This window comes from Carya illinoinensis, chromosome 4, assembly GCF_018687715.1.
Source record: "Carya illinoinensis cultivar Pawnee chromosome 4, C.illinoinensisPawnee_v1, whole genome shotgun sequence".
NCBI classification, from domain to species: Eukaryota; Viridiplantae; Streptophyta; class Magnoliopsida; order Fagales; family Juglandaceae; genus Carya; species Carya illinoinensis.
Window position 1 is genome coordinate 11,782,948 of NC_056755.1, and position 144,179 is coordinate 11,927,126.

At 34.2% G+C, this 144,179-nt stretch overlaps 9 protein-coding genes across 9 annotated transcripts; 6 read left to right on the forward strand and 3 right to left on the reverse strand.

The window, feature by feature from the left end:
- The first annotated feature begins 11,843 nt into the window (after positions 1–11,843).
- On the forward strand, positions 11,844–14,913 carry LOC122307848 (probable trehalose-phosphate phosphatase H). Its single transcript, XM_043120951.1, has 11 exons — positions 11,844–12,384; positions 12,505–12,645; positions 12,739–12,810; positions 12,953–13,045; positions 13,192–13,251; positions 13,414–13,515; positions 13,657–13,734; positions 13,846–13,915; positions 14,095–14,165; positions 14,312–14,404; positions 14,740–14,913. Exons 1-11 carry the CDS (start codon positions 12,121–12,123, stop codon positions 14,800–14,802), a joined length of 1,107 nt encoding a protein of 368 aa, XP_042976885.1. The 5' UTR covers positions 11,844–12,120; the 3' UTR covers positions 14,803–14,913.
- Positions 14,914–57,230: 42,317 nt separating this feature from the next.
- On the forward strand, positions 57,231–60,267 carry LOC122306852 (probable trehalose-phosphate phosphatase H). Its single transcript, XM_043119379.1, has 11 exons — positions 57,231–57,841; positions 57,964–58,104; positions 58,205–58,276; positions 58,417–58,509; positions 58,657–58,716; positions 58,821–58,922; positions 59,035–59,112; positions 59,219–59,288; positions 59,473–59,543; positions 59,636–59,728; positions 60,030–60,267. Exons 1-11 carry the CDS (start codon positions 57,566–57,568, stop codon positions 60,090–60,092), a joined length of 1,119 nt encoding a protein of 372 aa, XP_042975313.1. The 5' UTR covers positions 57,231–57,565; the 3' UTR covers positions 60,093–60,267.
- An 8,604-nt stretch (positions 60,268–68,871) lies between these two features.
- Positions 68,872–69,879, reverse strand: LOC122306787 (NDR1/HIN1-like protein 13). Its single transcript, XM_043119296.1, has one exon. It carries the CDS (start codon positions 69,721–69,723, stop codon positions 68,911–68,913), a length of 813 nt encoding a protein of 270 aa, XP_042975230.1. The 5' UTR covers positions 69,724–69,879; the 3' UTR covers positions 68,872–68,910.
- A 3,068-nt stretch (positions 69,880–72,947) lies between these two features.
- Positions 72,948–73,854, forward strand: LOC122306647 (PLAT domain-containing protein 2-like). Its single transcript, XM_043119090.1, has 2 exons — positions 72,948–73,108; positions 73,220–73,854. The coding sequence occupies exons 1-2, from the start codon at positions 73,040–73,042 to the stop codon at positions 73,664–73,666; spliced, it is 516 nt and encodes a 171-aa protein (XP_042975024.1). The 5' UTR covers positions 72,948–73,039; the 3' UTR covers positions 73,667–73,854.
- A 131-nt stretch (positions 73,855–73,985) lies between these two features.
- Positions 73,986–77,105, reverse strand: LOC122306646 (inactive TPR repeat-containing thioredoxin TTL3-like). The gene is made up of 5 exons (XM_043119088.1): positions 75,712–77,105; positions 75,361–75,556; positions 75,066–75,238; positions 74,519–74,852; positions 73,986–74,385 (listed from the first exon to the last, which is right to left on the reverse strand). Exons 1-5 carry the CDS (start codon positions 76,659–76,661, stop codon positions 74,254–74,256), a joined length of 1,785 nt encoding a protein of 594 aa, XP_042975022.1. The 5' UTR covers positions 76,662–77,105; the 3' UTR covers positions 73,986–74,253.
- An 8,106-nt stretch (positions 77,106–85,211) lies between these two features.
- Positions 85,212–85,958, reverse strand: LOC122307638 (succinate dehydrogenase [ubiquinone] iron-sulfur subunit 3, mitochondrial-like). Its single transcript, XM_043120649.1, has 2 exons — positions 85,600–85,958; positions 85,212–85,456 (listed from the first exon to the last, which is right to left on the reverse strand). The coding sequence occupies exons 1-2, from the start codon at positions 85,867–85,869 to the stop codon at positions 85,241–85,243; spliced, it is 486 nt and encodes a 161-aa protein (XP_042976583.1). The 5' UTR covers positions 85,870–85,958; the 3' UTR covers positions 85,212–85,240.
- Positions 85,959–93,267: 7,309 nt separating this feature from the next.
- Positions 93,268–95,607, forward strand: LOC122307637. Its single transcript, XM_043120648.1, has one exon. The coding sequence runs from the start codon at positions 93,888–93,890 to the stop codon at positions 95,298–95,300; it is 1,413 nt and encodes a 470-aa protein (XP_042976582.1). The 5' UTR covers positions 93,268–93,887; the 3' UTR covers positions 95,301–95,607.
- A 30,789-nt stretch (positions 95,608–126,396) lies between these two features.
- On the forward strand, positions 126,397–131,025 carry LOC122306999. The gene is made up of 3 exons (XM_043119587.1): positions 126,397–127,087; positions 128,739–129,487; positions 130,237–131,025. The coding sequence occupies exons 1-3, from the start codon at positions 126,752–126,754 to the stop codon at positions 130,709–130,711; spliced, it is 1,560 nt and encodes a 519-aa protein (XP_042975521.1). The 5' UTR covers positions 126,397–126,751; the 3' UTR covers positions 130,712–131,025.
- An 8,036-nt stretch (positions 131,026–139,061) lies between these two features.
- Positions 139,062–140,914, forward strand: LOC122307963. The gene has a single exon (XM_043121098.1). It carries the CDS (start codon positions 139,239–139,241, stop codon positions 140,595–140,597), a length of 1,359 nt encoding a protein of 452 aa, XP_042977032.1. The 5' UTR covers positions 139,062–139,238; the 3' UTR covers positions 140,598–140,914.
- The last annotated feature ends 3,265 nt before the right edge of the window (positions 140,915–144,179 follow it).

A 144,179-nucleotide genomic window follows, 5' to 3' on the forward strand; every position in this document is an offset into this window, starting at 1 on the left:
ACTTCTCGTCATACAAATAATGTCTCCAAATCTTAAGAGCAAAAACTACTGCAGCTAATTCCAAATCATGAGTAGGATAATTCTGCTCGTGATTCTTCAGTTGTCGTGAAGCATAAGCAACCACTTTCCCCTTCTTGCATTAGCACACATCCGAGTCCTGCCTTAGATTTAAAAGGTTCCGGCAGTGTAAGTACCGGTGCGGTGGTAAGTCTTTTCTTCAACTCAAGAAAACTTGTTTCACACTTATCATTCCAAGTAAATTTCACATTTTTCTTAGTCAGGGCGGTAAGTGGTCCAGACAAACGGGAGAATCCTTCCACAAATCTCCTATAGTAACCAGCCAGTCCTAAGAAACTTCGGATCTCATGCACACTGGTCGATCTCTGCCAGTTCGTTACGGCTTCAATCTTGCTTGGGTCTACTGCTACTCCTCTACTAGAGATCACATGACCTAGAAATTTTACTTCTTCCAGCCAAAACTCACACTTACTAAGTTTGGCATAAAGTTTCTAATCCTTAAGTATAGTTAAAGCCATGCTATATACCACAAAAGATTTAAGAGGTTCCGACAGTGTAAGTACCGGTGCGGTGGTAAGTCTTTTCTTCAACTCAAGAAAACTTGTTTCGCACTTATCATTCCAAGTAAATTTCACATTTTTCTTAGTCAGGGCGGTGAGTGGTCCAGACAAACAGGAGAATCCTTCCACAAATCTCCTATAGTAACCAGCCAGTCCTAAGAAACTTCGGATCTCATGCACACTGGTCAATTTCTGCCAGTTCGTTACGGCTTCAATCTTGCTTGGGTCTACTGCTACTCCTCTACTAGAGATCACATGACCTAGAAATTTTACTTCTTCCAGCCAAAACTCACACTTACTAAGTTTGGCATAAAGTTTCTAATCCTTAAGTATAGTTAAAGCCATGCTTAGATGATGTATGTGTTTCTCCTTGTTCTTAGAGTAGATTAAGATGTCATCAATAAATACGACAATAAAATTATCCAAATAAGGTCTGAATATTTTGTTCATCATGTCCATGAATGCGGCTGGAGCATTGGTTAACCCAAAAGGCATCACCAAAAACTCGAAGTGGCCATACCTTGTCCTAAAGGCAATTTTCAGCACATCTTGATCCTTGAATTTTAGCTGATGATATCCGGATCTCAGGTCAATCTTTGAAAACACTGCTGCTCCTTGCAATTGATCCAACAAATCATCAATTATGGGTAATGGGTATCTATTCTTAATCGTCACCTTATTCAACTCTCTATAGTCTATACATCCTCATAGATCCATCTTTTTTCTTCACGAATAACACAGGTGCTCCCCACGGCAAAGAACTGGGGCAGATAAAACCCTTCTCCAAAAGTTCCTCCAATTGTAGCTTGAGCTCCTTTAATTCGGTAGAGGCCATACGATATGGCGCCTTGTGAGTCGGAGTTGTTGCCGGCTCCAACTCTATTTGGAATTCTACTTCTCTATTCGATGGTAAACCAGGTAACTCATCAACAAAAACTTCAGGAAAGTCTTCAACCACAGGTATCCCTTGGATTCCTATAGTTTTGGTTGTCTTCTCTACAGTTATCAATAGAAACGCTAAGGCTCCATCATCGATACACTTCCTAACTTGCAACGCCGAGATCAAAGGTGGGGTGGCCTTAACTGATGTTCCTGTGTAACTCATCATGTCTTCAGTTGGAGGTTCAAACACAACCTCTTGTTTCCGACAGTCTATCTTAGCGTAGTGCTTGAAAAGTCAGTCCATCCCCAAAATCAGGTCGAATTCCATCTGACCGAATACTAACAAGTTAACCTTCAGTGTCCTTCCTTCTAGCTCTAACGGACAATCCTTAACTAAATTGGTACAAGATACTGTATTCCCACCGGGAATTAATACTACAACCCGTCGTGGTAAGAGTTCAGTCTGCAAACTACAAATTCGTGCAAACGCTGCAGACACAAAGGACTGCGACGCACCTGAATCGAATAGTGCACAAGCCGAGAACCTAAACAAATTAACCCTTCCTAAAAAAAATATATATATATATATACACCAATATTAATACTAATTCTAACACGTTCATAATACCTGCAACATCATAAATAGAAAAAGGAAAGAAAAAAAATATAAAATAAAAAAAAATACCAGTCATGACGCCAGCTTCATCAGTTTCAGGTGCGTCAACATCAAAATCACCTGGTATACACGCGTGCCGGGATGTGGGGCCTTGGCTTGCGATCACCAGCTCCACTACCTTGCTTGGCGTTAGGACAATCTCTAATCATATGTCCTGGTTTTCCGTATCGGTAACAGACTCCATATCCCCTGTAACATTCTCCAGGATGAAGCTTACCACACTTAGGGCATGGTGAATAAAAGGGCGGATTCTGTCCTCCTATCATTATTCCCTTGCCTTTCTCCGGACTAGAAAAATGCTTCTTTTTCTCAGCACTACTGCTTATAGTAAATGGCATGGCCCTCTTTCGATCGGTCATGTTCTGGATCGCCAATTCCTTCTGCTCAGCCTCTGCTATTGCCGCTACATTTACCAACTCTTGGTAATTCTCTATTCTAAGGCAAGCTACTTGACTTCGGATTCTAGGCAGAAGTCCTGCTTGAAACTTTTGTACCTGCATCTTTTGAGTTGAAATCAAGTGTGGTGCAAACCTTCCCAATGCCATGAATTTAGCGGCATACTGCTCTACAGTCAAACTACCTTGTGTTAAGCACGTCAACTCCAGGGCTTTCAATTGTTTGACAAAGTCTGGGAAGAATCTGTTGTCAAACTCTTCCTTGAACCTCTCCCAAGACAATGCAGCCATACTACCTAGTTCCCTAACTAGAAGTTGCCTACGTGTATCCCACCATATTCCAGCTTCTCCTTGGAATAGGTATCCAGCATATAGAACTTTTTGGTCCTCAAGACATCCACAAATCTCGTACGTTCTCTCGAGATCTATAATCCATTTCTCGGCTCTCAGTGGCCCTTCATTACCAAAAAAATTTGGGTAACGGTAAATCATAAACTTCTCATATGGACAACCCCTAACTTCGGGTCTAGGTACGTTCACTTGTTGCTGTTGCTGTTGCTGTTGCTGATGTCTAAGCACGTCAATCAGCATACGCACAGCTTCAGCTAATCCTCCATCCATCGGGGAATTATGATTCTCCTAATTGATACCATCTTCAGGGTTTTGAGGTATTCTACCATGAGTCATACATGACAGAATAACTAAGATCACAGCACTAGTCCAAAATAGTTATGATCCAAAACTACTGGAGATGCAACTCCATCATACAAGTAGTAATTTAACTACTATATTAACATTAACGATGCACCATCGTTCAGTCGACTGTGTCTAGTTGGTCAGCTCCTGATCCTCCTTCAGGTCCTGTAACAAGATCTACCATTCGGGGGGAATGGTAGTTGGGACTACCACAGTGAGATTTGATTACAAATCTCAGCAAGTTAACAAAAAACTTCCACACAGGCTAATGATGCATGGATGACAGTAAAAGCATAAATGCATAATCAAATTCATAAGTAATTAAAGCATAACTTAGCGTACAACATAGCATAATTGACATAACTTAAATTGAAACATGAACTGAACTTGACTTGAAATGAACTTGATCTGAAACTTGACTTAGAATGAACTTGCTCTGAAACTTGAATTTACATGAAAAATAAATACTCCACAGTTGTTGTGGCCCAATGTATTCTACGTGTAAATACATACTCCATAGTTGTTGTGGCCCCATGTATTCTACGTAAACTTGACTTAACATGAAAAATACATACTCCACAGTTGTTGTGGCCCCATGTATTCTACGTGTAAATATATACTCCACAGTTGTTGTGGCCCCATGTATTCTACGCAAACTTGACTTAATATGAAAAATACATACTCCACAGTTGTTGTGGCCCCATGTATTCTACATGTAAATACATACTCCACAGTTGTTGTGGCCCCATGTATTCTATACAAACTGAATGTACTCAAGATAAAACGTGACTGGAATACGAAAAGACTGGAGCCCTAACGTAACATAACGTGATTTGAACATAACTTGAAATACATGACCAACTTGAGATAGAAACATTTCGTAATATGGCATAACATATAGTAGACAACATATTTAATATGACATACTTGTAATGTACAGTAATACATGACAGAATATATTATGTAACAGATAAAAATTGATGACAGAATAAATTATGTATAATAGACAATTACATGATAACTTGGCATGGCATGACATATATGATAACATACATACATACACTGTAGTTCCTTTACTTAGCACACATACACAGTAGACTGCTATTAAGTTAAAAGCTAACTTACCTCGATCTCCGCGTTTCTTATAAAACTTCAAGAGCAATCACGAGGAACTGTAATTAGTGATTCTAAAAGTTAGAACTAAATCACTAATAATTTGAAATATGGAAAATACTAACTTAAAGAGTAAAATTTTCATTTTACTCTCTACATGTGGGAAAATGACCGTTTTACCCATAACTTAAGGATTTTGCATACTAACTCCAAAAGTTTCCAAAATTTACATTCCTCATGTAAATTTTGTCCTAAACTTAAATATCAACTCAGAAAAATTTAAAACAAAACACAACTATGGAAAACACACTATGGCCGAAACATCCATAGGTCATTTCCCTTGATTTTTGTTGCAATTCCTTCCAACTTCAAAACTCATGCTTAAACCAAAATTTTGCAACAAACATCTTCCAATCCTAAGTTCAAAACCATACTTAAAACATCCATTTAGAAAAAGCTAATAACCAACACCAAACTTTTTGTAAAAAGATCCAAGCACTTGAATCACAAGTTTTGACCTTAAATCAAAACATCTCCAAGAATTTCAAAAATCAAATCTTACTTCTAACATATTCATAATATCATCCTAACATCAACCATGCTTTAAATCATCAAACTAAAGTCACCAAAATCACAAAATAACATTTGGAGTTTTTGGTTTTACACTTAGTCCAAAAACAGAAACTTTTTCCTCAACTAGTTTTGATAAATCTCTTGATCTATGACTTATAAATATATGATCTTCAAACCAAACCATCACATGGTTTAGAAAGATGTCCTAAAATATATATAAGCTTCTAATTCAAGATCACATGGTTAGAAATTAACCAAAACATAAATTTAGCCAAGAATATCCACACATTGGCTTATCTAAATATCTCTTTGCATAAAATTTTATATCTTTGAAAATAACATCAAATATTTTCAAAATAATAATATAAGATGTATATAAGATTCTTAGGATCCTCCAATAAAATTATCAAAGTCATTATAATAGGTTTAGACCACCAAAGAGTTAAACTTTTTCAAAACAGAAACTGTTTTTCTTCTTCCAGTTTCTAAGTTTCTAAATCTAAAAAACATCTTTCATCAAAACCTTTAATCATGCAAAAATCCTCAACCAATAGTCATATATACATGTTAACAATACTCCATAAAAATTTCGGACCAATATCTATCCATTAGCTTGGTCAAAAACTCCAAACTGTAACATATTCTCCAGTTTATCTCCCAGAATGACTTTTCTATAGTTTATATAATATTTGACTGACCAAATGATCTTCAAATGGGGCAAATAAGATATTCATGTAAACTAGACTCAAAAAGGAACAACTTATATGAATGAGACTTTATGATAAAACACTTACTAAAGCTTCGAAATGGGCATGCAAAAGAACTCCTAAAAGCTGTCCGAGAGAAAGTATTTGATATTCTTTTAAAGGAACGTGTAAATGAAGATAAGTTTGTAGGTGATGGCTGAAGCTACTTATGGATGAGATAAGGAAGATGATAAGGCTGGAGTTGAGAGTTGAGTGTAGTTTTCTCGTACCCAAAATATTTATAAAAGATTATCTCATAATATTCTATCCAATAATATCTACAAAAATCAACTTAAGATATTTTTATCTAATAATATCTATAAAAAAAAATCAACTCAAAATATTTTTACCTAATAATATTCATGAAAATTACCTCAAGATATTTCTTTTTATTTTTTTATTTTTATCCAATAATATCCATAAAATCAGCTTAGGCTATTTTCCAAAAGTGGAGAGTATACTTGGAAGAGTAAGGTGGCTAAAATCTTTCCATGTGTCCTATTAAAACTTTCTAACTATCTCCAATAATCAAAAACATACTTCTGATACCATAGTGAGTAATAACATCAACTATACGATTAATAGATTAGTGAAAACTTATCGGGTCTTCACGAGATTCCTAAAACCAATAGAAATTTCACCGTTAAATTTCTAGCGGGCTGTTACATCCTCTTTCTAGTTTACAGTCCTTAAGGGTTTTCCATCTTCCATAATCCATATTCTATTTAAAAAATGAGAAAATTGAGATTAAGAGAAAGTTTTATCTTGAAACCTTTGACTATAATCCACAGAGGTACAAACAGCGACTTTGGCAAGCTTCAACAATGGTGACGATGGTGAGCTCCACACAGAGAGGTGACAACATCGGGCAACGACGACGATTAGGGATCGAAGGGGATGGGAGTTAGGGATATTAATTCATGAATGAGGGGGACTGGGCCCCAGATGGCGACTCCATAGATGATGACGATGGCTGACGACGACAAACTCAACTGAAGCGATGACGATCGAATGGGGCTATGACTCGAGCACAGAGAGGGAGCTTAGAGCTAGGGCAAACAGTGCAAAAGACCAAAGTGTTTTAAGACTATATATATACATATATAAAGTGAGGCAGGGTATATGTAGGGTGGGGCTCCACCCCATCTTGCCCCTGCCTCTACTGAGGTCCCGAAATGCGTGCGAGGCCCCCCACCCCCCGCATCTGGTGGATGGGGTAATCCACCCCGCCACACAGGGGCGGGGCGAACGGGTGAAGGGAAACAGGGGCGGGGCCCCACTAGTTAATTACAACTTAGGCTATTTGAGAATAAGAACATTTTTGGATATTTGAGTTGGTAAGAGGACCGCATACTTTAGATTTAGTTAGAATTATTAAGGTTCTATTGCAATATTGATTTTAAGAAAAATGAAATTTCTAAATCTTGATTGGTATGGTAGTATTATTTCAGAAAATTTTTAGTGCTTAATTAATTTTGAGAAAATGTGCCAAGAGGCCAATGTTAGAATGACAAGTGGGATATTGAAAATTTTTTCACGTTATTGAGCTAAGTAATTTGGGTTAAATTTTTTATGGATTTAGGAAGGCCCAAGAGATTGGTTTATTAAGGGCCCAAGCTTTTTGGGTATAAAGACTTTGGTGACCCACTAAGGCCTTAGGCCCAACTTTGGAAATATAAAATTTTAAGCCATTTCTTGGAGGACACTAGAAAATAGGCCTAATGTAAAGGACATGAAGTCATTGGGCCTAACTTAGTAAGAGTGTAGGCCTTAGACCCAACTTGGAAGACCCAACTTGGAAGACTTAAGATTTTAGGTCTCACTTTTTGGATACAACACTGTGGGCCTAACTTATTAAACCCTAGATATTAGGCCAAACTTAATGAGCATAAGGTCATTGAGCGTAACTTAGTAAGATTCAAGACTTTGGCCCAACTGAGGAAAGACCCAAAATTTAGGACCCAACCTAAAAGGCCTTTGAGGCCATAGGTAGGCCCCAAAAATCTGGACATAAGGTCCATATAATAACCCACTCCAAAGGCCACAACCAAGGCTTCTACAATTAATGGTCCAACAAAAGCCCAACTTATGAAGCCCAAAGCCTTGTCTTTTATTCCATTCTTCTAATTGAAGCTCACATATACCATACCATGGGTTTCCCTTAGACCCAAGATGAACCACATGCCCTTACGGTTTTCTCCCTACCATGGTCAAGTTTCTAACTTGAGTTAAGAAGCACTACTCATCTCACACATGAATAGTAACCCACACCATGATTTTTGCATAATTATCTTTAAATTATTTTTCTTCACATTTATGATCTAAAGTTTTTGGATTTTATAATTGCTTTTAATCACTCTTAGACATTGAAGGTTAGAATCAACCCAACCCATATCACTTGGAACCAAGCCTTGACAATGCCGACGCAAACCACTAATCGATTGCTTCAAAGGGAACCATGTGCACTTCATCAGACCAACCCCTAACCCACATCATTTTTACCATATTTTCAAATATAATTTCACTATTCATACCTCATCACATCACTCAAGGACTAGACCAAGAATTGGGTGAAATGGATCCAAGAAACCAAACCAAATTCCAACCATTTCCTTAGAAAATCTAGTTGGAACCAAGCCGAATTGCACTTAGTCGCTTCAAGAATTTTCTGCACCTTTTTACCTCACTTCCCATGCCACCTCCCTTGTATTTTTGTCCCTTGGAAGTGCTTCAAAGCACTCAAGTAAAAGCTTACCCAATTACATCCCCAAGGCAGCCCAACCGATTGGCTCAAAGAGACGCACTCACTTGAAATCACTTGGTTGAACCATCACCCATTTCGTCGCCCCTTTCATTTTCTGCTCAAGCATGATCACTTGGTAGCCACTCATGCCTCTCTTCCTCACCTGAAAAAGTCTTCAAATTATGGTCATAATGCCCCCAAATGAGAGCAAGAGGATGGGACAAAAGAGGATAAAAAATCTAGACAACTTTGAAGGAAACCCAAAACCGTTGGCTATGGCTCGCTTGTCTTATGGTTTTTTGTTTCAAAAATCTGAATCAAGCAACCCCTGCACCCATGGACGTCTTGTAGCCCTCTTACATGATGAATTATGACACTTTAGACCACTATTGAACTGAACCAAGTGATGTCACCCTTGGCATTTTGCACTCAAGCACTCCAGGTCCCACCTCCACCACTCACATTCATTTCCTTGGAGCCAAAACCAACGTCTCCCTCCCCTCTTGAAGCCTATAAATACCTCATTCATTTCCTCATTTCTTCACACCTCTCCTCCAAGCCTTTTCTTGAGTCTTGAGAGCATTTCTCCCCCTTTGTGAGCAACAAAGTGAAACCGACTGAAGTTATTGAGACTTCTTGAGTGAAGTTGTTTTAGGAGCTTTAAGGGCCACGATTTCTGTGAGTAATCTTGCCTTATCTTTTATTACATCTTATAATGACATATTAGGCTTTAATTTATAGCATGTGAATGAGGTTTTGATTGATTTTAATTAAGGTTTAGCATGCTAATGTCAAACCAGTTCAGATTTGATGTTTTTATGAAATAAATTACTTTGGATCAAATTTTTAACCATGGCATCAATTGATATGATTTTATATGATTTACTAATATCTTAGAATGAATTTTGAACATTTAGTTTCAAAGTTGGAAGCATTCCATAATATGCTTTAATTCTATCTTGTGTTGATCATCTAGCATGCATCGATTTTTATTCGTTTATGCTTAACTTATGGAAGTTTTGATCATTTTACCTAAGCTTGGAAAATGTGAATTTAGAAAAGTTTTGTGATTGGGATAAGAATGAAAATGCATGATTTGACTAAGTTTTGAAACATCTTTGGGTAAGGAAAGCTAGAAACAACTTAATTGATGGTTTAGTGAGAAGTAAAGTCTTGAAGCCATGTTTAAGTGTTGTGATGAACTTATATGATCTAATGCATAACTTTTAATTATCCCTAAGGTTATAATTACTATTGGCACTTAATGAATTTGAGTACACATGCATCCATAGAGGTTGAATAGTTGAAAACACATCTAGGCCTTAATGAAATGCATGCCATGGGTTGAGTGTGATTAGCATAGTTTCACTTTGATTATTAAAATTATAAGGTCATATATGGAAGTAGAACATAGAAAATATGTGGTTTGTGAATTTTGGTAAATTTTGGGACCTAATTGCAAATTGTGAAAATTTAGGACCTTAGTGAAATTTTGCTAAGTATAGAGGCAGTTTTGGAAATATCAGTTCTTGAATCCTTTTGATTATGAACATCTTTCTTACTTATGTGATTATTAACTTAGAACAACTCTTATTAGAACCGCACTAATTTTCTAAGCACCCAACAAGTTTATAAGTTAGCTTTTAACTTACTATTAGATAATTTATTTATGATTCTTGTGTAAACGCCGCATTCATATTAAATGTCATTTTGAGCATGAAACATCATATGATACATCATTGAGTATTTGATTACTTGCTTACATGATATGTGAAATTTTCATCATTTTTAGCATATTGCATATCAATGTAATTTTCACATGAAAGCGTGCTACATACTCACATGTCATGAAATACATTTTTCAAGCATAGCATGAAAATGAATTTTTTCATGGCCCCAAAGGGTAGTATGGGAAATTATCCTAGTGGAACTCCTCTGTCCACTCCGGAGTGAGTAAAAATGTAGTGATAACCCAAGAACAGTCAATGGGCTTCAAATGAATTCTTTTTAAAGAATGTCAGAGCAAAGTCATATATGGCACCTAATATTGGTGGGTGCATATAGTACGATGAAATGTTATTATACCAACGCATTAAGAATGATGTCTACAAACAAAGACGTAGTGTCAACATGAGTTGTGCTACGGTCACCGAAAGGTGCTCACAACGCATATGGGGAACCGTATTGTTACCATACGTATGTTAATGATAGCTTTAATAACGATGAAATGCTATGCTTTTGAAAACAATGAGGTATGAAATATTCTCTTTTGGAATATCATGTTTTTATAACAAGTGAAAAATGTTCTCTGAAATAAATGTGCATTAAAGTTTTTCTAATAGATGTTGAGAAATCTAGATGGGAGACAAATACAAATTTCTTTTATGCATATCATATTTATCATTAATCATGCATATGTTGTCTCTATGCAAGTTGGTTGTTTAACTTACTGAGATTTCAAATAAATCTCATATTTGTGGACCTATTACTATTCCCACCGAAATGGCAGAAGTTGTGTCAAGACCAACATTTAATGAATAGGATGAATCGTTGGTTTCAAATAGTTGAGGAGGACCTTGATCTGAAGATGAGTTGGACCTTGACTGAAGACAAGATATAATTTTGATGCTTATAAGTATTGACTATTTATACTTTAGAGTTTATGAAAGAGTTGATCTAACCATAAAACTTGGATTAAGTATTTTGTATTAAGGAAATGATATCCTTAAGTTTGAACTTATGGTTTTTAATATTATTGGGATTGTTTAGTTCATTCTGACATAAATTTTTATAAGTTACCCTTATCCCATTGCAACTATTACATACTGCTAGTTGTATACTAAGATACATTGCATATTAACTATAATAAATTGGTGTATGTAACCTTGTGTTGCCTATCCAAACACTCCAAATCTCCGTTACATCCCAAGTAAAGGGTTTGGGGGCATCACAAAAAGTGTTAAGCTCGTATTATTAGCTAATGTATAGATATATTTTTTAATATAAGAATGACTTTTAACCAAGTCAAGCTAATAAGTCAACTTGGGCATAAATACGCGGTGGGCCTTAATGAGATTTAGCCTAATCGAGTTAAGTTTTATTAGATATATGTTATTTACTAATTGAGTAAAAAAATACTTTCACGAACGAGGTTTTTATTTTTAACGAGTCAGAATGGATTCAAATTTCACCGCTGAATACCTAACTATAACAGATTAGTTGAGAGTGTTGAGGTGAAAGACGAGATGGGACCCAAGACGGGGTGGACCTCCCACAATTCCTGCGGGTGTAATATAGAGTGGGTCCCACTAAAGAATTATTAATTTCTATTTATTTTTTATTTTTTGGGAGGGGCAACGATCGATTATATCTGTTTGTGTGCGGTCGCAGCTATAAAATGGGCCATGCTGGGCGTATGTTTCTCTTGCACCCATACAGCCATACTTTCGCACTCTCCCCCCCTTTCGCCACAGCGCTCTCCTTCTGCTTTTCTTTTAACTCATATTCAAAGCACGAGTGCTCTGTACTCTTCATATTACCTCATTATTACTCTGTCTCGTACTCTGTTTTCCTCTTATCTCGGGTTTGAAGTTGTTTTTACAATTCAAAATCTATAATTTCTTTTATTCTGTTTTCGGTATTCATAGTCTTGGTTTGGTTCTCTTTCCAAGAGAAGGAAATAGTATGGTATGGCCAAAAGTCCTAAAAAGATGTAAAAATGACGAAACAGAATGTTCTGGCCTCTGATACCAAATCTCGTGTCAACCTGGCAATTGATGTGGCCATGCCGGAACCGTCCGTTTTCACGACAGCAACGGCCGGCGGATACATTTCCATTTCAAGGCCTAAGAAATTTCTGAAGAACCTTGAGATCTGTGGGGAAGGAAGAACAACTGCTTGGGTTGACTCGATGAGAGCTTGTTCTCCGACCCGTATCAGAACCACGCCTTCTTTGGCCGACCATGACCAGAGTTACTGGATTGTGAGTCATAACATTTCTAAAAAACTAGCTTTTTTCTTTTCTTTTATTTCCTTTTTTGATGGTTGTGTTAGGTTTCAGAATGATGAATCTGATTATTGCTGTATTGTTGTTCAAAAACAGGATCACCATCCATCAGCGTTGGACATGTTTGAGCAAATCATTGATGCCTCAAAGGGAAAGCAGATAGTAATCTTTCTGGACTATGACGGAACACTCTCTCCGATAGTCGATGATCCGGATCGAGCTTTCATGTCTGATGCGGTTAGTTCTTCTGAGCTTCCTCGCTCGACTCATTTTAATTTTATCTGCCCTCGACTTTCATTTGACTTTGTCTTCTTTCTTCGTACAACTCAGATGAGAAAGACGGTGAGAAAACTTGCGACCTGTTTTCCCACTGCCATTGTGAGTGGGAGGTGCAGAGATAAGGTACACTTTATAAGTCGTTTCATTCTTTTATTTTCTTCTTGGCACACTATCTCGATTCTTAAGTTTTAAATTACCTTTTCGTTTAAAGATCAAAGTTCGATCGCTTTTGAGTTAAAGAGTATTGTTGTTGTATAAACTGTAGGTGTATAGTTTCGTACGGTTAACAGAGTTGTACTATGCCGGAAGCCATGGCATGGACATTATAGGACCGGCAAAAGGCTTCAAATACAAGGAAGTGAGTGAGCCGAAGCTATTTTGTACTTCCTTTGATATCTTATAATTTCCATACTTTTCGTCCAAATAAGGAAAAAGAAAAAAAGAAGAAGATGCTGATTTAATTTTTTAAACAACTTTCTTTATTTTCATCTTTACGCTCTACAGGGTGGTGGTTGTGTTGTTCAGTTCCAAGCCGCGAGTAAATTTCTTCCGATGATCGACGAGGTTTATTTTCTTTGTATACGTGGTTATATTTATAAGTTGGATATACGGGTAAAAAAAGAAAAGAAAAAAAAAAAGGTTGGATATACGCGGCATGGGTATAGCAAGCGCACAAAGAACAGAATGAAGAGGAGTTAGCTGATCATTTCAAACATGAATTCTCAGGTTTACAAGCAGTTGGTGGAGAAAACTAATGCAACTCCGGGGGCTCAAGTGGAGCACAACAAGTTCTGTGTCTCTGTTCATTTTCGACGTGTTGAGGAAAAGGTGTATATATATATATATATATTTATATATTACGAAAGTCACAATCACAATCACTAGTACTATTGCCATGGTTGTTTTTAGTGCATGCATGTTTTGTCTACGTGCATGATCACCTTACTTAATATGTGCGTGAAAATACAGAAATGGAATGAATTGGCCAAACAAGTTAGATCAGTACTGAAAGAGTACCCAAAGCTTCGACTTTCTCAAGGAAGAAAGGTACGTATATATGACAGATGCCTCTGAGAATGACCTTAAAATCTTACTTAATGAAGTAGTCTGTCGATCTCCCTAGCTTCTAAATATTATGGTTTTTGCATAATAATACAGGTATTAGAAATCCGTCCTACCATAAAATGGGACAAGGGGAAGGCTCTGGAATTTTTGTTAGAGTCTCTTGGTAAGTTTTAATTTCAACCATGAAAATTAAATACCTAAATTAAGATCATGGGCCTCCATTTATTTTCGTCCCCTTAAATTACTTTATATATATATATATATATATATATATATATCACTTATATTTTTAATTTGACACTAGTAGCTATAATACATAATAAATTAATCTTCTTTTTATAGGATTTGCCAATTGTACAAATGTGTTTCCTGTTTACATTGGAGACGATCGGACAGATGAAGATGCATTCAAGGTATCAATGTGTTTTAGGTCATATTAAATTTATATATATATATATATATTATATATATAATACACACACGTATGTATGTGTATGTTGCTCTGAAAGTCGATCGTATTCAATGGCAGACTAATGTTTTAAAGTTTGCCTGTCCATAGATATTAAGAGAGAAAGGACAAGGTTTTGGCATTCTTGTCTCCAAGTTCCCAAAAGAAACGAGTGCATCGTATTCTTTACAAGAACCAGACGAGGCAAGTACCGGGCCAAAACATGTATTTGATGTATTTTGATAAAAGAGAAATAATATTTGTAATTGTAGTTGTGTAAATAACGTGCAGTCACTTTAAAAAAAATAAATTAATATAAGATTCACATAAAAAAATTAATTAATTTTTTAATCGTAGATTTCATTCTTTTTTAAAATGATTGCATGACGTTTATAATTTTACGATTATATGTAACATTACTCTCAATAAAAACTTGTAAACGAACGAACGTCGTTAATTACTTTTTGCATGCATGCCTGCTTATGCTAGAGCTGGGATGTGACTAATCAATATCAATTACTTTTCAATTTTTTTTATAGGTTATGGACTTTTTGAAACGCTTGGTCCAATGGAAACGACCGTCACACCGAGCACTGTTGTAAGGTGTAAAGTACTAGGAATATGAAAATATCACCATCTTTAATATATATATATATATATATGAAAGAAGTGATGGGCCATGGCCATTTGAGATGTGAAATTAGTATGTACAAATTTGCTATGAGTGGTACTGTTACACTTGCGACAAATTCTGTCGAATTGTCTCGACAAGACTATTGGACTTTTTTTTTTTTAAATATTTTTAAAAAAAATCATAATATCATTTAAAAAATATTTTCTTGATTAGTAAATAAAAAATTTTGAAAAAAATCAAAACTCATTATAAGTATACATCTTATCGGAACAACAAGCATTTCCCATGCTATGGTACAAGCACTTGATGGAACTAATTAGCTGATCCAATTAAATTTAATGCCGCTCTGGATAGAACAAATTAATAAGCCGGTCCATAATTCAATATTCCCCTACAGCTTAATTTCAGCTCGCAAAATGTAATTTACAATATTTAGTTGTCTTTGTTAAAAATTGGTATTATTTTATGCAAAAAGAAAGAACAAAATTGGTGAAGTATTGAGAAGTTTCATGGTTCTTTGGCAACATAATTATTTTCAAGTATTTTCAAATATTCTTAAATATTTCTTTTTCAAACATGGTTTAAACACAAAATATTTTGAATGTTGAAAATGTTTTGAACTGTAAATACTGGTGATGACTATATGCTAAAGGCATTAAGATAAAGTTGTCAATCAAAGCAGGCTTATTGTCGTTGCTATTGTCAGTGATCTCTTATCTTCATTATGCTTGTTGAGAGAGACAGAGAGAGGGATTGATAGGAGATTTTTATAGTGAGTTAAGATGAGATAATATAGATCGAATTGAAAGTTGAATAAAATATTGATAAAATATCATTTTTATTTTGATATTTGAAAAAATCGAAATTTATCTTATATTTTGTTTGAAAGTTTGAAAAAATTATAACAATTAGATGATATGAGTCGAATACATTCACTACAAGAAATTTTACTTTTAAGGATGAAATTTGTTAGAGACGAACTAAATTTCGTCCCTAAAAATAATTATTGGAGATTTTCATCTCAAAATATGGATGACTTTATAAATCCATTCAAACGAATAAATATCCGTTTAAACTGGATCTTCTATGATGAATTAGATCATCTCAAGGAGTCAAAATCATTCGAACTACTAGAATTATGTTTGAATAGAGAATTAATGCCCATTTGAATGGTGTATAGTCTGTTTAAACGGATATTTTGGAGGTAATTTAAATTAAAATTTGGATGGACTTTTAAAACCTGTTCGAACGGTGAATACCTCGTTTTAAAGCAAAAACAAGCGTTCGAACAGGATTATTTAATTATAATAATATATTGTTAAAGATGTCCAAAATATTAAAGTAATAAATATTTTTTCCATTATTTTGTTATCATTTTCAAAATATAAAAAAATGTGTATATATTATATATTATGATTTACGGTGAATTAAAATATTTATGAATTCATAAATTAATTTTATGTAATTAATTTAAAAATATTTTAGTGATTTCTTTTATGTTAAATAAGATTTTTAGTTAAATAAATATTACTGACAAAGATAGTGTCATTTTTTATATGAACAGTAAGTATAATGAAAAAAAAACGCCAAGAGCATGTGGCTCAGATGGTATGAGACCCAACCTCCATAAGAGAGGTCTTGGGTTCGATCCCCCTCCCCAATTCTCAATATAAAAAAAAAAAAAAAAATGAAAAAAAAAACATAATTAACAATAAAGAGAGTAGGAAAAATTAAAAATAAAAACCATACATTAATTAAATTCCAAAAGTCTAATGTTCGATACAACATAAAAAAGTAAAATAATAACTAAAACTATCTATTTGTTATATAAATCAAAATCCTCTTGTAAAGTAGTTATGCCCCATTCATATCCTTAAACTTCTCCATGATTGGCTTCATGAACTCTTGCTTCATAATTTGACGGTGCTCTGCAATAGAGCTCGTACCTGATCCAAAGTAGCCCCAGTAGGCTGTCTCTCAACACCGACAGTAGCAATAGAAGCTGGATCGATCAACATGCCACTATCCAATACTGCTTGAGTCTTCGGCAAGTGACCCTTGCTCTTGCTTGATGTGACCTTATTAAGGAGCCCCATATATGGCAACCTCCACTCAGTCCCTTGCACTGCAACCCCCGATCAGAGTAGGAGATTAGATATCAGCACTGCAAATGCTAAGTCATCTGATCGTCTGTGAGACCATCATCAGCTAGATCCTCGTCCTCACTATCATCTGAAGCATCCAGCTCATCGGTCGTTACATCCGGTGCTGTCGTTGAGGATGCAGCGGATGTGTCAGCATCAGATGGTGCAGCCTCTGCTCTTGGTGTAACCATTGTAGATGGTGCAACCTCTACTCCCGCTGTAGGCCCAGCAGCCGATGTAGGATATGCGTCTGCCACGCGCTGAATATCAAGAAACTCAACAATAATGAGGGGAGAGAAGATGATTTTCACTCCCCGGATCCCTAAGTTATAGCATAGAGCATCACCAGGGTACTCTCTCGTGACACGATAAAACTCACCGACCATTTTCGGATATGCAGTCTCCTTATGCTGACAAATCGATGTCCATCCCCTTTCTGTGATGATGGAGTGTATGCTTCGTCCCTCCTATGTAAGATCATGGAAGTCATCTAGAATGATCTCCTGTTCAACAAGTATAGGCCTTGCCTCTGGAGCATGAGCTGCTTCGCTACTTTGGCCCAATCTGATCTCTCACACGTTTTCTTCCGTTGGTTGCCATTAGTATATTATTGACTCTATAAGCACAAGGAAAGTACAAATATAATTAAAATAATTGTGTAATTATATTATTGAAGAATTAAACTATATTGAATTGAATTGAAATAATTTTCTTGAACAAAACATATTCTAATCGAATAACCATATGTAATTGAACTTCACAGTTTCAACTAAGTTAATCTTGAATGGTAGGTGGCCAAGGGGATTACCTGTTCGAACAACCAATTATCCTCTCGAACAAAGTTTATTTGTTCAAACAAAAATATTGATGTTTGGCCAGTTCGAGTTCTAACGAAGGCTACATCGCTCGAACTCTCAGTTATATTTCCGTTCGAATAGATTTTATTTGTTCGAATGAAAAATTTTCTATTTGGTAATTGAGAGTTCAAATGGCTTAGCCTTCCTCCATTCAAATGCAAACAGGCCAAATAGCCATGACTTAGTCAACTCAGCCCCGAATCTCAAAAACCTAGAATTTTTTAGAATCCTTAATTTTAACCGATAAAAATGATGGGACTTCAAACACAAAAAAGGGATCAAATTGATTCACAATCTGACCCCCCAAACATTAATAAAAATTTTGAAAAAAAATTAACAATATTCTTCGGGAATGGGCCCATACCTCTTAGAAGTTCAAATTGAGGCTTGCTACGGTGGAGTTCGTGACGGAGTTTGTGGTAGAGAGAGAGTCAGAAATCATGGTTTTCAATGTAAATGGCAAACTGTTATAAACTGGGTATATGATGTTCATCAGGTTTCGTTTGAATGGGAAACTAATTTGTTCGAATGTATTTCAATTGAATTAATCCCATTTGAATAGAAAAAATTGCATTTCAAACGTTTATTATTTGCATAAATGTGGTTCGAACGGTTATTATACCAATATATTTCTAATTATATTACTAATACTAATATATAATAATACTAATATTACAAAGTATAAAAGTAAAAAAAAATACTAATTATATTACTAATTAGAATATATAATACTAATATATAAAGTACGTGGTATTAAAAAAAATACTAATTATACTTAATTAACTAGTATATAATATACTTATATCTAACTAGTAATATAGCATATATACTTATACTTAACTAGTATATATATAGTGTATATATATGTAGTGTATATATATATACTTAACTAGTATATATATTATATATAGACTTATATACTATATATAGTATATAGTATAATATATACTTAACTAGTGTATACTATATGCATATACTTAACATACATAAGGGAATTTTCTGTTTGAATGTACAATTTTTACTGTTCGAACGAATTGTTCTCTTAGACTGTGTTTGGAGGGAAACTTGGCGCCAAATCCATAGAATATACACCAGTTCGAATGAAGAATAATCCATTCGAACATATAAATAACCCGTTTGAAGTCCAAATTAAAGAGTGCTAAAATTAAGCAGCTACGTGAAATTTTGGCATTCAAATGGGTAACTAGACCGTTCAAACGTAACTTTACAAAACTGAAAACATATACCTCAGTCCATTTCACGTAGATTAGGGTTTACTTAGAAGAGTGGCAGAGGCAGTGTGAAGGGGGGAGAGAGAAAAGTTGTTCTAGAGAGAGAGGAGACCCATCTCACTTGAGGTAAGACTAGTTTCTATTAGTGTTTTTTTGGTATTTTGAATTTATATGTAGTATTTTTCTCATAAAGATATATGTAAATGTAGGTATTGGTTATTCAAATTAGTAATTTGATTGCATAAATTTGAGGTAAAATAACTAATATTTAGTATTGGTCTTTGTTTAGTGATTTCTAACGTTTATTTGATAATGTATTTGGTAATGATTAAGTTTATGTTTTAGTAATGTATTGGTGATTTGTAATATGATTTGGTGATGATTAAGTTTATGTTTTGGTAATAAATTTGTGATTTTGGTAATGATTGGTGATTTGTAATACGATTTGGCAATGATTAAGTTTACGTTCTGGTAATGAATTGGTGATTTGTAATATGAATTGGGAATTTGTGTATAGAAGTTGTTATATTGTTATATTGGAAGTTTGTGAGATGAATTGGTTAATTTGTTATATTGATATGTGTTATTGATGGTTGTGAATTTAATATTTGTTATATTGATATGTGTTATTTTGGGAGTTTGAGACATGAATTGGTTAATTTATTATTGATTGTTGTTATATTGGGAGTTTGTGAGATGAATTGATAGTTGAAACTGGACATATATGGTTCGCACGGTTAAACCCTAGTTCGAACTATATTGTACACCATTCAAATGTAAATAATTGTGTTCGAACATTTAAAGTTTATAGGTACACCATTCGAACACATAACTTTTATTTGAATGGAAAGCCGTAGTATTAAAATTGCCAAAATTTAATTTAAAACTAAATGAAATATGATTTCATTTAATTAATTTACAAAAAATAGATTAAAACTTGAAAATGATCTACATGTTTAAGAGGCTCAAAATTAATAAGTTTGAATAATTTTAAAACTAAATGAAAGAAGAATTTAATTAATAAATTTACAAAAAATAAATTAAAACTTGGAAATCATTTATATAAAGAAGATATTCTAAAGTAACTAATAGTATATACATTAATTAATAAGACTGAATAATAATATAATTTTGCTATTTTTTTGCTATTCTAAACTAAGTAATAGTATAATAATACATTAAGCTATAACTTTAAATAAATTCAAAATTTAATGCACTCTAAATGATTAAATTATGAAATCTCCATAAATCATTTAAAATAGTCAATTAAGTAGACCATAAAGAAGGATAGGATTGATTAGCTAAGCTATTATAATACTAGTAAAATACACCAAATATTAAATAAAGTTTTAGGTATTTCCATAAAATATTAAATTTAAGATAACCCAAACCAACAAATCAATCAATCATATATTAAACCAACAAACCAACATAGTGTATTAGAATATGCAATTACCTAGAATAGAATATTCAAATAAATAAAGTGTTCAGAGGATATTAGAATATTCAATTATATAAGTGTAGGCCCCTCGGATGTCACTATGTCAGTATTATTTTTACTAGTTAAGACTTCAATGTCAGTATTATTTTTATATAGTATTAAACCTTAGACCTGTTCAAGAGTTGTAGCCAAATATTCTCTTAAAGAATGTTTGGGTGCAACTCTTGAATTGTTCAAAGTGGATAATTTGGGATTCCATCATCTATATAACATATATATATTCAGTCTAAACTCTTGTTTTAGTGTTAGAAATTTCGATTTAGTATTTTCTAACATTCTTCACGTGTGCGGTCCGTAAGTTGTTCAGCCCAAGAATAGGCTCAATGACTTAACATGACTAGCATACTTGAAGAATTGTAGGAAAATGTTGTCGAAAGTTTGACTAACATGATAGTTTTGGATTGAGTATATATGCAATATAGATGATAGTCTCTTAAATGAGATATGACCAATTACCTTATGAAAATAAAAGCATTGAATATGAAAAAGAGTTGATAGTGTTTTATGAATTAGGTTTTTTTGAGAGACAGTCATCAACTAACGGAATTATAATGGAGAAGAGTTGGATGTTGTTGGAAGATAGACTTGATTAAGACTATAAAGAGTATGCAGAATGGGTAAATTGTTTTACAGAATTTGCTTGCAGGAGTGTTGTCAGTCGAGCATTTATAAGATGTCCGTATAAGAAGTGCAAAAACCTTAATTCTTATAACTTGGTGGTAGTGTAGGACCATTTATTTGTAAATGGAATAGACCTTAAATACTCACTCTGGTCTTACACAGCAAACCATTTTTTAAAGCAGTTAAATTTGACAATTAGTCCAATCAGATGGAGGAATGTAACGAGATCAACATGGAAGAATGAAGTGTTGATGTTTCTCATGATAGTAGTTATAATGGAGAGAATATGTATTAGATGATAAAGGATACTAGCGCAGGCATATTTGGGATGAGAAATGGAGAAGGAACATCTACACAATCATCTGAGCGAAATGAAAACTTTGGAAGACTATGGGAGGATGCACAACAAGAACTGTACGAGAGGTGCACCCATCATAGCAAGTTATCATTCATGTTAGAGTTACTCCATATTAAGTCTATTTGTCGAATTTCTGCAAAGGCCATCGACATGCTACTAGAATTATTTAAAGAAGTCTCCCACAAGAAAACGTTATACCTTATAATTTTTATGAAGTGAAGAAATTGAAGCGAGTGCTATGCTTTGATTATAATATCATCCACATATGTAAGAATGATTGTATTCTCTTTTGGAAGCAATATACAAAATTTGATTCATGTCCAGTGTGTCATGAGTCAATATGGACATTAGATAAGCGTAATGTACACCATAAAGTGTTAAGATATTTTTTGTTGATTCCTATACTTCAAAGATTGTTTACTTCCTACATGACTGTGAAAGATATGACTTGGCATCACACAGAAAGAGTGCAAAATGATCAATTCCTCTCGCATCCGGCAAATTCCTTACAATGGAAGAAATTTGATGATGAGTATCCATTTTGTCGAAGAACTTCGCAATGTACATCTTGGTTTAGCAGCTGGTGGTTTTAATCCATTTGGCAATATGAGCACTTCTCATAGTACTTGGTTTGTCATATTAATACCTATAATTTATTACCATGGAAGTGTATGAAGAATCCTTATTTTATGATAACTCTATTGATCCCAATGCCAAGGTCACAGGGAACGAAATTAACGTATATCTGTAGCCAATGATGGCAGAGTTGAAAGAGTTATGGGAACAAGATGTCAATACATATGATGCGGCCTTACCACGGGAATTCAAGATGCATATTGCACTACTGTGGACAATAAATGATTTTTCAGCATATGAAAACTTATTTGGGTAGAGCACAAAAGGTAAAATGGCTTGTTCTATTTGTAACAAAGATATATAGTCTCAATGGTTAACAAACGGACAAAAATTATGTGTTTCATGGGACACCATATATATTTATCTCATAATCATAGATGGCATTCAAATAGAGCGATATTTGATGGAAAGGTTGATCGCACGACATCACCACAAGAGTAATCTGGTGGTGATATTCTCGCACAATTGGAAGATGTTTCAAGAGATCAGAAGAGAAAACGAAAAGTAGTGGAATTGAATTGAACTAAAAAAGGTATTTTCTTTGAGTTGCTATACTGGTCTACGTTAACACTGCACCACAATCTGGCTGTTATGCACATTGAAAAAAAATATATGTGAGAATATTTTAGACACTATGATGTCAATAGAAGGGAACACAAAAGATACAACTAACTTGTAAAGATTTAAAAGAGTTTGGGATAAGACCGAAGTTGCATTTACAAGATAATGGGTCGTCAACCTATATGCCCCTTGGATGATATACACTGTCCAAAGATGAAAGAAATAAATTTTATGACTGGTTCATGACAATCAAATTACCTAATGGCTATGCTTCGAAGATGTTAAGATATGTTCGAACTCATGATTGGAAGATAACTAGTCTTAAAAGTCACAACTGTCATGTATTTCTGCAGCGTCTGTTGTCAGTTGGTGTGCGTGCAAAGCTTACTCGAGATGTTCATACAGCTCTCACATAATTAGGGGGATTTTTCAAGGACATTTGTAGTAGAACATTAAAAGTTGATGTATTGTTAAAAATGAAAGTTGAAATCGCAATGATATTGTATAAATTGGAGAGTTTGTACCCACTTTCCTTCTTTGATGTAATGGTTCATTTGACTGTGCACCTATCTCATGAGGCTTTAGTTGGTGGCCCAATTCAATATAGATGGACATATCCTATTGAACAGCTTTTGAAAAACTTAAGCGATCTGTGGGGAATAAGGCTCATCCGAAAGGTTTGATTGCAAAATCATACATTAATAATGAATGGCATACATTTTGTTCAATATATTTTCGTAGGATTTATACTAGATTTATGAGACTAAATCGAAATTATGAAAGTAGACAAATGGGAGTCTCATCATCATTTTTCATGTTTTCTCAAACCATGCGTCCCATAGGAGCACAAAGGGGCTATGACCTAAATGGAAGAGAGTTTGATAGAACTTGATGATATGTCTTGAATAACTCTATAGAAATTGAACACTACTTGAGGTTAGTGATGAATCTCTGTATCAATAAAATTTTGCATATTCAATTCATATAATATAATATAACTTGATACAAATTAATAGTTAATATGAACATGTGCAGCAAACATTTAGAACTACTCGCACAGGTGGTGTAACTAACGTAGAAAAGAAGCATAAAAAGGAATTCACCTTGTGGTTTGAACATACGGTATTATTTTAAGATTAAATTTAGTGGTATTTATGAACTTCATATGTCTACACTATATTTTTTTTCTATTAATATCTGATATAACTAAATATATTTATTGATGTAGATTCTATTGAAATATGCTGAAAATTCTAGTGAAATCTCATCATAATTGTATCCATTTTCATGTGGTCCGTCTAGGTAGGCTATCCAATACTTAGGATGTTTGGTGTGTGGTTATGGATTTCACATGTGTGACAGAGAAAGATATAGAAAAACTCAAAATTGTGGGGTTGTAGTCGAAAAAGCCATGAGGATGATAATATTAACTTTTACGGAGTTGAGAAGATATCATAGCGTTAAAATACGTGGGGAGATATATGGTCTGGTTGTTTAAATGTACTTGGTAAGATGTCTCAAATTCTAGGTTAAGAGTGCGTAGCGATGAATATTTTATCAGTGTAAATACATCTCACACATAGTATGATAATGATCCTTTCGTCCTCACTTGCCAAGTGAATCAAGTTCTTTATTTAAATGATCTAGAGTACAAGAGCGCATGGCGAGTGGTGGAGAAGTTTGCACCAAGAAATGTACATGATTACATTCCAAAGACAAACAAACCACATGAAGAATTTGAGAGTTCGACAAATGAAGAAGCATATCAAAAAAATGAACCAGACATCAATTTATTTATTGATCTAAATCAATATGAGATGGTCCCATTGCGTAGAAAATATGTTGAACCAAAACTAATTGAGGGTGAAATTTCAGAAGAACGTGAATCAACTTAAATCTCTAGTGAGGATGAGGGCAACTGGTCTGGAAAAATTGATAGGAAATGAATCTAATATTTGTATAAGTATCATTATTATAAACATCTGCAACGTTTGTACATACTATATATAATTTATTACAATTTCAAACAGATATGCCTCCCAAACATAAAGCAACGCGTGCGCCATCCCCATCCAATACCGACTCCCTATGTGGTTCACCTGCCATCAATAGTGGGCCAACATCACCAAATCCAGAATAATGTATTTTATCAAATTAAATAGCATATTTAATGCTCAATTTAAGTAATCTATATTATTAAAATAAAATAAAAAAACTGAATAAAAATATATGATTTAATTACTATACATATAATTGTTGTAAGCCAGGGCCGAGGTTGAGGTACTAAAATGGGTGTCTGTATAGAGAAAGTAAGGAAAGTGGGTAAAATTAAAGTTGATATTCCTGATGATCACACTGGTGGTCCTGGGGATTCGAAAACTTGGCTTGCTTATTATGTTGGTACCATTACTCGCACGTATGCATCGATGACTACATCCTCATAGGCTAAAGTTTTTCAAGATGTGAAAGACCACATCAAAAAACATTGCCTAGTAATGGGCTACATTCCAAGAAACTAAGTATAACATGTTGATTTAAGGTTAGTTTGTATTTATACTAATTTTTTATAATTTATGAAAAGACGAGTTTGAACTTAATTTTGGTCTATGAGAGGATCGGCTAACGGTTGAGGTTGATGTCGAATGCATTCTGGAAGTACAAAGGTCGATGTCATGCACACTATCAAAAGTTCAGTACTATGACAAAGGCGCGTCAAAATCCATTCCAAGCAATGCCACCAAATGAATAGGAGAATGTTTGTGATATGTTTAAAGATTTTGCTTATCAGGTAATTTCACTGCTATCTTTTTTTAATAGTATATGATAGATGTATTAAACATATAGTTATAATATTTTTTTAGCAACATAGTACTGTGAACAAAGTAAATAGATCTAATTTAACAATACACCATCAAGCAAGATCTCGATCTTTTCATCATTTGTCTAAAAATATGGTTAGTTATTTTAGTCCCCATTAAATATTAACATATACACTTTTCTGATTTAAGTTCTGATCTAGATTTTCCTTTTGTAGGAAGAAAAAGACCCGCTGACTATGATCTGACCCAATTGTATGCTAAAACATATAAAAATCGTGATAGTGCTTGGACCAATTCTGAAGCAGAGACAAATTATGTAAGTTAAATCTTATTTAATTCAAGTCTAATATAGTATTTTTGTTATTGATACTAACTTTAATTTGTTTTTTTTTTTTTTTTTGTAGGACAAGATGATATCTCTTAAGAAAATTGCTACGGATCCATCTGATGAATCATCGGTCAACTATGCTCAGATCATTTCTCAAGTTCTTGGATCACATTCTGGATATTTAAGGGGTTTAGGACGTTGCATGAAGTCATCCTTGACATCATCATCCACTTCTAAAGTCAAATCGAATGACAACAAGACTAAGGCATTAGAGGAAGCAACACTTGAGATAGAACAATTGAGGTCCAAAGAAAAAAAATTGCTAACCCAATTAGATCAAGCAGCAGATCTTGAGGTGAGATTAGAAGAGAAAATGCAAAAGAAGCTGGAGTTGAATAACCAAAAAATATTTGAACAGTGGCAGTCAATGATGTTCCAAAACTTTATGCCACAACCACGATCTTAAAATTTATTTTTTCTTTAATTTTCTTTCCAAAACATTTGAACAATTGTGATGTTTGAATTACAATTTTTTGCAATATTAGTATGATATTTTTTAATAAATTATGTTTTGTATGATTAATACCATTCGAATGGTAAATAACATGTTCAAACGGTAAATTACAATTTATAAATCCATTCGAATAAAAAAATACCCATTCAAGCAAAAACTAATCTATTCGAACGACAACCCAATAATACAGTCTGTACGACCGTTCAAACAATAAAATATTTGTTCAATCAATATTAATATCCAATATCCCATTCGAACAGACATAATTTCTGGAAATAAAAAGTCTGTTCAAGCGAACAAACTTTATGTAACACAAGTCATTAGAAAAATTTATTCATTTGAACGCATAAAATTTGTTCGAACATTCATTCCATTCGAACGGGATCAAATATGGTCATTAGTTCAAATAAAAACTTCTAATAGCTCGAATGGTACAAGTCGGATCAAACGGATATGTTTCCATTCGAACGGTTTGTTGAGACGAAAATTATTCGTCTCAAAAAAACGAAAAAAACTGTTCGAACGGTTTTGACTTGGCCAACCCAATTTCGTCCCTAAAATCAATTTTTGTTTCCAAAAATATTTTGAGACAGTCTTTTCGAGACAAAATGTTTTCATTTCCGAAAATATTTTGAGATGAAATTTGAATTTTTGAAGACAAAATGATTTGTCTGAAAAAACCCCAAACTCTTGTAGTCATTAACCATAGTGGAATGCGAAAATAGAGTTTATAGATTTATACTGTGGCTCCTACGAATATTATAAAACTTTTTTATGAAAGAAGAGTCAATGTCCAGTCACATACACAATTCAAGAGTATTTTTTTTTTTTTAGTTACAAGATGGCGTGGAGATCAATTTGGTGATATAATTTATTAAAACTAGAACCATACATGATATCATGCATGGGAATAGTGGAACATTTTTGGAACAAATTAAACATACGATAGGCCTAAGTTCAACCTTTTTAGAATGTAGGGCTAAAACCTAAATGCATTATGTTCAATAGTCTTTGCATGCAGCCCATGCAGTCCTTGCTCTTCAAACCATCAAGTACCACAATTTTTCCAACTGTAATGGATTACTGAAGCCCATATCATCAGTATGAACCATCTCATATTAGGCTTATTCTGATCATCATTGAAGATTACATTATAATAAGAGACAACTCTACACCCTTAATTGGTTCGTAATTAAACTCTCAAATTTGATTCAAGTTTTTTAGTCCTAAAGCCCATATTGGCTCCTCCAAACTTTATCCATTAAGCTAGCTAGTTCATGAGAAGTGCACTTTATGGTTTTCTTTTCTTCTTATATTGATCTTCCAAATAATCCATATATTTTTTGGCTTCAAAATGACCCAAACTCTAATAGCAAACCAGTTATTTTTTAGACTTCAAAGCATCATAAAAGAGATTAACTTATCCAAGTAGGGGTATAACGGGTCCGGTTTTAGATATATTTTAGAATCAAAATGGTATACACTGGTTTTAAGAATTGAAGAACCGATACCAGACCGATTCGTTACCAAAATTGGAATTATATCCAGTTTTACCGGTTCAGTTCAGTTTTTCTGGTGCAATGGTGTTTAATTTATTTCCATACTATAATATCTAATTCTATGTTATTATACTAGTGTCTAACTTATTTATATATTTAATTATATATGTCAATGATAATATGATAGTTACACATACTAAAACCATTAGTTTATTTATATTATAGTATATATACATTATTTTATAATAATTAACACATACTAGTATAATATTGAATTTAACTATATTATTATAATCTATATAAGTTAAACTATACACTTGAGTATTTTTGATCAAATGTTTTTCGATTTTCTGATTTTTTTTTTTTTACGCCTCTAGCTCCAAGACATTATCAATAACAGGCATAAGGGTAAGAATTTAGAAAGGCACTGGACATTGAATGCTTCGTTTTTTTTTTTTTTTTAATATGGTATTTTCTTATCTTTTGACGTTTTCTTCCAGTAGTGCTAAACTATTTGATTCGGACCAACATCAAGATGTACTTCTTGTACTGAAGCCATTGAACATTGCATATTCATGATCTCTTGTTTTTTCTTTCAGATTAGCCGGCATGCATATGGTGAAAACCTCATTTCATGAACATCCTGAGGTTCCTCGTACATCGTCTTTGTGGCCGTTTTTCGCACAGTTAAATAAGGCGGCCCACCTATATATATATATATATATATTATATCTTCTTTTGATCATCATATACATCTTGACTCAAATCATTGATTTTGTACCAATTCTTTTTTCTTTTTCTCAGTTTCATTTGGACAGTACAAGCAATGTCGACGATCCTTGCATCAATATTAGCTGACTAAAAATTAATTTGGTTTAATTTATTAGGTTTTATGTGCTGAATGTTTACTTTTCTAAGCTATTCCGACCTAGCTTGACTATCATAAATACGTCGGTTTGACCCGTAATTCATTGTTGGAACGACTGCCATAATTACTAATTATAAGAGACAGGCCGGTTATGTGTCTGAACTACAGATCAAATAAGGGTCAAAAGCTTGTTTCAAAGATTATAAAGCTAGCTAGCACTGGTTCAAAAAAGTGATATTCTTTGTCTGATACATGTCTTTAGAATTGAATTTGTAATTGCTTTTATTGAAGCGTTAAGATGTAATATAAATCATTAAATTTATTTATTTTTAATCAATTTAGACTTTTAAGAAAAGTGATGATCTGATATGATCGAAGGATCCGTCATTCAAATTCAGTACTCGCACCAAGACCTACAGAACCCTCTGTTTGAGCATGTTTGATCAAATGTGTTTATCAAGTATAGAATCCCCACAAGATATATATGACATATTTGTTTACTCATGATCATAATTTGAATAAGAATTGTTGCGATAGGGTAATACCCACATGGCATATCTTCCATCCTTCGATCATGCCAGAATCTTGGGCATAACCCTGCCTTTTGGCACGCGGATTTGACATGCACGGCATTACATACAATATTCATTCTACACCACATAATTAACCCATTAGCCAAAAAAAGTGACGATCGAGTTCTATATATTCTTGTTCCAAATCTCGTTCACTGCAAATTGCATTCCATTTGTTTGGGTTTAAGAGATTATATATGTGATTGTTGGGAATGCATCGATCCATCTTTTTGGATACAATTAAAAGCGAAATCTTTTTAAAAGATCAGAAGTCCAGATTTCATATCAAAGATTTGGATTTGTATCGAGATTTGGATTCTGAAATTTGGCGTTGGCCACATTTAATTCATGCCCCCATGCATATATATATATATATATATATGCGCCTCAGGTTGTCACCACCTAGTAGCAAGTGGAGGGCGTGAGTAGTTGATCGAGCGTTGTATGTACGTAAGTGCATGTGGCCACTTAATTTGGAGCAATGTGCCCACCGGCCTGATCCATTCTATTGACATGACAAGACTTTACTTATTAAAGATTTTAATTTTAATTTTACAAACGTGACAAGACTTTATTTTGTGAGTATTGTTATGTCAATAAAATGGTGGGTGTGTTTCGTACACCGACTTCCAATTAATAGCATTTTTCATGATAATATATTACCCCACAACAGGAGATCACTTTGCTTGGATGATACAAGTGAATCATGTTGTGCTAGACTAGGTATACTGATTTCTAGGTATACTGATTTCTTTCTTTTAGGTTTGTTTTCATAAATTATTTCATTTCATTTTATCTAATTATTACAATTTTTTTAAATTTCAACATAAAATATAAAAAATATTCAATTTTTTTAAATCTTAGAAAAAAAATAATATTATAAAAATATTTTATTCAATTTTTAAATTTTATTTTATTTTATTCGTGTAACCAAATGAAAAATATGCACCTTGTGAGAGGAACGACTATTTAATTTGAATAAAGTACAATTTTAAAATTTGCCTTTATATCTTGTGGAAATCTTAATTTGGTAACTCATATAATATATACGGAAATATTTTAAATATAAAAAAATTATATAAAAATAAACCTACAAATTAATATAATTTGATACAGTATATTATATTATAAAGTTACTTTTATTATAAAGTAAATTTAACTGATCCTATAAAATTACGTATGTCTATTTATAAATTTATTTTATATAATTTTTTTGTGTATATAACAGTTCTCTAGTACATAAAATGATAATATTTATTATATTCTTCTTACTCCATATATATATATATATATCAACGGAAAAAGAAAAAACAAAAAAAAAAGGTGAAGAACCATAAATGATCCATGATATGATCTCTTAAGGTTCTGCTTGGCCACTAAGAATTTTCAGATGAAAATTTTGAGTTTTAAGATAAAATATTAAAATATTATATTTTAATATTATTATTGTTTTGGAATTTGAAAAAGTTAAGAAAAAGTTGAATTATTTATTATATTTTGTATTGGGATTTGGGAAAGTTATAATGATGAGATGAGAATTTTGAGTTTGAGATGAAAATTTTAAGTGGCCAAACACAATCTAAAGCAACTAATAATTAATCTGACAATTTTTTTAATTAATTGTGCATGTTACCATACACGCAAGTGATATTTTCGTGGATAGATAATAGAAAGTGTTGCCCAGATGACCAACTCAATTCACCCCCCCTCTTGTGTTAGTCATCTGGGCAACAATTGGTATCAGAGCTAAGAGCTCTATTATAAGATTAACTATCTTTTGAGTTAAGATCTTATGGCTAACATTGCAGCTTCATTTGGTGAAGGTCAATCTAGTAGTCGGCCTCCACTCTTTTGTGGAGATAATTACTCATTCTGGAAAGTTAGAATGAGAATATTTCTTCAAGCTCAAGGTAGAGAAATATGGAAATGTATTGTAAATGGACCTTATATTCCAACAAAAGTGGTTGGTGGAGTAAAGGTCAAAAAGGAAGAAGAAGAGTTTGATCGTGAAGACGATAGACTTTATACTTTAAATTTAACTGCTATAAATTTATTATATAATGCTCTTAATGGAAATGAGTTTAATAGAATAATGAATTGCGCTACGGCAAAGGAAATTTGGGATAACTTGGAAGTAACTTATGAAGGAACTTCGCAAGTCAAGGAATCAAAAATTTATATTCTTACTCATGAATATGAAATGTTTAAGATGAATGATGATGAATCTATTTCTAGTATGCACACTCGTTTTACTAACATCATAAACAGCTTGACAGCTCTTGGCAAAGTTTATTCCAAGGTGGAGATAGTAAGAAAAATTCTCAACTCTTTACCAAAACGTTGGGAATCAAAAGTTACAGCGATTCTTGAAGCTAGAGACCTCAAGAAGCTCGAAGTCAATGAACTCATCGGGTCACTTATCACCCATGAGTACACATTGAAAAGAGGAGAAGAAGAAGGAAAGCCAAAGAAGAGTTTAGCACTTAAAGCTGTTCCTCATGAAAGTGAAAGTGATGAAGATGAGGAAAATGACGATAAAGATGAAGAAGTTGCGATGATAACAAGAAGAATTCAGAGGTTCTTGAAGAAAAATAGAACTCCTCCGAGGAAATCTTTCAAAAAATTTTCCAAAAAAGATTCAGGTAAAAACGACACTTTAATTTGTTATAAATGCAATAAACCTGGTCATATCAAGCCAGATTGTCCTCTGCTAAAGAAAGATCGAAACAAGGGCAAGAAAGCAATGAAAGCTACATGGGATGATGATTCAAGTAGCTCAGATAGTGAAGCAAGCAATGAAGAATCAGCAAATCTTTGTCTTATGGCTAAAGATGACATTGAGGTAACAAATCTTGATAATATTGAAAATCCTTCATATGAAGAATTGCAAAATGTTTTAGAAGAGATTTATGAGGAATTTGAAAAATTGGGTATCAAGTATACTGCTTTGAAAAAGAAAAATTCTTCTTTAACAAACGAAATTGAAATTTTAAGAAAAAAAAGTATCATTTTGAAAGATGAAAATCTTGAATTGAATAAGAAGAAAACCGATTTAGAAAATATTGTTGAAAACTTTACGAATGGAAAAAGAAATTTTGAAAAACTTCTTGGTAGTCAAAGATGTGTTTTTGACAAGGCAGGTTTGGGATATATGCCAAAACAAAAATACAAACCTTATAAAAATTTCTTTGATAATCATTCTACCTCAAAGACTAATATTCAAAATTCTTTTCATAAAAATAATTTTGTCAAAAAAGGATATTATTATAATCATTCAAGTTTTTCATATATGTCACATGCTATTTGTAATTTTTGTAATAGAAATGGTCATAATTATCATACTTGTCCTATTAGAAGAAATCATACAATGACTATTAGGGCCATATGGGTACCTAAAAATCTTGTTTCTTCTAATACTAATAAATAAAGGACCCAAAGAACTTGGGTACCAAGAAAAATCATTTTAATTGTTTTTATAGGTATGCATGAAGTCATCCACAAGCAAAAATAAGTGGTTTTTAGATAGTGGATGTTCAAGACACATGACGGGAGACAAGACTAAGTTCTTTGATCTTAGATCTAAAGAAGAAGGACACGTGACATTTGGAGACAACTCGAAAGGGAAGATCGTGGGAATAGGAAAAATTGGTAATGAATCTTCTCTCATAATTGAAGATGTTCTACTTGTTGAAGGTTTAAAACATAATCTTTTGAGCATAAGTCAATTATGTGATAAAGGATTTACAGTTACTTTTAAAATGGATAAATGCATTATTTTGAATGATCATGATTGTAATATTTGTTTTATTGCTTTTAGAAACAATAATGTTTATACAATTGATTTTGAAGAAATTACCTTACAAGATGCTATTTGCTTGTCAGCTCAAAATGAAACTAGTTGGTTATGGCATAGAAGATTAGGTCATGCCAACATGGAACTTATTTCCAAACTTTCAAAAAATGATCTTGTGAGAGGTTTACCAAAAACATATTTTCTTAAAGACAAAATTTGTGATGCATGTCAATTTGGTAAACAAACAAAAACTTCTTTTAAAACTAAGAAACATATTTCCACTACTAGACCATTGCAACTGATACACATGGATCTTTTTGGACCAAATAGAGTTGCAAGTCTAGGAGGAAAATATTATGCATTTGTTATTGTTGATGATTTCTCTAGATATACTTGGGTCATCTTTCTTGCTCATAAAGATGAGGCACATAATGCCTTTACCAAGTTATGCAAGAGAATTCAAAATGAAAAGGGCTATACTATTTCAAGTATCCGAAGTGATAGGGGAAAAGAATTTGTTAATAAAAATATTGAAACATTTTGTGATGAAAACGGTTTTATTCATAATTTTTCTGCTCCTCGAACTCCTCAACAAAATGGGGTAGTAGAGAGGAAAAATAGATCTCTTCAAGAGATGGCAAGAACAATGCTCAATGAGAACAACTTGCCTAGTTATTTTTGGGCCGAAGCGGTAAGTACTGCATGTTATGTTATAAATAGAGTTATGTTAAGGTCTAAATTAGATAAAACCCCCTATGAGCTTTGGAATGAGAAAAAGCCCAACATTGGTTACTTTCATGTATTTGGATGCAAATGTTTTATTTTGAATGACAGAGATAATTTAGGCAAGTTTGATGCAAAATCTGATGAAGGTATTTTTCTCGGGTATTCTACTAATAGTAAAGCTTATAGAGTATTCAACAAAAAGACTTTAACTGTACAAGAATCTATGCATGTAGTATTTGATGAATCTAATTCTCCACTCTCCAAGAAATCTATTGATGAAGAAACATAAGGTATAAATAACACAGAAAGTCTCAATATCAACAAAGAGAAAGCAATAGAGGAAGTTCAACATGGAGCCATCAGGAAAGATCATCAAAATTTAATACAAGATGCAACCAAACAGTGGAAATTTGTGAAAGATCATCCAGTGGAACAAATTTTGGGAGAACCTTCACAAGGTGTAAGTACTCGATCATCTCTTAGAAATATTTGTAATCATACTGCTTTTCTATCTCAAATTGAACCCAAAAATATTGATGACGCACTTCTTGATGAATCTTGGATTCTAGCTATGCAAGAAGAGTTGAATCAATTTGAAAGAAATGATGTTTGGACACTTGTTCCTAGACCCAAAAATTATACTATTATTGGAACAAAATGGGTTTTTAGAAACAAGAAAGATGAGTCTGGAGTCATTACTAGAAATAAGGCTCGACTTGTAGCCCAAGGTTTTAATCAAGAAGAAGGAATCGATTATGATGAGACATATGCACCTGTCGCAAGATTAGAAGCTATTCGAATGCTACTTGCATATGCTTGTTATAAAGATTTCAAACTTTTTCAAATGGATGTTAAAAGTGCTTTCTTAAATGGTTTTATAAATGAAGAGGTATATGTTGAGCAACCTCCAGGTTTTGAAAATCATATTTCCCCAAATCATGTTTTCAAACTCACAAAAGCACTATATGGACTTAAACAAGCTCCTAGAGCTTGGTACGAGAGACTCAGTGGTTTCTTGATTGAAAAAGGTTTTTCAAGAGGAAAAATCGACACAACTCTTTTCATTAAATATGAAAATGATGATATTCTTTTGATTCAGATTTATGTTGATGATATAATATTCGGTGCTACTAATGAAAATATGTGTCAAGTTTTTGCTAAGACTATGCAGGAAGAATTTGAGATGAGCATGATGGGTGAACTTACATTCTTTCTCGGATTGCAAATTAAGCAAGCAAAAAGTGGGACATTCATCAATCAATCAAAATATATTAAGGAATTACTGAAGAAGTTTGGGATGGAAAATGCTAAGGAAATTGGAACACCAATGAGCCCATCAACTAAACTTGATAAAGATGAATCCGGTAAGCCAGTTGACTCGAAGATATATCGAGGTATGATTGGTAGCTTATTATATTTAACAGCCAGTAGACCAGATATTATGTTTAGTGTGTGCTTATGTGCACGTTTTCAATCATCTCCAAAAGAATCACATTTAATTGCAGTTAAGCGCATTCTTAGATATCTTAGTGGTACAATTAACCTAGGGTTATGGTACCCTAAGCACACATCTTTCGATCTAATCAGCTACACAGATGCAAATTATGCTGGCTGTAAAATAGATCGAAAAAGCACTAGTGGAGCATGCCATTTCTTAGGTCATGCATTAGTTTCCTGGTTTAGTAAAAAACAAAATTCTGTTGCACTATCTACTGCTGAGGCAGAATATGTTGCTGCGGGTAGTTGTTGTGCTCAAGTTCTCTACATGAAGCAACAACTTGAAGATTTTAAACTCATGTATAATCACATTTCAATCAAATGTGATAATACAAGTGCTATAAATCTTTCAAAGAACCCAATACAACATTCTAGAACTAAGCTTATTGAAATAAGGTATCATTTTCTTCGAGATCATGTGCAAAAAGGTGATATAATGTTAGAGTTCACAAACACACACGATCAGTTAGCAGATATTTTCACAAAACCTTTACCAGAAGATAGATTATGTATGATCAGAAGAGAAATAAGTATGATGCATGCTATGAATATCTCTTAAAAGATAGACCAGAGTCAATAAAAATAGAGATAGATTTTTTTTAATACTTTTACATAAATTTGAGATTCTTAGCCTCATGTTTGAGACGCTCATTCTCTTCATACAATATCATGTCATTCTTATTCATGGGAACTGGCAAGCGGAATGAAGAATCTAATAAAGATTTCAACTGTTTATTCTTCTGCCGAATGATTCCTTCCCTTGTGTGAGACTCTTGAACAATTTGTTGAAGTACAACAATTTGTTCTTTGAGCTTTTCAACTTCGTGATTTTTGGCTTGTAGCCGCTGAGAAAAAGCCACAATAGAGGAAGAGTAGCGAGTCCCAAGACTCACCAAGTCATAAATAGCATCAGAATCTGACTTATTAGTCAGATTATTATTTTCTTGCTGCAACATGGCACCAATGGTAGCTGCAGAAAGAACAGGAGGTTGAGATGCAGAATGCCTCATGGATGGATCTAGAGAAATGTTAGAAGAATGAGCCATTGAGAAAAGAATAGAAGGCTTAAAACGAGAATGCTGAAGGAATGCAGATGAGTTATAGAGATGAGATGAAAACTTGATGCGGATTAGATGAACTTCAGGACTGATTTTATAGAGATAGCATAAAGAATAAGACAAACTATTTTCTCTTCAAATCTTATTTAGTCAAAAGAAATACAAGATATGCTGGACACACATTGTCAAAAGTTTTCTTACTAAGCCAGCGAGATTAACAGTAGATTGTCCCTATTTTTCTAGTAAACGATGAACCTCTGCTGTTATCTGCCGATGTTGACCTTGTATCTGAACCCTTTCTCGTTCCAGCTCTTCTATTCGTGGTTGCAGATCATGAGCATACCAATCTGCAAATTTTTTCAACTCTTGGTTTTCTTGCTTTAGCCTTTTATTCTCACTATCCTTATTAGCAAGCTTCTGTCGTAACTCAGATATTTGCATGTTAAGATGATCAATCTCACTCACCCTCGCCATTAACCTTCGAGACATGATCGTAACAGAGGCAGCATATTGATTACTGAGCATTCTTGATTCTGCAATAATCTCAGAATCAGCCTTACTAGAAAAACGGTTCACTGCTCCTATCATGGTATTGACGGCCTCAGGAGAGAAGATTGATGATTGATGCGTCAAGGGTTCCTGATTCAAGTCTGGAACATTAGTGGAAGAGAATTGCTCAGTCATTCTATCGTTGTGGAAAAACAGAACTCAGGTCAAGAAGTGATTATTTTTTTGGCATCCGATAGATGAAAATGATCATTTTTTTATAGAAACTCGGAGCCTTCAATCCCGTTTGTCAACAACATCAGGCGATTGTTTAAATCTTCAGCCGTATTAAATTCATAGAGTTAGGCCTCGAGGCTTTGCAGCACTTGTCGGGTCACGGACGGCTCCATTTTTCAACTATCTATAGTGACTATTAAACGCATCGTTTTCTTCAGTCCATTTTCTTGTTGCGGATCCTTTTTAATGATGCCAAAAGGGGGAGAAGTGTTAGACTAGAACATTAACATTGTTTAAATTGCTAAACTTGTTATATATGCTTGGAATTATATTTATACTTTTGCTTGAAAAACTAACGCATATTTTCAGGGGAAGCTTAAGTATTAATATAGGTTTCAAGTTCTATCAAATATTTGTCATCATCAAAAAGGGGGAGATTGTTGAACTCAAGATTTCAAGTTTCATGTGATTATAAATCTACACATGGATTTTGATGATAACAAATGAATTCAAAGAATAAAGAAGTCTCAAGCTCAAGTTGTCTACACAATGGAGTCAAGCACATCAAGGAAACAAGCATGAGCAAGAAGGGAACAAGTTCACATTAAAATTATAGAGTAATGTTGTAAATCTCTTCAAAATTCGAAATTAGGATTAATGCTCAAAATTAATATTTTATCATAAAGCATTAAAATACATTTTCCACATGTGCATGAATATTTTTGAAAATTAACTTTGAAAATATTAAAGATGATTGATTGTTATCTTTCACATGTGCATGTTTTATTTGAATATTTTCAAAAGTGATTGATGCTTTTTTAGACTTATACAAAAAGTAAAAGATTAGATTTGAATTTTTTTTTAAAATGAAAGTGTGCTCATTTTGTCATATGCCAAAAGTAAAAGATTACAAACCTAATCTTTTACTTTTGGCATATGACAAAATGAGCACACTTTCATTTTCAAAAAAAATTCAAATCTAATCTTTTACTTTTTGTATAAGTCTAAAAAAGCATCAATCACTTTTGAAAATATTCAAATAAAACATGCACATGTGAAAGATGACAGTCAATCATCTTTAATATTTTCAAAGTTAATTTTCAAAAATATTCATGCACATGTGGAAAATGTATTTTAATGCTTTATGATAAAATATTAATTTTGAGCATTAATCCTAATTTCGAATTTTGAAGAGATTTACAACATTACTCTATAATTTTAATGTGAACTTGTTCCCTTCTTGCTCATGCTTGTTTCCTTGATGTGCTTGACTCCATTGTGTAGACAACTTGAGCTTGAGACTTCTTTATTCTTTGAATTCATTTGTTATCATCAAAATCCATGTGTAGATTTATAATCACATGAAACTTGAAATCTTGAGTTCAACAGAAAGTTTTCTCCATCTCTTCCAAGCATAAAAACCTCCCACCACTGTTGTTGGTATAACCTCCTTTCCTCAAGACGCGGTTGGAAAGTTGACTCCACCCTCCCTCCCCTTGTCTAGCCTTTGTAAGACCTGTTTATAGTTTGTTTTTTCAGTTTTCCTTTAATTCCCCACCCATAACACTGAAATGCTCAGATCTGCACTCCACCAGCCTCCAACGACCACCACGATCCCCAACATTAGATTCTCCAACCGCGCATGAGAGTCAGGTGTCCCAGCATCAGATTCTCCGACCTATACTTTACTGCCAATGGTGGCAGATGAGCTACACGCTACTCCACAGCTAGTGGCAATTTTTCGCCAGCTATTCAACTCATATTCTGATTGCTACTTTTCTATATTCTTACTTTTCCTAACCAATGATCAAGATAAAGTAGTTGTGAAAGTCTACTTCAGCCAGATCAACCCAGCAAAATGTAGCACACATGAATTTACTACGGCTTCTAGCCATAATCTTATAATTTATTTATTAAATTATATAAAAACCGCTTCAAGCAGTTTTCCTTTATGGGAAATGAGTGGGAGCTAAACTTCCGACTCCAGTTCTCTCTTTTATTTATTTTTTATTTTTTGATTGTGTTGTATTTATTAGTTTTCATATGATTGTTGGGGACTCCAATCTTATTAAATTTTATACTCGATAACTATTTAATTTATCTATGATACGATTGCTTAAAAAAATAATAAGTGATCTTTTCGTAAGGAAATCATATCAAATCACTATTTTCAACTTTATAACCCCACTCTTACATATAAAGTCCAAGATAAATATATTTTTTTAAAAAAGGTTATAAAATTTATCTCTTGGTAGTTATTTTTTTATTCAGGACAACGATACCGGCCACGTCGATGGCCATCATGCGGACGTGGAACTTACTAGGAAGGTCCCAATACAATATCACATCACCAACTGTTTCAGTTGGGAATGGTTCCGAGTGATATCCCAAAGCAAAAAAGCAAAAAGGTTATGCTTTATCTCAAAATCCAACTTCATGCATCTTTATACCTTTTTTTCCCCCTCAAGTGATTGTCAAACTCGGATAACCAATGCCAAATGAAGATAAAAAGAAGAATAACACTAATATTGAAGATAAAAAGAAGAACAACACATGGAAGCTTGGAGACTCATGATCGATCAATACGTGAAAAATAAATTAACTATCATATATAGATCATCATCATGACCCCAAAATCGACACGATGATAAGAATTTTATGCCAATCGAGGAAAAAATGGACAGATATGCTGGCTAGGAATTGCTAGCTATGATAAGACGTATTACTAAGATCAAGCATAAGTGACAAATTAAACGGATAATATGGAGGCATGAGCGCTAAATTAAACTTAAATTGTGAAGGCCGTGGATATATATATATATATATATATATATATATATATATATATATATATCTATCATGCACCAAAAGATAAAGAGGTACGGGATTCGCATTTCCACTACTTCACAATTTCTCTTTGTCAAGAGTACGTGGTTTAGATGGCATGAGACACAACTTCTATATGAGAGGTTTTGGGTTTGATCCTCCTCTCTAAATTCAAAAACAAAACAAAAAAAAAAAGAATATATAATGTCTTAGATTAATTAAAGTATAATTGCAAGTACATATGCTACTAAAGTAGGATTCAGATCACGAACAAAAACATCATGTCCAACATTTATGGAAGGTTGGATAGTGAATTGAGATAAAAGTTGAATAAAATATTATTAGAATATTATTTTTTACTATTATTATTATTTTGTGATTTGAAAAAAAATTGAATTGGTTATTGTATTTTGTGTAAAAATTTGATAAAATTGTAATAATTTGATAAAATGAAATAAAGTGCTTTTTGCATCCAAACCTAGCTTAGTATGTTATTTTCTTTGACAAAAATGAGATGTTTTTAGACAAAAATTTAGTCAGCCAAAATAATCACTTCTATTGTAAATTAAAAACTCCATAAGGCTAGCTACAAGAATATCATTGGTACTATCGTATGAACATGGTTGTTTCCGTTTTTGTATTTTTTTCATAAGGCCTTGCATGTAGTTCGCAGATTGACTCAAAAGTATAAATATATAAATATATATATATATATTTGTAGAGAAGTAATTTATGCAATTTTAGAATATATAAATCTCACGTACTTTTTTTTTAAATGATAAATTTAGAATCCACATGAAAAAATAATTTTTTTAACGATGAATCTCAATCTTTTTTAAAAAGAATGTTCAAAATTTGTATATCCCATGACTGTTTCTAAGATTAATCATATTAGCGTTAAAATTGTAAAAGAATTTGGAATTGATGAATTGTAAGCTATTGAGCCTAACTCAAATAACAAATAACGCACAGCTCACGACAAGCAAACAAATCAAGTCATGGGCTGCGTAATCATGACAACCCAAAAATTGATCAGCTAATCAACATTTTAAATAAGTTGTAATATTATGAACAATATGTATAATTAAGTAGATTCGCAATGGACGTGAAGGTGATTATAATTGTGTCGGTATTTTGTCCGTAGAAGTTAAGTCTTTTACTTTTATGGAAGATGTGGTATAAATCTCTGTTTTAAAGAAAATACTATCTCTTAGACGATTTATCTGTAAAAAGTTACAACATGAGTAGTTAAGACCATATTAATACTGGTGGAACTACAAATACAGTAATTGACTTGTGACTTGAAAGTTTTCCAATATATATCATATCATAGATGTAATTTTTTTTATGGTGAATGATTGAAGTCAATTTTCTTTTAAAAAGAAAAGAAAGTATATTCACAATGGATGCGAAGCTAGGGATATTTCCCAATCATTAAAGCATGTACTGATCGAGAAAGGAAAAACTAAGAAAAGAAGATAAAGAAATAAAGATTACAAAGTATGTGATGACAAAATAAATAATGGACTATATATATTTAAGGGGGACATACTACAAATTATAATAAGATGCCCGATAAGTGACCTATCCCGTCAACATTATTTTTACTTTTTTAAGGATTCCGTTTCCAATTTGATATGCTATATATTCACATAAAACATCCACCGCACTTAATAAATAATTAATATTTGTTTATATTCACCAATGTAAAAATTAATGAACAAAACAATATTTAAATATTTTTTTATATTCACCAATGTAAAAATTAATTATAATGAACAAAACAATATTTTAAACTTGCAAGTTATTTAATATTAATGTTTATTTCTACTCAGTTATTTATTACAAAAATGATCTTTTTTTTATTAAAATAAGTGCATTCTAATTGCAGATCATAGTCATTTTTGTTCTAAATAACTTACCACAAATAGTCACTTATAGCCCATTATGTATGAATATATATTCATGTGCAAAAAAGAGAGTTAAATCAAATGTAGGTTTATGAACTGAACTATTACTCTAAAAAAAAAATAATAATAAGCATTTATATATAATGATGAATTATTTATGAAGATAATAAATTTATTTTGACAAAAAATAGTCATTTTGATATAAAATAACTGACAACAAATAATTATTTTTCTTACCATGCATGTGTAATCGAAATAGCCATTATTTTTATTTTCATTTTTTTATATCACATCAAATTTTCCATTTGAAAAACCAGATGTATATCATTGGTGTAAGAGAAACCCTATTTTCAGTACTCAAGTAGGGATTACATATGCAGTCCCTTTATTAAAGAAGAAAAAATATCATTTTAAGATAAATATTTTAATAATTTTAAAAAATTTTAAAAAGAATTACTCCAAGATATATATATAGAAGGTGGCTTCTTTGCGATTTATGCTATTTTTGTCATTGATCATGTGCTGGAATCAATCAATTACTTGGCAATGAAACCTGATTAGTTAATTAAAAAGTAAACAAGATGTTGAATTAGTATGCGTTGATAGAATAAAAGAGGAGCCATGTCGAAGTGGCCTGGGTCCATGCATGAACCGATCCCAATGATCTTGAAAGGAACATTTTAAAAAAATAAAAATAAAAAGAATATTTTTCTTCCTTTTTTTTCTGCCCTTTTCTTCTTTGAATATTCTCAACTTGTTTGTTTTCTAGTAGAGATGCGTGCAAATTAGCGAAGCCCACGGGTCCACAACATGAAAGTGATAACATTATTAAAGTGCCAGCAAAACGAGAAAGCATGCATGAAAATGTAGTCCAGTCCATTCAAGTTATAGGCAAGATCGATCATGCGTGGTGGCAAGAAGAAGATTCCTATGAGTCTTCAAATAAATTTAAATGCATGTACTCTTAATGATTGACGGGAGGGTGACACGAACCAAATCATAACAGAAAATTATTAAACGCCTCTTATTTTGGAACTTGATCAAATTAAGAATATTTGTTCCTGATTTAAAATTAAGATTCGATTGATTTTGAATTACAATTACTTTGATCCATCTAAACTAATTTCTTTCTCGTCAAAAATTAAATGGATCTCTCTCTCTCTTTCTCCTAATTTAAGGATTCTCGTTACAAGAAAAATACTTATATCGGATTAGTTATATTTTATAAAGATGATAATTTTTCATTAAAATGAGTCAATTCTCATCGCAATTAATCATTCTTATCATAAATATTTCTTGTTTTTCTTAGAACCTCCCCTTCCATCCCATAAGATACGTCGTGGCATGACAGTGACTGCCAAGAAGGGATCAGTTCATATATTGCTCCATAGGAACCTCCACCCTCCACAGCTTCATTTCCTGAGAACCTATGATTGCAGTTATAATTATATAAATATCATATAATTATTTTTAAAAAAAAAATAAATACGAGACTTACATAAAAAAAATAATTAATTTTTTAATAGTGAACTATTTCTTTCTTTTTTCAAAACAACTATACAATGATTATATATTTTATGACTGTACGTAACATTATTCTAATTTTATCTCCCTCGAGTCGAGATTGGGTGGACGGTAGACCTTTGGCGCCACCTAAATAGTTATTAATACATGTTGAGGAGCTATTAGTGACAGCGTGACTTTTGAAACAATTTGTTAGTTGGAGGTTGGGAAAGGATCAGTAATCTCATAAATTGTGCAATGCAGTGCCACATGTCAAAATTCAATTTGAAGGTTTAAGATCAGAGATGCTCATAATTGAACAAAATACATTGGTTATTTTAATTTAACTCTTATCAATACAAATATATAATCCAGATTAGTGCTAATCGAAGGATGAGTGGTTCTTTGATTCTTTGAGGTGGAAACTAAAAAAGAAGATGGTAGTACTGGTACCCACTGAGTGTCTTTTTCATGATGAGTTCCCACACGTGTCCTCCCATGCACTTCTCCACTTCGCCTCCCTCCAACCGAAAGTTTCTGTTATTCTGTTGGAGTGGTGGTTAATAGTTATTTTCGTTAACAAACATTCAACACGCAGCTTCACCGAGTAGTTGAGAAGAAAAGAAGAAGACTTATTCATGATTATACCTTGGAATCCTGAGAAATCTTTATTCATGATTATACCTTGGAATCGACCTCTCAACTTAAACGGCCAAAATTCTTGTGCCAAAAGATCAAATACCGACGAGGATATCAAGATCAAGGCCAGGAGTACTTAGCTTTACTTTGATTGAAGTAGAGTCCGGCCAACTCGAGTGATTAGGAGATGGATAATGCATGAGACAAGAAATAATTATCATCTACCTTTACCAAAAGCCAAGGCTTTAAAAAGCTTTTGTCTCAATTTATCCGTTCTAATCACTTTAAACTATTACAACAAATTGTAATTTTACATGATTGTACTATTAATTATGTAGCAAAAGTTTTGAGTTGGAAGTCTAATTTAAATAGTATTAATTAATTAAATTCATCGATTTCTTATTAATATAATTATAGGAATAATTGATTATTAATATGGTATCGAAGTAAAAAATCATCGATATATAATATATATATATATATACTTCATGATATGATCATCCACGTAAAAGTAAAGATTCTATGTGTTGAAGTTGAACTCTCTTACTTAAGAAAATTTTAACGGCCGGCCTACACTTGATCAAAACATCAACTTCCAAGTACTTCCATTAGAAAGCTGAATAAAACCGAATCTAATTCTAACTAGCTAATCGATTGAAGTTTAAAATTCATTCAATCAACTAAAGGTTTTGATGAGAGAGACATAGAGCATAAGATACTCTATCCATATTGCTCATAATTTTCTAATTTGGACCAGGTGATATTCAGCCATATGCATGCATGGTCGATAATATTGGGACCTTTTTTACGCGGAGTACTCACTCATGCGTGGTCCTGATCATCAGCTACCTACCCTATTCTTGGTGAATAATTCCTGTCCTGGTCGGGCTGTCCACATGTCTAAATCCATGACTTCTCTTTTGTTTTCTTAACCTTCTCATGGACTCAAATTATGTAAGTATTGGAATATCTTGACTGCCATTCTATTACAGGCGATCATTTGGTATGTTAAATATTAGCTCTTTTTCTTCACTGATTTCCAATATTAGAGTAATAATACATCTACAACTATTTTACAACTTAATTTACAATCAATAAATATATTAATTATGTCATTTTACTAAAAATAATTTCACTTGTTTATATATAATACATGAGTACTCTATTTCTAATTGAGTTGTAAAATAGTTATAAAAGAATTATAACTATATATATAGAGAACAAGATCATCATATATATCACTTGTATTAGGAGAATTAATTTTTATCTTCTACGAGATCATCTCGATTAATGTTTTTCTAGAGTTTTTGTTAAGATATTTATGTCCTGGTTTAGTATGTTCGGGGAGATCGAATAATTACACTCTTGTATTTGCAAAATTATATATTGAGAGTGGTTTCTTAAAATTGATCTTCTTAAGCCACACATCAATATAATTATGAACATGATAACATGACACGATATTTTACTCCCTGCCATAATTTGACCTCCAACAAACACTGTGATCCCGTCTCACGATTGCATAGTCATAGACATTTTGAGATACAATTGTCTATCCAATTCAATTTGAGTAGCACTTTCGAGTACAAAAGCCCGATCTGTCCTCTTAGTTTCATATGTCCCAATTGATTTATGTCATACAATTAAATGCCCCTACAAGGGTATCAACACCTTAGTCTTAGAGAACGAACAGCTAGTTGTAGGGCATGTAGTTGTAAGTGGTGGACACGTTTGAAAGATACAGGTGCAATTGTATTTGCAAAACTGAACTCTCTAGCAGTGGAATCCCGAATTTGGGAGAAGCATCAGCAGCCTCAATGGCCATTAAAGAAGCAACTAGTCTAAACCTGGAAAGAATTATTCTGCAAGGAATTCAAATGTGACAATCAAAGCAATTTCTCACTCCCACATCCAAGAATGGATATTGAGCCCCATAGTCAATGATATCAAAATATCTTTTAAATTCATTCATGGAATGGAAAGTAAGAAAAATTCATCGATCTCAAAATCGATGCGTACACAATATAGCGCAATTATGGGCAGCGGCAACGCAAGCATTTGTTAATATCCCTTTGATCAAAACTCCTCTTTCTTTGTTGCAATTTCACAGTGAAAAAGATCCACGGATAATATTGGGTCTGAACCATGTATATATCTTGTGATTTTGGCTTATATATATATATATATATAGTTTACTTGCGAGAGAAAGAAGAAGAAACAAAAAAAATAAAAATAAAAAAAGGTGGTGGGCACATTTTATACATCGGCCGCCAATAAAGTTTGCCACTTGCACTCGTTAGAAGATCGTAGGAGTAGTTGAAACTTTAAAGCTCATGTGGGCAAATTATATGAGCTATTCCAATTTGGACTATATGACTGCAGCATGTTGACTACCCCACAACCCAAGGATCTACTTCTTAGTTCCAATCATTTATGCCACTTCCTCTCCCTCTGAAGAGAACGGTCATCTACATTGTTTAGGATTCAGATCTCTTAGAGTTATTTTATTTAAACTCAAGTGGAAGAGAGATATTATATCATGAAGTGAGTCATGATAGAATATTTAATATGCGTTCATTTAATATTGCTGCCTTAAGAGTTCATATAGGAAGGCCATTTCATATGTCTATCTCTCTCAAAGTTTAAGCTTAGAGTTCGGATAGAAACCGTAGGGAGTTCATGAATCCTACTGCCAACGAGCTCACAGTCTAGATATAAAACTCTATTAAACTAAAATTATAGTGCATTTTTAACTTGGGAAACTCTAGTGATCCCTAGCAATGCACAGGCACTATATATCGGATCTAGACTCATTAAGACAAATTGTCTCTAAATTTTTTTGCAATTAAGAGATAGATGGACACAATCTATGGCCGATCTCTAATATTTAATATTGATATTGACATTCTCTACAAAAACTATTAACTACTGAAAAATTTTACATATCACACTCATCCCACCATCTATATATATCCCATTTTAAAAATAATAATAATAATAATGATCTAAGGGTGGTAAAAGTGCCACATTTTATATAATATATAAGATGAAAGTGGGATGAAAGTGCACGTAGTCTGTAGCATTACTCCTAACTATTTATATATTATGGGAGTGCAAGTGCCACATTTGATATGTCAAAGGCCTATAGCATAATAGTGTGGGCTTATCTAGAGGCAATCATTATAAAGATGGAATTTGAGAAAAAATTGATCACTCCAAAAATGAAATGTGTGAGCAAAGTTAGATATTTCGTGTTTGTGAATGGTAATCCAAGAGATGTTATCTATCTAGCTAGAGAGTTATGGCAGGATGACCTTCTCTTTCCTTATGATCTGTTCATTCTATGTGCTGAAGGGTTAAGTTCTTTGATAAATCAGGCGGAGAATAGAAACAATCAAAGCCGTAGCAGTGGCTCATGGGGGTCCTAGAATAAATCATCTACATTTTTTAGATGATAGTGTTATCTTTTACAGAGCTAAACAAACATATTGGAATCATTTACAATCCATCTTATCAGTATATGAAAAAACCTCAGGTCAAGCTCTCGAATAGGCATAAAACTTCAATTTTTTCAGTAGAAATACAACTGCTGCTACCAGAAACTTAATTATTTAGGAATAGGGTCCTTTTTTGCGAGAGCTATGAGAAGTACTTGGTTTTACCAGCTTTAGTAGGTAGATCAAAATACAACTCCTTCAAGTGCATTAAGAACATAATCTGGCACAAGATTTGTAGCTGGAAAACTAGTTTTTGTTTATCCAAAGTAAGGAAAGAGGTTCTCATTAAGGCAGTGTTGCAACCCATCCCCACCTACACTATGAGTGTTTTTAAGATTTCAAAGAAATTGTGCAATGATATTTCATCCATGTTGGCTAGATTCTAGTGGGGTAATAATCAGAAGGGGAATGATATTCATAGGAAGAAGTGGAGCAAGATAGGGGTATCAAAGGATAAAGGGGGGGCTTTCCAAGTTGGCAATGATGGCAAAACAAAGCTGGAGATTTTTGCAAGATTATCTCTCTTTAGTAGTTCGAGTGTACAAAAGTTAGTATTTCAATAAGGAACGGGTGTTGGAAGCAAAACTAGGAAATTCTCCATCTTTTATTTGTAAAAGTGTTTGGTCTGCTATACAATTGTTAAAAGAATAGCTCATTAGGAGAGTCAGGGATAGTAAAAAGATTAATATTTTAGGGCCATAAATGGCTACCTAAGCCATCTTCCTACTATGTTCAAAATCCTATTACAAATCTGGACCTGAAGCCAAGGTGTGTGAGCTACTACTTGAAAAAACAAGAAGTCGGAATGTAGATTTGATTAAAGCCAACTTTATTGAAGAATAAGCTTAATCGATCTGCAGTATCTCAATCAGTAAGACAATAGCTGAAGATAGGTTGATATAGAATTTCAATAAAAATGGTAGATTCTCAGTAATGACTGCTTATAATCTAGCACATTCCAAATTAAAAGAAGTGGATGGTGAATCCTCTAGTTTCAATGAAAAGGATGAGAGGTGGAAAAGAATATGGAGGCTAGGCTAAGAATACTAGGGGCAGCAAAGAAATATTCTCTAGAAGGCTGGACACAATACCCTTCCGACCAAAGTGAATTTACACAAGAGGAAAATTCTAAACACCTCTCTCTCTCTCTCTCTCTCTCTCTCTCTCTCTCTCTCTCTCTCTCTCTCTCTCTCTCTCTCTCTCTCTCTCTCTCTCTCTCTCTCTCTCTCTCTCTCTCTCTCTCTCTCTCTCTCTATTAGTACAAAGAAGAAAACACCATTCATGCTTTGTAGACTTGTGCCACTACAGAAAATACAACAAATATTTGGGCAAAAGATAGCAGCCTGGTTCAAAAGTGGTCCAGCAACTATAAAGACTTTGTGCAGCTATGAGATAGGATTTGCTCATTATTAATTAAAGAGCAATTGGATCGACCCTCATCTTGTGCCTAATAATTTTGAGGTCAGAATATTGATAATTTTTATTGGGCCTAAATTATATTTAATTGACTATATTGAATACGCTTATGAGCGATAAATTATTGAAATTGATTATGAGTTTTAATTATGTTCAAGAACTAGATTAAATCTCATTTATTATTTATTGGATGAGTTAGAATCCTTTTAGAATTTAAAGATCGATTATTAAAAATTTATTTCAATTTAAAATCATTACTAACTAAAATCCCCTACACAGTCTTAGTCATTGCCGATCCTACATTGAATGAACTATTAGATTATGTTTTTTAAACTCAAACTCTCTTATTGAATGATCGTGATTGAGTCCAACTCGAACTCGAACTCATCGGCAACATCTTCTAAATCTCTCTATAAATATCTCCCTTCAGTATATTATTTGAAAAAACCCACAAACTTTATAAGTGCAGTGGCTAAACCCAAGATACCCAATCCAGCACTATGCATGTCCCATGTTCACCACTCAAATAATCGACTGACTCATTCCACTCACAACATCCCTCATGTTTTTTCTCTCATTCTAGTTCACATAATCGATTTCATGCTGAAAATATTAAATTAACACTGCAAGATAAGTAATTTGATTATAAATTAGGATTAGTATACATTAGCTAATTATATATATTATAATTAAAGCCATTTCTTTGAAAGCCGGTGTTTATGTACAATGCATATTATAATATTTGTAAGCACGTCATTCATCATGTTTCATTCTAGATATTATAGTTATATGTATATTATATATCTCATACATCTCACATTGCACAAAACATGTAAGCTTTTATAAGATCACTGATAAGATAAGCTCATAACAGTTAATCAGATAGTGATTTAGATACATAGTACTAATGCGGTTTATGGGTGGATATGCAAGCTACGAAACTAACCATGATCCACTATAGTATGCTAAAATACTATTAGCAACTCTACTTGCGGCCACAGGATGTAGGGTCGGTGCACAACCTTACATATAAGGTTAAGTGTGTGAGCCAGTATAATAAGTAAGATAAACCAAAATAAGCCATACATATCATAACATACGTATAAATAGTCATAATTTGAAGTTCTCTACATGAAATATTTTATGAAAAACCTTATGTTAAGTATGTTTACGTTATGATGAATTTCTTATTTACTTATCGATTCATTTTAGTTGTTTTATGTTTTTAAACCACCCCAAGTTAGAATATCTATAAAGGTAAAACTGCAGGACAGATTTAGTCTAAGAAGGCGTAATAGTGACCTTAATCATGTATAGAGATTTTAAGTTATAATTTTTATAGCACAAACTTTGAAAAATTTTAAGAAATACTTGTACCTACTTTCATTTATGATTTTAGTATTTTAATAAAAAAAAATTGTAATTAGCGCTTTCTTTAGAATAAAAATAAATAAATATATTTTTAAGTCAGGTTCAATAATAGCAATCCGACTCCTGTGATTTTCCATAACAAATAACGTCTTTATTAATTATGGATAGCGGGGTGTTATATCTTGAGAAGTATATGACAAAGAAGAAATATATTCATCTTCAATAACAAATTTGATAGCCCTTCAATGGTCATTAAAACTGCAATGGAAGGTTTAAATGAGTTCCAACAAGCTCAATGAAAAAGGGAGGACAGGAGACAAAGTTGGGAATAGGAACAAACACCTCTGAGAGTGGTTTTGTTAAAGAAAACTTAATTTGATGCAGCTTTGGATTTTAAGAACCAGGCCACTGGTATTAGAGTTATCATTAGAGACGATGAAGGCAAGATCTTGGCTACCATGTGTGATCAGATATGGGGAATGGGGCTACCATGCAGTTATAGTAGAATGCAATGCTTTCTTGGCTGCAATGAATTTCTGGTCGGCGCTGCGATTTAGCAAAGTTGTCTTGGAAGGTAATGCGCAGGTGGTGATCAAGGCAGTCTAATGTGCAGAGGAAAATTGGGATTGGCATGGTCAGATGAAGAGGTCGATAAAGTGAGGCTAGATTGGGATATAAATTTTGTACATAAAGAGGATAATGCGGTGGCTGATTTGTTGACTCAGAGTCTTGTTCTGATTGAAAAACTCTGTAATAGTCGGTTGGATTCAAGTGCAATAAAAAGCCTGCTCAATTTTTCTTTTTTTTTTTAAAAAAAAAACACTACTGATGACCTTTTTCCAATATGAGATGTGTATTTTTGCAGCTGGTTGCTTTGGTATTGTCATGGTCATTTTCTTTTCGTTTTTTATAAACAAGTTATGAATATAGAACTAAAAAGTTGTGGTTAACGTTAAATTGAATTAAAATATTAGATATATTGGCCCAATAATGCAATCAGCTTTTAGCATAGTACTACACAAGTTAATGGAAACGAAAAGTGAAACCATCCTAACCACAACACGTTTTATTAAAGATTAAAATGACACCTTCTGGGAAAATCCATCCAACAAAAAGGTTAGATGGAAATTAATCGAAAATATTTATTTGCACATTACAAGGATACGTCACACGATATGCGTCATTTACTATCATAATCGTTCCTATACTAGTCTTTAACTCAAGTCTTAATTACTATATTAAATTAAGTTTACAAATGACACATTATATTTTTCTTAAAATTTATGGGTCTTGAAGAAATTCATAGGCTTAACTCATTTCATAAAACTGATTTTATAATAGATGATTTCTCATTTTTTATAAATATATCCAGATTCTTGTCCACAAGCAACATGATGTGAGATATCTTTTTTAACACATTTCCTCACGTGCAAGTCAGTATTTTTCCTGATCCTTGTCACGAGATAGAAAGTGTGGGCTCTCATTTGCCATTTGTCATGTGGTTAGCTTTAATATCATGAAAGAATTTATGAATCTAACTCATCTCATAAAACCAGTTTAAAGAGAGAGATTTACTCCAATCTTATAAATATGTCCAAAACCTTATTGACAGATAATGTTAGATTTATTTATCAATAATATTTCTTCATAGTATCAGATTCTGTCACATGATGAATAGGGCCTGCACTACTTACTTCATGATAAAGATAAAAAAAAATATTAACATGCACGTGAGAAAGGGTATTGAAGAATAAAAAACACATTACCTATAAATAAAGTTTGTGGAATATTTATAAGATTGAAACAAATCTCTTGAATTAATTTTATGAAATGAATTAGGTTTATAAATTTTTTTAAATTTAAAAAAATAAAAAATAAAACCACATAAATATTTATGTTCTGACGTTGCAACCCATGTGCTAATTAATATAAGATTAATAAAAAATTTCTTAATTATTGAGAAAGAAAAAGAAGATCGAAGAAGAAATACCTACGCCAAGCCAAATCACTCTCACCAGAACCACAAGTTTCCTCATATATTCGCACCTCGAAATGCATGAAATAATTGAAAATTAAACACTACAAACAATGCAACGAAGTTTCATTGGAAACTCCTAAATATGCTAAAACTAGGACAACAACATCATTAACTCACCAAACATTAAAAGCCAGCTAATGTGTCGGTTATCTTGTGCTTATTTCCGAATCCACCGACCATCCAACTTAATTACCTGTTCACACCACACGTGGGCCTCATCTGTACCCACACATCACCCTGAGGTTTGCAGAAAATGCACCACGTGCACTCAGCTTATAATTAGTACCTTGTGAGAAGGAAAAAAAAAAAAAATTAAAGGTGGGATATCCTATAGATGCCATGGCACACGTGTGGTGTCGGGATGTCGACTCTACGTACCTAGGTCTCTAGCAATTGTGAACCTGTGATACGTCGGTTCTGATGTGTTTAGGGCTTCGTGGTTGTTTCTTGTTGGATAGGCGGCCATTGATTTACTGCAACAGTATAGCATATTCCAATTCTTTTTGCTTTTCACTTTCGATAAATTATTGAATTCATTATCGTTTTTTTTATTAATTTCATTCGATGAATTAATGCTCATATATCGTAATATCAAGAATCATGATAGCATTTTCTCCAAATTGAAGAACAGTAAAGAAAACGAAGGTAGAATATTTTTAAGTGGCCGTCGGTTATAATTTGAAAGAGAGAGAAAACAAAAAGATGTTAATATTTTAATAATATTTTATTTAAATATGTTTTTTAATTCGTTATCTTTTGATAAAATTTTTAAAAAAATTAAGATGAAGAGCCAATTAACCATTTTACAACTAAAAATTCCTTTTGTCTAATTTATAGTAAGAAAACTGTTAAAAATAAATTCATAAATTGATATAGTTTTATAAAATCTATTAGATCTATTTTATAATAAAAATAATTTTATAATTTGACGTATCACATTAAATCAAATTAATTTATAAATTTATTTTTATATAATCTTTTTATATCTAAAGTATATCCCTTATAATAATTCCGATCCTCGACTTGAGAACTTTGACTGTGCCTATTTATATCGATTAATATAATCAAAATTTTTCAACTATTTAAGTTCAATTTGATGATCCTCAAGAGTTAAAAAAGAAACACGAAAAATAATACTCGAATGATCGACCGATTTGATTATAAGACGTTCTTATTAAGCATTGCATGAATTGAAGAAGCATGTACAGCCAAATGCAAAAAACAATGATATATATGGAGCATTATAAATATAACCGTAGATTTAGGCGGATAACACGGTATCTCTTTTGATTAAGAAAGTTTATCTATCCTTTATAACTTCTCTTTTTCGATTACTTTTTTAACTTTTTATGACTACAAAATCAATAAATAAAAATAAGTAGCTTTGGACCGTCTCTCTATTTTAATACGCTTAAGAACAATAAGATCAGAGAGTAAAAAGTAAAATATATAAGATTTATTTATAGTTTGACAACATATATATGTTAATTGAGGTGTACAAGGATACAATATTATGACCATTGTACTTGAAATTCTTAATTAATTAAGATAAAGTTAGGAAATGTAGAGATCCGATTGTACATACATGACTACTTTATTATAAATTAGGTTGCTTTGGGAAAAGAATTAATTGTTATATAAGTTGTTGGATAAATTATTGCATTTTGCTATATGTCCTCCAAAATGACCTACTTTTCAATCAATTTCAAGGAAGCGACAATTATGCAAAGAGTTATTCTATTTATAAGATGATGTTGATAATATATAATAAAATATTTATATGATATAATTTAATTTAATTTAAAAGATAAATTTTAAATTTTAAATTTTATAAACAAATTTTTATCATGTAAATGACCTGCTGGATGTTGTCTGATCCACTAATTACCATATGCAGTGCATATTTAGAGTTATGGTAGAAAATATTACTTTTAACTTAAGATTTATAGGTTAGAGCTTAATACAATAAGCTCTATTATTAAAAAACTTTTTATTGTTTGGGATTTGTATGTCTAAAGCACTTTTAAACATATTAAATTTGTTTAGAAAAAAAATTTAAAAAGTACTTTTGACATAAAAATGACATATAAAAGGGCATATACTTGATAAAAATAAAATATTATAATAAAATAATAACAAAAATAATCTAATAGATTTTTCAATAATTATAATGAAAAAAAAATCTTTTCAATGATGTATAAATGATAGGAGAAGAATGAAAAATACTGATGGACAGAGTTTTAAGTAGATTATACGAAAATAATAAAAAATATAGATTAGCAAAATTATCATTGTGCTAAAATAATGAGGGTCATTTTGTAATGTATATAGCACGGTAAAATATAGATTACTTTTTCTAAAGTGCTTCTGACAAAAAGTATCACTTTGGTGTTTTTATTAAAATGTAATTTTTTTTGTTTTTTCTTGATTTAGATGTACTTTAATATAAAACTATCAAATAAATAAATTTTATTATTTAAGCACTTTATACCATTCTATCGTACTTTTTAGACCTCCCACCACAATCTCCCGCAAAATATATTTACGTTGGATAAGCATTGTTTATGTATGTGAAATCTTCTTTTTTATTATATTTTATTTCGCTTTACAGTTCTTTTATAATATTTCTTACAATAGCATTTTTTTAAAGGAATAAAGAAAGATTAAACAAATAAATATTTAATTGATATAGATAAATGATAGATAAACAGATGTAAAGTACATATAAAATATTATTAATTAAAAAAAAGATAAAGTGACTTTTAATTAACTATTTAAGATAAAGCTTTAAGTAAACCATTGGTAAAAGCCTACCTCTCCCATATGCGCATGCAAACGAAATTAGGTTTCTTTTCTCTCGAATTTTTAGGTAAAGTTATTAAAAGGGCCATTTTTAATCCTAATTTCGTTCTTAGCTTGTGTGGTTGGGTGATCAGTATAAGGTTAGGATTTAAGTCGACATGGCCAGAGATGAAATTTATGTTCCTCAAGTTTGGTATCCCTATATCTTTGGTAAACTTGTGTGGTTGTATAGTGAGATAAGATAAGATTATTTTAGATGAAATTAAAAGTTAAATAAAATATTATTATAATATTATTTTTTTAATATTATTATTATTTTAAAATTTAAAAAAATTAAATTATTTATTATATTTTATATAAAATTTTAAAAAAGAATTATAATAATAAAATTAGATGTTATGAAATAAAATAAAAGAATTTTACTATTCAAACAGAGCCATCACGTTTAGATAATGAAATGAATTTAGATATTTTTGTAAATAGTAATGAAAAAATAATAATAAAATATTAATTAAAAATAAATAAATAATAATAAAATATTATGATACCAATCCCTTATAACTTTTAACTTAATTCTTCATGAGCAAGCGTCTAAACGCTCTTGATGAGTCGTCATGTTCTCCCAAGCAATGATGCATTGACTTCTCCTCCTTTTTTATTTCTCTTATATATATATATATATAAATACGAACATTATCCAAATGGAAATGCTTATTTTATAGATGGTAGCCACCGATTCTCTTTTTTTTTTTTTTTTTTTTTTCTTACTTAATTGTAAATATTTTTTTGATGAATTTCTAAGTTTTTTAATAAATTTTAAAAAATATTTAAGAAAAAAAAAAACCTAATCGGTGGATCTTACGGTGGACTCCGTCCTGTGAGTAGCACCACCCCCTTATCCAAATGACAAAAGAGAAAACAGGATACATTGAACAGTGGATAACATCTAAAACCTATAGAAAGTGACAAAAAGCAGTAAGTTTCCATCCCGCAAGGGGTGATTGTCAGATTGGTGAGTAAAATGATTTGAAAGTTCAGCGTTGAACAGAATAATTTTATCAGAGATATCCCCATCCAGTACACGTTGAGCATTGATTAGGTATTAGGTTGCATCGAATAAATATTAAGTTAAAAGAGTCGGCTCACTTTCAATTCTCCAAAATGATTATGGCATATTTGTTTTAATTTTATTTAAAACAAAAAACAAAAACCAATACCATGAAAAGTTGAGAACCAGTACATTGGGCCTTGAGTCAATGGTAGGTAGTAGATGCAGTAGACAAGAAGTAGATTTGGGATGTGGTGGGGACATACGAAGAAGAAAAGTAGTAATAGAAATGGCAGCCAGGAGGCTATTAATTGCACCTGCATAGCGCCTTGAGCGTTGAAAGCAGCAGGTGGTTGAATTAGGATCCCTTATCCTATATTGCTAGGGTTGCAGTTAATAGGGTAGACCGTAGATGAGTGAGATTTAATGAAGACGATCTCCATTTCAAGACAACCAACTATATTCTTTAGGAATAGCCAACTCAGGGGGATGCCCTTTGTTCAGTTGGCAAGTCGCACTCGGCTCTCTTAATTGGCAGGCTAACAACAACTAACAAGAGACTAGCGCCAACTTATTTTATGTAATTATAGATTATTTATGTAAATATAAAATGGGAATATTAATTATTATGAAAATGATCTGATTATTACTCCAAAGAGCTAAAGAATGCCACGTGGCCGAGATCAACGTTAGGTGAAGGAGCAAACGAATGCATTCCACATGGGGAGACTGCTACCTCTCTAGACAGGAGACTGCTACCTCTCTGAACTGGCCGACGAGAAGAGACTGTTAATGTCTTCTTCTGTGCTTTGAGATGACGGGCGAAGACGGCGGTGCTTTTTGTACAAATTGAGGGAAGACTACGTGGGACCCAACACGCGGGTGGACCTCCCAGAATTTCTGTGGGTGTAATTAAGAGTGGGTTCCACTTAAAGAATTTTTATTTTCTTTTTCTTTTTTTATTTCTTGGGAGAGGCCATCGATATATCTTGTCTTTTTGTGTGCGGTCGCAACTATAAATGGGCCATGCTGCGGGTAAATTTTTCTGGCACCATACTTTCGCACTCTCCCTCTCTTTAGCCTTTGCTTTCTGAACGCAGACTGTCTCTGTTCATTCCTCGTCTTCGCAGTTCTCTCCTTCTGCTTTTCTTATAACTCATATTCGAAGCACGAGTGCTCTGTACCCTTCATATTACCTAGCTGTCTCGTACTCTGTTTTCCTCTTATCTCGGGTTTGAAGTTGTTTCTGCTCTTCCCCATAATTTTTTCTCCAATCTGCTTATTCTGTTTTCGGTATTCGTAGTCTTGGTTTGGTCTTCTTTGGAAGAGAAAGAAACGTATTGGTTTGGCCAAAAAGTTTTAAAAGCTGTAAAGATGACGAAACAGAATGTGCTAGCCTCTGATACCAAATCTCGTGTCAACCTGGCAATTACTATGGGCATGTCGGAACAGTCAATTTTCACCGCAGCAACGGCCGGCGGATACATTTCCATTTCAACGCCGAAGAAGTTTCCTAAGAAGTATCTGAAGAACCTTGAGATCTGTAGGGAAGGAAGAATAAGTGCTTGGGTTGACTCGATGAGAGCTTGTTCTCCTACCCGTATCAGAACCGCGCCTCCTTTGGCCGACCATGACCAGAGTTCCTGGATTGTGAGTCATAACATTTCTCAACGAAAAAAGCTTTTTTCTTTTCCCTTTTTCCCTTTTTTGGTGGTTGTGTTAGGTTTCAGAATGATGAATCTGATTATTGCTGTATTGTTATTCGAAAACAGGATCACCATCCATCAGCCTTGGACATGTTTGAGCAAATCATTGATGCCTCAAAGGGAAAGCAGATAGTAATGTTTCTGGACTATGACGGCACACTCTCTCCGATAGTCGATGACCCGGATCGAGCTTTCATGTCTGATGCGGTTAGTTCTCCTCATCTTCCTCGCTGGATTCATCTTAATTTTATATGCCCACAACTTTCAAAAGTGATTAAACTATGTCTTCTTTCTTCGTACAACTCAGATGAGAAAGACGGTGAGAAAACTTGCGGCCTGTTTTCCCACTGCCATTGTGAGTGGGAGGTGCAGAGATAAGGTACATTTTTCAAGAAGTTTGATTCTTTTATTTTCTTGTAGCCATACTATTTCGATTGTTTAGGTTTAAATTACTTTTTCTTCTAAAGATAAGTCGATAGCTTTTGAGTTAAAGAAGCTTTGTTGTTTTATAATCTGCAGGTGTATAGTTTCGTACGATTAGCAGAGTTGTACTATGCCGGAAGCCATGGCATGGACATTAAAGGACCGGCAAAAGGCTCCAAATACAAGAAAGTGAGTGAGCTGAAGCTATTTTTGTACTTCCTCTGATATCTTATAATCTCCATACTTTTTGTCCAAATGAGGAAAAAGAAAAAAAAGAAGAAGATGCGAATTGAATTTTTCTAACAATTTTCTATATTTCATATTTACGCTCTACAGGGTAGTGCTCGTGGTGTTCAGTTCCAAGCCGCGAGTAAATTTCTTCCGATGATCGACGAGGTTTATTTTCTTTGCAAATCTCACATATATGATTATATGGGTACAACCCTACAAGGAACAGAATGAAGAGGAGTTAGCTGATCATTTGAAACATGAATTCTCAGGTTTACAAGCAGTTGGTGGAGAAAACTAAAGCAACTCCGGGGGCTCAAGTGGAGCACAACAAGTTCTGTGTCTCTGTTCATTTTCGACGTGTTGAGGAAAAGGTATATATATATTACGAAAGTCACAATCACAATACTATTGCCATGGTCGTTTTTAGTACATGTTTTGTCTACGTACATGATCATCTTACTTAATATGTACGTGAAAATACAGAAATGGAATGAACTGGCCCAACAAGTTAGATCGGTACTGAAAGGGTACCCAAAGCTTCGACTTACTCAAGGAAGAAAGGTATGAGAGACGGCTCTGATAATGACCTTAAAATCTTAATTAATTAGTCGATCTGTCGATATCCCTTTTAATTAATAAATATTTTGGTTTTTGCATAATAATACAGGTGCTAGAAATCCGTCCTACCATAAAATGGGACAAGGGGAAGGCTCTAGAATTTTTGTTAGAGTCTCTTGGTGAGTTTTAATTTCAACCATGAAAATTAAGTAGCTAAAAGAAAGGCCTCCAATTATTTTAGCAATGTTCTCACACTTATATATATATATATATATATATATATATATATATATATATATATATCAATTATATTTTTTGCACCAGTGGCTATAATATATAATAAAGTAATCTTCTTTTTTATAGGATTTGCCAATTGTACGGATGTATTTCCTGTTTACATTGGAGATGATCGGACAGATGAAGATGCATTCAAGGTATCCAATTTGTTTTAGGTGATGTATGTATGTATTGCTCTGAAAGATGTATTCAATGGCAGACTAATGCTTTAAAGTTTTCCTGTCCATAGATGTTAAGAGAGAAAGGACAAGGTTTTGGCATTCTCGTCTCCAAGTTCCCAAAAGAAACCAGTGCATCGTATTTTTTACGAGAACCAGACGAGGCAAGTACCCAATACACGTATTTGAATCTACAAAAATTTTATGTGCAGTCACTTTTATGTACTCTTTTGTACATTTCAATGATATAATTGATTGGATATTAAAAAAAAATTAATCCAGTCAATTATATCAGTTGAATGCATAAAAAATACGTAAAAATAATTATATATAATATTACTCTTGAATCTATTTTGATTAAAAACATGGAAACGAACGAAAATTGTTCAAAACTATTTCCATGCATGCCTGCTGGTGTTGGGATGTGACTAATCAAATATCATTTACTATTCAATGTTCTTGTAGGTTATGGACTTTTTGAAACGCTTGGTCCAGTGGAAACGACCCTCCGTACGAGCACGGTTTTAAGGTGCATGGAGTAATAATAATATGAAAATATGGCCATCCCGGCCACCCTTCTAGGAAATGTACATGGGTGGAAAGACAACGCTACTGTGACATTTTCTTGTCTTTGGCGTTGTACATCTTGTAAACTACCTTTGTACGGGGGTGGAAAAACAAGTTCAACTTGATTCAAAGATCTCTCTCTCTCTCTCTCTCTCTCCTAAATATAGCAGAAAAGATTATAATGACGATCGAGCCAGTGAAAAACATGTTCTGTTTCAGCCAGAGTACGTATTTAGTTTCAATAAACTGAGAAAAATTCATAGGTTTTTATAACAAAATTCACAAACATTCTCGGCATATTTAAAATCAGGAACTTATGAGATGGATGCCATCTTTCAGTATCAGATATAAGAAGTGATGGTCATTTGAGATGTGAAAAAATATTTATAATTTTTTTTCAATAATAAAAAACTTATTAATATGTTATCCTACTTCGATGGGCTTCTTGATAGGACAAATAAACTTGTCCATAATTCAGTATTCCCCTGCAGCCTAATTTCAGCTCGCAAAATGTAATTTTCCATAGTTAGTTGCCTTTGTTAACAATTGGTATAATTTACCAAAAAATAAAAAATAAAATTGTTGGTGTTGAGAAGTACTTTCAGGTCCTGTTTAGTTGTTTTAAACTGAGTATAATATTTAAATATTTAATTTTTAAATTATTAAATTTATTTTAATTAAAAATCCTTTTACATGAAAGATTTATAATTTTTTTCATTTTAATACTTTTTTATATATGAGATTTATAAATTTTTTAAACTTTTATAAATATTTTTAAATTCTTCTTAACATCAAATCAAATTTAAATTTATTTAGATAGACTATATATACTCACTTTACTAAATTAACTTGTTCATATTTATTAAAAACGTCTAAACTTAATATTTAAATGGAGGCTCAGTGTTTTGACCAGTAACCAATGAGAACTATACATATGCTAGGGGCATCCAGATAAAGTTGCCAATGAAAGCAGGCTTTCTATTGCCATTGTTATTGTCAGTGCGTGGTCTCTTATCTTCCATTACGGTTGTTGAGATTCGAGATCGAGAGAGGAGAGGTAGAGATTAAAAAATATAAGGAGTCAAAATTCAGTCCTTTGGTAGAAAGAGTGCTCTCAAAAAATAATATTTATCAGTTATTTATGATCATATATAAATGGACTTATTTTTAATAAAAAATATTCATTTTTTAACAAATAATTTATCACAAAGAAATATTTTTCTTTTAATTAATATTTCTGTATTAGAATATCTATAAATATATATATATATATATATATATTTATATATATATATATATAATTATTCACTTATTATTCATCTCATGTATTGTCGAACAACTCCAAACATAAAAGGCCCATGCTAATATTTTTTTGAGTTATTTGAACCTGATTCTCTCATTTAACCATTGACCTAATGTTATTTGGTATAAAATATCTTGACCATACTAATATTTTTTATGCTATAAAACTCCAACACGCGATGAATACATTAACCATTGTGGATTAATGCAAAAAGAGTTTATAGACTTGCACAATGGCTCCTACGAATATGGTAAGCTTTTATGAAAGCTGAAGAGATTGTAAACGATTTGTGATTGGACAATTGGATATTCAAGTAATGTGAGGGCCCATTATCAACTACCAGAGATCATTCACTCTTTTGCTTGCAATTGTATCTCATGCTGAGTCAAAAGGATAACGTTGGATGTTCGAAAAGATGTTGCACAGATACGGCCTACTACATTTTGCAGATCAAACTTTCCTGTTTTATATTTAAGTTGATGACTGTTCACAAAATCCCGTCTCTTTTCTCCAAAAATATCGAGAGCTTCTAATGGATCATATATATCATATATATGCACAACTTGCAGATATCAAGGATCTTTGGATTCACGAAAAGTAGCATTCAAAGGTAGGTCAAAGCTAAAATATCTGTCTCTCATGCACCAGTTCATACTATATAAATAGTAGACCAAAGGTGATATTTCTTAATATAGATGTGTTTTTAGATCAATAATTGGTGGAATATAAAGCACTCTAAATGATAGCAGAAAGCATTTTCTCTTCAGTTTTCAAATAACTGCACGTCTGACTAAACTAAGGCTGCAGTTGGACTTAGAGCTAGGAAATGAATGGTGGTACGGAATTTAAAATAAGCAATTTTCTCCTTGTCCTTCATCATGTCAAGGTGATCAGCCCCATTCCAATATTGTCCAAATGAATTGCAACTTTGGGCACAGCATGGGTTTGAATCATCCATTCGAAATGGCAAATTATTTATTAATTGTAATTGCCATCTAGCTCTGAGTTCGCACCTCACTTCTCAAGTTGTTTTTTAAGGAACTTGGCACTAAACTATGGGGAAAAATGAGTGAATTATTGTTAGCTAATATGTTTACAATAATCAAGATATATGCTCCAGCTAATGCTACATAATTGACTGTACTTGGAAACCTATTTGTTTTTTCGTTTAGCAATAAACTGGGGAAAAATAGAAGTATTGAATTATTGTCAGGTACTATTTTCACATTCATCTATTTGCTTGTACCACCTTAAAGCTGCTTCCTTTTCAACATACCAGAGATCTGCCTACAACCTTTTCTCAGACAAGGTAGTAAAAAAATATGTAGAATCATTCTAATATGCGTTAGAGATACTCATGATTTTCTTAATTGAAAAGCTTTTTGAAAGTAGAGGATGAGTTGGCACCATTATGTAGAACATAAGTGAGACAGATATAAAATAATATCGGAACAAACTTATTTGAATGGACTAAGGTACTATACACACCAAAGAAACTGAATGTTGTTGGAAACTCTTTATTAAAAAGAAAACCTACATTAACTGTAGGGCAGGTTTAATGGATGATCTTTACAGAATTCATGAAAACAAGAGAACAATTGGTTCTTGCATGCTTGATCAATTAGATGGCCTCAAGCTGCATATACATTGCAAACATTGATATAGAAACAAGCTGGCCTTCACCATTGGGTACTTGGATTTTGAGGAACCCCACATCACAGTTGAATGGAATCGGCTACATTTTTGTTTTCCTAGCTAGAGCATTATTTATTTTATTTTTTTCACTTTGTAAGGAGAGTACCGATCAGGAGAGAAGAACTTTTTGGTTAGGTTTGGTAAATGATCTATGGTTGAATGAGGAGTTGGAATCCACTAAAAAGGGGGAAAGGTGGGGAGGGGTATATATTTGATGTGAAGACACATGGATTTTGGAATGGGGACAGTAGCTAGCTCCCAAGCTTTGACAACCCTCAAGTCTCTTTCGGACGTGGAAAGATGAAGTCCACTATCTAGATTCAACCATCATTGGCGACTTAACTGAATTAAACTGAGTATTTGTAAGATTCAATTATTGGTACCCACAGAAAACTGAGACTCTATTCCCTCCAACCCAACTAACTCTCTCACTACTGAATTCCCACCTTCCTTGTATTCATTACTTTGGAAAAAAGAAACCTATCTTGGATCTTGGGTCTTGTTTGTAAACTTAAAACAAAATCAATTAATTAATAAGATCATCAGATGGTGGCACAAACACTCCTCTTGCTCCCACCAACCCAAACCTTGGAATAAATATATACCCACATAATCTTTCATGTGAACAACTAGACCAAGCCTATTGTTTATTGTGATTCGTTTCTCTGCACTTTTCTGCCTATTTTATTTCACTTTGCTCTTTGTAATCTGTATGTGTCTGTGTATATATATATATATAGTTGGTAAGATTTAGAACAGCATGGAAACGGGATCGAAGCTTGTGGCTTTGGCGTGTCAGAGCTCATGCTGTCCAGGGATGGTCCTGAAGCACACGTGTCAGGTACTCACAATGCACACAACAGATCTCTTTAACACGTGTACGTGCTGCAATCGGGAATCGGTCCCCGCATTGAGGGTCGAACCATGGAGGGTGGTGCTTTGTCTTGGAATAACATAAATACAAGTAGTATATAATATATATATATATATTAAGCATGCAGAATATGGGTAGGTTATTGGTTGGATGCGCCAAACTCTTGTTATGGGATTCCCATGTGACCCTAGATGCCCTTGTTATGGGGAACAAATATTCAGAAGCCTGTGTGTAAATGAATCAATGGTTGAAACCTGTCAGTATGAAAGCTGGGCCTTGCTGATGAGGAATATTTGAGTAATTGGGACTGTGTCAATGGGTCATTGGTGGGAGGAATGTCTAAAGGAAAATTAGTGTTTGATTAGAAGAGTTATGATGGCTACGAAAAAAGTAGCCACTTCTCTGTAAAAAAAGAGGGGGAGAGGGGGGAGGGAGAAAAAGTGATGTTGATTTTAATTTGGTTCGTGTCCAATTCCTACTGGATTGGCTGGGATGAGACAGTACATAATATTCCTTGTATACGTATCTCATCCGATGGGTTCATGAGTTCAGTTTCGACTGCATACAAAACAAAATCTATAAAAATAAAATTAGAAGAAAATAAGGGAATTTGGGACGATGATTACAACAGTACTAGTTTAGAATAAGAGCAAAAAAATGGATTGCATAGGTTTATCTTAGTATATCATGTTGCAAGCATCTATACGGGCATGATATTAGAGGGAAAATTTAATGGGATTTGGGTAAGTAAATTCCTCTTCTTTCTTTGGTTTTATCCTCGTTCCCGATATTAATGTACGTATATGCCGCTAGCTCATGCTTGTATAAATCTAGAAGGATTTCATCACTTTCAATTGATCTTTAAAGTGGTCTTTCTTTTTCCCCTCCAAATTGGGTAAGCAGCACGTACGTCCTAATTCTAAGTTGATGAACTCAATCAAAGATCAAATGCAATACAAAAAGTTCAGGTCTAGCTAGCATGCATGCAGCTTCACCTGATTATGTTCAAATGTTATCGTGGGAATTGCACTTTGGAAAGTCTTTGAATTTGCAAGAAAGGGAACTATATATGTGAAACACGAAGGAATCGAAGACATGACTTTGTATTGCAATCGATTATCATTTCTAATTGAAACTAAGAAAAGAGACATGGAAATTTCCAACGTCTAACCATGTGCAGATCGACGCAAGTTAATTATAAGAAACAAGATTGGTAGGCCCCTGTCTAAACTCCATCATTACTACTGAGTTGTAAAGTACTTTTAAGGACAAAATAGAAAACGAAAAAAGAAAATGCATCTTCTAAAGTATTCATCAAGCTCCTTAGTTTCCACTCTTGTAAAGGTTACATCCTTTAAATCATATCAAAGACCGACCAATAATCAAGACAGCCTTAACCGTTCCATTGGAAATTCAGCTCTGTTTTCTTGTTTGAGAAATTCCAACTTTTCATATATAGAAAATGCTTCTTCTGTAGACTGTAATATATATATATATATAGACGGCTGATTGTAATGCAGATACAGATAATAAGACTTGTCAATAGAAAGCAAAAACTCCTAAACGCTGAAACGTCGTGAATGATCATAAAAGAAAAAAAGAAAAGAAAAGATGAGTACGTAGCAATGTCAAGCATGCATGCATTGAAAGAGCTGTTGAGTGAAGGGAATGGCTGCAGTGGGCCGGAGGGCTCAATTACTAACAAAAGATAGGCCCAATGGATCCAGAGCCAGGCATGTTTCGGTTCATGTCCATGCCAGAACCCTTTACTTTGGGCCTTGGGGTGTCATGGTTGGGCCGGTCTGCATTACTGTCAGTTCTGTTGAATTTCACTATTCACTTCACTTCACTATATGAAAACCTATTGAGCGTGCTTGGTGTAATTTTTGTTTGGGCTCCTAATCCCAAGATTTTGCCCATGTCAATATTTCCCGAGCAGGCCCAGAATGGAGAGTACTGAAAATTGGAAAAAGTACATCTCTGGACAAAACCAGGGTGTTCAATTTCAAATGCTTGTCTCAAGTAAAGATGAACACGATACGCGCTGTTTTTCATGGACTTCGATTTTGAGCTCAACCACCGTCCACTGCCATAAATGAACTCCACCGGGAGTTTTCTGGTGTCCGGCTCCACCTCCCTAACGAGAACCTCCACTTTTTGTGTGCGGAAAACTCAGCCGTACTGATGTACATCATGCCACCGCAGAATGTGATGACCTTTTCCAAGAATTCTTTTTTTTTTTTGGAGTTATATATCTTTATAGAATTAGGACTCGTTTTGATAGTTAGATGAGATAAAATAGTTTTATATAAAAATTAAAAGTTAAATGAAGTATTATTATTATTTTAGAATTTGAAAAAATTAAATTGATATTTGAAAAACTATCTTTTATTTTATTTTATTTAAAAATTTAAAAAAATTGTAATGATGAGATAAGAATCCTACGAGTGCTTAGACTCCTTTGTACAACAATGAAGAAATAAAAATCCTTAACAATTGCGCTCCAAATGCAAATGATAGCAGTACTGCGCACCCTAGTGCTAATGGATTCTCCTGCACCTAATGAAACCTACTTGGTGATGTTTTGTTCCTAGTCCAAAAATTATGAAATTGGAATAATTATATTTGTATGTTTTTGCTTTTAATACTGCAATCTTTATATTGCAATCTCTCTTTCGACTTCTCTCTCTTATATTCGATTTCTGGTCCTTTATATATTAATCTATTATATAATAATCAATTATATGTACACATTGCACATCATATTGAGAAGTTCTATACGGTTTTGAAACAAACTCATCCTGAGTTTTATAACGAGTTACCATACTTTTTCTATTTGGCATTTTAAGGAGAAAAATTAATGTTTCTATATGGTATCAGAACAAGCTAACCTATGACCATGATGGGCTCCTGCGACCTATCCACGATAATGATATTGGAAATATCAACCCACACATGAGGGGATATATTAAGAAGTCTCACACAGCTTAGGAGCAAACTCATCCTAAGTTTTATAAAAAATTATCATATTCCTCCTATTAGGTCTTTTAAGGGGAGAAATGAGTGTTTCTATATGGTAGCAGAGCCAGATAACTTATAACTGATGATGGACTCCTGCGACCTACCCACGATGATGGTACCGGAAATACCAGTCTACACATGAGGGGACGTATTGAGAAATCTTACATGACTTTTATATGGTATCAGAGCCAGGTAACCTATGATCGATGATAGGATCTTGTGATCTACCCATGATGATGGTACCGAAAATATCGACTCACACATGAGGGGGCATTGAGAAGTCTCACACGCCTTAAGAACAAACTCATCCTAAGTTTTATAAGGAGTTACCCTACTCCAGTTACCCTACTCATCTTATTAGGCCTTTTAAGATGAGAAATTGGTGTTTCTATATATCATAGTATCACTCTTATACATATTATATGTTAGGATAGATGAAACTTGACTAGTTAATTGTGACTCATGTACCATGTATAATATATATATATATATATATATATATATATTGTAAGACTATTGATTTATTATCTAAATTCTAATATAGTAGTATGTAACTAGATTCTAATACAATATTTGGCTTGTATTTGAGTGGTTGATTGTGTTTCCTATTTATAATTTATTCAACTATGAATGATTGGATGAACTATGAATGATTGGATGATGGATATTGTCATTGGACCATAATTGGCTCGTGGTTGCTCTTACTTGTTAGGTATTATTTGAGACTTTGGGTGTTAAGTTGTGCCTTAGCTAAATGGTTAAACAATCATTTTATTGGTTTTAGATTATTTGGGAGTTTGAGACTCTAATATGAAATTATGAATGATAGTATATCAAGAATAGCTTAAAGGGTTTACTGTATATTTTTAATTTCTTTGAGTTTTCTTTTGTTTTTCCAGGTTTGCCAACATATGAAACATTCTTAGTTATATTTTTAGTTTTTCATATCTAAAATCTGTTTTTTTTTTTTTTTTTTTTTTTTCAGTAGTTTTAGTGAACTTGAAACCTGGAAGCCCACAAAAAAAATAGAAGATATATTATATGTTAAGTCTTGTTTAAAAATTGGCTAATTAAATATAAAGCCAAAACAAGAAAAGTGGCGCTCCTCCGGCTCCACTCAAATTCCAATCCGATAAGTTGGAGTGGGATGTCTTAGATACCTACTCCGACTAAGTCGGTGCTCAGTCCTATTTCTTGGGATATCCCCACACCCGTGTAACTTCAATTTTTAGTTTCATTAATCTAATGGACAGATTTGTCCATTACAAAAATAAGATGAACACGTACATGTAGTTGCAACCAAGATTTCAGTCAGGAAATAACTTGGTGCAATAATACGAATATCCCCTTGATGTAATCAAGCAAATTAGTGAAATATATAGTTCTATCTTAAATTTTATTGATCTCGATCATATCATGTTAATGTAATACATTTAAGTGCCTCTCTACTTAAGTAATGAACAGCTGTCTATTTAAGTAATATATAGACATACGAAACTGCTTAAATGTACTTACTACTTACTACATTATAAGATCGGTAGATGTTGTGAAATTGCTAGAATTTAGAATGAAAAGTACTAGATGAAAACACTCAAGAAATGGTATATTTTAACTAAATGGCCGGCCTTTATTCTAACGTACGGTCGCCGACAATGAAACTTCACAAAGCTATATATAGTACTGTCAGATAGGAACTTTCTACGTACTTAAAAGTATCATATATATATAATCTCGTCCTTTGAATTAGATGAAATAAAAGTTTCGTCGAAGAAACTGTAGAGGGACTAACACTAGGGGGATATGGCGATGAAAATGAGCATAATCAAAATTATTCAATATAGCTGACCTTGAGTGCGACTGAAGCCAATATTCATTACCTCAACTTTCTAGAATTTGAATTTAGTGTGACAATCTTGCGACAATATCCGCGAACCCACGCCCAATGTACTCACCTTAAGTTTACATGCAACGTTCGTGTCCATACTCCACGTCTTAATCGCACCAAATTTCACCTTCACAGGAACTTTCACATCTAGAGCTAAAGAGACCAATGTCTTTGATTTCTTGGCCTTGGCATTCATCATTATCTTCCCAATCTCATTAGGCACCGCTGCATTTGCTGCTTGTAAGAAAACTTTAATCCTTTTAGAACTGTTCTCTCCTTGATACCATCTTGGAAACTTGCCCTTAGCAATCTTTTTGCCCTTGAAAGACAATGTGGCAAGCCCCCCATGCTTGTAACTAATTGCCATGAATTGATTCGGATTCTTGGCATCCATGGAGATTTCGTACCTTGGCCCGGAATGTTTATGAGGTGAAGAGTGAGTATTATTCTTAGCTAGGACGTGCGCAATGGAGAATATAGGAACTTTTGGACTAAATATGAAGTAGAAAACCACTAGCGCTAGCCCAATTAAAACAGCAGCAACCAAGATGACACCAATTATCCACAAACTGGAACGACATACTTTGTTCTTATTATTTTTATCTGGAGTACGGTGACGTTCTGCAATAATAGCATTCTCAGGAGGTGGAATACGATAAATTTGATTTTTAGGTATTTGGATCACATAAGTTTCAGAGTGGTGGGCCTGTAGAGATGACGAAGGTGGCGGTGGCGGAGGTGGAGGTGGAGGTGGTGGCATTATAGGATCATCATCACTATCATCGCCTCCAACAGGCGAAACCCGCCCCTCCATGGGTAAAGGGGAGGGGTGCAGAAATGGTGTGGGCGGGTGGAAAGGGTATATAGCAGAGTAAAAATAATTGCATGCTTATGGGGGGGATTGAGATGGTTGCATGAGGGTTGGTTGGCAAGTAGAGGAGGTGAAAGAAAGGGGAGGTTACAACTCGGAGAAAGACAACGCATGTTTTGAGTGGGTGTAGGGTCGAGTAGTAGCGCTTTGAGGTCACATTGGTTTCCCACACCCTATTTTTGGATCGTTTTACTTGGTCAATCTAGAGGTTACAAACTACACAGACTTGTTTTGAGTTAGGTAGGAGGGCAAATTACCTTATTTTGTAAGATTAATGAATGTATTATCTACCTTTTTCCCCTTAAAAAATGTCTTTTTTCGGAAATCTATGTTCTAGAATATTTATGCTATTCTAAAGGGAATTCCTACATACATTTTATATATTCAGTCTTCTGCGTACGTATAAGCATGTCGTGCTCTAATAAACATTGTAAACTTGCTAATTCCAGTAACGTTTATTGGAAGTTGTAGCCCATTACATTAGTTGAAATATGATAGAACATGAATGTATTTAATTGAAGAGTAATGATATATGGGAAGCAAGTCTTAAATTATGTACAAATTTTGTGCAAGTCTTTTATAAAAAAAATTGGGTCCGGGCATCAAAAAAAGATTGAATTTTTCACATTTTTTTTTTTTTTTTTATAATTGACTCACTTTTATGTTTATTGTTAATTGAAAAGGTTTTGGACGACATAGCAAAAATTAATTTAGGAGTATTCATAAGGGATTTGAATGGGAGGGGATCGCACCTGACTACGTGCACGTGGTAGCAAAAATCACATTATTCCCATATTCAACATTAAGGATGCATGCATGCATGCATATGCCTTTTGTGGCTAAATAATTTGAGCATTCTTAGGTTTCCCCTCTCGAGAAGATGTATGTATCCCAGAAGATAACTAGCTATATATAAAGTTACACCAAATTAATATGTTAGGATTGTACGTGGGGAATTAAGGAAATCCACTTTGGTTTTCCAATTAATATGGGCAACTCACGAAGTTACCAATTAATATATATATATATGTATATGTATATATTTTATTATTACAAGAAACCATTTAGAGTAAGAGCTAGTGGGGGAGCCCAATGAAGTTATAATTAACATGATGGCGCATTCAAATTAAAAGGGGAATTTAAAACCAATAATTAATTGTTTTCCTTGAACAAATCTTGGATAAACTAAGGTGCAGATCGAGCTGTCTTGGATGGTGGTTTTGGTTATTTTAAACTCACTCCGAGTCATCGATGGCCATGTATATATGCTCATATATATAACTTGTATTGACGTACTTATCAAGAGATTGACCAAATCTAAGGTCTTGTTTGGTTGAATAAATCATCTAAATATTATAAATTTTCTAAATGTGTACATAAAATTTGATAAATAATTTAAATTTTTTAAATTTTAAATAAAAAAATATTAAAAATTTATATTATAATAATATTTTATTTAACTTTTATCTGATCTCATATGTGTAATGAAACGATTAACTCTAAGAGTGCCTTTGAGTCCCTTAGTATGGCTCGATCGTGTTGATTGGGAGCTCGCATGCATGGAGTGCAACTTCTAATAAAGCACATGTTAAGATCATGTGCATGAGTCTCTTGTGCCAACCCCGATGAATCAGTGAGTTGTATGGAGTGATGCGTATCATGAGTTGTAGGACACCAAAAAGTAATTAATAATACATAAAGCAACTTTCGACAAAATAATAATAGAGTTTTGTTATATATAAATACAGTCACGTATTAATCTGTGTACCAATACTGATTCATTCATACTTAAAATTTAAATTAACACTGTTTTCAATAAAATCTACTTTTTGACCAATCACATCACATTGGTACACAGATTAATATACAATTATGTTTGTAACTATATTTTTCCATAATAATAACAACAACATGGACACGAGCTAGGGAGGGGCCGGAGAGATTGCTTTCATACTTCCAAATTTTCTAAGTCTCTAGTCAATAAATAAATTAATGCAAAACCAAAAAAAAAAAAGATAAATTATAATAACATGATGATGCTTTATAAATTTCTTCAATTCTTTTTTTGTTATATTCTCAATGAATATAGAAAAATGATCAATATAAAATCCATAATTTTTCTTCAAATTCTCAATCATGCATTTATATATAATCTCATAGTAATATTATAATTATATTGCATTTTTAATTCTCTTAATTCTCAAAGCAGATCTAATAGATTTTATACAATCACATCTGTTTGTGGATTTATTTTATATAATCTCTTTGTATCTATAGCAGGTCTTTAAATATATATATATATTTGTTCTAGATCTCCTCTAACATCTACATAAATATGTGACACCTGTTGTGATTAGATTTACAACTTTTTATTTAGTAAAAATCATTAAATTGATATCTTAAATGTTAATTCGTTAATCGAAAATCCTATAAAAGAAAATATGTAAACAAAAGTAATACCAATTCAATTGGCATGGACATTTTCCATTTTCAATGATAATTTGTCTAAAAGTAGAAGAAAGAGCATGCATGCTAATGCGGTACAATCATTACATTGTCTGCCATTAAAAAAAATCATACATAACAGCTAAGCTCTTAATATGCTTCCCATGTGTGCTAAATTTTTTTTTTTTTTTTAAAGCGAGTAATTCTATTAATCATACCAAAAAAAAAAAAAGCAACATGTTCAATTTAAAAATACGATAAATAATTTGATTTTAAGGCAAAATATAGAGACTTATAGCCCAAATAATCAATATATATTTTAATATATAATTCGAGATGTAAATTATAATCTATATTAATTTTAATAAAAATAATTATCCTAAAAATTCGTTTATTTTTTTTAAGAAAATGGACCTTTTGTGGTATCAATAGAATATGCTTCGTCTCCCTAGAAAGTGAAAAAAAATAGTGGAAATGTAATAAAGAAGATGCCGCCAAAATAATTAAAGCTTTTTTTGGACGGTGGGGTTATGTACGAACTACAGTCTCACAGATAAGACCTGGATCCTACCCACTACAGAATGTCAGTGTCAATCTGGTAATTTCATTACAAATCGGGCGACTGCAGGGGTAAATTTCGCCACATCACCAATTGAGTTCTGTTGCTGAACAAACGATGTCGTATGCATTACATGACACCGATCGAATTCCCCCACAACCCAAGCCGTCCTGGTATATAACAATAGAACAATATAACATTGTATACAGCCAGTGAAGCTTCACACGTCCAAATCATTCCCTATTCACTATTCAGATGGCTCTCAACACTTTCTTCTTCTTCGTTTTCCTCTCGCTCTTCTTCACCTCCATCGTTCGATCTTCCGTAAGATTATCCCATTTCCCTTTCATTCTTTTTTTTTTTTCTTTGGGGTTTTAATTTGTTTTATCTTTTAGCATCGCCGGAATTCTCACGGATCAATCGGTTGTTTTACAGGACGATGACTGCGTTTACACGGTCTACATTCGGACGGGATCGATCATAAAGGGCGGGACGGACTCGATCATCAGCGTCCGCCTGTACGACAAGTACGGAGACTACATTGGGATCAAGAACCTGGAGGCCTGGGGCGGACTGATGGAGCCCGGACACAACTACTTCGAGAGAGGTAATCTGGACATCTTCAGCGGGAGGGCGCCGTGCCTACCCGCCCCGATCTGCGCGATCAACCTGACTTCCGACGGCTCGGGTCCTAACCATGGATGGTACGTCAACTACTTTGAGGTGACGACGACGGGGGCCCACATCAAGTGCAAGCAGCAGCAGTTCACGGTGGAGCAGTGGCTGGCTCTCGATACGGCGCCGTACGAGCTTACCGCCATCAGGAATTACTGCCCCACCGTAAACGACAAGCCTCGCGGTTCCCTCAAGGCTATTGTGTAACCAACCAGTAAGGGAAGCTGTGTCGTTTTGGTCCGTCCCTTGAATATTATTTTTGTTAGCTAAATAAATCTGAGCTTTTTTCCCTAATCTGTGCGGATCGGATCCAAGTGTCGGTGGGGATGTATTTATTGCAATATATAGACTTTGTCGTGACTGTCTTAATTAATGGGTATGGTTTGGTTATTTAATGGAGAATGTCTATTGATTAAATAAAGGGTTAAACTGATTAATATGATAATTAATTTAGAGAGTGTTACTATTTTTTTTTTATATTAATTTTTAAATATAAGAAAAAAAAAAAAAAGTAGACGGGTTGAACTATACAGAAACGGTCAAAAGTATGTATGATCTATTTGAATTCATCAAAAGCTTCCAGCTTTTCTCGGTTCCTCTCAAAATCAAGGCCGCATTGTTTATTTGCCCTTTCCTATTGATTCGGCACGCATTTGTCTCATTTTCTGATGCCGGGCCTCTTTATTCTCGTTCCATTAATTGGTCAAGCTTTCTCTCATGCATAGGAGAAGGAAGGTGACAACCGATCGAGTAAGCTCCGTTAAACTTGATGCCTTGCAAGTCTTAATATATAATCAATGATCACCACGTTGTTTCTTGAGCTGTTCCCGGGCCTCTAACAAACCTTGCCTCACCTGATCCTCGTCTCCCGGTGTTTCCTTCAACAAGACCTCGTAGTCTTGAATCGAAGCTTCCCATTTTTCCAGCTGTAAATCACACCCTACTATATTTGTCACAAAAAGGAATCACGCAGTAGAAGAGTATGATTGTAATCAAGAACAACTGATCTCGACTTTTCGTTTTGTTAGTAGTAGTTGTTAAGGATAAAAGAGTCGGTACCTTGGCATTGCAATCGGCTCTTCTTAGTCTAGCCTTGCTGTAAGAGGGGCGTACGTTAAGCGCAGCGGTGCAATCCCCCACAGCTCTCTCAAATTGGCCAAGTTTGGACAGGCAAGCAGCTCGGTTGCACAGCAACACTGAATTGTATGGGTCATGGTCGAGTCCCTCTTCGTATGCAGCACTTGCCTCGGAGAACATTGATGCCTTGAAAAGCTCGTTCCCTTTTGCTCGAGCTGCTGCAACAGCCTTAGCCTTCTTCATCACAACGTTCGCTTCCCTGTTGTTTGAGTCAAGGCGAGCTGCTCTTTGAACTGTCTCCAATGCATCGTCCAGTCTGTGGGATCATTGGAAACCATTAAAACGATGGTTTGTCGTATCTAAAGTACATGCGTGCATCATGTGCTAGTTCCATGGCTGCTTAAATTGATACAGAAATCTCGATCGATCGATCATCTTTTATGAAGACTTGCTTCCAAATACAAATACGTAGTGTGAATAAACAGACAGCATGAGCAGGACTATGGTTTTAATCGTATAGGAAGCTAACCTGCCGGCAGCCATGTCGACTTGAGCCCGTATGACTAACAAATATGCGCTGCCAATCGGCCCGAGAAATCTAGTACAAGCGTCAGCCTCAAAATTAGGACCCTTCAGCAATGTCTCGTCCGCATCTTGGTGCCTACGAAGCTTCAACAAGCCCTCCGCTTGGAATGCAAATATCTTTTTTACCAAATATAAATACCAGTCGATGAGTTACAAATTGACACTCACAATGGCATGCGCAGATAAAATAGCATAATTAAGAAGACAAGGGGTAGGAATTTTATGACTTAATGGCTCACCTGTGGTGCTGAATCTGCACCTGCAGATATAGCACTTCCTGTTTCTTTTATCAGGGTGTTCCAATCTCGCAATTTGCGAGCTTCGGTACACTTGTTGAGATGTGCCTGAAGCGTTTTCACTTTAGCAATGTCAACTTGGTCGGCCTCTGGTCCTGCATGTTTGAAGTGATACAAGGCCTTTTCTGCCTCCCCTAATCTGTATGCACATACATATATATATATATATATATATATATAAGAATGATTGTGTGTACTGCCAAGAATGGAAGACTAGGATCAAAGGTTTAAGATGTTTCTGGACCACTTGCAGAAAGAAACTCATTGTCAAGTTAAAAGTAATTTTTTTTTTACCTAAAATATAATGTTGCCAAACGATGATGAGCTCTATGATATTGAGGTTCGATGCGGATAGCTTCTCTGCACTCAAAAACTGCCTCAAGGAGCCTACCAAGAGCGGCTAATGCCGCACTTTTGTTGCTTCTGTATGAAGGCTTATTGGGGTCAATAGCAATGGCAGCATCATACAAAGCCAGGGCTTCTGCAAATTTTCCACTCTTGTAATCCTCATTGCCCATAATCTTCAATGTCTCTGGATCCATTCTAGTCGAGATAGCCCGGCACAGGGGATCTGGTTGCTCTCTATTAGCACCTCTAACCACATTAATTCCCATTACACTATTTGCGTAATTTCCTCTGGGCACCGGGCATTCTTCTCTTGCTGTCTTGGGAATATGATCAACAACATTATACGAATTCACATTTCCTCCTCCTGGTCTCCTCAAGTTACCTAGATTGCCAAAAATCATGACATTGCTCGACGAAGCCCGAACAAGATTACCACCGCCCTGACCTTTTTGGTGATCAACGATAATGCTTTCAAGCTCGCCAGAAATTCCAATGGCGTCCTTTGGCACCCTTTTGCCTTGGTTAATATATCCTTGGCAAGGAGTTGCCTTTCTTAAGCCTGCGGCTGATGAGGGCACGACTCCTGCAGCTTCGTTATTGCAGGGTCTTCTGCCATGATTTTGGTAATCCACAGTAGGCGCCTGGTGAGGAACTTGGGTATGTCTTGCCACCGGTTTTGGTAACGATTCTGCGGCCTTAGATGGGGTTCCATGGATCGAGCTGTCATCGGAGCCAACTCGTCTCCTCCTTGAATTTGGAGTGCCCGGTGTCTTGGGATCATTTACGCCTGGAATCGAGCCGGTGGAGGTAGCTCTTCTTGGCCAAAAACTACGTTGCCCAAAGACTGCATTTAATAGACAACAACGCGATTGCTTTTCCTGCGATTTCTGTTCCATTTTTGTAATCACCTCTCAAGTACTCTGCCGAATCCTTGTCGACGGTGTAGTACTTGTACGATAAAGCAGAATGATTTTGTGGTATTTTGCCAACAGTGAGAAAATAGACAATGGCTTTCAAATGCAACGTCAAAGAAAGCGGATTGAACTGGGTCTTAATTTACATGTTAGAGAATACAAAATCACGAAAAGGAAAAAGAAAGACTGAATGTACGTGTGAAAAGTGAGGTTAATTTGCAACAGGCCTAGCCCCGGTAGATGATCTGCAGGACCTCTTGGAGCAGCTGATCACGGAAAACAATCTCTCATTGTTTTCTGCATCTTTCAGTTACGGATCAGATGATAAAATCAGATGACATGATATGACAGTCTGGAGAAGAAAAAAGAAAAATAATATTACGAACAGGTCTATTAATGTTTTATTAAAATGAAATAGTTGACCTTCATTCCTTGTGTTTTATTTTATTTTATTTTTTTATTGTTATTGTTTATTTTGTATTCTTCTTGCTGATTCTTTTTGTTTCTCGTGTTTATTCTTTGATGGAAAAATGGAAAGCAAGAGACTCGGTCTAGGATTCAATGACGATCTCTAAATTTTTAGACCCCTAATTGGCGCCCGGTGGCTATATATGTTTTTGTTTCGTTAATTCACACAGAGAGAGAGAGAGAGAGAGAGATGGGGCACGCTGTTGTGTTTTTTGGGCACCCCACATCCGAGGCCAGCTACATATGACAGATATGTCAACGGAAACAAATCAGCAATTATATATAACCGAAATTTTGTTATATTATCTATTTTCTTGACTCTTATATGACTCGACTGAAAATATATATATATATATATATATATATATATATATATTTATAATCTTAAATTGTGTAATTGTTGTGTAATTATTTTAAAAAAAATGTATAAAACATAAAACTCACATGAAAAATAACTGATTTTTTAATAATAGATCTTACTTTTTTTTAAAGTGATCAAACAGCATTTACACACTTTACGATTATATATAAAATTATTAAAAATTAAAAAATAAATAAAAAATTCACACGATTCTCCAGGTACATGATCTTGGAATATTTTCATGAGATAAGGGTCATGTTCCAACTTTTTCCTTAATTATATTTAATCCCCTCATTGTAATTAGAGCACCAATGTCTCATACAAAAAGGCTCATCAATTCCAAATATTTGCTGTTTTGGTAATGGACAATATTTGGTTCATTAAAAACCAGAAAATTCATAATGATAGTAACCTAGCAGTAGAACAGTTTGTCAAAAAAACCATAGATATATATCAGGAACATTACAAAACATGGGGATGGAAAGCTGAAGAATATAACCCTAGATGGAACCCACCAGAATCAGAAGACATGTTTTTCAATCACATTTGATGTTGCAATAAGAAAGGAATGAAGGACATCAGTTGTAGTCTGCAGATCAAAATGGGGAGACATACAGTTTGTGATAACCAAAATTATATTAAATACTGGCCCTAATTAAGGAGAGGCAATGGCAGTTTACATAGAAGTACAAAAAGCATGCTCGAGACAGATAAAAAAATTCATCATAGAAAGAGACTCATCAAATGTCATCAAAAGCATAAACCAACCTCATAAAGAAAACAACTGGGAAGCAGAAGGAGCAGTAAGAGACTCCAAATTCTTGCTAAAAGATCTTGAAGAATGGAGAGCGGTCAAGATACATCGATCTCAAAATCGATGCTCACATTCCATTACATAATGGACATATTTCAATAACTAATTTGAAAAAATCCCTTCAATAGAAATCCCACCATTCTTGTTAGACTTTCATAATGGGTAAGACCCTCTTTGTAATATAGGTTAACTTCCTAAATGAAATCTCTTGAAAAAAAAAATAATAACAAATAGAGCACATTGCCACATTGCCACATGAAAGCCCACAGATCCATGCCAAAGCAAGTTCGGATTAGTTCTGGCACTTATGTACATTTTACTCCATTAATGAACAATTTCGTCTAAGACTCTTTGTTTTTTGTTAACCTCGATCGAGTCTATTGCATGCACTTGTCTCTGGGAAGGATTATACGTAGAAGAAGATGGATTGTACCTTGTCACAACCCTAACTACGCGACTTCAGGAGTTTGATTACATCATTGAACATTTGAACTTGATGGCTTTACACTCAATAGAGTGAAAAAAAAAAAAACTGTCAACCATTTCTTAGCTCCATATAATAAATCACTCGCTAGCTCTCAAACTTCTCCACAAGCAGAGAAAGCAGATGCCTAAATTTCATCTGGTGAATGGCATCTGCAGGATTGAGGCTTTTGGGGCAGGTGGTCATGCAGTTCTTAATAGTTCAACATCGATATAATCTCTTCTCATCCTCTGTCAATGCTTGCAATCGTTCATCCGTGAAGTCATCCCGACTGCCAAAAGAAAACAAATCAATGAAAACAATGCATAAAAGAAGGCATTGATCTATTTTTAGGTCATAATTATAAGTTGTATCAGAGTCAATTTTAGTCAGAAAGATGAGACTCAAGCTATATAAGTAACACCTATATTCATTCTATTTTTACTGATTATTAAGAGATATAATATTATACTTGTCACAAATCCATCGATAGACCTGTACCAATGCAGCAGACCCAAGGAACTCCTCTGGGTTCCACCAGTAGGAAGGGCACAAAGAGTCAGAAATATAAAAGAAATGAAGTCTGGCTCAATAGATCACCAATTGTACGAGTGTATTCATATATATATATGAGTACAAAGTAGTTTAAATTACATTATCTAGATAGATACAAGTATTCAAATATTTAAACATCTGCTAACAAAACACTAACAAAATACAAATGAAATCTACAGTGATTCACTAGATAACTACAGCAACAACTAGGTAATAGTTGTAACAAATTTATCTTGATCAGATGCTGATTTATCAGAGCTAATATATCTAACATCCCCCTGATCTTCCCATCACCTTGTCACGAAGGAGCAAAAATCTGGCCGAAGTTAGACCCTTTGTAAAAATGTCTGAAGGTTGAGCTGTTGTCGAGATGTAACCTGCTTGTATGTCTTTATTAAATATCTTCTCCCTGATAAAATGATAATCTACCTCGTTATGTTTTGTACGGGCATGAAATACTGGATTAGAAGATAGAGCCAAAGCACCAAGATTATCTACCCATAGGCAGGGAGCACTAGTTAGTGGTATATGCAGCTCTTGAAAGAGCATGCGAAGCCAATAGAGTTCAACCACAGTGAATGCCATAGACCTATATTCCACTTCTGTGCTTGATCTTGCTACAACGGGTTGCTTCTTGGCTGACCAAGAAATAAGGTAAGGACCAAAATATATACAATAGCTAGATGTGGACTTCCTGTCATCAGGAGATCCCGTCCAATCAGAATCACAAAAACCATTATGTTGCAATGAGCCCTTGTTGAAGTTTAGAACAAACTGAAAGGTGCCCTTTAGATACCGCAACACTCTCTTAGCTACTACTAGATGATCAGTGGTTGGGCAGTGTAAGAATTGACATAGTTGGTTCACATTGAAGGATAGGTCAAGTCTAGTGAGTGTGAGATACTGTAAAGCTCCCACCAAAGTTTTATATTCAGTAAGATCATTGAGTGGATCCCCTGAAAATTTGGAAAGTTTTGAACCTGAGGTGCAAGGTGTGGAAGTTGGTTTAGCACCAGTCATCCTTGTGCAATTCAATAGATCAATAGCATACTTTCCTTGACTGAGATGGAGACCTTCTGATGTTTTTGTAACCTGAATTCCCAGAAAATAAGAAAGGGGACCAAGGTCTTTGACAGCAAACTCAGTACAAAGGTAAGTAATAAGATGATCAATGGAAGAAAATGAATTACTTGCAACTATTATGTCATCAACATAAATAAGCATATAAACAAAAATGTTATTCAAATGGAATGTAAAAAGAGATGTATCAACTGTGGAGCCATTGAACCCGAGAGCAAGTAAGGCTTGTGACAATCTCAAAAACCAAGCTCTAGGAGCTTGTTTGAGTCCATAGATGGACTTATATAATCTGCACACATGATCAGAGAGATGAGGATCCTCAAATCCTTTAGGTTGTTCCATGTAAACTTCTTCTTCAAGAAAACCAAGTAAAAAGGCATTAGAGATGTCAAGTTGTTTGATAAACCAATCATGATGAATAGCTAATGCTAGTACCAATCTAATTGTGGCTAGTTTAATAACAGGGCTAAATGTCTCATTAAAGTCCACTCCATCAATTTGATTAAATCCTTTAGCCACTAGTCTGGCCTTGTAATGATCAAAACTCCCATCTGATTTTTGTTTGAGCTTGAACACCCACTTATTCCTGAAAATTTTCTTATGGTAAGGTCGTGGACATAAAGTCCAAGTTTTGTTGGCTATGAGGGCATTGGATTCAGCATTCATAGCATCAAGCCAATGTTGGTTTTTCACTGCTCCCTTATAGGTTTGGGGTTCAGAAGGTAAAGTGATGGTAGAGAGAGCTTGGAGAGGATATTTGGTGGAATAGTAGAGATGGTAGTCTAGAAATTGTTTAGGTTTGGAGGAGTTGGTCATGGATTGTGTGATGATTTTAGTAGAGGAGGAGGTAAGTAGATTTATGGTGGTGAGAGGAGTGGAATTAGGTGAAGGAAGTTGGCGCTCAGGTGAGGATGAAACAGGTGGGGTTGCAGAGATAAGATCAGTATGAAGAGCAAGTGGAGAAGGAGCAGGTTGTGTTTCTAAGATGGAAGCATTATGTGGAGCAGGGGGGTTTGTGTCATTGGAAAAACTAGGCTCAAGTGAGACAGATGAGGGAAGTGGTTAGGATAGTCAATGTAGGAGGTGTAATAATAGGAAAAGAAAAAACTAAATTAGGAGAAAAGGAATTAGAGGAAGAACCTGATTGTAAGGCACTAACAGATGAGGGAAAAATATCATGCAAGGGTGAGGAAGCAACAGCTGGAGCCCTTGTATCAGAAGCAGGAAAATTCAATTCATCAAAGATGACATGTCTGGAGATGTAGACTTTCTGAGAATTTAAATTCAAGCATCGATATCCCTTTTGATTTGAGCTATACCTGAGAAAAACACACTTGGTGCTTCTAAATGCTAATTTGTGGGTTTTATAAGGTCTAAGCAAAGGGTAACATACACAACCAAATGTCTTTAAGAATGAATAATCTGGTGGTTTGTCAAAAAAGATGAAGAATGGTGACTCATTGTTAAGGACAGGTGTAGAAAGCCTATTGATGACATATATGGCAGTGAGAAAAGCATCAACCCAATAACATGATGAAGATGGGATTGAGTTAAGAGTGATAAACCTATGTCAGTAATATGCCTATGTTTTCTCTCTGAAATTCCATTTTGCTCAGAAGTATGAGGACAAGTGAGCCTATGTACAATTCCATTGGTAGAGAGGAAATTTTTGAAATCAGTGGAGGGGTATTCTCCACCATTATCAGTCATAATTTGTTTGATTTTTCCAGAGAATTAAGTTTCAAACAATTGTTTAAACTTAAGAAAATAGGAGAATACATCAAATTTGAATTGCAAAGGAAACAACCATGTAAATCTGAAAAAATCATCAATAAATATAACATAAAGTTTACATCCACTGATAGAAGCAATTGGGGAGATCCAAATATTGATTGAAGGCATGAGCTAATCTGGAATGCCAAATATTGATCGGAGCTTTGACACCTTGTAATGTAGTGAAAGAGGAAATGTGAGCAGCTTTAGGATTAGATTTCTTGAGTTTCAGCTGCTTGAGATACATGGGATAAAGTACAGCTTCACTCTGTCCTTGAAGAAGTGTTTCCTTGTTCTGTAAGTCCTTTACAAAGAAATGAGATGATGTGAGCACAAAGTAACAGTTATTGTCATTGAAAAATCTCTGGATGGATAAAAGATTAGAAGATGCATTAGGGCAATGTAAGATATTGTGTAAAAGAAATTTATTTTTGGAGTTAAGAAGCATAGAAGAACCAGTGTTGGTGATGAGCAGACCTCCTCCGCTGCCCACTGTGACCTGATCATTGCGTTGCAGGGTCAAGTTGTCCAATTCAAAAGTAATGTGATTGTTGGCACCACTGTCAAGATACCAAGGCTGTTCGACTTCTTGTGTGCCATGAGTGTGGGCTACCAACTGAGCTGGTGGATATCAACCTTGGTAAGTAAAGTCCATCATGTGATAACAATCAAGGGCTTCGTGGTTACTTTTGCCACAGATTTGGCATGGTAGGACTTTGTTGGAGGTGAAGGGACTGCTGGATGATTGTGGCTTAAGGGAGGAGTTGCTAGTGTTTGAATTGGCAGAAGGTCAATTATAGTTGAAAGGCTTGCCTTGCTAGGTGGGGTATTTGGGTTTCCTGCCATGGTTAAACTTTGGTTTGTTTCTAAAGAAAGCAAACTGAGTGCCATCACTGGGAAGGGTCATGTTTTGAGATTCAAGTAATTACTCATAATTGAGCAATTCAATTTGAAAATCATCAAATGAAATTGGTTTGTCTTGGGTGGCAAAATGAAGAGATGTGATGAAAGGATTATAAACGGAATTATTAAGACCCCCGATGACATAGGAGATCAAGTCTTCCTCATGAACAGCTTTACCTGCTTCTATGAGCTGATCAGACCAATTTTTGGCAAGGATCAAGTAATCAGAGAAAGTTTTAGTGCCCTGCTGCAAAGTTTGAAACTGTCTTTTGAGGTGGGAAATGCGAGATTTGGACTGAGGAGCAAATCTACTAGCCAATGTATTCCAAACCAGTTTGGATGTTGTCAATCCATAGACTGTGGATAGGATCTTCTCACTGAGAGTGGCATTTAACCATGCCAAAATAAATTGATCTTTCTTTTTCCAAACCAAGTAATCTGGGTTGAGATCAGAAGTAGATTTCTTAGTGAAATCAAGAAGATATTGAGATGGACAGATTTCTGACCCATCAACAATGCTTAGTAAGTCATGGCTTCTAAGCACAGGAATGAATTGGGTAGTCCAATTTAGATAATTGGTTCCATCTAGTTTGACAAAAACCAAAGAGGTAATGTTTGAGATAACAAAAGAGGAATTGGATGAGGCCATATAGGATCGAGTTGCGTGAGCAATTTACTGCTCTGATACCAAGTCAAAAATATAAGAGAAATGAAGTCTGACTCAATAGATCACCAGTTGTACGAGTGTATTCATATATATATATATATATATATATATAAGTATAGAGTAGTTTAAATTACATTATCTAAATAGATACAAGTATTCAAATATTTAAACATCTGCTAACAAAACACTAACAAAATACAAATGAAATCTGCAATAATTTACTAGATAACTATAACAACAACTAAGTAACAGCTGTAACAGATTTATCTTGATCAGATACTGATTTATCAAAGCTAATATATCTAACATGAAGTACTACAACAAGCACATAATATGCACTCATACAGCCCGTCTATCTTCTTTCTGTCTGCGGGTGATTGTTTGTATCCCTGCCCATCCTCCAGTGCCTTTCTTGCCTTGAGCCATGGCTCTGTGAATCTATGCATGCAATTGCATGCCATTTGAGAAACATTGCAATTTAGATGAAACCGACTTATAATTGGGGTCAAAAACACAATTTTAGGCTTGAGTGCTAGTAATATTGCAATGTCCACCTTACCACCAATATTTGCGATTGAGTAGAAAATTAGCTCTAAGAATAAAGTGTATTTTGAGTTCGGAATACATTATTTTCATGCTACTTCAATTTCCAAACATATATTTTTGTTCAAATTTTTATGGAGAAATATGTTGTGATCATTTTAATAAATTAATGTGCATTCCATTCCCGTACGTACTGCAATATTACTCTTTATATTTGATCACAAAAATTATCTCTCACCACCATAATAACTTGGTCCATAAAAATTATATGCCGCCTAAAAGAAATTGAAACTTGGTCCCTAGAATGAATATTAACTTAATTCCCAGAATCTCAAAAAACCCTGGCCTTTTGTCCCAAATAAATTCTTCAGAAAAATCCCACCTGACCCCAAAAAAAAGAATAATGCTACGTCTTATCGTAAAGTGTGAAAGCATTATGCAGTTACTTTTAGAAATAGTAAAATTTATAATTAAATTTTTTTTTTTCATGTGGGTTCATATTTATTATTTTCTTAAAGTGATTACACGACGCTTACAAACTCAATACTGCAATATCATTTTCCAAAACAATTGTGACAATCACTAATCCCACAAATCCCAAAATAAGGAAGGAAAAAAAAATCAAAGAATGAAAATAAATGTAACAAATTTCTAAAACTCTCGACTCTGGTAAGACGATATGAAATGAAATAAATAAATAGTAGTAGTTGAGATCATATATAATCTTACTTGTATTGGTGGTAGAAATTGGTGAGATCAACGACGAGATCTTTGACCACAAACATGTGGGGAGAGGGGTTACAATGGTGGCCTTGGAAGTCATGTATGCATTAAGAGCAATACTACATACAGTTGTGAAATTGCAAACGCCGCGCAATCGTTTTGAAAAAAAGTGGGGTCTACGATTAAAAAGTTAGTTTTTTTCATGTAGGTCTCATATTAATTCATTTTTTTCAAAACAACTGTACGCCGTTTGTACAACCACGATTGCAAATATCATTTTTTCTGCATCAATGGGCTTGAGGCATGCCACAGTGTTGGTCCCATCAATATTCATGGCGTATGACCCGCATATTCCTTCTCTGCATGACCTTCTGTAGATCAAGCTCGGATCATCCTCTGCTTTTATCTTCTGCAATGCATCCAAAACCTACACAAAGTTTCACATCCACCTATTTGATTAGAACACCGAAACATCAACAGACAAAACTCAATTATCTTGTTTCTGGTCGGACAATACAACTTAACAAAACAGAAAATTTTAAGCAAGCATGACCAAAAGTAGTAGTGTACCGTGGGGCCACAGTTGGAGAGGTTGACAAAGTAGGACTGCAGGTGGGGCTTGTTGTTGGGATGGTCGGGGTTCCATCTGTAGATTTTGCACTCCTTTACAAGCTTCTTGATGTTGCTATGGATGGTTTCATGTTCCTCGACAGCTTCTTCTGCATGTTCTTGTCCCACAGGGCGATCTTCCAAAACCGGAAACTTTTTTTTATGTTTTTCTGTTCTTCCAAGTATACGTGCCACCTTGTTGTAGCCGTTGCGAACCGAACTTCTTGACATAATCTCTCTCTCTCTCTCTCTCTCTCTCTGTGATTCTCTTAATACTGTAAGGTATAGGTGTCGCTGGATTTTCTTCAGACCCAAACAGAAGCTACGGCCGGACTGGGTATAGGTTTTTTAATGGGCTGGGAACACGTAGTTGCATGGCAGCTACGTGTTAAGAGTATATAAAGCATGCGTCGGTCCAATAGAACACATGATTAACTAACAATCTTCCATGGCAAAGCTCGGGCTCGGGCTTAACAGAGCTCGCATTTATTGGGCTGGAATAACAAGAGCATCTTGGGCCTCTCCTTAGAAGAAAAAAATAGAAACTGAACCAGGCCGGAAAATTTAAAAAACACAAACAAAAAAATACTAATAAATAAATTCTTGAAAAACTTTAAATTATTTCTTCAAATTGAAATATCCTTATAAAAAAAACATTAATCTGCATATCTTATTATTATTGGTATATTTATTTTATTTTTTTAAACCATACACCGACTTGACTTGCATGTTACATACTTTTTATAAAGTATTTCTGTCCCAATTTTGACAGGTTTGCCAGCTTACTAAACGTTCAGAGATGAGATGGATCAGGCGTCGCAGACATGGAAGACAAGTCAAAGGTCAAATTCTGCCACTAGATTTGACTAGAATTTATGGACCACTCTCCTCTGAGCCAGGACATTACTGGACCACCATTCTATGTAGACTTTTACAAGAGCTGTGGAAGACTCCCCCCTCTTCTTGATGGTAAAATATAAATACACGTCATTATTTATAATATTTTAAAGAAAATGGGAGCTGTGTCGGCCTAGAACACCAAATTTATTACCCAAAACAACCCCCCAAATATACGTTTATTGTAGACATGAGGGATCCCCCTACACTACGTATGAGCTGGGAATCAGTCACAAGACGAATTTAGCTTATAAAAGAATCATTATGATTATTCAATTCATCCTTTGAAACTTTCCCTTAAATTCTTAGCGAAATAGGAGATCGAGATCGGAGGGGGAGTGAAAAATAGACACTTTTTTGGGGCTGCTAGGTGGGGTGGGGTGGGTGGGGCAACGTGTATTGAAATTCTCCTCCTTAATCGTGATTACATGCTTATCATGATCATGAAGATTAATATAGCTTCTCTTTATATCACTTTCGTATCAAATCCATTGATTAAGTTTAGGTTTTAGAAAAAAGAAACTAAAAACAAGAGAAGCCAATCATGCAGCTATCACATTAATATTATTATATAATATTGATGTGATGACATTATATATAGATCGAAGTTTATTTGTACGTGCTTTAAATGGACCTGACAGCTAATTCCTGACGTTTTGGTTCTTCATATATGGTAAATTGGTAATTAGTTTGGATCATGAATGTAACAGGTTGTCATGTTTTTAAGTTTTTGGTAGACGGACCACGCGAACTTGTGGGAAGAATTTTGGAGAAGAAGAGTCAAGGGGCGGGAGGAGGGAATCAAAGGGAACCGAATTAATTAACCACCCTTTCAACATTGAAGTTTCAATTAATATTGATCAAGAATACACAATACACACGTTTCCTTTGAACAGAAGATTTCTTTCAACATTGAACATTAATTTAATATCCTAGTGATCGATAAGGAATCACGAAATAAACTGGCCTGGGACGTCTAAGCCATCATAATCGATCTGTTCACCTGCATGCGTTTTGGTTGACATACTCAATGACATTATATATAAGAAGTTGCATTCATTTGGTGCAATTTAGCGTTTAAAGTCAAATGAAAAGAGACAAATAGAAGAGAGAAGAAGCTAATTAGTGGTGTCTAATCATATACCTAAGCAATCCAGAAACAGAACTAATTAAAAATATTGCAGCTTCTTCGGATTAGGTAATCTTCGACCATGAAATTTCAGCTTTGATATGTTGTGAATTTGACCCACATGATGATCATTAGCTTTCCGGCCTGTTTGTTCAGTTAACAAGATAGAATATATTTATATATATATATATATATATATATATATGCAGTATTTCAAAGGTTTTATCACGTACATACAGTTTGGCCGATGAGAATTCCCAGCATGCAGCAGTTTTCTTATACCCTATTATATATTCACCAAATTCAGACAAATATCCCTCAAAAGCTACATTCCATAGACTCCATATATACAATTAAGTTCCCTAAATCTCCATTTTTGCTACAGTACTGGCACTGTACTACACCCTACCAATATTAATTAAATTTAAGAACATGCATGATAACTTATTTCTCTCTTTCTATCTTCCTTTTTTCTTCAGTTAAGTGGTTGTCATATTTAATTACCTTCAGTTAAGTGGTAAATTAATGAATTCATTAATGTCATCCGGCGTTTTCTATTTTTTCTCTATTACTATAATTTTTCTATTTTATAGGTTGTTATTTTAATTTATTTGAGTTAATTAGTCACACTTTGATATTTTATTATTTCCTTTTTATTGTATGATTTCTAATGTGACTGTGTATATATGACGTTCCATTAATTAGAATTCCTTATTTATTTATTTACTAATTTATTTTTCCAATACTCGAATGGTTGATTTTTGTTAATTACTTAATATTATACAATTCATAAAAGGAGAAAAGGAATTTTATTCTTAATTAATATATTATAATTATATATATATGGATCTTTTGAAGGGATATAGTAATTAGTAGTACTTTGATTATTATTTTTGGGATTGATTGATTGAATATGATTTATTTAGGTTTATTATCTTGAAATTTTTTTCTGAATAAATAAAATCAAGAATCAATATTATAAGAAAGAGTAAAAACAAATTCAATGGTATAGATGAAGATCAATATGCATGGAAATTGCTATTGTACTGAAGCGCACACATGATTTAATTACAAAAAGAGTAAAATTAAAGTAACTCGCTTTTCCAAATATGAATTAAGCTGCCACTAGCTAGGCATGTCACAAAATAACTAATAACATATTGAGTGAACTTTTCACATATTCGTATGCTTTGATTCTGATCTTCTTAATTGTACGTTTTAATTAATTTCCTAGTAAGGAAAATGATATACAGCTAAAATAGAACTTCAATTAGGTAGCTAGCTAGGTAGGTAGGTATCCATCTTTTTGGCTGTTTGGATGCTGCATTAATGTTGTTTTGGAATAGCACCAGATCAGAGGATACCACCAAGAAAGAAAGAACAAAAAAGAACAAGGAAAAGATCACGAGACAAATATTCTTTTGAGTGGGGCTGAAGAAATTCTGATTTAGGGAATATATCGTAGAATAGAATTTTATTTGCCTCTAGAAGGGGGTAAGTAACTAGTCATTTATAATCGTCCAGAGACTAACGTACTGCCACTCAAAATGGTTTCTTTTTTATAGTAATTTAAACAAAACAGAAGACTAAAATGGGTTTGATAATATCAAATCAAACTCTAATCAAGGCAGCTGCTTTTTACAAGTTCTAGATGGTCGGTCGATCTCCTTTTCGATCTTTCCTTTTTCTTTTTTAAAAAATACAATTAAAATTACAGTAGTAAAAGGAGTATAAACTATATTGCAAGGCAAACGAAAAATATTATAACAATTGAAAAACATGGGAACTTAGCAATTCCAATTCCATAACTTGATCATCGAGAGATAGACTAAGTACCTAGAAGAGACGATTTTGCTGATTAGAAGACGTTATAACCAACAACAATAGCGTATGCACAGAAAAAGTTTGCATTGAGATATATATAGTCCATCAATTAAATTCTCTTTGACTGTATTAGTAGATAAAGGACATGTATTTAACAGTATCTTCGGCCATTAATAAAAGAGGCATCTAGTCTCACTAAGAACTGGAGGCACGCAAAGCTTATATATGCATGTAGTGGCACATAAGCGGCAAGCTAGCTATGTGTGTAGACAGTTTTGTTTGGTGGATTGGGAATTTGGATATGGTGGTGCATGAATGGGGGCGGTTAATTGTGTGGTATTTGTCGTAAAAGAAAAACTGATACAACTAGCTCTCTACATCCAAATAGAACAATGAATGAAGAAAAATTAAACAAAAGACGAAAAAATAGAAAAGCCTCTGAACTATTAGATATTGACTATTACTAGCTCATGATTAAAGGAGTTGGGTTGTTTGGGAGCGGCGTCTGATGTTTGTGCACGAGACTCTCGCACTAACCAAGAGCAAGTGGAGATGAAGCGAGATAGAGAAAGGAGATGGAGATCAGGAAGACGGTAGTCTGGGTGAAGGAGGGTAGAACCGCAAATCTAATCCTTAAGTACTTTTTGGTTGAAAAAGAAGGAAAAAAGACAAACATATAGCTAAGGACTAAGCTACTGTAGATCAAAAGGATCAGAAAATTAGAAGGTGTTTCGACCAAATAGAATGAAAGAAGAAACCTCCCTCCACCCTAGGTGGGCTCTGACCAAAGAGATCAAAAACTGATGGTGGAGGGATTCAGTGAGAGTGCATATATGCAAGATCAGATAAGATAGAATTTCAAAATTTTGTGAGAGAACTTCTGCATAACCTTCTCTTAGTAGAGAATATCACAATAGAAAATTAAAGCCTTATCCAAGAGTACTATTATTAATTCGTACTTATTATATATTTTTAGTCTTAATTAGAGAATGTAGCTTCGGGTAAGGGTAACTAATATATTGCATGGTAGTTGATCTCAGTTCACTTGGGAGGAAATTTTTGCTTAAAAAAACTAAGCTAAAAAGGAAATTTTTGGTAAAAAGTACTGTTCGTCCTTTTGTGATTCTTTTCTGTACATGCATGCATGGCCTCTTCTGTGGAATTAATGTGCATGTAATTAATCCTGCTGCCAAAGATATACGACGTTGCCGTGGCTTGGGCTTAATAGGAATTGTTGGAAGAAACCCCAAGCCCAACTCATCGATAAGGAACAGCACGTACGCACAAAACGACTTAATAATCCAAGAATTTTGCCAACCAGACATGCACACACTAACACTCGTACCATCTCTGAAGAATTTTTCGTTCTACTACAGTTGTCAATGATTCATATTTGTCACGTGAAGATCAGAGCAGCTAGCTGTTATACGTATAATAAACGTCGAATGAGCATCAAATTAGCTTTATTCTTAATTAAATTCTTCAGCCGTTATCCCAAAGTACGTACACCATATACATTTTACATCCAGAGCGGATGAGAGATTAAAAAAAAAAAAAAATTATCTTTATGAGTCTCGCGGATATTATTTGATATTTTTTTAGAATAAATTTTTTAAAAATAAAAAATAAAAAATCTCTTAGCTCTCTCTCTAAATACAATGAACTCTTTAAATACAATGAACTCTTTTTAGATCTGACATATGTAATAATAATGGAAGCTCGAACCCCACACTATTTCCATCCTATAATGGACTTTTGGGGTAGCTTTTTATGAGATGAAATTATGGTATAAAATACAAATGAGGCTTCAAAGGACATCCCATCAATCCAACGGTCCATCTCATCGGTATTATTCGAGTGATGTATCCCTATATACATATGCAGACGTATCATGTATTTTATATAGCATGTATATCTATGTGTTTAAATGTATATATAGACAGTATAGATATGAGGGGATAGTACGACTTCATTGAAAACGACTTCATTGAAAGCAAGAGAGATAGGTCCCATTGATGGCCAAGTTTTTTCGATATCAAAGACTCCACGTCTGTAGTTGGCAGAGAGAGAGTACCCACTTACAGTAAATACCAAAAACACTAATAACATGTTCAAAGTCGCAAGCAACGTCCGAGCTAAGATATTTAAGAAGGTTTGATCAATGAGTGACACGATCGATCGTTTGAACGTAATAATTATTCCTATTTCAGGAAAAAATAATCAGCACGTAGCTGATTAAAACTAGCAAATGTCTGTCTATATTAAACGAATAACACACAATACATGCATAAACCCTAGCTAACTGTCAGGCTAACCGTCTGAACTACAAATATTTATGAAGGTAGGTATCTAGTTTGGATATACAGTTCTCAGAAACAGTACTATACGACGGTTGAAACTACATTGGTACGTACCATATTGCTTGTAGAACTGGAAGACGTGGGGATCGGGTTAATTTATTAGGGTTAGGGTTTGGTTTAATAGCTCTGGGCCATATATATATATATATATATGCCATTGGTCAAGAAAAGAATATACTCCTATACTCCTACACGTAGAGTGATCAAGACGTCTAGAGCACAAGTTGTGTGTACTGAAAATATATATATGATTTAAGTAATATTAAATTAAATATTCCCTAACGATAATGTTTTAATAACAGTAGTAAATATCATCGATTTCTTTTTAGTTTTGATGGTTGCAGCGAACTTTCAGATGTTGTTGAACTGATCCATCCATCCATCTATCGATCGATTTCGATTGGATGATCTTTTAGTTTTTCTTTTCTTCCAAACAATTTTTCTTTTGCTTTTTACATATAGGAAGAGGGAAAAAGAAGGAATATCATAGCTAGACAGAAAAAAGTGGTGCTAAAAAAATATCAGGTAAAGCTGAAGAATGAAGATAACATGAAAAATGTCAGCCTAAGCATGTTTTCTGCGGGTCAGTAGTACTGTGAAAGATTCTCTGAGGTTCCTCCATATATAATACTCGAAGATATCGAGATCAATTCCTCATAATAATATTTTTACAATGGTTTCTGACTTGGTCAAATCTTATAGGAAAAAAATGATTATTATATGAAAATTATTTAATATTTTTAAATGAAGAGTGCTAAATCTATTTTATATAAAATAATCTTATAAATTGAAATGAGTTCGTGATATGATATTTCAGATTTATTTTATATTAAAAATAATTTTATATTTTGACAAATCACGTTAATTTATAAAATTATTTTTATATTCTAATTAGGGTATTTCTCTTTTTTAAATTACTACCAAAGCATGAAATGGAAAGTAATTATGGGGTGCCGTAGTTTTCCTTGACGATGAAACGAGGTAGTTAACTCTTGCCATCCTTTTAACCTAACCCTGAAGGAAATTAACAGGCAAATATTTTATATTAAATATATAGTTCCGAATAAATTGATTTGCCTATATAAGGATTTAAATAATCTCATAGATTTCATTAATATTTATACGATTTTTTTTTTTATTTTTTTGAGTTTTTTGCAGGGCTTTGAAAAGTAGTACTGGTGACGGTGGTTCTCTTTCCTTTTTACCATTCAACAACCATCACCCTTAATTCGATTGCCTGCCCACCTCATTATTCCAAAACAACAATATATATTTATATAAATAAAAGAGTAATTTCGATAATAATAATATTATTATTATTATTTTCTAGTTTCAATCATATATTCCAAGTTCTAACAGCTCCCTTAACCTTATATCTTTTCTTCTTTTCACACAACGAATCAAAACCACAACTCTCACTTACTTTGACCACTTTAGCCTCAATCCCCCATCACCACCTCTCTATCCCTGCCCCTCTATCATGGCTACCCCACTCTGATCTTTTTGAGTGGAACCTCAGGCAGACGCTAGCGCGCTGCCTCTCTTTTAGAGAAGAAAAGGCTAGAGATCTATCCTCTTTCTCTTCTCTCTTCCCTCTCTTTCTTTTCTCATTTCTCTAAGCCCTTGAAACCCTAATCCACCCCAGCATCATAAATAGTGACAAACCGAAGGTCTGGGGCTTTCATTTATAGCTCTTCCTCAAACCATCAATTTCATGATCTGTGGATTGGTTGATTCTCTTTCTTTACACATACCCTTTTGCTCAAAGACAAAGCAAAAGCACGCAAAGCCACTGTCCTCGTTCTTCCAGATCAGAGAGCCTTTAAAAAACATGGGTACTTTCTGAAAGCTCTTCTTCCAGAAAGATTTCTGTCTCTATTTGCTATTACCTAATGCTTTGTTTTGTAGTTTCCTCTTAAATGGGTCTGAGTAAGTAAGCAAATCTCTCTGCAGCTCTCTCCATATCTCTGTCCCCCCACTTTACATCTTTCCATTTTTACTCTCTCTCTCTCTCGTCCTTCTGTATCTCTAGCTCTGTCATGGATTCCGGTAACAGTACTGGCAGTATGCAATCCTCAAGTGGTGGTGATGAGGAGTATGATTCACGCGCCGAATCGATCTCGGCGTTCCTGAACCCAGCAAGCCATCTCGGCCCATTGCATAACGCTCAGCAGCCGCCGCCACACCACCACCAAACCCTCCCCGCCTCCTCCTCTTCCATGTTCGACCCTTTATCAAACTACTTCGGCCCTTTGTCGTCCTCACGCTCAATCCCACTCACGAACCCGAATTCTTTTTTGAATCTCGATATGGTCTGGTCCAAAACACTAAGATCTGACCCAAATGCCACCGATCTTGGCGGATTGATAACTCCCTCACCCTCGACCCAAAGCCAAGCTTTTTTAACCCATCAATTCGGCGGACAAAGCAGAGACGGTAGTTTTTCCGCCGTACAGATCCCTCCGACATCAGAGCGGGCTTCAGTTTCTGTTTCGGGTACTATTTCAGGTGCAAACAATAATCAAGCTGCAGGCAATAACACTAACGTGGTTCGAAACCCAAAGAAGAGGTCCAGAGCCTCTAGGCGTGCACCTACCACCGTGCTGACTACAGACACCACCAATTTCCGAGCCATGGTTCAGGAATTTACTGGGATCCCCGCTCCGCCGTTCACATCCTCGCCTTTCCCGAGAAGCCGCCTCGATCTCTTCGGCACAGCTTCGACGTCTTTGAGATCAGGGCACTTGGACCCTGCACAGCCTCCGTACCTTTTGAGACCTTTCGCTCAGAAAGTTCAGCCACCCCCATTTCTGTCTTCTTCTCCATCTTCTTCTTCCTCAGCTCCATCCATGTCTTTTCCTAGCTCTTCAATGATTGATGTTTTAGGTTCTAATTCAACTAGTAATGCTTCTCATTCAACTTCCATTAACTACCAGCTTTCTTCTGATTTAGGCCTATTGAAGCAGCCCCATGATTTCATCACCATGCAAAACCCGATTCTCAACCTACAGAATTTCCTCCAAGCCCAACCTAAATTCCCGCTATCCAATTCAGCCATTATTGGCTCTAAAAGTCAAGGTTCTTTGGAAATCCCTTCCAACGATTCTCACTTAAAAATGGGCAATGTTTTAGAGGAATTTGGCTTAAGCCATCAGCACGTTGGTACACAACTCAGTGGGCTTCCAAACATGTCGGGAAGAATGACGTTGTCGAGAAGCGAGAACGATCCTCCTACCAGCTGGGGAAACGACATGGGACCCCACGGCGGGGCTCAAGGGCTCTTGAGATCACTCAACGCAAGCTATGGTAACTCGGAGCGGATTACCAATGGCAAGTTGAATTTCTCGGCGGCTGCTTCATCGGATTTTCATGGCGATAAGGGGCCGGAGAATGTGTCCGCAGCAGCAAGAAGTGAAGGTATGGTGGAATCATGGATTTGTTCATCAGATTAGGCATAACCAAAATGAGAAAGGAAATCACAAACAATAACAATGATCAGATGAGGTACTACGTACTAGGATGATGCATGGAAGAAAATTATCTTGGTGTTCTCCGTCTTTAGCTTGACCACCAACTTTAAAGAGAACATTTTTCTTCTTAAAATATGTAAATAATATAGTCTCATCTTTTTCCTTTCTTTCTTCTTCTTCTTCCTTTCTTCTGTCATTTTCGTACATTCATATACAAACGGCCGTGGTCTTTTCAATGTTTAATTGCCTTGTTTTCAACAGTAAGATGGTGCTTTATATTTGCTTTATATATTGCCTGGTCTTTCATGGTTTCTACATAGATTTCTGGATTTGACCCGTGTATAAGGCGGAATTTAGCTCAGTTCAGGCCACAGGGAACAACAACCCCATCGAACAGTGTGCATCTTCCTCGTACCTTCTCTTCTGATATTTTTCATCTTATCTGAAACTAGAGAGGAAAAAAATCTACTGTTTGGTGCAACTCAGCAAATCTGTCTGGTCCCTCCTTTCAAGCTCCATTTCTCAACTTTCTTATTGCTTTATTTTTTTTTAAATAATTATTTTTAGTTCCTAAAAAGTATCTAAGATATCTAGGAGTAATTGGCGGCGAGATTTGGGGAATCGTAAGCCGCCGCAATATTGTTTATAGATTTCAAATGGATACACATGTTCATGAATATCTTCTTGTGTTTGAGATCTTCATTGTTTTATAAATAGCTTTGGGATGACACCCAAAAGTTTCACACTGGTCCACGCAATGGACACCATTAAACAAGTCTTGGTTCCAACTTCGAATACTAACAAAACCAGTATTTGGACCATATTTTTAAGCGATTATTAATCCACGTAGCTGGTTGTACATTTCAGACAGGATAAGCCATTTCTTAGTTGTACATTTCAGACAAAACGACCTTTTTGTTGGTCTTTAAAGTACAGCCACATGAGGAATATTAGATTTTATTGTGCTCCATTTATATATATATAGATCTTCAATTATTTTCCTCTCTCGATCGAAAAAAACTCATATTTATATTGCATAGTGTTTTTTTTCTTACCGAAGAATCTGTAATTGCTTGGCCAAATGTATTGTTAACGATTAAATATATATATATATATATATGTACACCATATATGATTTCGAAAATATTTCATATTTTATATCAGATAAATACGATCCATTTCAGTTGATTCTGCATTGGATCAGTTTCATTTCATATTTATCATGACACCACACAGTACACACACACATATAGACACTGCTTTTGTTGCATTTGCTCCAATAGATTAATACTTGTGGTAGCTAGGCACGAGAAAGGCGTTTGATTTGTAAACTTCGATAAAGACGCTCTCCTTGTGAAATGCATGTTTCGTTGTTTAGTGTTAAATATTAGAAATGAGACTCGTTGTCATCGATGATTTGTCCATTTTGATACATTTTTTCAGTTGTAGTTTCAAGAAGAACTGCATGGTGTAGACATCATGGGTACACATAGTAATTTTGACCTATATATATATAATGTCGTAGAGATAGTACAAGCTAGCTAGCCAGCGCGGATCACGTCTTTTAAAGTGTAGTACTCGATCGATCAGTTGTTTGAATCTTCCCTAACAAAAAATAATTTAGATCGACCAATGATCGTGACGTCATGACATGTTATCTATATATAATAATGCACACTATATAAGCAAAGACAAGCTGCATATTTCACGTCGCATACATGGTGGTTATAATTTCTATTGTCCACATCCAACTTTAGCAAGGCTAGCTAGAGCGTTTCCTCCCTGCGCGTTTTTGCATGCATTCAACTTCCCGACTCAGAAAAAGGACTAGTTTAGCTAGTTTGAGATAGAGGGAAATTAAAGAAAGAAGAAAGAAAGAAATAATAAAGAGAAATATTTAAATAAAATTGGAAAGATTTATAGAATGAGATGTAGTAGTAGTAGCTCAGCTTAACTAAATATATAAGAACAAATTAATTAGAGAGGAGGAGAGGGTGGAGGATGAGAGAGGGCTGGCTTTTGTAGACCTTTTTGTCAAACAGCTTACATGCTCATAGTTACAAAAGATTTCCAGCCCCGCCAAAGGCTACATGGCACATGACGAGCACAAAAAGTTCCAATGTTAAAAAATATAAAGAAGTAAGAAAAAGCATGCAGCACACCCAAGCACTCCTCTGAAACTATGATCATTATGAGGATTGGATATCTTTCCATGAAATGGTGATTATATATATATATATATATATATATATATATATATATATATATATATATATATATATCTAAAAGTTGGTAATCTTTTTTATTGCAATCGATTGATAGATCATGATCTTTTTCACTTCAATTATAAAGCTTTCACCTCTGGTTTAAAATTAGAATGATGAGAGGTTGGGACGGATATTGGAATGCTTTCAAAATTGTCTGAATCTTATGCAAAAGGAGGGGTGGGGGTAGCGGGGGTACAAACCATAGGATTTTCGGAGACTTTTTTACAAAGGGGGCACTAGTATATTCACTCCTTTTTCAAGATCTAATCTTTCGAAGAAATATGAATAAAATTGAAATGATTAGGCATGAGATTTTGGGGAGATTTAAGGGGCCGAAGGATAGGGCTTTTAAGACAGAGGCGTGTTGTGACTGGCGACACAGCTTCTTTTACCATCATGCATGCTGGCCCATGCCAGTGAATAAGCCTTTGCCCTTTAGCAATGATGGCGTTTCTAGGCTCTCACTCACTCATCCCACGAGCTAAGCTAGCGAATATCAATGGCAGAAACAGTAAGGCAAACCGGGCGAGCAGAATCTCTTTCACTCTTTTTTCCATCAAATTTTCCCTGCAATTTCGAGCCCTAAACTCAGAAAGACACTGAACTTTTGGCATGCATATATACCCCATCAAAAAGGCTGGCAACCTTCCCTCCTCACTTGAGGAAAAAGTAGCTGCAATACCTACGTGTTTGATTTGTTTAATGGGGCGCATGATCGATTAATTAATCTACATATATATATATATATATATAAGGAAATCGCCTGCCTTTGGCCCACACACTATTTGAACTGAACCGTTTTAGGGTTGTAAGACTTTCCCTTTTCGAATCGTGATCTCACGCTTAGATTTACTTCAAACGAAAGAATTCCCCATGCATCACCTTTTTGTCTAATATAATGGTTCTCTCTTTCTAAGTTGAACTAGGATGTCCCAAGATCAGCAGCCGAAACATAACGGAGCCTACTCCAAAAGAAGGAAGAGGGGGGGGGGGGGGGGGGGGGTTTGGAGAACAAGAAAGAAATCCTAAAGGAGCTCAAATTCCAATTAATTTATAATTTTATAATTGCCGTGGTTTATGCACGGAACCAAGAGGAAAATAGAACGAGTGGAGGCCGAGTCTTTCAAGGTCTAATTGGTGCTATACTTCTGTTGTGGTTATAACAAGACTTCTAGCTAAGCTTCGATCGGCTCTAATACTTCCACTAGAATTTTTCAATTTTAAACATATTATACGTCACAACTATGTAAGTATTGTTGTTATTTACGTCTACCGACCATTATTTGGATCGGTCTATGTTGGAAGATCTCCACCGGCATTAAGGCTTGTACTTGTAAATTAGGAGAAATCAAATCTGATCTTAAATATAATCTAAATCCTTTAAAGAGTAATCTATACATACCACACTTTCATTTCATTTTCATCTCATTATATAAGACGTGACATATTTAATATTATTAAATAATAAAAAATAAATATATTACATTATACATAATATGATAAGAATAAGATAATAATGTGGTATATAGAATTTTTTAATTAAAATATATATATACGCGTTTCATCAACACGAATTTGAGTTCACCACGAGTATAGTAGTACAAATTAAGCCAATAATTCTAGATCACTAAGATAACATTCATGAATCGTTAACCCCTTAAAATTTTAAAAGTTTTATGTAATAAGTGAGCTATAGTCTTGAAATAAACAATGAACATTAATTTAGCCAATGCAATGACAAATTTAGAATTTTGGATGGCACTGTTCATTATTTGAACTCCATGTCATTAACCCCCTCTCTCTCTCTCTCTCTCGATCTCGATCTGCATATTATTAAGCATTTAAAAGATAAAAACAAAAAGACAAAAAAAGAAGAATAAAAAGAGAACGACGTGACTTTTTGGTAGAGCCAATGTCAAGTCCAATCATTCAAAAAACCGACACGGATAGGAAAAATAAAAAAATAAAGAAAATTCATGATATTATAGATTCTTAACCACTTCCTATATAAAAATTACGTCTTTTCAAAATAATTAGCGAACTCATTCGGAATCTGAAAAAGGGTACTGGAATTAATCGTAATTCGTATTTGGTACAGGGTGCCTAACTAGAATTTAACATTATCTGTTGTCTGTCTTAGTGGGTCAGAGGTGATTTTCATGAATCCTACATTGTCTGCCACAAAATTCCACCTTACTCTACTGTAAGAGTTATTGTAGCTAGACCCAGCCAGGCCATCCAAATTATGATCATCATGTCCCTTTGCTAATTGCCTCCCACTTTCAACAAATTCCAACGAAGAAAAATTATTATAAATGCACCAAATTAAAGTAGTTCCGATGATCATGATCAGGATAATGCCGTACGGACACCCGGTCCCTAGCTAGCCTGCATGCTTACGCGGCCAAACTCGAACTTCAACAGTGCGTACCACTCTACTCGACTCGACTCGACTCTGTTTGCCCTAATAAACTAGATCGAAATACTAGCTGCAAATTTCTCAAACGAAGTTTTCTGAGTTTTGGTACGAACCCTGCATGCTAGCTAGCTGCCTCTCTTTATACTATAGAGATCTGAAAAAGCTATGTTATGACTTTAATCAGTTTACTGCTTTTCATTATATCTATCCTGATTTTGATATTGCAATCAGGTTTTCTTTGACATCCTTATCAAGCATATAAATATCCCAAATTCTCTCTCCTTTGTTTTTTTTTTTTTTTTATCAGATATAGAGCTACACATGAACATCACCTATTGATGAATGGAGTTCTTTATATATCTCCTCAGGTTTGGATTTTTTCATATATCGTACATGAAATGTATTAAGTTGTTGATGTATAAAATCACTTAAAATGTGATAAGATATATATAGAATAAGAAGCAGCATTATTCATCAGCTTAAAGACCCAACTCTGAACACAATATATATAGTTGAATAATTAAAGTCTCAATCTAATTACTTAGCTGCTCCTTAATTAACCCCTCTTTCTAACACTTGGAATATATATAGAGGCACGTACAGCATATATGGTCACGTGGACGCACACAAAAAGACATGCACAGAAAAGCGCGTACAGCAGATGGAATGGCTCCATGTGAGGCCAATTAGTGAGAAGTGTAGTGAGTTTTGGTGTGCGCCACTTGCTGGATTTGTCTCCCAGCTAAGCTCGCAACAGTGTGTTTATCTATGGAAACCCTTTTTAGGTTACGTGCATATACATCAACGAGAGAGAGAGAGAGAGAGGGGGGGCCCATTTCCAAGTGCAAACCCTCCTCTGTCTCATCATGTTTGCTCCCTCACCCCTTCATGATGCCAATTCCTGGCCTCATGAGCGCATATTGATGAAATCATGACAACTGAGTCAGCAAATTGGCCCCCACATGTATAACTCTCACCCTCTTCCCACTATATTCCATATTCCCACTGTAAAAGAAAATATAAATATATAATATTTGTACTCCATATAGAATATATTTCGTACGGTCCAAGTTATATACTGCTCATCTAGTGCTTTTCAGTCTGACGAATATCTGAGACAAAAACGCATAGGCTTGCAGCTGCACAAGATTGCCAATATGGCATTGAACCTGCAATAAGATATTAATAATTGACAAGGCAACTCAAAAAATTCTCTCTTTTTTTTCGTAGATGATAATTAAGAAATATATGATAGATAATTAGGAGTTTATTTTAAATGATCCTTTTTAATCATTTGATTGAATTGAATGATCTGATATATGAAGATTTAAGGTATCCAGCATATAGAACCTTTTGATCTTTAAGGCATCCACAAATCTCGTACGTTCTCTCGAGATTTATAATCCATTTCTTGGCTCTCAGTGACCCTTCATTACCAAAAAAATTTGGGTAACGTTAAATTATATACTTCTCATATAGACAACCCCTAATTTTGGATCTAGGTACGTGCACTTGTTGCTGTTGCTGATGTCTAAGCACGTCAGTCAGCATATGCACAGTTTCAACTAATCCTCCATCCATCGGGGAATTATGATTCTCCTGATTAAAGTCTCCCTCAGGGCTTTGAGGTATTCTATCGTGAGTCATTTGTCCCTTCCTGTAACACACGAGTATACATATTACAACCACATACTACCTTTCATACCTTTAAGAAATCCAAGCCTAATGACGACTAAATTTCAAATCTAATATTTGGTGCATTTCTTAAGAACATATGGATTTACTGCCCAGAGACGTATTGCTCTGATACCACCCTGTGACGCTCCCAAATTCCGTTTGGGTTCGGAAGACCATTTAAAGGGTTGAAACATGCAACACAAGGTTACCTGCTCTCGTTCATGACATATAAGATGCAATGTTCCTAACATACATCTAACATTATGCAATATTCGCAGCAGGTAAATTTTTTTTCTTTAGCAATACTATGCACCAAATTGAAAATATCTCAAATGCTTAAAACATACTTCATATATAAAGACCCATTGAACAACTAAGATCACAACACTAGTCCAAAATTCTTATGATCCAAAAAGTACTGGAGATGCAACTCTATCGTACAAGTAGTAATTTACGTTAACTACTATGTTAACATTGACGTCGCATCATCGCTCAGTCAACTGTATCTAGTTGGTCAGCTCCTGATTCTCCTTCAGATCCTATAACAAGATCTACCATTCCGGAGAAATAGTAGTTGGGACTACCACAGTGAGATTTGATTACAAATCTCAGTAAGTTAACAAAAACTTCCACACAGGCTAATGATACATGGATGACAGTAAAAGCATTAATGCATAATCAAATTCATAAGTAATTAAAGCATAACTTGATATACAACATAGCATAACTGACATTACTTAAATTGAAACGTGAATTGAACTAAACTTGACATGAACTTGATCTGAAACTTGACTTTTACTACTTAAATACATACTCTACAGTTGTTGTGGCCCCATATATTTTACATGTCACAATGCAGTTAAATACATACTCTACAGTTGTTGTGGCCCCATGTATTTTACGTGTCACAATTGCTGTGTCTCACGTAGTATATGCGTCACAATTGCTGTGACCCCATATTTCGTGTGCCACAGTTGTTGTGGATCCTACGAAACTGAATGTAACTCAAGATGAAACGTGACTGGAATACGAAAGGACAGAAGCCCTAACGTAACATAACGTGACTTGAACATAACTTGAAAGATATGACTAACTTGAGATAGGGTTTTATCGTAACATGACTTAAACATGTAACACACAATATTTCATAACATGATATCACATCTAATGGAAACATAATTAATCTGACATACTTGCAACAGTGAACATGATATGACATACATGTAATAGATGGCATATTTAACATTATGTACTTGCAATATATGACAAAATATCTTATGTAACAGATGAAACTCATGACAGAATAAATTTTATGTAACAGACAAATATGTGATAACTTAGCATGGCATGGCATATATGATAACACACATACATACACTATAGTTCCTTTACTTAGCACACATACACAGTATACTGTTAGTAAATTGAAAGTTAACTTACCTTGATCTCTGCGTTTCTTATAAAACCTCAAGCGCGATCACGAGGAACTGTAATTAGTGATTCTAAAAGTTAGAACTAAATCACTAATAATTTGAAATATAGAAAATAATAGCTTGAAGAGTAAAATTTCTATTTTACCCTCTACATGTAGGAAAATGACCGTTTTACTCATAACTTAAGGATTTTGCATGCTAATTCCAAAAGTCACCAAAATTTACATGTCTCATGTAAATTTTATCCTAAACTCAAATATCAATTTAGAAAAATTTAAAACTAATCACAAATATTAAAATTCCATAAGGCCGAAATTCTCATATGCTATTTCCATTGATTTTTGTTTCTAACTTGTTTTGATTAACCTTTTGATATATGACTTATAAAGATGTAATCTTCAAACCAAACCATCACATGATTTAAAAAAATGTCATAAAACATATATAAGCTTCTAATTCAAGATCACATGGTTAAAAATTAACCAAAATATAAATTTAGCTAAGAACATCCACACTTTGGTCTATCTAAATATCTCTTTGCATAAAATTTCATATATTTGAAACTAACATCAAATATTTTCAAAATAATATTATAACATGTATATAAGAGGATTAGGATCCTTCAATAAAATTATCAAAGCCATTGGAATAGGTTTAAACCACCAAAGATTTAAACTTTTTCAAAACAGAAATTGTTTCTCCTCTTCCAGTTTCTAAGTTTCTAGATCTAAGAAAATTTTTTATCAAAACCTTTAATCATGCAACAATCCTCAACCAATAATCATATACACATGTTAACAATACTCCATAAAAATTTCGGTCCAATATCTATCCATTAACTTGGTCAAAAACTCCAAACTATAACATATTCTCCAGTTTATCTCCCAAAATGACCTTTCTAGAGTTTAAACAATATTTGACTAATCAAATGACCCTCAAATGGAACAAATAAGATATTCATGTAAACTATACTAAAAAAGAAACAACTTGTATGAAAGAGACTTTATGATAAAATACCTACAAAAATTTCGAAATGGGGGTGCAAAAGAATACTTGAAAGCTGTCCGAAAGAGTTTGGTGTTCTTTCAATGAAAGATGTAAAGGAAGATAATTTCGTGGGAAGTGGCTGGGGGTATTTATGGACAAAATATGGAAAAAGATGAGGCTAGAGTGAGAGTTGAGTGTAGGTCTCTCTTACGCGGAGTGAGAGTTAAGTGTAGGTTTCTCTTACCTGGAGTGAGAATTGAGTATAGGTCTCTCTTACTCAATAATATCTACAAAAATCAGGTTAAGCTATTTTCTAAAGGTGAAGATTAGACTTGGAAGAGTGAGGTGGCTAAAATCTTTCCATGTGTCCAATTAAAACTTTTCTAACTATTTCCAATAATCAAAAACACACTTCTGATACCATAGTGAGTAATAATACTAACTATGTAGTTAGACTAAAACCTATACGATTAATAGATTCGTGAAAACTTATGGAAACTTCACAAGATTCCTAAAGCCAATAGAAATTTCTTCATTAAATTTCTAGCAGGTTATTACAATTAGCCCATCTGCCGAGGTTCTCTGCCCAAGTGGCCCACCCTACACAAGCATTTCAGCCAACACCAACAGCGCCATGCATTTCGGCAAGCGCCCACAACCATCCACCAGGATCTTGACTCCACTCCCACAAAGTAAGTCCCTCGGCCAAGGAGTCCTCTCCCTTGCATCCTCGGCTATTGGCCTCTCAAACTAACCCTTTAGCACTAGACACCTCACCCAGACTAAACCATGCAAACTGCTCGACTATGCATCTCCATGGCCTTGGACTGCTCGATCACTCCTCGGCCAGTGTACATCCTTGTCGCTTCTCACTGGCTAACAAGCAGCCATGCACTCAGCCAACATCTTGGTAATTCAATAGCAGCCACCTCTCACTCCGGCAACAACTTCCTCTGCCGTGGATTAAAAATAAAAACATAGAAAGGCTTTAAAGGAAAAGGACGCTAAGGAAGAAGAGAAGTAGCAATCAGTAAATAATTTCTGTCGAACAAAACTAACTTGCAGTGGCTACAATGCACCGGTTTGTCTCTCTCAAATTTGTATAAATTTTATTTCTGCTAACAAAATTGATTCTTGTAACTTGGAACACTGGCTACATAGCCCCACTCGGACATCCAAAATTCCATTAGAATTGATTTCGTGGAATTAACATGCACGAGGGCACCTCGGATCTCTGTCACCACCGAAACATGGCGACTCGCAAGCAACGCCAACTTGTCTTAAACTTTCTCTACGATCCAACAGGACAATTCAGGTGTGCAAATCTCACACTTGAGATTGAAAATTGTTTACGCTACTCAGTTTAACTTCTATAGCTTAGTCAAGCACCCTAATTATTCGTACTGACTCCTGAATTTTCATCAACAAAAAGACCAAGGAAGCCAAGCACCGTGTCTTCATGGGCTTGCCTCATCTCTTGCCTTAAGCTAAGAGGTGACGCGAAGACCAGGAGAGCCAAGTACCATGCCTTCACGGGCTTGCCTCATCCCTTACTTCAGTCTACGAGGTGACAAGAAGACCATGGCAGACAAGCACCATGTCTCAATGGGCATGCCTCATCCCTTGCCTCAGTTAGGGCTGTACAGAAAACCGAGAAACCGGCCGGGAACCGATCAGACCGGCCGCCGGAGCAGGGAACCGGCCGAAACCGTCAGAGAACCGGTTGGCCGGCGGTAGGAATTAAGCCAAACCGACTTCGGCTGGTTCGGTTCGCGGTTCGACCCAATGAAAAACCGCTGAACCGACCGACCTCGGCTATCCTTATTTTTTTTTCAAATACGTTTAAATGAAACGACGCCGTTTCACTTCACTTAAGTGAAACGGCGTCGTTTTGATGACGCAGATACAAAAAAAAAATAAAAGAAACCCAAACGATACCATTTAGGTTAGGGTTAGCCACACTCCTTCTCTTTTCTTCTTCGCGCCGTCACATGAACCTCTGCTCTCTCGCACCTCTGCTCTCTCTCTCTCTCTCTCTCTCTCTCTCTCTCTCTCTCTCTCTCTCTCTCTCTCTCTCTCTCTCTCTCTCTTCTCTGCTCTGTCGTCAAACCACAACCTCGCACGCGGCATGAGCCAGAGCCACCACCTCCTCCTCGCCGTTGAAGTCTCACTGCACTTGGAAAGTGGAAACCGACTGCGGCATCGCTGAAAACAGCCTCCATCGCCACCGAAGACGCCGACGAACCGACCGGAGTGACGCCGAGACTGATGTAAACGGTTTCTCCCCTTTAAACGACCGGTTTCGGTCGAGATTCATCCACTTTTGATGATGTCCGTTCGGTTTCGGTTTTGGTCCAAAACCGAAACCGAACGATTGGTTTTCACCCCTAGCCTCAGTCTACGAGGTGATGAGAAGACCAGGGGATTCAAGCACCGTGTCTCCACGGGGTTGCCTCATCCCTTCAGTCTACAAGGTGACTCAAAGACTAGAGGAGCGACGCACCGTGTCTCCATAGCCTTGCCTCATCCCATGCCTAAGTCTACAAGGAGACAAGAAGACTAGGGAAGCCAAGCACCGTGTCTCCACGGGCTTGCCTCATCACCTGCCTCAGTCTATGAGGTTGGCAAGATGACCAAGGGAGTCAAGTACCGTATCTCCATGGGCTTGCCTACCGTATCTCCATGGTCTTGCCTCATCCCTTACCTTAGTCTACGAGGTTGGCCGAAAAGAACCAAGGGAGATAGCATCTCTACCAGCAAACGCTAGGCGTGCACACCTGTGACGCCCCCAAATTCCGTTTGGGATCGAACGGATATTTGAAGTGTCGAAAAATGCAACACAAGATTACCTATCCCTGTTTATGACATATAAGATGCAATGTTTCTAATATGCATCTAACATTATGCAATATTCGCAGCGGATAAATTTTTTTTCTTTAGCAATACTATGCACCAAATTGAAATATTTCAAATGCTTAAAACATACTTCATATATAAAGACCCATTGAACAACTAAGATCACAACACTGGTCCAAAATGGTTATGATCCAAAAAGTACTGAAAATGTAACTCTATCGTACAAGTAGTAATTTACGTTAACTACTATATTAACATTGACATCGTACCGTCGCTCAGTCAGATGTGTCTAGTTGGTCAGCTCCAGATTCTCCTTCAGGTCCTGTAACAAGATCTACCATTCGGGAGGAATGGTAGTTAGGACTACCACAGTGAGATTTGATTATAAATCTCAGTAAGTTAACAAAAAACTTTCACACAAGTTAATGATGCATGGATGACAGTAAAAGTATGAATGCATAATCAAATTCATAAGTAATTAAAGCATAACTTGACGTACAATATAGCATAACTGACATAACGTAAATTGAAACGTGAACTGAACTTGACTTGACATGAACTTGATCTGAAACTTGACTTAACATGAATTTGTTCCGAAACTTGACTTAACATGAAAAATACATACTCCACAGTTGTTGTGGCCCTGTGTATTCTACGTGTCACAATGCAGTTAAATAGAACTCCACAGTTGTTGTGGCCCCATGTATTCTACGCGTAAATACATACTCCACAGTTGTTGTAGCTCCATATATTCTACACGTCACAATGCAGTTAAATACATACTCCACAGTTGTTGTGGCCCCATGTATTCTACGTGTAAATACATACTCCACAGTTGTTGTGGTCCCATGTATTCTATGCTTCATAATGTAGTTAAATACATACTTCACAGTTATTGTGGCCCCATGTATTCTACGCGTCATAATGCAGTTAAATACATACTCTACAGTTGTTGTGGCCCCATGTATTCTACGTGTCACAATTGTTGTGTCTTACGTAGTGTATGCGTCACAATTATTGTGACCCCATACTTCGTGTGCCACAGTTGTTGTGGACCCCACGAAAATGAATGTAACTCAAGATGAAACATGACTGGAATACGAAAAGACTGAAACCCTGACGTAACATAACATGACTTGAACATAACTTGAAAGACATGACCAACTTCAGATAGAAACATTTCGTAACATGACATATAATAGACAACATATTTAACATAACATACTTGTAACAATGAATATTACATGACTTGACATACATGTAATAGATGACATACTTAACATGACGTATTTGTAATATATAGCAATACATGATAGAATATATTATGTAACAATTTTCATATACAGAACAAAATATATTATGTAACAGATGAAAACAGATGACAAAATATATTCTATGTAACAGACAATTAGGTGATAACTTGGCATGGCATGACATATATGATAACACACATGCATATACACTGTAGTTCCTTTACTTAGCACATATACACAGTAGACTGCTAGTAAGTTAAAAACTAACTTACATCGATCTCTGCGTTTCTTATAAAACCTCAAGCACGATCATGAGGAACTGTAATTAGTGATTCTAAAAATTAGCACTAAATCACTAATAATTTAAAATATGGAAAATACTAACTTAAAGAGTAAAATTTTCATTTTACCCTCTACATGTAGAAAAATGACCATTTTACCCATAACTTAAGGATTTTGCATACTAACTCTAAAAGTCACCAAAATTTACATGTCTCATGTAAATTTTATCCTCAACTCAAATATCAAGTTAAAAAAATTTAAAACTAATCACAACTATTAAAAATCTATAGGGCCGAAATTCTCATATGCTATTTCTATTGATTTTTGTTTCTAACTTGTTTTGATTAACCTTTTGATCTATGACTTATAAAGATGTGATCTTCAAACCAAACCATTACATGGTTTAAAAAAATGTCCTAAAATATATATAAGCTTCTAATTCAAGATCACATGGTTAAACATTAACCAAAATATAAATTGAGCCAATAACATCCACACTTTGGCCTATCCGAATATCTCTTTACATAAAATTTCATATATTTGAAACTAATATCAAATATTTTCAAAATAATATTATAACATGTATATAAGAGGTTTAGGAGCCTTCAATAAAATTATCAAAGCTATTGGAATAGGTTTAGACCACTAAAGAGTTAAACTTTCTCAAAACAGAAACTGTTTTTCCTCTTCCAATTTCTAAGTTTATAGATCTAAGAAAATATTCATTACAACCTTTAATCATGCAACAAATCCTCAACCAATAATCATATATACATTTTAACAATACTCCATAAAAATTTCAGACCAAGATCTATCCATTAACTTGGTCAAAAACTCCAAAATATAACATGTTCTCCAATTTATCTCCCAGAATAACCTTTTTAGAGTTTAAACAATATTTGACTGACCAAATGATCTTCAAATAGAACAAATAAGCTAACCACATAAACTAGACTAAAAAAGAAACAACTTATATGAAGGAGATTTTATAATAAAATACTTACAAAAACTTTAAAATGGGTGTGCAAAAGAACACCTAAAATCTATCCGAGAGAGAGTATTTGGTATTTTTTCAATGGAAAGTGTAAATGAAGATAGTTTTGTGGGGTGTAGCTGGAGATACTTATAGATGAGATATGGAAGAGGATGAGGTTGGAGTGAGAGTTGAGTGTAGGTGTAACGCCCGTCCTTGTGGTGGGTCCTTTTTCATATCGATTTTGATAAAAACCGACGGGAATTACGATTCCTTTTCAATCTCTTTTCCATACATACCAGGATACAAAAGACTCCATGTTATAAATAAAGTCTCATTTTTTTCTTGATTAAAACTTTCAGCGGAAAACATTACATTACATAATTAAAGCTTTTAATGTGAAACATCTTGCCTAGGCCTTCGTGCTCTTCCCCTTGGGCAGTGCTTGTTCTGACCTGTCATGCTTATCTTATGCCTGGGAGGGCACACATAAAAACTAAAATGAGTCGATGACTCGTAAGCATTACTTCATACAGTCAAAATATAATAACATAGTTTTTCAGTCATGCAATTATCATTCCATACATACATATCTTACGTAGCATGCATATGTCTTTCTTTTCGTTTGAAAACGTTTCGAGGTGGGGTTTTTATTTAAAACATGATTTCTTCTTTAAAACAGTTCCCCACGCATCGCTGCCTTCGTTACTTAAAGAATCTTTTCATGCATTTATATTTCTACGTACATTCATGCATATATACGTTCATTAAATCATCTTTTCTTACTTACGTACATTCATGCATTCGGTCCATTCATTCATACATACATACATGCATCCATTCTTAACATGCATTCGTTCATTCTTATCACTTTCATGTGGCCGTTGCACACTGTTACGCCCCGTGCGTTGGGGTTAGCGGTCTTTTGGACCTGATTCCGCCCGTGGCCGCGGGTTGGGAATCCATTCAGTCAGGATGCAGCACTGGGTGCACTACCAGTACTACTTACCCGGCATTGCAATCTGCCCATTTCTTTGATATCATTTCCAGTCTAGTCCATGTGGCCATTACGTATTTTCATACATCATACATTCAATCCGTTCATTTCTTTACAGTCCTTTCCTTTTCATTCGTATCGTTTAAAGCATAATTTTCTTTACTTTCATAAAAGTTGCTTTAAGAGAAGTTTCTTTAAGAGGAAAACTGATTTTCTTTCTTTTCCATTAAAGTTGTTTTAGAAAGAGTTATTTTATTTTAGAAAAGATAGTTTTCTTTCTTTATCAAACCTTACAGTCCTTAACAGTTATAACGTCTTTTAAAACTTCATTTCGTTTCCTTTCATAAATATACATACAATACGTACTACTTATAGCATCCATTCACATGCATACACGTACATACTTTGAGTGCATAAAAAAGGGGCTGCCAAGGAAGGCCACTACGTACTTATACTTGAAAACTTACGTTTCATTTTTTTTTTTACAGAAAAGCTTTCGTCTTCTTCTTCATTTTCATAGAGAAAACTCTAGAAGAGTATGAACGTAACACTTACCTGGACTTCATGTCATACTCAATTCATGCAGTCCATTCATGTGCGTGTCAGATGGCAACCTACATGCATACACATAACTTTATGTCATCATCTATCTAATGCATAAGTAACTATTCTAGAAAATAGAACTATGCTTTGCTTGAAACATTCTCTATCCATCCCTGGGCTCTTACGTACTATTTACTATGCTAAAACTTTCGGGGTCTTATTCCTTAAAGTGAACCTCTGTGATTCACCTTAGGTTAAGACACTAAGATCTCTGTCTCGTTCTTCTATTTACACAATCCAACGCATGATTCTAACATACAGAGCCATGCGTCCCAACCTTAAACTATATACTCTTCACTACTTTCACGTATCCTAGCCCACGCTACATCCTTATTTCCATCCATTCAGGCTACATGAAGTCAGCCAATTCTCTGGCTAAAATACCATGTAACCATGATCAGGACAGATTACTCATTACATATGATAAATCTGTCTGATACACTTGTCTTGCCAGAGACACATGTATCTCATCCCCTTTTATCACCTAAGAGCAACTTATAATTCCAATAAACGCCTGCTTGTATAAACAAGCTCCAAACTCCAATACCAACTTGTTAAGACCCGGTCGATAGGACTTTTCCTACTTCCCGGCTCTTTATAAGTTCATCCCAACACTTAATGGGAGAGGATTGCATCCATAAATGCACCTCTGTCACGTCACGTAATTCGAGATAAATCCTGAGTCACATCACGATACCCATCATGCTTCCGCTGCACGCTCTGATACTTCTCCATCACTTCCTTATACTCTTAGTCACAAGTCAGTCTCAAGGCAATACCTGTTACCTTGGACTACAGGACACATCACTACTGCTTCGGGACACTGTTACACAGTTCCCGCCACTTGACAAGAGGACTGCATCCACAAATGTGCCTCTGTCACATTATGCAGCTCAAGACAGAATCTCGAGTTACAATACGGGGCCCATTGTGCTTCTGTTGCACTCTCTGATACCTTTTCACCACTTCCATATACCTTTAGCCATAGTCATCCACAAGGTAAATCTCGTCACCCCGGACTACAGGCTATGTCACCATTATTTCGGGATACTGTTACACAGTTCCCGACACTAGACCATACACTCCACACTTCTCTGCTACGTCATCCAACCCTTCGTGACAGGCCATCCAGTGTATCAAGACCTCGTATAGAGTACACTCACGTGAACTCTCTTCCATCCACACTATGACAACATCACTACGATACACGCCTCACGGTGCATCGCTACGCGACACGGAGTACGCACCACGCGTACTCCTTTCGTTACAACACTCATCATCACGATGCACATCACACGGTGCATCGCCATACAACACGGAGTACACTCCACGTGCACTCCCTTTCTTCTACGCCACACATCACTACAGCACATGTCACACGACGCGTCGCTGCATTACACAGAGTACGCTTCACGCGTACTCTCTTCACACTACACGCCATATCACATCTGTGGCATCCATCTCACGCCCATACTTTACAACATAGTCCACAATGCTACACAATCAAGCCCAACACTTCACAACTACACTTCGCTTCACAACTACGCAGCGAACTCCACAAATACTAACTACACAGTCTACGATCCAACCAATCAACTACTTTAAACATAAATAACTAGAGATAGAAGGTTATACCATCAACGGGCTAACCCGTGTGTCGCTCGCTGCGCGTCACGATTAAGCGTCGGAGGAGCGTACGTGGCGGTAAAACCGCGTACGGTGGCTATCCACCACATAAAGTGGTAGTTTGAGCTTGAGAAAAGCTAGGCGTGGCCTTGGAAGGCTCATGGTGGCCTCGTGGTGGTCAAGGGTGGCGGAGCACGGCGGCATCATGCCGTGAACAGTAAATCCGAAATGCTAGGTGTTTGCTTGAGGTGGTGGAAGACCATAGAACTTCATGGGAAGCTAGGGAAAGGTAGAGGAACATGTGGTAGAGCTGTGGTGGCGAGGTGGTGGCCATACGGTGGCTCACGGCGGCGGATCGGCCGTTTGAAGTCATTTTCGGCCTTGGAGAGTGAGGGAGAGTGAGAGCTCTACATAGCTCCGTTGGCCATGAAATTTCTTGGGAAAGTTCGTGGTGATGAGAGGAACAAGGTGGTGGTGGTGAAACACCATGGGTGGCCGTGTACGGTGGTGCACGGCGGTGCAACCGAACGTGTGTGTGTGAAGACCCATCGGAGAAAGAGTGAGAGTTAGGGAGAAAGAAGGACATAGGGAGGAAGCCCTTGACATGGTGGTTCCATTGGTGGTGCTTGGTGGCCGTTTCAACCGTGTATGGTGGTCCAAAGAGGTGAAAAAGGGTTGAAGACCCATTTCTTTGAAGGGAGATAGAGAGAGACTCGGTGGCCGGTAAAGCACACCACCAGTGAGGTAGTGGTCGCCGGTGATGGAGGGTCATGCCGGTGTGGGAGGTGAGGCACGGTGGCCGGAGGTGGCGCCGGCTGGAGCTTCAACCGAACAAACATGGAAGTCCATGCACAGTGATGAAGCACAGCTGGACGTGCACGAGGGAGAGAGAAGAGAGAAAAAGAAAGAAAAGTAAAAGAGAAAAGACTGAAGGGAAAGGGTAGGGGCCTGGGTATTTATCTTCAATCCTACGCTTCGGGATCCTCAAAAGGATCTAACGATGAATTAAAACACTGATTTGAAAACGCGTAAGTGTTTTATTTTAAATAAAACACTTTAATAAAACACTAAGAGAAATTATGGGTATTTATCTTCAATCCTACGCTTCGGGATCCTCAAAAGGATCTAACGATGAATTAAAACACTGATTTGAAAACGCGTAACACTTTAATAAAACACTAAGAGAAATTAAGATAGAATATTATTTTATAAACTAAGGTTTATAAAATAATATTTTCTTCATCATTATATAAAATGATAAAGTATCATTAATTAATCAAAGTGCATAAAACACTTAAACAAAACACTGAGAGGAATTAAGATAGAATATTATTTTATAAACTAAAGTTTATAAAATAATATTTCTTCATCATTATCTAAATTGATAATGTATCATTAATCACTCAAAGAGGATAAAACCATTTAATTTAAATAAGAGTTTTCAACGTAAAGTTAAACCTCTTAATATTTTAAAACAACTAAAATATCTAATATAAGATATTATCCACAATTATAATATTTTCAGAGCTCATTAAAATATTATAATTGTGCTACATTAAAACAAGCTTATCTAATAATACTGAAAATATCTTCTATAGATATTTTCTGAAAATATATTCCATAGATATTTTCTATAGATATCTTCCATAGATATTTTTTATAGATATTTTCATAATATTAAAATATCCATAAACTTTAAAATATCTATCTTACTTTGAAATTCGCATAATAACTTTCAGAACACGCCATCGAGATATAACACGTAGGATAAGATTCAACATGTAGATCGAGGCTAGTCAGATAGACTGACTCTCGACACGTAGAGCAAGGCTCAGCACATACACCGAAGTTTGACACGTGGATCAAGGCTCGTACGTAAAGAAGAAGAAAGAAGGAGCGGATATTACAGTAGGTCTCTCCTACCCAATAATATCTATAAAAATCAGGTCAAGATATTTCTATCCAATAATATCTACAAAAATCAGCTCAAGATATTTTTATCTAATAATATCCATAAAATCAGTTCAAGATATTTTTACCCAATAATATCCATGAAAAGTAGCTCAAGATATTTCTTTTTTTATCCAATAATATCCATAAAATCAGTTCAAGATATTTTTCAAAATTAGAGAGTAGACTCGGAAGAGTGAGGTGGCTAAGATCTTTCCATGTGTCCAATTAAAACTTTTCTAACTATATCCAATAATCAATAACACTCTTCTGATACCATATTGAGTAATAACACTAACTATATAGTTAGATTAAAACCTATACGATTAATAGATTTGTGAAAACTTATGGGGTTTTCACGAGATTCCTAAAACCAATAGAAATTTTACCATTGAATTTCTAGCGAGCTGTTACAACACTTGTGCTATAACCACTCCCTCGCACAGGTTTCTTTCAAGAACTAGTTGACCAGTTTGGCAATCGACTAAGGTGGGTCAAGTGGGTTGACTAGTTTCCTGATCACCATGAGTGGAGTACCACATACAAACTCCAACACTAACAATAAAATAAAAACATAAACAACAGTTCACGATGGAAAAGGAAAATCTCACCAACACCATCGAAAACAAAAATGCCCCGCCCGGCCTCCCAAGTACTCAAGTAGGCAGGCAACTCACTTGATTGCCTGACTACCCTCGTGCACATTTTACACAGTCGAGTGTACATCCTGCCACACTACGGATGTAACGTTAAGCTTATTGTGTCAAAATCTCTAACCCTAATATAACCTATTAACATAATAAGTTGACACGACATGATCATTTTGACCCATTCGTGAATACTACGAAATAGGTTAACAAAACATGACTCAACCCTTTTCAACCTATTTATGTAAATGGGTTGAACAAACCCAAAATTAACTCATTTGACCTAATTAAGTTTAGCATAATTTTATATAAATGTAAAAATCAAAATATCTATAAAAAAATATAAAACCAACTACAAATCTAAAATTACAATTCAAAAAATAAAAATATTGAAATTAAAATTTCAACAATTTTACTTTTAGATGTAAGTGTATAATTTTAAATTTAACTTTCTTAACGGGTCATAATGGGTCAAAACCGGTTGACTCATTATCAGTTAAGTAATCGTGTCTTAATGAGTCAACTCGTTTTGACCCAAACCAATTAAAACTAAACCCAACGCTGCTATTATTATGTCATGTTTGGATTGGGCTAACAGGACATATCACATATTGCCACCCCTATGCCACACTGAGCTCTGAGCTCACATTTTAAGCAATCGAGTATACCTCCCATCACACTGAGCTCCGCGCTCACATTTTACGTGGTCAAGTGTACCTCTTGCCACACCGAGCTCTGCACTCACCATTTACGCGATCAAGTATACCTCCCATCACACTCAGCTCCGCACTCACATTTTGTGTAGTCGAGAACACCTCCCGCCACAAAGAGCTCTACACTCACATTTGGCGTGGTCGAGTACACCTCCCGTCATGTCCGAGCTCCACACTCGCATATAACGAAAAACCCACTCCCGGGATTTATGACTCTACGAGTTTCGGTAGATCATTTCGACTACATATTTTATATTTAAAGATTCTCAATGTCATTTTTGTAACAAATGGCCCTTAAGAATCACGGGCTTATGGAGAGTATAAAATATACATGGCCTAGAAAGCCTACTCGGCCCAGTTGGGAAGGTCCCCCCACTAGAAGACAAGAAAAGATAGCAGAATGGAAGACACTGAGAGGACAAACAAAATGAGGGTGTCAGGATAAGAGGAAAAACAAAGAAACGTTAAGTAAAGGAGATGTCAGACACGTAAGGAAAGATGACAATTTTCACCACTCCATAGGGGCACATAAAAAGAAAGGGCGTATAAAAGGAACCAGTCAAACAATTTGAAGGGAGACTTCTTGGACTCTTCGACTTCAACGTCAACTTCTTCAATCTCACGATGAGAGCTCCAGTGACAAGAGATTATCTAGCAAATATATTTGAAATCTCTATTGTATAGAGAGTATGAGAGAACATAAGAGACTCTAAATAAGCATATGATTGTCGACTTTATCCTCCCCATAAAACCCCCGTGAACGTAAACAATATGCCGAACCATGTAAATCTACGTCTCTATCTCTCTTTTCTATTCTCGGTATTTATTTTCCATTTACTATCATGGACGAACGCACAACCGCACCAGATCACACCGGGAGCTCTTGACTACACCGAATAAGGCCCAAATCGTCATAGCGGGCTGGTAATGACTATTTCTCCACTTCCAGACTATTGTACGATTTTTTACATTAACAGTAATAATAAAGTGACAATGCATTGGATTTGTAACCGAGCAATATCATGATTGTCTCAAAGATTACGCAGCAAAAAGATAAATAGGGTAGAAGAATCACCATTATTGATAGTATGGCTCCATCAAAACCAAAAATCATTCATTGCATATGGATGCGAATAAAACATGTTGACATCGATTCTCATAAAAAAATGATTTATCCTCCTAATTGGCACCAGCTTTCGAGACTGATTGATATCATGAAATTCAAGACTCATAACTTTCATTTCAATTAGAGTTCGACTCCAAAGTCTAAGTCTAAAATCAACTCCAATTCACAAATCAAGAAGAACTAAACTCTGGCTATATTCTGCATTCTCTTGCTTGAAGTTAATTAAGTGAAACTCATTATCAAAATTTTCACATGTACTAAATAGGATTCAGATTCTTTTGAGTTGTTGACTGAACTATAAGACTTAAAATAAAAGAGATGGGCATGTGAAATGGGCAACAAAATATTTATACTTACTCAAGTGATTCTCTTCCAAAGTCTAAGTCTAAAATCAACTCTGATTCCTAAATCGAGAAGGACTAAACTCTAGCTTTATTTCGCCTTCTTTTGCTTGAAGTCAAACTCGTTATCAAAACTTTCACATGTACTAAATAGGATTTAGATTCCTTTGAGTTCTTGGCTGAATTATAAGGCCTTTTTATTTTTTTATTTTTTCTTTTTTGAAATAAACCTTGTAACCTTTCATTCATTAATTTCAGTAATACATTGCATTTCTCTTGACACAAGAGAGTAATAAACTCGGCCCCTCCTCGATCCAAACCAAATTTGGTTCTAACCTTAAGGCTGCCTTTGCTAACATATGTGCTACATCATTACTATTTCTATGTGTGTATTTAACAAACCAATTTGGGCTACGCCTAAGAAAGATGGATACATAAAGTGGACAACATAATATTTATAGTTACTTGAGTGATTTTCTCAAGCAACATTAAAGAGTTTGGAGTGTAAGAGAGATAAATTAACATGATATAAAGGAAACTCCACAACCAACTCCAACATGGTGATTAAACTCCCATTCCAACTTTGAATTCGAAAATTTTAATTTTGTTCAAAACAAAGTAATTAGAATGACAATTGAAATGGAGTTGGAATTTAAAAATTTTTCACAACCCTATCCCTGAAGGATAACAAAAAAATGTTTTACTAGAAAAACACGCAATTAACTTGATCATTTTCATTGTTAGTATTTTAAGTCAAAACATATCAATAGAAGGATCGATGTCCTGCAACTTTGCCTGAGAAGCATGCATGTAGAATATACATATAGAGAGAGAAAGGTCATGTGAAGCCCCACGCTACCTATTAGGGGTTTTCATCTGAACCCAATTTTTTTCCGGTTTGGTCTAGAAATCAAGAATCTAGGTGAATCCGTCAATTATCCGCCCATATTACATCCAGGCAGTTGAGGAAAATCTGGATCTGGTTACGGATCTGGTTTTATAACCCGGTAATTTGTAAACAGATTATACACCCTTTTTTTTTAATTGGCTAAGAGTAGTGACATTATATTAGTTTAATTAGTTGTGATGTATTATTATTTATTTTTTTCTTTGTAAATTTATGTTTTGCATTGTGATGTAACAACAATATTACCTATTTTGCATTTTTTTTTTGTTCTTCAACTTATTTTTAAAAAAAAAATTTTAAAAGTATTTAAATCATTTTATTTAAAAAAATCTAGGCAATTTGAACATGATATCAGATTTTTTTTTTTTAAAAAAAAGTGTTATAATTTTTTTTTAAGTTATAAAGTTTTTTTTTAGAAATAAAATATTACAAAATCCGGATTGAATTCGGTTATAACCCGGATCCGGTTTTTTTCCAAAAAAAGAAACAAACAATTCAGATATCCGGGTATCCGGATTGAATCCGGTTATCCTTCCTGATTAAATCCGGGCATATAACCACACAGTTTTTAAAATTTGGATCCGGTTATGGTCGGATATTCGGATTCCAATCCGGATTCGGATGAACACCCTTACTACCTATGTGACTATGTCTATATATAACGGTGTAGGGCTCACAAATTACAGCTCTAATTCTAGTCTAGATCTCTTTAATGTTTACCCTAAAGTTAAAATCCAAACACGTGGTAGAAAAGTTTCCTAATTGATAAAGGCGTGATTAGAAAGAGGGTTGTGATAATGGGCAAAGTAGGGATACAAATTCCAAATAGAAACCTTAAGAAAATAATAATAACATAGGAATAAAAATCAAAAAAAAAAAAAAGAAGAGAGAGAGTAATGATAAGGATGTGTTGGACGCTAGCATTGAGTAGAATGTGATTAGATGGAACGGCAGCACACCTTTCGGTGAGTCACTTCCCAATACACAACTTACGCAAATCATGTCCCCACCCTTTGATCGAGAATATATATATATATATATATATATAAGTAAATAATATGTCAAACATTTAATTACATGGTATCTAAAAAGATAGATCCATATCCCTTCCATACCAACTAACTGACCTACGAAATGACAGAGGGACCCAACCTTCTAGCCATTACATAAATTTTATTGGTCCCACGTATCCTCCAATCAAAAGTGTTGAACGCAGAAAACTCACCGCTCTCTCTCTCTCCCCAAGCTCACTCCACTCAATCCAAAAAGAGCGCCGATATGAGTGGAGGGAGGTTAGGAGTTACGTCTCAACTACCCTCTTCCTTGTCTAGTTAACGGATGTAAAGTTTTAAGGTAGGTTTGGATTCTATTTTATATAAAAATTTAAAATATTATTTTTTTTAATATTATTATTATTTTAATATTTGAAAAAGTTAAATTATTTATTATATTTTATATAAAAATTTAAAAAAATTATAATAATTAGATGAAAAGAAAATTTTAGAAGGGAAAATAATTATTCATCTACCACTTTAAAGCCACCTCCAAGCTACACGCGTCCATCGAATTGTTAAGCCATCGATTTGCAAAAAATAAGAAGCAGTATCATAAAATAGTGGGCAGATTGTGCCTTACGCGCTACCCAAAGATGCGTGTGAGTCACATGCTCTACTCACTGCCAAATCTACAACCGCCACACACACCGCTCCATCTAATTCTTGGGTTTCAAATCTTCAATATCTGATCTAATCATCTACAGTTCTCCATATATAGTTAACATATGGATCCCATGCATGTGTCGATACAGTACTTCTTCATATCTCTCAAATGCCTGCGAAGATCATGTGATCAAGTCGACCCTCTATTCTAATCTATCTGACTTCTTTCTCTAAAATTATGAATCAATGTACTAGCCTTCCATCCAAGTCTAGAGAGTAGGAGAAAACGACCTTCTTCAACCGCAATAATAAATCCAAAAGTGGTGCAACCCCCATCTATGGCACCTGTGAAACCTTAAGCAAACCTCTTAGATGACTGCCAACTAAAACCACCTTTATGGACGGTTTTCTCTTGGACCATATTACAGCCTATTGGCCTAGAAAAAATGGGACTTGGCCTACTTCTTTAGTCTCAATTTTCCCTGTATATATTTGCACTTCTTTAGTCTCAAAAAATGTGACGATTGTAGAGGTTCCCAACCCACCACCTACCGTAATTTCGAATATTGTAATGGAATTATTCAATTATGAAAAAAATGTTGAACACAGCATCTATTGTGAGAGTTCTCACACTTCTTAGGGCAAATTTTCCCCTTATTTACCATCAAGATAGCATGTTTGTTTAAAGTAGATTGAAGGAATAAAAAATAAAAAAATAAAAAGGAAGGAAAAGATTAACTGACGTAGCTAATTACTGAGATTTGTAATGCATGCTAATCATTACAGAAGTTAATGTTAATCATATGTGCTATCTTAACTACTTTCTTATAGGTTTCTTTATAACTGAGGTATCAAGTTTTGTAATACAAGCTATTTTGTATGTCTTAATGGAGAAGTACTTCATGCACATTCCAAAGATGCACCCATGTCGCAATGTACATTCCAAAGGGAAGCAGAGATGTTTACAACTCTTAACAGTTGTCGGCACCATATAATGGGATAGTGTATAGTGTTTACGATTAGCCCTTGGGCTTAAAAGTGAGTTTTGATTTTAAAACTTAACGCCTAATTTATAAGGAAAATGCTGATGATGCGGCTCTACAAAAATCAGTGATTGATTTTTTATTTTTTTTATTATATTAGTTTTTTATGTAATAATTAAAAAAATATTTTTAAATAAATTTGTAAATTTATTTATTTTTATAAAATAGATATATAATAATATAAATAAATAAATAAATAAAGTATTAACGTCATGACCACTCACGTACCTGTCGGGGTGTTGCACGACTCTATTTATAATGCACGAACGAACAGTAGCAGAATTTTCATTCGCCCACGTCAAAAAGTAAACATTAGGTAAAACTCTGTGTGTTTCCTTGTGCAAGGACACAGTTAAAATTCATGTGCCCTAAGGTTTTGTAGCGTGGGGACAAAGTCCAATCGGCTGTAATAGGCTACTTTTTTATTTTTTTCTGGGCAAGGCTGTAACAGGGTATTGATGATTAAAGATTCGGACTCCAACTTCGATGCCATGCCATAAACTTTTGCTACGACTTATATTTTTAAAAAATATTTTACTATTCTTAATTTTCATATTTCATCTATTTTATTTATTTTTATGTTTTTAATTATTTTAAATCAATTTTATTCTTTTATTTATCATTCATACATTATAAATTTAGTAAAAAAAATTAAGAATTAAAAAATTATATATAATGTTTAATATCAAAATAATAAATAAAATTTTTCTTTCTTTGAGAAAGAACTACGTGGATAAATAGATGTTACGAGAATGATCAATTTATAAATAGATATAATTTTATAATATAATATTAATTTATAAATTTATTTTTATAAAAAAATTTATCTAAAATATTTTTAAATTTAAGAAAATTAATAGTTGACTTTCAAGCAACCTGTCTCGTACGTGGCCCGTGCCAATATTGTGTTCTTCTATCGAGGTGATTATTGACTTTTGAGGCCAATATATTCTCCTACAAGAAGATAAAAGCGCACAATTGTTATTTATTAATAACACATTTAATGTATTAAACTATTAATATTTTATTTTTATAATTATATTTACTTTCATCTTCAACCTTCCTCCTCCCTATAGGCCATACATAGGATGCAAACAGGCGGTTCAATTTTAGCAGCATACTTTTCAACCATTCTTTTAAGGGCTTTGCTACACGTAGTCGGGAAACGCAGTTGGCTTGCAGTCGGCTGTACGAAATGAATAAAAAAAAATTATAAAAAAATTATTTTATATTCAGGAGGACCTGCATGAATTATAAAAAGCTATAAAAATAATTTTTTTTTTCATGTAGGTCCTGTATTAACTTTTTTTTTACAGCCGACTGCACGCCGACTGCATTTCCCGACTGCACAAATCATTTCTGTTCTTTTAAAAAGTTAACCAGTTGCACCACGTGCTGCTCTCTCTTTCTCCTTTTTTTTTATTTATTTATTTTTTAATTATTTATTTTTTTATTGTTGGACCTATCGCCAGTTGAAATGTTACGTAAAATCGGATGTAGCGTATACATGTTAGGTTCTGTTTGATATTGAGATTTTTTAGATAAAAATTTTAAATTTTAAAATTAAATATTAAAATATTATATTTTAATATTATTATTATTTTGAGATTTGAAAAAATAAGAAAAAAAATTAAATTATTTATTATATTTTATATGGAGATTTGAAAAAGTTATAATAATGAGATAAGAATTTTATGTTTGAAATGAAAATTCTTTGTGGCCAAACAGTACCTTAGTCTTAGACTATAAGATTTTGTTTGGTTGTTAAATAAAATTTAACTCATCTCAAATTAATTATTTACAAGAATTCACTACTTTTTAATCTTTTTATAAAAAAAATTTAAACCCATCTCAATATATTTCATCCATTTCAACTTAAAAAGTTAATGATAATGATATGCATACAACCTCCTACCACCTATTTAGTATCCCATAGTGTATTTGAAATTTTTATTTATTTTTATTATTTTCTTTTTAAAGTATTTTTTTAATATCCTTAATCATTAATAAAAAATTAAAATATATATATAACTTCATTAATAGTTACTTCCTTAACCATTAAGTAAAAATAAAAATTAAAAAAATATATAAAGAATAGTAAATAGGTAGTAGGAAGTAGTAAGCCTATTACTATCTAAAAGTTAAATTTATTTCAATCTAAAAAGTTAAACACATCTTAATAGGATCTATAAAATATTACTATTCACAATTCAATTTAACTCATCACAACATTCAAATGTAGCCTAAGATAAATATATATATATATATATATATCAAAATCATCTTGTAAAAGTAATTATATGGTTAGTACTATACCTTTTTTTTTTTTAGATGGTACTATACTTAATTACACAATTATAACACAACTATCATCATTTACAAAATATTTCTCACTTTGAATAAATCACATCATTTTATAATCAACGGTTCAAAAGTATTAAAAATCAATTTTCTAATTATAATTATATAAAAATTATTTAAAAGTTATAATTCTATCATTTTCTTATTTGACGAGAATATATATATATATACACACACACTGAGGTAGAAGACTAGGTGGGAAGCTACCTGCGTGCAGCCATCACCCCTCCAAAGAGAGGAAAGTTGTAATAGGGTTTGCCATCTTCCCATTTATATATGTCCCTTTTCATACGCATCTAATAAGAACTTTCATCCCTCTCAAAACCTCTTCTAAACTTACTTTTAAAAAATATCTCAAGACATTTAAGAGGAATCAAGTAGGTTTAAAATAACGTATTTAAATGTGTATACAGGGATTCAGATATTTAAATCTAAATTATTTTATTTTATTTTATTTAATATAATTTTTATATAAAATATAATAAATAATTTATTTTTTTTAAATTTTAAAATAAAATTAATATTAAAAAATTATATTATAATAATATTTTATTTAATTTTAATAAATAATCTCGTCTCATTTTACATTACTTTATTTGAATTGGTCACCAAACGGATGCTTAATGATTAAACTTTCGTTTTATCTAATTTAGAGAGAGATAGAGGTGCTTACGTCAGCTCCACATCAGGCTTAGTAGTAGGGAGACAGGCTGATTATTAAGCTCAGAGTGGAGGCCGGAGGGAAGGCACACGTGGGAAGTATTTATTGATGCTAGGGTGGGCCCCACATAAGAGTAGGAGGGCGAGGTTAACGTGTCACCATGTATATTGATGCTGATGATGGTAGTCTGTCCACGTCACCCCCCAAGTGGAGAGGAGGAGAGTACTACTGTACGGGCTCTTATTGGCCCGGTCCCTTTCACAGTGACACTGACACACCCTCCTACTTGCTTACAAAAATAACCGTGGGTTTTTCACTTTTCATTGCTCATCTGTCCTCGTCTCGTTGGTTGAAATATGTTATTTGTATTGCAGCTTTTTTTTTTTTTTTTTTTTTTTAATTTGCTTCAGTAATACATTATTCTGTCATTATTATCTTATTCTATTTCTTAGGTTTTAATCTTCGTTCGAGTAATCTTATATATCATATTTTTATTTTATTAAATAAGATGTAACATATTTATTAATATTAGATTATGAAAATAAAATAATAATATAATATATAAAAATTTTCATCTTGATGTCATGTTTAAATATCAGTGGTGTCACCAATATATATATATATATATATCTATATATATAGTCGATGGCTAGACCAGCCTTTTTGTTGGTATACAAGCCCATTTTGATTCTGCCTATAATTGAAGAAAGTAATGACCGACATCATAGTAAGAAGTGGATTATTTCTGAACTAAAAGGATTGATTTGTTCATCATGTGTAGCAACAATAAATGATAACAAGCATGCCTTGTTGAACAGAAAACCATCTAAATCTAGGTTGGATTTGTCATTTTGTAATCAATGCTGCCCAGTCGAGGCTCGTCCATGATCTGGTTCTAGATGTATTACAACTAACATGACATCTTCTACCACCGTGTCACGTTATCGTGTGATTACTCGGTCAAGGGATGGCACCCGAAGGACCCTTTAAAATGCACTTACCGATCAATATCCATTTAAGGGGTTCGCATGTCCAGACAAAACTAGGATGAAAGCACATCGATCTTCAAGCTATCGAGCTCTAGAATTGGGTTCTCGAGTTGAAATGAGGAGGACAGCATGATTGATAAGCTGGGCCTCTTTTGACATCATATCAAAGAGAAGTATTGGGCCTAAATCTGAGAAATAAAACCCAAAGCTCCTTAGGGGCATAGGCCTTTTGACATCACCTTATGTCCATGGAGTCATGGACGGTTATCAAGGTATCAATATCTACTTCTCAATCCTAATTAGGGCACAATTTGATCAATAAATTATTAGTCATTTTCTTATCATATGAACGTTTAAATTATCTACTTACGATGGTGCAGCCTAGTGATTATATTATAAAAAAGCTGGTTTGGACAAGTTGTTTACTCATTCATCTTTCCTTCCTTTTTACATTGAAGTTTTCCTAATTTACAATTTATATATATATATATATAATTTTGATATATGAGATTATGTATCTGGGATTTACTCTGCTACATTGTAAAGAAAAATCCAACTCTAAATAATTGAGCCGTTAATTTAATTGACGTGTTAAATTATAAAGAGAAATGATATTTACAATTATATAACGTGAATATCGCACAATCTCTTTTAAAAAAATAAGTAAATGTGGGACATACTTGAAAAAAAATAATTTAATAGTAGATTTTACTCTTTTTTAAAATGTATGCATGGCGCTTGCGCATTCTATAATTATATATAACATTACTTTTGACTTGTTACATTTACAAAAAGAGTAGCGTTAGTGTGCCGCCCAACCTTGACCATTAGATGTGTCCGCTAGCACATATTTATCTTTTTATTTTTTAACATATTTACTTTTTTTAAAAAAAATAAAAAATATACTAATACATTAAAAATTATTTTCTTAATTATTAAATAAAAAAATTAATAAATAAACGGTCAAAATAAGAGGACAAACTCAATCAACATACTAACGTTTTCCTTTACAAAAAATCAAAATAATATTTATTAAGTGACTGGCAAGTTTTTACATTGTTTATATCGTTTATATGTTTAAGCGAGCGGTAAGCTCCTAATTCCTCTGTATATGATATATATTCATTATTACGTACTATTTATATATTTAATTAATATGATTAATTAAAATAATTATTTTATATTAAAAAATAACAATCATAGTATTATAGTATGAAAGGAGTACGCAAAATGTTCGTCTGGTCTCACTTACCTCCCCTTTTCTCCTTTTCTTCTGTCTCTTCCCCCTAGCTCGTGGGCTCTTCTTGTCTTATTCTCCTATTCTTCTTACTTGATACTTCTCTCCCGTTTCGCTCGGCTCTGTTCCTCGTTTATTGCTCAGTTTAGTTCTTTTTCTTTTTGCTTTTTGTACATCTTCTGTTTCATTGTTTATAGACATTATCTACGCGGGACTAACATGCATGGAAAAATAAAGAAATTGTTTTTAAAAAACAATGAAAAAAAAAAAAAAAAAAAACTAATTATTGGGTCATGGCGGGTGAACCCAGCATGGAAGATCTGATATGGGTCCCAAAAAGAGGAGCCCGATAATGACCCGAAAACAGAAGCCCCGGTGCCCCCTCTGATTGCCCGAAGGTCAAAACCAGCTCTTACTCCCCCCCTGTATGAAGCAGAGGACTCTGACTCTCCGAGCGGAACGGAGCAACTCGAAAATGAAATCAGAGACAGTGACGTTGGTGCTGGTGAATCTGGCTGGTATAATGGAGAGCGCCGACGAGGCGCTGTTGCCAGGGGTATATAAGGAGGTCGGCAAAGTACTGCACACCGACCCAACTGGGTTGGGTTCACTCACTCTGTTCCGATCCATAGTGCAGTCCTTTTGTTACCCACTAGCTGCGTACCTGGCTCTGCGCCATAACCGTGCCCATGTCATTGCCTTCGGAGCTTTCCTCTGGGCCGCCGCTACCTTCTGCGTGGGAATCTCCTCCACCTTCTTTCAGGTACCTCTATTTATTTATCTTCTACCATTTTTCTCTCTTATGTTTACAATTTGTAATCTTTTTGTTTTTCGAATTTCTTCTGTATTTCATTATTCTCATATGCGTAGACCCGTACCTGTTCTAAACTTTTTTTTTTTTTCCCCTTAAATCATTAAATCAGAAAATTATTAAAGAAAATGCTACTCTTCCAACTAGTAGCATACGCTGGGATTTATTTTTTATTTTTTATTTAATGATTAAGTAAATATTTTTTAATAATATTATAAATTTTTTTGAAATATTTAAAAGATTTAAAAAATTATATGTAAAAAAAAAAAAAAAAAACACAAAAATAACTGGCGGGTGCTCCAGCGGTGTCCGTAAGCCTCCCAATTATTAAAGGGGTGGCAATTATACGTATAGAAGATGTTCTGACCAAGTTCTTTCTATAGCTTGAGTAAATTCGCACTGAGACAGTAAGGTTAGGAACATCCATCCCAATAGTCAATTCTCAAATGAGATCCGTTAGTTAGCACTTTCTTTTTTTGTCGCAAGAAACAATATTTATTTGCTATTATGGGAAAGCTTTGGAAGTATGTTTTCTTTTCTATTTTTGGAAATACAGGTTTGGAAGCATGTTTTATTTTCTGTTTTTGGAAATATAGCTTTGTAACTAGGAACCTTCTTTTTCTTCTTATCTAGAAGCTCTTATTTCTGTTGAAACTACTACCTTTTCATTGTTCTTGCTCCTGAAAATTGGCATACAACACAACTTCTGTCTGTTGGATTTGTGTATGCGTGTCACGTGGTTAGTATTACTACTGTCGAAAACAATGCCCAGAAGATGTTTTGGAAATTGAGAGATTATGGAGTAAAAAGAAGCAGTGTTTCCAGCTGCATCATAGTTGGCCAATCCATGGGTGTTTTATGTTTTTCCTTTCCAGATCATCTAGATCTAGCGTACTTGGCTCTCACTTGGAGATTAACAATGAAGCGGCTGCATTTCACTTCTTTAGTGTAATTCTCATTGTCATTGGCTCAACATTAAGTATCCAAGAAAACCTTTAGAAAGGGAGAAAAGGAAACCATGAGTAAGTGACTCAAGATATTAGGAGAGTGATCAAATGTACGAAGATGCTGTACGAGTTGCAATCCAACAATAATTGTAAACAGAGACTTGCATCCATTATTTTTTCACCTAGGCATCGTAAATATAATCTTCTAGGAAAACCAATAACATTTTGTATATGCTGCTATGTGTTCAAGATTAGTCTCATTTCAACTGAAATTCAATTTGATGCCACTCCAAGAGCCCTTTGGTGGGTTTATGCTATGTTTAAGTTCAAGTTATGAGTCACTATTGGTTTATTTAAATAAATATGTTATAAATATTCTTCTAGATTGATAGCTGAGTTCTGTTGAGGAAAGAACTATAACATTTAAGATGGGGGAAATGCAAATTTTTGCATTCAAGTTACTTATAATTGTAGGTCTTGAGGAAAAGTTGCGTTCTCCGATTAGAGGCTTCAAGAAAATAAACTTTGAAATATATGGGATTTTTTAACAAACTTCAAGGATGCCCCTAAATAGGAAACACTGACAAAGACTTCTCACAAGTGTTTTAGCATTATCTGCGGCAGAGTCTAACTTCTTTGATCATTTGGCTTCTTAGGTAGCAGTCTCCAGAGGTTTAAATGGAATTGGACTTGCCATAGTCATACCTGCCATTCAGTCCCTTGTTGCTGACTCAACCAATGAGAGCAACCGTGGTTTGGCTTTTGGATGGCTACAACTAGTAGGAAACCTGGGATCAATCATCGGCGGGCTGTGTGCTGTACTTTTTGCCTCAACATCTGTCATGGGTATACCTGGTTGGAGATTTGCTTTTCATCTGGTTGGAATCATAAGTGTCGTGATTGGTATGTTAGTCCACCTATTTGCAAATGATCCGCATTTTTCGAAGAGAAATAGTACAGCTAAAAATCGAGTTCATAAGCCTTTTTGGTCGGATGTAAAGGACCTACTTAATGAAGCAAAATTGGTTGTTAGAATTCCATCCTTCCAGGTGATTGTGGCTCAGGGTGTTTCTGGTTCATTTGCCGGGTCAGCTTGGTCGTTTGCCCCCATGTGGTTGGAACTCATTGGTTTCTCCCATGAAAAAACGGCGTTCCTTCGGACCATACAAATAATTGGTGCTTCACTTGGGGGTCTATTTGGTGGAAGGATGGGTGATATAGTTGCAAAGCATTTACCCAATGCTGGAAGAACAATTTTTTCACAGATAACCACGGGTGTGGCCATTCCTTTATCAGCTATTTTGCTGCTAGTATTGCCTGATGATCCATCCACGGCATTCATGCATGGACTGGTCTTGTTCATTATCGGATTTTGCACATCCTGGGCAGCTCCAGCAACTAACAAGTAATGTATACTTGTTGATTATGTACTGCATGCAACCTCTCTTTCACATTTTGTAGTATTTTCGAATGTTTATGATGGTGTTAGTTAGACAGGTAATTTTCCATCGCAAGAGCAAAAGTCACGCATTGTGAAAACATGCAGAGATTTAATTCTAGAGCTGGGTCACTCCATGCTAAAATGTTGAAGGTTAGGACCGCATCTAGATCCCCGTGGCATGAATGTGCTTCTGTAGGACCATATCTGATCTGGGTTGATTACTTTGGTTTTAATAACCTAATCCTGTTTAAAGATTCACTATCAGCTCTGTGTTTGTAAAAGGATAGGCATATATAGGGGCATTATCTTGTTTAGAGTAGATTGAAATGATGTTAGTCATGGAGATATAAATAGCTTTCTCAGAGCAGCCGAATGCACTTGTCAACATGACTGTTCTGCTTCTTTCACCTTTGCCTTCACAATTTTCCTTGGTATGGCTTTCCTCTCCAGGAAAATGATTACTTGCACAGACAGAAAATTTGTCCGCATTTATCATTCAAGTTAAACCATGTTCTTCACTCGACTTAGTTGCATTGCTGAGAGGTGCTGACAAGTTATTATCAGGATTGCCCTTGAAAAAACATAAACTTATGAGATCATATTTTCAAGTGATGCATATGTAACTAAGCAATTTCAACGTAAATGAATGAAGATACAATTAACACAGTTACACACCTCTCTAATATTGTCATTGATATGTAAATGGTGTGCAGTCCAATATTTGCAGAGATAGTCCCTGAGAAGTCTCGTACAAGTATCTATGCATTGGATGAATCATTTGAGTCCATGCTAGCATCATTTGGCCCTGCTGTAGTCGGGATATTGGCTCAGCATATATTTGGTTATAAACCAAATGTGAAAGGATCTTCAAATTCTGTAGGGATTGAAACAGATAGAGAGAATGCAGCATCACTTGCCAAGGCACTCTTCATAGTAATTAGCATTCCATCTGCAATTTGTTGCTTCATCTACTCATTCCTCTATTGCACGTACCCAAGAGACCGTGAACATGCAAGAATGGAGGCACTGATCATGTCAGAAATGCAAGCACTGGCAGCAGATAATTCTCCTTCAAGTGAAATTGACATTGATTATGAAGGGAAGAAGTGCCTTGATTTAAATGATGGTGATGACAAGTTATCTCTGCTTTCCCATCAGGTAACGCTCACAAGTACACAAGAAAAATGATCCTGTCAAGTGGAATCTGAAGTATGTAAAACTTTACTCTGAAACAAGTTTTAGATGATAAACCAGATTCATATACTTGCTTTATCCAACCTTGGCATCTGCTTATAAGTTATAAGCTAATCGATTTTTCTATACCATATTATTTTTTAGACGCTCAAGCTCATGATTTTATTGTGAGCTGAGCAGGTCTTCTCGGGTACCAAGTCTTTTTAGTCTTGATCATATATTCTTTCTGTAAACAAAATCTCTTAGGGACCTAGTGATTTGGTATTTATCTTGATGGAGTTGAAATAAATTGAATGGAAATTGCATTAGATTTGTGTAGGCTTCGACTTGCAACCGAAAAATAAAAAATTGCTTTGATTTCATTTCAACCGTAATTAAAAATGGAAGGCTCCAGTTTATGCCTGGGTGCAGCTGAAATCTCACAACTCACCATGCACTACGTTATAGATATGTACCATGTTGCTTTCTGAAGGGCTGTCCATTTCAACACCATGATTTTGTTGAGGATGACTAAACAAGAAAACATAATTCATGCATATATGTATATATACATACATATTACATACGGAAATAAACCCCCAAAAGGGAATTGAACCCGGTCAAAGAAGTACTCACTAATTATTTGCTAAACTCAGTTAAAATAGACCTCTCTTTAGGGCAAAATAAACCGTATTTACAACTTATCTTCTGAGTGAATCATAAAGCGGACTGTCGTTTTCCCCAATATCATCAACATTTCAACGTTTGCTAGTCACCATCTATATATTTTATGATTCGGGTATTGATGTTGATGGGTTTGTGGAGCCTGGTTTGTTAGTGTGTCAATCCGATTTGATGACCCAACCCAACAATGATGCGATGTGGTTTTTGGTGGATTCTCAAAAAGGCTTGGGTTCACTTCAACTTGGGTTGATTTTTGACACTGTTTGCGATTAGAGGAAGCACAAGTAGAAAGTTTACTCAATGTTCATGCAACATGTGGCTCAAGCAAAACTTAGACAGAGTTTACTGAAGGCTCACTCAACAGGTCGCTCAAGCTCAGACAAAGAGTTCACTTAAGATACGCTCAATACTCTGCTCAAATGAATAATGCAAAAGAGTGAAAATTAGAATTTCCACCATATCATACTATAAATATATACTTAATGAATAGTATTTGGCTTTAGATTTAGAGTGTTTTGAACAATGAGATTTCACCCCAAAATGTATTTTGTTATTCATCAATATAATAAAATTTTCTACAACTCTGTAGACGTAGGCACGTTGTTAAACCATATTAATTTTTTATCGTGCAATTGATTTGCTTGTGCTTGTTTTTGTTTTGTCCATCATCATTTTCACAACAAATGTGATTTCAACCAGTAACTTGCATGCAAGCTTTATGCTGCTTTTCCACATCAATTAAATTTTAAAGAAGTGACTATTGTATTACCAATAAATGTTATTATGCTAAACATTTTTTTGATACATTAGGGGAAAGGGGTTTCGAACTTTAAACTTTCATTTTAGAGGTTGTGAGTTATGCTAATCAGGCCACAGGCCTTTTGTGGCTTGATTGGCATTATCATGCTAAATCTCATTTTTATATCTAAATGTTTTGTCATTAAGTGAGGATAGCAAATTAGGATGTCCGTATCAATAGGTAAATGCATCTACACCTAAAACAAGGTTTGGAATGTGTGCAAGATAATGAATCTCCAAGAGAAATCACTATCATGAAAAGCAACTGGTGGGGATAAAATGGTGTTGGATGAGTATATGTCACACATGTAATACTTGATATGAGGATAAAATCAGAAATGCAAGGAAATCAAAGCCACATAAGGACTTATAGTTCAAAATGACTAGTTAATATTAAAAATAGAGCCTACTAAAATCATTATAAAAGGGCAAGAACTTCTCCTAATTAATGTAAATTCTCATTTATCATTTTTCTATATTCAATCTAGGGCGTCACGTTACAACTTTCTAATACCAAATCACTAGATATTATTACATAGTTCTCAAGTAAGTAGGAAATTATTTTCAATTCAACTCATATTTCTTCCACACCAAATTATTGTTATATAATTAAACTATTGAATTTTTTCAAATTGATATAGTGAGTCAGCTTCTCACCATATCAAGTGCTTAGAGCAATGTACTTGTCTATATACTGAGTCCCGACTCAAATTGATCGTGGAGAAGAATGCCTTCAATCCAGGGGGTGGTGGCGCAGTTGGCTAGAGCGTAGGTCTCATAGCTTCTGAGTTATCCTGAGGTCGAGAGTTCGAGCCTCTCTCACCCCAATTTTTAAAACTATTTTCTTTCGTTTGGCTTCATGACTTCATCACAGTTCTCAGAATGAATAGATCCCAAAAAATCCCTGTTTTTCTAACACTGGTCGTGAACAACTGTAGGAACTTTCTTCACTGGTGTGTCCCCCCTGCTATGGAATCTACTCAATTTTTGTTTTTAAAATATATAATTTAACTTGGTTTTTTGCTTAAAATATGGGCAAGTCGTTCCCACGGAAAATTGTTGCCAAATAGCATTCCTACACAACTTGACATGTGAAGCATAGGCCATAGGGCATAGAGGTCTGGCCTTTTGTTCTGACTGACCGATATTGCATTATTAAATGCATTCATGGTGTTTTCATAATGAGTAAACAAGTGATCTGCCTTTATCTGAAGCTCTATTATATCCAATTACTCAAAATGGTTCAGACCATTGTTGCATCTCTTTTGTTTGGTTTATAAAATGTACTTGGAGGATAACTTGCATCTTGCGATATCTCTAACTCCACAAATCAGACGATTTAATGTCATTGCAGGAAAATGTTAAGAGGATGAAGATATTGTCCTCAGAAAGTTTTCATATGAACAGAAACTGGTTGATCAAGCTCTTGCTTGATCCAAAGATTAAGAACCAATATGACCCATTTTAGTTCATGAAAAGTGGACCAAATCCCAGATACAGAACCAAATGGGATTCGGGTTTTCAATTCATTATTCCATTTCGAGTTCATAAATAAAAGAGTAGGACTTGGGAGAGATAGCTGCATTATCTACGTTTCATTTCATTGCTTGTTCTACATGTATACTCTTTCCGCTGATCTTCTCAACCTGTACACGTTACAAAACATAACCCATTTTAGCACATGAAAAGGGGACCAGGTCCTCATTAAAGTTATCACTAAAGTTACACGCTTTGAAATAAAGAAATGCATAAATATGCATCTTTTCCTTCGCGGCCTTTTCATCTCCTCCCATCACTCCATGTGCTTCTCCGATCGACAGGCCCCCCTGCACAACAAAAATCTTCATCCTTCGGTTTCAAACCTTGGTACGAAACTGGTTTTGAATTGGAATAGAATTAGGAGTGAAACGCAGGCAACAAGAAAATTTAAGGCCAGACTACATGCGTAACGACTACTTAATTTTTGCCTTGGTGTTGGAGAGCAGAAGACAATATCCCTTGTCCCATCCTAATTAATAAAGGTTCATATTCAAAGTTGTTTCCTATCATTTTCAAACAGATGAACCATATTAACAATCAATAAAGTCATATTCATTGCCATCCATTGGTTCAATTTGCCATCAAGAGCTTGAGGCTTGAATTACCCATCAATCACACACTCAGCTTGAAAGATGTAGCTCTCAAGTATACATCTTTCGAGCCTACATTTCAACCCCTGAATCATAAAATAGACAGCCAAGCATCTTGTGATGGTTAGTACAGATCATCTTTAATTTTCTATAGACAAGATAATTCAAATTGAAAAGATATAAACTTAACATGTTGATTCAATCTCATATTGTCTTTTAAGTGTTGGGCTTCTTAGGGGTTACTGTATATAGTATTAAACCCTTATACGGCAGCCGAACTGTCTCTTTGATTTTTATCTAAATAAAATCCTCTGCAGATTCCACTTTCATTCTACTTTTTCTCGTATCATTCTTAACACTATGAGTCCACACAAACATGGTAAAATGCCGTGATATCAAATTACGAGAGGGAGAGAAAATCTATGTACTTTTTGTCACATGCAAACGAGCTCGTGACAAGCTGAGAAAGATACAATTCTATTATTTATTTTTTTCAACTAAAACAAAACAATGTATATTATTAGGCTCATGATTGACAGCCGAAAAGTTGAGGGTATGGTTATTTCAATCTAAAATAACTAAGAAACCCAAAATGGTGGACAAAAATGCCAATCTTTCTTTTCTCCCTAGGGCAACGATGGACAATACTACTAGTCTTACCACATTGTGTGGCCTGTACTGGACGGTTAACTCTACAAAACACTGTTACTTATATAAAGTTGTGCCTTCCGATCATATTCCTCCACGGTCCGTCCCAAACAAAATCAAAGATGTGTACCCCAATGGGAACACAACCAACGAATGGTTGGTTTGGTTAAGATCCAAAAGTGCCTCTTATCATTTCAGTGAAAGTACCTTTTAACATTTGGATCGGAATATATTACGAGATGATTCATTGAAGTCAGAGAACCCAAAAGGCAATTTTATATATATGGAGTATGCTTTGCATTATAGGATTTGAATCCCATTTGTAGTTATCTGAATAAATTTTGAAAATTTGGATGTGGTCCTGTGGATCCTAGATTTCAAATTACCACGATGAGAGTAATATCATAACCAGGGTCCTAGAGAGAGTGGCGGTGGGTGTAACTAGGGGTGAGCATCGGCCGGTCTGGACCGGCAAAACCGACCGGACCGGCACTGTTTGGACCGGACCGGACCGGACCGAATTGGGTCAGGTCCGGTCCGGTCCCATTTTTAAGGGACCGAAAAGATTCGGTTCGGTCCCGGTCCGGGAGTTTTTCACCCCGGACCGGACCGGACCGAATAGAAATTAAAAAAATATATATTATTTATATATATTATTGATATAATAGTTGTATATAATTAAATTATTAATTATATAATTATATATGGTATAAAAAAATATTAATAGTCTAATATAGACTATAGTTATACTAATATAGTTATACTAAATCACTATAACTAATACTTCAACAATAGCTATAGTGACCTATACTAATAGTCTACTATTAATACTAATATACTATTATATAATTTATATAGTTATACTAATCACTATAATTAATACTATGTATAGCTATATAATATATTTATCACTTTAATTAATATAATTTAAATATCACTATACTTATATTTAATGAATATATAAAAATCATTATAGTTAATACTTATATAGTTATACTAAAGCATTGATTTACCATAACTAATATTACTAATATATAGCTATATTAATGGTCTAATACTATTATAATTTGGGTAGTTATACTAATCATAATAAGTTAATAACTAAATCACTAGAAATATAACTATATATATTTAGTATGAATGTATTATTATATTATTTAATATATAATTATAATATATAGTACTAGTATATATTAATATATTATAAGAGTTATAGTATAAATATAATATATAAATTATAATATACTAAATCACCATAATAGTAACTAATACTAATATATAGTTATACTAATAGTCTACTATTATATAATTATACTAATCACTATAATTAAAACTAATATATAGCTATACAATATACTTATATAGTTGTACTAATACTATTAGTCTATTATATACTCTAAAACTCAATTCTAATATAGGCTATATAGTTATAACTAATACTAATATTTATATTAATACTAATGATGTAGAATATAGTTATACTAACTAATTGATTCAACATAACTAATATTACTAATATAATATAGCCAAATTGAATTATTAATAGTCTAATACTAATACAATTATATAGTTATACTAATCATAAATTCATAATAACTAAATCATTATAAGTCTATAACTATATATATTTAGTATCAATGTATTACTATATTCTTTAATGTATAACTATTAACTATAATATATAATACTAGTATAACCGATCAAAAATATATATATATATATATATAATACTAGTATATATATTAATGTATTAACATATTATAAAAGTTATAGAATAAATTATAATATATCATATATTTGTAAATTTATAATAGTATTAATATAGTTAGCTTAATATATAATATGTTAGTATTAAATCACCATAACTACATAGAGTATTAGTAATAAGAGTATTACTATTATTTAATATAGTATTACATATAGTATTACTATCATTACATATAGTTATTAGTTATAGTATTAGTACTAGTATAGTTATTAATACTAGTATAGTTATTAGTACTAATAGACTAATAGTATTAGTTATTAGTATTACATATAGTTACATATATAGTTATCACTATTACTATTATTATATATAGTTATTAGTTATAGTATAGTTATTATTACATATATTTATTAGTTATAGTATTATTACTAATAGACTAATAGTATTAGCATATTACTAATATATATATATATATATAATAGTATACTATATGTATATATATTAAATATATTACAATATAATTACATAAATATTAAAAAAAATGTCATTAAATATTAGCATATTACATAAATATATAGTTATCACTATTACTATTATTACATATAGTTATTAGTTATAGTATAGTTATTATTACATATATTTATTAGTTATAGTATTATTACTAATAGACTAATAGTATTAGCATATTACTAATATATATATATATATATATAATACTATATGTATATATATTAAATATATTACAATATAATTACATAAATATTAAAAAAAATATCATTAGAAAAAAAAAAAAAAAAAAAAAAAAAAGTCAACCTTGGACCGAATGGACCGATCGGACCGGACCGGACCGAATAGGACCGGACCTGATGGAGTTCGATCCGGTCCAGGGTGGGAAAACCCTGGACCGAATAGGTCCGATCCAGTCCACAAAACCTCCCCAGACCGAACCGAACCGGATCGGACCGAAGTCACCCCTAGATGTAACGACATCAGACGGGCTGACGGTGAATGGCCGAACACAATGTTACGTAGGGTAACTACACAAAGCTTTGGATCCCCACACTGCGGGTCCCCTCCCCCCCCCCCCCCCCCCCCCGGCGCATGTAGGGATTAGCCTGTCTTGGGCCTACCAAACAGAGCTTTTGCTATTATTTTTACCTAATGGGAAAGCAAAATTCAGAAAAGGAAGAGAATTGGGTACACCCAAAGTCCAGGGATATCAAATTAAGAGTTAAGTCAAATGGCATTTTTAATGTCACAATGGCTCGTGATGCTTGGTTAGTTGCAATGTCAATGCTGGTTTCCACCGTATTTATTTTTTCCATACTGTCATTGCATTTCTTTTCTTCATCTAATTCTGATAATGTATTTCTCCAAGCCTTGTGTTACATATATACATAAGAGCTTTTAGAATGGATTTATGGGATTTCAGCTTTTTGATTAAGCTTTTATAACAAAGTAATGACACATGATGTGGAGGAGATAAAATATTTCAGGTCTAAATAACCAAGGCCAGCCCATCAAGGGGGCCGGTAAAGAAGAAGACAGATGAAAGAAAGAAGAAGAGATAAAGGAGGGGACAAAGGCTCAGAAATGAAAAATGGGTCAGGAAGAAAAGTTGAAATATGACGTAAAGAAGAGAATACAGAACATAGAATAGGCAATGAGTAGAGGATAAAGCAAAGGGACCAAACCGCCTTCTTCAACTTCTTCTTCTTCAAGGGAAACTTCTTGGATTTCTTCAACTCTCGGTTATGACTCCAGCGACGAGATCTCTATTGTATAGTGAGGAAGAGAGATCATAAAAGATTATAAATAAGCATATTATAATAGATCATCCCCACTTTAAATCCTGGATGTAAGTTTTATGGTGAACCACTTAAATATATACCATTATCTCTTTATTTTCTCTATATTTATTTATTGTTAACTGTCATAAAAGTATGCACGGACACTACACGGCCTCAACGAACCACCGCTAGGGGCTCTACATTACACCAATCAAGATTTGAAACATCATAGTGGCCGAAGAATGATTTTTTCACCCCTTCCGACCTCTTATACCGTTTTTTAGCATTAAAATGACGTATAGCTCTTTACACAACCATGTTTTTATTTGATATTATTCATGTAAAAACATGTTAAAGTACTTTAACATAGTGGAATAACTGATTACACATAAGTAATATTTCCACTTAACTAATAGGTAGTTTTGATTACACTAAAATATTATTGATTAGAACTCGCACAGAAAGAGAGGCAGTGAACCGGCAGCAACACGGGGCCGGTAAAACCGCGTAGGTAAAGGTTGGGGATTCTGCACCGCGTCTTTACACCGGGTGACCCATTTCACATTCTTTCAAGTTCAACAGTGACAGTGTTTTCGCATTAAATTCTCCTCCTATCTCATTGCTTTCCTTTGTCTACTATAAATGCACCAGTGTTAATTCCCCTCTCTCTCTCTCTCTCGCTTGCGCTGTCTCTCTCTCCCCTATAATAATTCTGGATCCAATCTGTGTGATCTTTGAAGCACCCCTAACAGAAAACTTCAAGGCAATATACCTCGGTTTCAGAAATGGCTCCACTTATACCGTACTTCAGTCTCAGAAAGGTACTTCTGCTTTATCTTGTGTTGTTCCTCTTTACTTCTATTCTCTATTGTGCCTGCTCAGAATCTCAGCTTCAGAGCAAACAGTTGCTTGGTAGAAGAAGAATGTTAGAAAAAGAAGCACAAGACCCGCCGAAAAAGAAAACCACCAGCCTATCCACCAAGAACCAGACCAAGCTCATCAAGCCTAGTTTATCCACAAAAAACCAAACCAAACTCGATTTGTCCGGCAAAAACGAAACCAAGCTCACCAAAGTTACGAATTCTACCAAACCAGCTTCCACTTACAGTGTTTTTTCTAAGATTGAGCTCAAGAAGCTGAATTCCACCACCAAGATCAAAAAGCTAAATTCCACATCGAAAGCCACAAACTCTACCAAACCCACCTCATTTTCCTCGAAGAAATCCTCGGATCTGCTGAAACTAAGCACACCCAAGAACAAAACAACCAAACCCACCTCCACCAAAGACATCCAGACCTACCTAGACAAGAAACTCAATGAGCATGAATCCGAAAAACCGAACAAGAAACAGCAAGCGGGTAAAAAGGTATCTATCCAGCAGAAGACAACGAAACAAGCTCAAACCAGCTGGATTGACCAAGAAGATGAACAAGATGATCTGGTTTCAGGATTCACAGATTTAACAGATTTGCCCAACAAGTTCCAGCAGACTTTGATTCCGGACCTCGAGAAATTCTCGACCACCTCCAAAGCTTACCTCACCAAAGCCAACAAAGAAATCACAAAAGGTTTCAAGCCCATTGTCGGCAACAAATATGCACCCACCATTGCCACCGTAGTTTCTTTCGCTTTCATACTCATTCCTTTGCTTTTAGTCTCTCTCGTCTTCAATAGGTTTAAAGCGTATTTCTCTCTCCAAAAGCTCCTAATCTTCGTCCAAATTTACCTCTCCATCTACTTCGCCATTCTTTGCCTATCCGCCCTGGTCACGGGGCTCGAGCCCCTGAAGTTCTTCTACGCTACTTCGCAGTCCACATACGTTTGTCTGCAGGTCCTACAAACGCTTGGGTACGTGCTGTATCTGCTTCTGCTCCTGATGTATCTGATCCTCGTGTTCTCGACGGAATCCGGGCTGTGCTCGAAGTTTCTCGGCCTGGCCCAGACCTTTATGGGCTTCGCAGTTGGGCTTCACTACTACATGGCAGTGTTTCACAGAGTGGTGCTACACCAGCCGCCCCAAACCAACTGGAAGGTTCACGGGATATACGCCACGTGTTTCCTTATCACTTGTCTGCTTGCCAATGCCGACAGAAGAAAGAAATCCTACTTGGAAGAAGGTGGTGAGGAGGGCAAGAAGAACTAGTCTTACATCTTAAAATTAATGTTAGTATAACACTGTTAACGTGACCAACAATCAGACCAATTATAAATATGACATGTATTCAATATCCGTCACGTTAATAATGTTATAGGAACATTAGATTTCGAGTACTAAGAGAAGTGTTCGCATTATTATTATTTTTCAATCCTTATTGTAATAATAGTATAATACCATTGGGCAAACAATCATGGTGTTATACCTTTTGAGTAGCTAGAAAGAAGTGGAAATATTAGCTACTTGCTTTGATGTAATTTGTGTACCTTAAATCTTATTATCATCTCAACAAAATTCTACATCCACAATTTGTTTTGAAGGCTACCCCACCTACGGTGAGCCCAATCAATCCTTTCTAATTTGTTTTGCAAATTCTTACCACTTGCAATCCAATCAAAACCCCTTCAATCGGCACACCGTTATCTCTTATTTTAATCTACGAAGATGTTAAGTTTGGAATATGAATTGAAATGAAAGTTGAAATTTGAATAAAATATTATTCTATGGAATATTATTATTTTTTAATATTATTATTATTTTAAAATTTAAAAATATTAAATTATTTATTATATTTTATGTATAAATTAGTGAAATTTATAATAAGATGAGATAGGTTGAAAGCTCGTCTCGATCCAAACCAAGCCTTATATTTTATTATTGAGAGTTGAGTTTCGATTTTATAAATTTTACGCTGATAAAATATAAACCTTCTTATTTCCTACATTAATTGGCAAAAAGTAAATAAATAAATAAATAATGTGATTCTATAAACTAATAAACCATACGCGTAATTCAAATGTTAAAATATATTAAATATAAAAATTTCAAAACGAAAAAGAAAAAATTATTAAAACCATAAAAAATTGAACAAAAAATATAAATTAAGAAAATTACGAAAAAAGACCATGGCATGTTGCTGCTCCCCATCTGAATCTTACCCCCACGAAGGGGGTGCTGTAAAACCACAATTTATCACAAAAATTTAAACTGATAGAAACTTGGAGAGGGGATCTTTCTCCTCTTGCCTCACATGGTGGGGTTTGTAGAGGGGAGAAAAGAGAGGGATCCCACGGTCCACCCCCCTCCCTTCACTACGGAAGAGTTTCATTCCTCTTCCAAGCAGTCCTCCCCCCCACTCTTGGGAATTTTGATGGTGGGGGGCAATAGCCACCTGGATGATAGTGGCTGGGGAGTGAATTATCAATTGGAAAAAGCTATTTTGTCACTTCGGCGGTACTGCTCAAGTGTATAGTTTGGAAAAAATTTTTAGTGATTAAAAAAGTAATTTTAAATATATTGATGTATTTTTTTTATTTAATAATTAAAAAAATAATTAAAATATTATAAAAAAAATTGCTCTGAACAGGAAGCCCAGCGATAAGGTTGGAGCGGCAGAGTAGCCCCACACTTATCAATTATGTCGAAGTTCTTTATTTTTTTACATTTTTTTTTTCTTGTTTTCGTTTCTATCTAAGTTGTCTTTTTCGTACTTACAATTTTTTTTTATATATTTTTTGAAATTATTGTATATTATTCGCGACAGAAATTCATGAGGCTACAATATTGATTTTCAGATTGTAAGAACTTCAATTTCACGTTCTTTTATTATGAGTGCATATTGTTTTGATATATTTTTTTGTTTTGTTTTTAGAAATACGAAAAAAAAAGGAGGAAGAAAAAAAAGGTATTGATCTTGGTTCCTCATTATTAAACTGAGAAATGATTAATCTTGGTTGATGTGTTGTCATGTCAACTGAGATTCTTTTTAAAGATTCATATAAAGCATATAATAAACAAAAATTTTGTACAACTAATGTTACCATTTACAACATCTGTGACGGTAGATGTGTCTTCGATCTCTACAAATAGTTTAAAAAATAGTAATATTAAATACAGTTTATAATCATGTAATTTTATATATTTATATTTAAAAAAAGATAATAAATTTTTTTCATATAAATTATTAATTTTATCGATTATTTTTCAAAACGAGTATATAATATTTATCTACTCTAATATTATAAATATAACTTTTTTTTGTAAAAAAATTATTTTTTAATTAATAACCCTACTTTTTTTTTAATGGTCTATATATACTTATATGACTTAAAACTTATATTTAAGATAATAAATTGTGAAAATACTATAGTGAGGTTATTTGAGTGATTTTGGAACAGTGGAGTCTCAACCGACGGGTTCGGAGCTGTTGTGTCGGTGGCTGTGGATGTGGTTTACCTTTGATGGATTATCAGCACATGATTTGATGGGGACTGCTACATGGCGCCTAGCCCGGCCAAATGCTACTTTTTTGTTTTCTTTTTTATATTATTAGATATTTTTTTTAAAAAATAAAAATATCCAGTAATAGTATTTTTTTAATTATTAAAAAAATTTAAAAAAAAAAACAAAAACATTAAAATCAAGAAATAAAATTGTGGAACATAATGTCGTAATCCGAAATTTGATTAATACAAGCCGACAATACTGGGTAGTAACTTGACTTAGGTCAATTATTCACGTCTTTTAAATTTTATTCTATTGAAAGCAAAATCTGTGATTTTCAGCTTTTTTTTTGGCCTTATTCTGTTTCCACGGCGGAGTTTGTTTTAATGGCTCTTGTTCTGGAACGCACTTCCATTAAAAAAGCTTTTTTTCTGTTTTTTAATTGACTTCAATGTCTTTTCTTTTCTTTATATTTTTTTAAATTTGAAAAGCAGGAAAAACTCTATTAACCCATGGAGTGTGAAAATATAGTAACCATATACTCTTTCTCTATAATTTTCCTACATTTTAAAGCGTATAATTAATTTGGCGTGAGTTGTAAGGCAAATATAAAGTCTGACTCGCTCGAGATTAAAAATCCGAAAAAAATACCGTATACTGTAGCTTTAGTTTTATAAATTGCATAATAAAGAGAGTAGACAACAACATTAATGGAGTTAGATCCAATTCTGTGCTTGTTTTTAAAGAGTTGATGTAGAAAAGTTTGTTAGCTTATGGATGGTAAAGAAAGAGCGAAGTGAGTTTGCTGTTGAGGCAGACGCAGACAGCCAGATTTTGAGGTCCAACGCGTCTTCTTAATTGCCTAATTCCTAATACACAAATGGGAAAGTTTGACATTTTCAAAGATAGGATCACTTTTATATCTTTCTTTTGGTGTTTTATTTTTCTCTGTCTCGAATAATATGCATTCCACCGTCAAAATTGTAGCGGATCTGACCAAATCTGATTTTTTTTTCCTTAAAAATAAAAAAATGGAATAATGACAACCTTCTATCACTTGCATTTTGATTTTTAGGTTTTTTTTTTTAAAAAAAAAAAATTATACAGTTACTTTTATATATTCTTTATACACTTTACTAATGTGGTTGATTACATCATTTTTTTAATATTAAATAACTGTTTTGACTAATCACATTAAAAAAATATACAAATAATATATAAAAATGATTTTATATAGTAAAATTTTTTTAATTCATCATCCTATGATGTTGCTGTTAAATGATATGTAGATAACAAAAAAGATAATGATTAAAAAGATAAGGATAAGATTACTCAATAATTGTGGGA

Bases quoted from the DNA above. Each gene is read 5' to 3' on its own strand.
- LOC122306787 (XM_043119296.1), bottom strand. From the start codon at position 69,723: ATGGAGGGGCGGGTTTCGCCTGTTGGAGGCGATGATAGTGATGATGAT.
- LOC122307638 (XM_043120649.1), bottom strand. From the start codon at position 85,869: ATGTCAAGAAGTTCGGTTCGCAACGGCTACAACAAGGTGGCACGTATA. The intron at 85,457-85,599 runs GTACACTACTAC...AACTTTGTGTAG, and splicing joins TCTCCAACTGTGGCCCCACG to GTTTTGGATGCATTGCAGAA.
- LOC122306646 (XM_043119088.1), bottom strand. From the start codon at position 76,661: ATGGAACAGAAATCGCAGGAAAAGCAATCGCGTTGTTGTCTATTAAAT. The intron at 75,239-75,360 runs GTGAGCCATTAA...TTGGTAAAAAAG, and splicing joins GTGCAGATTCAGCACCACAG to ATATTTGCATTCCAAGCGGA. The intron at 74,386-74,518 runs GTACCGACTCTT...TGTGATTTACAG, and splicing joins GAGCCGATTGCAATGCCAAG to CTGGAAAAATGGGAAGCTTC.
- LOC122306999 (XM_043119587.1), top strand. From the start codon at position 126,752: ATGAAGCAGAGGACTCTGACTCTCCGAGCGGAACGGAGCAACTCGAAA. The intron at 127,088-128,738 runs GTACCTCTATTT...TTGGCTTCTTAG, and splicing joins TCTCCTCCACCTTCTTTCAG to GTAGCAGTCTCCAGAGGTTT. The intron at 129,488-130,236 runs GTAATGTATACT...AATGGTGTGCAG, and splicing joins GCAGCTCCAGCAACTAACAA to TCCAATATTTGCAGAGATAG.
- LOC122307637 (XM_043120648.1), top strand. From the start codon at position 93,888: ATGGATTCCGGTAACAGTACTGGCAGTATGCAATCCTCAAGTGGTGGT.
- LOC122306647 (XM_043119090.1), top strand. From the start codon at position 73,040: ATGGCTCTCAACACTTTCTTCTTCTTCGTTTTCCTCTCGCTCTTCTTC. The intron at 73,109-73,219 runs GTAAGATTATCC...GTTGTTTTACAG, and splicing joins CCTCCATCGTTCGATCTTCC to GACGATGACTGCGTTTACAC.
- LOC122307848 (XM_043120951.1), top strand. From the start codon at position 12,121: ATGACGAAACAGAATGTTCTGGCCTCTGATACCAAATCTCGTGTCAAC. The intron at 13,252-13,413 runs GTTTATTTTCTT...ATGAATTCTCAG, and splicing joins TTCTTCCGATGATCGACGAG to GTTTACAAGCAGTTGGTGGA. The intron at 14,166-14,311 runs GTATCAATGTGT...GCCTGTCCATAG, and splicing joins CAGATGAAGATGCATTCAAG to ATATTAAGAGAGAAAGGACA.
- LOC122306852 (XM_043119379.1), top strand. From the start codon at position 57,566: ATGACGAAACAGAATGTGCTAGCCTCTGATACCAAATCTCGTGTCAAC. The intron at 58,923-59,034 runs GTATATATATAT...GTGAAAATACAG, and splicing joins TTCGACGTGTTGAGGAAAAG to AAATGGAATGAACTGGCCCA. The intron at 59,289-59,472 runs GTGAGTTTTAAT...TCTTTTTTATAG, and splicing joins ATTTTTGTTAGAGTCTCTTG to GATTTGCCAATTGTACGGAT.
- LOC122307963 (XM_043121098.1), top strand. From the start codon at position 139,239: ATGGCTCCACTTATACCGTACTTCAGTCTCAGAAAGGTACTTCTGCTT.